Source organism: Podarcis bocagei, assembly GCF_964188305.1.
Source record: "Podarcis bocagei genome assembly, chromosome: 3".
NCBI lineage: Eukaryota > Metazoa > Chordata > Lepidosauria > Squamata > Lacertidae > Podarcis > Podarcis bocagei.
The window spans coordinates 95,565,822-95,710,000 of record NC_138127.1 but is presented as its reverse complement, the minus strand read 5'-3'; the positions used below and the strand labels follow the sequence as shown (position 1 = coordinate 95,710,000).

At 45.4% G+C, this 144,179-nt stretch overlaps 1 protein-coding gene across 3 annotated transcripts; it reads left to right on the top strand.

Annotated features, from left to right (window-relative positions):
• Positions 1 to 40,370: 40,370 nt before the first annotated feature.
• FSHR (follicle stimulating hormone receptor) lies at positions 40,371 to 140,135 on the top strand. Of its 3 annotated transcripts, XR_014006497.1 has the most exons (11): positions 40,371 to 40,693; positions 74,999 to 75,070; positions 87,663 to 87,737; positions 90,918 to 90,992; positions 109,949 to 110,020; positions 111,693 to 111,770; positions 123,634 to 123,702; positions 125,748 to 125,822; positions 129,717 to 129,902; positions 137,157 to 139,621; positions 139,658 to 140,135. XR_014006497.1 is itself a non-coding variant. In XM_081188550.1 (10 exons), the coding sequence occupies exons 1-10, from the start codon at positions 40,434 to 40,436 to the stop codon at positions 138,388 to 138,390; spliced, it is 2,196 nt and encodes a 731-aa protein (XP_081044676.1). In that variant the 5' UTR covers positions 40,371 to 40,433; the 3' UTR covers positions 138,391 to 140,135. The 3 variants fall into 3 exon arrangements, 2 of the variants coding, with proteins under 2 accessions (XP_081044676.1, XP_081044677.1); XM_081188550.1 differs by having other exon boundaries at positions 137,157 to 140,135; XM_081188551.1 differs by lacking the exon at positions 87,663 to 87,737 and having other exon boundaries at positions 40,372 to 40,693; positions 137,157 to 140,135.
• Positions 140,136 to 144,179: the final 4,044 nt, after the last annotated feature.

The following is a 144,179-nucleotide window of genomic DNA, read 5'->3' as shown; positions in this document are numbered from 1 at the left end:
CTGGGTAAATAAATTGTAAGGAAACGATCAAAGGGATGGTTAAATATTAAATAGCTGCCTCCGCGGCCTCAAGGACGAGGCCCAGGAATGCTGCTGCCAAACCACAGGGGTGGGTTTCGCTACTTGATATGCAGGTTCTTGTGTTTATCAGTTGTCATTCAGTCAGATACCTGTACTATTCTGTGAAATAGCAAATCTTAGATGCAAAGCGCTCGGCTGAAATGAATGCAAAGATGACATCACAGAATAACTTTCCTTTTTCCCCTACACAGAGGGAAATGAAAAAAGACTGCAACAAGGCTGGCTAATGGAAGTAAGTGACGGGACCAGATTAACAGTTGCAGAAATCAGGCGCAGGTGGGATGTTATGATAAGTTCCCTGATTCATCGCCGCTAATAAGAGAAATCAGAATAATAACGGAAAAGGAAGAAAGGATTGTAGGATCGGTGCGAATATTTATCTGCTCGCAAAGTGACCTTGTGATCCATCCCCGTCATTAATCTGATAGCAAAGAACATGATTGCCACCGTGTGGTTGCTACCGGAAATTATAGTTTAACGCAAATCATTTTTCATAATTAAAATGTAATTAGCTAGCTCCCTTGTTGTCTACGCAGATCTTTTGGTGAGTGCCTGTTCTGCTGCTTAGAGGAATGCACAAGTAATCGCTGCCTCTTCCAAAAAGGGGGGGGGGAGTTGGGAAAGGGGAATAAAGCTAGAATCAGAGACTCCTTGGGGTGTGTGGGCTTGACAGCAAGCAAGATGGTGGCATGGCTTGACAGCAGTTTCACGAGAGAATAATTTGGCTTGGGTTAATACTTTGGCAAGGTAATGCTGCGCAGACAATATAAGTGAAGCCCGAAACTTTTAGAATTAATGCCGTTGGCGGCTAATCAGCTTGACAGCTCAGAACTCTTGAGGGAGGCTAAGGACGCTGAGATGGTGAAGGGCAGTTCAAAAGCTTTAAAGGCACAACATTAAAAAGTGGGTTGTCAGTGGTAGAAGATCTAACTGATTTTAGCCAGCAACGGGAGAAGAACTTAGCAAATGACTGTGCTGTGGCTTTGAAAGTGGCCCCATTGACACTAAAGCAGGTGAGGGGGAACTTTGGCACGCTAGAAGTTGCTCCCGTCAGCCTAGTGGCCAGGAATTATGGGAGGATAAGGAGGACCAACAAAGGTCCGTATAGTAAAAGATATGGTTTTCCCAGTAGTGATGTATGGAAGTGAGAGCTGGACCATAAAGAAGGCTGACCGCCAAAGAATTGATGCTTTTGAATTATGGTGCTGGAAGAGACTCTTGAGAGTCCCATGGACTGCAAGAAGATCAAACCTCTCCATTCTTAAGGAAATCAGCCCTGAGTGCTCACTGGAAGGACAGATCCTGAAGCTGAGGCTCCAATACTTTGGCCACCTCATGAGAAGACTCCCTGGAAAAGACCCTGATGTTGGGAAAGATTGAGGGCACAGGGAGAAAGGGACTACAGAGGATGAGATGGTTGGACAGTGTTCTCAAAGCTACCAGCATGAGTTTGACCAAACTGCAGGAGGCAGTGGAAGACAGGAGCGCCTGGCATGCTCTGGTCCATGGGGTCACGAAGAGTCGGACATGACTAAATGACTAAACAACAACAACACAAGGAGGACCATGCTCATAATTATAATTTTCTTCTTAGAGAAATACTAGATTTGGGTGATGGCATGGTGGTAGTGTTGATGGCATGGTTCTTGAAACTTGCATTGGACATTCTTGACACCACTGTCAGGAGAAAGAATGGACTTTCAGTGCTGTTTTACTTCAGCCACTGTTGCGTGACAGAGAAATGGAAGCAGAAGGTTGAACTCAAATCATGCCACATTCTCAAAACACACTTTTCTGTCCTTCTAAGGATGTGGGTGGAAGATATGGAAGAGAAGCTCCCAATAACAAACATCCAAAAATCACTGCTTCGCTACCACTGAGAAAGACAAAGGTCACAGACTTTTAATGGGAACCATTGAGGACTGAGCCCACCTACATGACCATTAGGAGAAGACAGTGTTGTCTAGTGGTCAAATGCTGGATCAAGGGAGATCGAGACTCAAATCTCTACTCTGCCAAGAACGTTTGTAGGTGACTTTGAGCCACTTGCAGTTGAATGAGTCTTCCCACCTGCAGTCTGAAGTGATGCAGTCCAGATTCTAGTTTACAACCATGGTGAAAATGGCCTGGTTCAACCCATTATATATTACTAGGGAGACTCATTTTGTCAAACTCTTGAATGAACTGTTCTGGCTTCTTATACTATGCCTGGGGGCAGGGGGAGGGCAAGGCAGGGCAGTGTCCAACACCCATGGGAAACCAGTTGAAATAATTTCTTTTTAAAACAAAAGCAAAAACCCTATAATTTAAAATGAATCTGAACTCTGGTTTTCTGAGTCAAAAGTAATGAATTTAACACTTAACCTGCGCCTCACGGAAACAACTTTGGGCTGCCACAACTTTCCTCTAACCTAACATTTTCCTGTACCTTCATGAGTTTTTCCATCACGCTGTGAGATTCTGCAAAGGACAAGAATAAATATAACCAGTCACCTCAGAATCAAGATTTGAAGGAAAGACATATAACTGCCGCATGGTGTTGCCATGGCAACAAAGGCTCCAACACGATCCTAATCTGCTTATGAATTCCATCTCTGAGATGAACAAAATCAACACAAGAGAAGGAAAGAAAATCTGCTAAGTTGAAGGAAGGTGATGAGGATATTTCAGGTGGGCCATTAATTCCGTGCCCCAGATTTGTGGCATCAACAACCCGTTCACCTCGGAGCAGCTGTGGACATTACCAAGAAGCAGCAAAGAAACTAGCCGCGTGGTGAAAGGCCGATTTGTATCCAGTCCAGGAATGCCATTCATAATCATAGCTGAGTGCAGAGGCGTTCACAAATTACATTCAGTGAGTGTCCAATCTGCATACCTGTATATATGAACAGTTGCGCTGTGCAGTCATACAGGTATTCACTTGCAACTTTCAACAGGTGTGTAGATTGTGTATCTGTGAACACAATAGCTGAGCCATGCAAATCAACAAGTGTGAAAACACTTTCACACAAATGCATGTACACATGAGCAGACGCAGCTTGCACCATATGAGAGCCCTTGTGGTGTCGTGGTTGGGTGTTGAACTGAGACCTGGGAGACTCAAAGTTATTCCTCTAGGGTCTTAACCTCTGTTAAAAATGGGATGGGGAGTGCATTAGCCACAGCAGAGCACCCAACTTACCACAACACTTCTCCTTTACATCTGTGCTACTGACTCTCAAACTTTGGGATTGTTGAAATATATACTACAACAGCAACAGCAACAGCAACAGCAACATTATATATAATTTTTATTAATTTTTCTGTTTTTCAATTTAGAATACTCATTTAAACATCCTTAAAATATCAATGACTTCTCTTCTTCTCTTTCCATAGTTCATTTTGCATATCATAAATCCCTGCATTTTTTACATAAACTACTAAACCATTCAGTATTCCTTTATCCATCAAAACTGATTTACACTGTTGAATTTATCTTAATGCTGCCAAAGTTTTAAAGTGTACACAATCTCCCTCCCCACCCCAATATATTCAAATAAACATTTTCCAAACTTCTTGTTAAATGTTCGGAAAAGTCAGAAGCCCAAGGCAGTATAAGTTCCTCAACTAAGTTTAGTCAACATTTGTCAGTGACAACAGCTCACTCATAGGAACACAAGAACCAAACTGACTGGACAACACAATAATAAACCTGAGCATGAACTGACTGTTGACAGTTGAAAGTGCATGCGCTTACTTGCCATTAGAAGGTTCATCTACCAACGCTTATACGATTGGTTAGAATGCGCCTTGTAACATGTGTTAAACCCAATACATAACACTTCTCTAAACATATGTTCTTCTTGTTATCTTCTTCTATATGTTAAGTCCGCCAGCTGCACATATTCCATCTGCTTAAGTTGCCGTTCTTCTTTCGTTTGGGACCTCACTGGTTTTGCAGAAATAAATAATAATAATAATAATAATAATAATAATAATAATAATAATAATAATAATTTATTTGTACCCCACCCATCTGGCTGGGTTTCCACAGCCACTCTGAGCGGCTTCCACAGAGACCAAAAATACACTAAAATGTCACACATTAAAAACTTCCCTGAACAGGGCTGCCTTAAGATGTCTTCTGAATGTCAGATAGTTGTTTATCACTTTAACATCTGATGGGAGGGCGTTCCACAGGGCAGGCGCCACTACCGAGAAGGCCCTCTGCCTGGTTCCCTGTAGCTTTGCTTCTCGCAATGAGGGAACCGCCAGAAGGCCCTCGGCGCTGGACCTCAGCGTCCGGGCAGAACAATGGGGGTGGAGATGCTCCTTCAGGTATACTGGGCCGAGGCCGTTTAGGGCTTTAAAGGTCAACACCAACACTTTGAATTGTGCTCGAAAACGTACTGGGAGCCAATGTAGGTCTTTCAAGACAACAACAAAATTAATCAATTTGAGTCGTGGTAGACCCCAAAGTTTTAAGCAATGTGGACTAACATCGCTTATGTGACTCTTAGGGGCCTTGAAGCTTAAGCTTCATTAGTTTCATACAGGGCCAAAGCGTGGGGGTGCCGGGGCGAGGAGCCGTGGCACCAGGCACACCATTTTTGTGGGGGTGCAAACTAGGCATTACCAGTGTGGCCCAACTCAGTGTTAAGGGCCACGTTGGCCGGCCGGGCCCGCATCCCACCCTGGCACACACAACCCCCACCCAATGCCCGCGCGCCCATCCCAGGCACTGACAACCGATGCTACACTGCTGATTTCATAAAATATTCACCCCTGCTGGCTTCTTATAGCAGCAGAGATGTACCAGGGAGTAGCTCCTTTACAAGGCGGTGGCAAGGAGATGCCACCTTAGATCATGGGCAGGCAAACTAAGGCCCGGGGGCTGGATCTGGCCCAATCACCTTCTAAATCCGGCCTGCGGACGGTCTGGGAATCAGCATGTTTTTACATGAGTAGAATGTGTCCGTTTATTTAAAATGCATCTCTGGGATATTTGTGGGGCATAGGAATTTGTTTCCAAAATACAGTGGTACCTTTGGATGCGAACGGGATCCGTTCCAGAGCCCCGTTTGCATCCTGAAGCGAACGCAACCCGTGTCTGCGCATGCGCGGGTCACGATTCGCCGCTTCAGTGCATGCACGTGCCGTCATTTTGAGCATCTGCGCATGCGCAAGCGGTGAAACCCAGAAGTAACGCACTCCGTTACTTCCGGGTCGCCGCGGGGAGCTTAACCTGAAAATGCTTAACCTGAAGCTACTTCAACCCGAGGTATGACTGTATAGTCCGGCCCCCAAAAAGGTCTGAGGGACAGTGGACCGGCCCCCTGCTGAAAATGTTTGCTGACCCCTGCCTTAGATGATGTAGCAGCAGCAGCCAGAATCACTAACTACTGTATTCTCTCAGGGGCTTGTCACCTCCTAGAGAACTCTATAGCGTGAACCGGAGCTTTGGCTAAAAGAATTTATTCGAGTAGCAGATCTAAAATGGATCGTGGAGAACAGAACCGTTTGCAAACGTGCCCCAGATCTTCTCTGTGAGGTGGCTTCTGCTTCCAGCTGGAACAGAGGTTCCAGTGTGGCAGAGGGCACAATTTTAAAAGTCTTTTGAGTGTGAGCCGCATGCTTTCTATGTGTGAGTGCGATCCCAATCTCAGTCTGCTGCAGTCAATAGGAAAGCTCAGTCGAGACAGGATTCCACCCTGTGTGAGTTACATGCATGTCAAAACAGTGTATGGGATCATCAGGCTCCGAGTCTATAAATATTGGATTTGTGTAAATAGATACAGATGGGCTGCTTGATACAAGGAAATACTGACAAGCTAACAGGTATTAGGGAAAAGAGAGTCCAGGAAGCTGACACATGAATAATCCCAGAAAGTGCATAGCACAGAATTTTATAAAAGCTTTCTTTTGAGGAGGAGGAGGAGGAGGAGAAGGAGATGGATGGAGCATTTTTAAAATAAATGATTTATAATAAAACTTCAGCATCTCATTATTGAGGATAAAATGACAGACTCATAGAATTGTGGAGTTGGAAGAGACCCTTAGGGCCATCTAGTCCAACCCCCTGCAATGCAGGGATCACAGCTAAATCCACAGCAACTATTGTGTTCTTGATCTTAAAATACTTGAGGAAAGGAATATGTCTTCTGGAAATATTTCAATGTGCCCAAGGAGCTCTTCAGTTCTAATTTAGTAGGACAGGCTATGGTGTTATGTACTGAGCTGAATCCTAGAACAATAGGATCCAGAATGCAGCAGTCTGATTGGTCCGCAGGAGCCACCCAATCCAGCTCCAGGTGGAAGTGAATCAGTGACCTGATTGACCTGCAGGAGCAGCCAATCAGGTTCCTGGATGAAGTGAATCAGCAAACTGATAGGCCTGCAGGATCAGCCAATCGGGCTTCTGGAGGAAGTGAATCCGCAACCCGATTGGCCCGGAGCAGCCCAGAATTAGCCAATCACATGGGGCCCATTGTGTAAATAATGTATATATAGCTAGACGTTTTGCTACTACGAGCTGAGTAAAGAGCATGAAATTCACGCTCGACTCCGAGTATGTTTCAGGTTAATGGGGAGAGAAAAACACTCTGCACATGATCATGATTCTGAAGACAGAAATGGCCATTCCACTGATGAAGACATGAGGCATGGATCTGATTTTAAGCATAGCAATCATAGTAATGATTCACTACTGAGCCCAAACAAGACCTGGAATATATTATTCCATGATACAGGAGAAAACATTCATAGCCGAGTGTCTAAATTTGGAGGGAGTGTTGTCAGTCACTTTTTCATTATTTTGTTATATTGTCTTACTATTGATACCTTCACCTTTCCCCATGAAAACAGGACAGCTTCCAACATTCAATATAAAGAAGAACATATCAAACAGCTCCACGTGTCAACCAATGAAACAGCGTAGTGATCAGCAAAACAAGGGGGAGAACCAAAGGCAACAATGCAGAATGAAGCCATATTTCATCTTTTGAAAAGAGGATGCACTTCAAAGCCAGATCTGTGCTTTTGATGGGGAAACTGCGCCCAGCTAAGTGCAGCTGCGCATGTGATTCATGGCAGTAATGCGCAGCGATCATTCAGAAACTCTAACCGCAGTGCCAAGACACGAAAGAACCTGTGAAGTGTAGTAGTTGGGATGTCCAAGAGTGATATACAATTGAAAGGGGTCTCAAACAAGTGGGGCCCTGCAACAAAGGGTTGCAGCATGGCACACTCCCTAACCACCAGCTAACTAATTGGCAGCCAGTACACAAAGGTCCATAGAGTTAAAGCTATGGTTTTCCCAGTAGTGATGTATGGAAGCGATAGCTGGACCATAAAGAAGGCAGATCGCCAAAGAATTGATGCTTTTGAATTATGGTGCTGGAGGAGACTCTTGAGAGTCCCATGGACTGCAAGAAGATCAAACCTCTCCATTCCGAAGGAAATCAGCCCTGAGTGCTCACTGGAAGGACAGATCCTGAAGCTGAGGCTCCAATACTTTGGCCACCTCATGAGAAGAGAAGACTTCCTGGAAAAGACCCTGATGTTGGGAAAGATGGAGGGCACAAGGGGAAGGGGACAACAGAGGACGAGATGGTTGGACAGTGTTCTCGAAGCTACCAGCATGAGTTTGACCAAACTGCGGGAGGCAGTGGAAGACAGAAATGCCTGGCGTGCTCTGGTCCATGGGGTCACAAAGAGTCGGACATGACTAAACGGCTAAACAACAACAACACAGTCAGGTCAGCACTGATGTTATGTGCTCAAACCGTTGCTCTGGTGAGCAACCTCACCATCAAATTTTGCACCTGCTGAAATTTCCGAACTGTCTTCAGAGGCAGCCCCCACATAGAATGCATTGCAGTGATCCAACCTAGAGGTTGCCAGAGCTTAGGCCACAGAAATTAGGCTATCCCTGTCCAGATATAAATGTAGGTGGGCCACCAGCCAAAGCTGACAGAAGGCACTCTGTGCCACCAAGGCCACCTGGGCCTTCAGCAACAGCAACAGATCCAGGAGCACCCCCAAGCTAAGTACCTGCTCCTTAAGAGAGAGTATAACCCCCTCAAAAGCAGGGAACTTCCATCCATCCAGCCCACTCACAGAGTATCTGTCTTATCTGATTATGCTTCAGTTTATTGGCTCTCCATGAAGTCCAACAACATCTGGAGGGAGCTACGTTGACTTCCGCTGGTGTATGCATTAGCGTAGAAACAAAAATAGGCTGCATTCTACATTGCATGGACAAATGGCGACGCTATTAGATCATCCGGGGACTAGTTAGTATGCTGGCCCTGTGCAGGTCTTCCATTCCGACAAACCCTTGCCTGAGCGGCGTTTGCCAATGACTGTCAACAGTCGAATGAATTATAGATGATGTTGGTAAACAAAATGCTGCCGTGATGAACGACGAGCTGCGCCATTATGACACCACGGCTAAGTCATTCAAAGTGCTGATTAAAGCCATTACAGTAAAATAATCACCATCCATTACCTTTTAGTATTGGGAACTGACAACGTAGTTATGTCAGCTGACGGTGTCAGCAAAACATGATTTGTTGGGCCGGGTGTCCAATGGCGATAAATCACGTCAGTAAATCAATGCACCCAAGTGATGAAACAATACATTTTCTTTTCCCTTTTTCGTGGCACTGAGTTGCAAAAGAGGTACGCCGAGTTATTCTTAAACACTGACACCGCTAGAGATGGCTTTTGGGAGTCAGTAACCTTCATTATTTTATTTATCAATTTAGAGCAAATGTTGCCCATTTTGTTTTCTGCTTCTTCCTCCTCTCCCCCCCCCCCCTTGAATCTCTGCCTTTTTTTCAGTGTTCTCATTTATTCAGGCTTAGCGGTAGAACATCCATCATTCTTCCTTGGGGTCATTTTGCTCAGTGGTTGTGGAAGCAATTCCCACCCGCATTTATTTAACTAAAGCATTTTTACTCAACCTGTTCAGTCAGAAAGGTTCTCTTTAAGAAGGGGAGTCCCTGCCTGTAGGCTTATTATCAAAAAGAAATGGCATAAAAGGAAAAAAGGCATGAGGAGGGAAGACGAAAGCAAGCAAACAGGTGCCAATTCTTAATCATAAATAGCAGGGTTTCATTGTTGTTGTTTTAATTATTTTGTTTATACCCCACTCATCTGGCTGGGTTTCCCCAGTCACTCTGCATATACCGCATATACCGGTACATAAAAGCATAATGAAACATCAAACACTAAAAACGTCCTGATACAGGTCTGCCTTCAGATGTCTTCTAAAAGTCAGAGAGCTATTTCCTTGACACCTGATGGGAGGACGTTCCACAGGGCGGGTGCCACTACAGAGAAGGCCCTCTGCCTGGTTCCCTGTAACTTCACTTCTCACAGTGGGGGGACTAGCAGAAGACCCTCGGAGGGGGACTTCTGTGTCTGGGCTGCCCAATGTGGGTGGATAACCAGCTGGAATGGAGATAATTCAGGGAAAAGAGAAGTCAAATGGAGCTGGACTCTCAGTAGAGCTGAAAAGCGTGGTCCTGCTTCCTATCTATCTATCTATCTATCTATCTATCTATCTATCTATCTGCTGCCGCCAGATGGAATAGCTGCTGCCACGCAATAGGTGATGGAGGGCAGAGCCTGATAGAACATGTATTTAGGGAGGGCTGATGGAATGGTCTTGCTTCCCTTCTTTCTCTCTCCTGATCCAGCAGAGCTCTTCTTACTAGATTCTTATTGTTGCTCCTCAGTGAGTTTCCGTAATTCCTTTCGCGGTAGGATATCAAGACAAAGTCAAAATGCTTGTATTTTGGGGGTGATTATCTGTTTTTTACAAATGCACTTCAGAAAGCAAAGAACCAAATAATAGCAAGCAAACTGTTACATAACCCGAAGTGGTTGATATTTGAACAAGGACCAGCCAAATCCACTGCTTTTCCATAGAAGCCCAGCGCTTAAAATTGGATAAAGGAAATTAGTTTATGAGCCTAAAGGCAAGAATCCTTTTTATTTTTCTGCAGTGGGTAATGAATGCCAAGTCCGGTACAGGTGCTTTTATGAATATTAAATGGTGGTGCTTTTTAAACAAAACAAAAAAAAACCCTTTATTATATTGTAGGAGGATAAGATTTAAAACAAAAGGACAACTGTTAGGAATAAAAATGCTACTGATAAAAACATTGGTCCTGTTTTTTAGTGCTGGGCTGAATACATTCCCCTCCCTGCTGTCTTTTTGCAGCATGATTCATCCCCTGCTAAAGTGGGGAGGGGAGCTAATCATCAATTTGGGGAGGAAATTAATGCATTTTTTTATTTTATTTTTTGGTCTTAACAATGAAGTGGCCTGGAGTTTTATCTTCCTTTCTGAAGCAGCCCAATAAGCCTTGCTGTCATTTTCCAGTAGTAATATAGCAACCCCAACTGTACTCCTGGGGCAGGTTAAGAATCCAAGAAGAGATTGCAGGATCAGGCCAATGGCCCGTCTAGTCCAGCATCCTGTTCTTACCATGGCCAACCAAGTTGCCTGTGGGAAACCTTCAAGCAGGACATGAGTGCAAGAGACATTTCCCCTCCTGCAGTTTCCAGCAACTGATATTCAGAAGCATCACTGCCTTCAACCGTTGAGGCAGAGCAGAGCCATCATAGCTAGTAGTCATTGATAGCCTCATCCTCCATGAATGGCTGCTCCTGGGAACAATACTATGTAATTCCTGGGGGGATTCTTGGGGAAATAGGATTGCTGTCCTCACTGGCAAGGTTTTGTAAAAACACACACACACATATAGAGGAAAATAGGGATAGGAACAAGTTCTAGCAAATCAGTCTCTTAAGCTTAAGCAAAAAAAGAGTATTTTCTATAAGACTGACTATCAATATACGTATCAAGACTTTGAGATTAGACCACTGAAGAAGCCCGGAAAACTATTTTGGGAGTGGGCTACCTGCAAGCCCCAGTAAAAGGGCCCCATCGGGGGTAAACAGCGGCCTCTTGATTACTTGGTGCCAGGGCAAAACAGGTGCAAAACGCCAGCATCTTGTCATCCACAACTTCATTAACATCTATCTACAACTCCACTAGCATCTCTCGGTATTGTGAATAACACCGAACTTACCTTTTGTTGGTGTCTTCATGAACTTATCTAAAAGACTGAGTTAAGCATTTGAAAAACCTATTGAAACTAGACATTACAAGTTCATCTTAAGTTGGGTAGTTTGCAAGGCTCTGTGGCTTTGTTTAATGTTTTGTATTTTTCTCAGAAGGTCGATAAAGAATGTATAATCACTTATCCTCCGTGAATGGCTGCTCCTGGGAAGAATACTATGTAATTCTTGGGGGGATTCTTGGGGAAATAGGATTGCTGTCCTCACTGGCAAGGTTTTTAAACACACAGAGAGAGAGAGAGGGGGGGGGGGAAATAGGGATAGGAACAAGTTCTAGCAAACTAGGTTTCTAAACAGACTCACATGATCCAGGGGGCAACCATGTTTTTCTAGCAGCCCTGTTTGGTAGTTTGAAAGGTAGCAGTGCTTGGCGATAGCATACCCTTCAACATTTCTCCCATGAAAATAGGGACATCCTATATAATAACTGTTGTTATTGTTGTTTTCCTTTTTATACTTCACCCATCTGACTGGGTTGCCCCAGCCATTCAGGGGAGGATTCCAACATTTAAAAAAACATAATAAAACATTAAACATTAAAAACAAAAAACCTTCCCCATACAGGGCTGCTTTCAGATGGCTTGGGGGTCGGATAACTCCATACCCACCAACGTTTCTCAGATGAAAATAGGGATGTCCTAACTTACCCTCCAATATTTCCCCAATGAAAATAGAGGGAAAGTGGGGCATTTCAGGATCAAATCAGAAACCCCAAGACAGCTTCTGTAAATCCAGGACTGTCCCCGGAAAATAGGGATACTTGGAGGGGTCTGCGATAGAGCTCACTTGTCAGCAGCTCACTTTTTCAAAAAGAGAAAAAACATCTCCCAAAGCAGCTCACCTCAATTAAAATTCAAGACGCAATCCTACCGGCAGGAGCTGGGAAACAACGGAAACGAGATCGAGGCCCTGCCCTCAGACTTGTAAGGCAAAAGCCCAGGACGCACAAGGGGCAGGAAGAGGGTGAAGGGAGGGGAAAGAGAGAAAGAGGGAGTTTTAATTAAAAAGGTGAGTTGTTAACGAGCTCTTACATCCAGTTTGGGCCAGGCAGGTTTGTCCCAGCTGGGGTTCTTGCCAGCACAGAACTATGCAGCCACCTGTACTTGGCCTGTACATCTTCCTTCCAGAAAATGATAAGGAACTTTGACTGCATGGGGCACATTCATGCCATACATTTAAAGCATTATCACACCGCTTTAAGCAATTGCAGCTTCCCCCAAAGAATTCTGGGAGCTGTAGTTTCTTAAGGGTGCTGAGAGTTTTCAGGAGACCCCTATTCCCGTCCCAGAGCTACAGTTCCCAGTTCCCTTTGAAAAAGTATTGACTCTTAAACCACCCTGAGAGCTCTGAAAGGGGAACAGGAGTTGCCTAGCAGCTCTAAGCGCCAGTGTTACTTTTCTAGAAAAAGAGGTGCCGGAACTCACCATGAACGCCTGCCTCCCTTGTTCTCTTATAACGGCAATGGCACCCATTTGAGAGGTGCCGGAACCAAGTTCTAGCGAGTTCCGGCTGGGGAAAAAGCCCTGCTTAATGCCCTTACCAAACTATAATTCCCAGGATTCCCCATGATCACTAAAGTGGCCTTTGAATACGGGAGGGGAAGGACAACTCTCAGCACCCTTAGCAAACTGCACCTCCCAGAATTCTTTGGGGGAAACTATAGCTTTTGTAAATGTGCTACAATTGATGTCACTGGATAGCTCAGCTGGTTAGAGCGTGGCACCAGTAATGTCAAGGTTGCAGGTTCAATCCCCATATGGGACAGCTGTGTTTTCCTCCATTGCAGGGGGTTTGACTAGATGATCCTCAGGGTCCCTTCCAACTCTATGATTCTATGATTGTCCTTTAAATGTAGCTCTTAAATGTATTTTTATTAAAGATTTTCTTAGTTTATAAAAGTATGTGCAATGTCTCTCTCTTTTTTTTCTCCAGGTAACATTTTTTACAGATCAGTTTCATTTGTCGAGACATTAGGAAGAAGAAGGGGAAAGGGGTGGGGGGAGATGGGTGGGGGTGGGGTTGGGTGGCGATGTTACTATTTTATTTAATATATGTGGGGTTTTGTGTCAGCGTCACTTGTGCAGGTTCTCTGCTATTCACTTGTGTTCCTTTGGTGGTGAGAGAGGTTGGGGTTGGCCTAGGGTGTGGTTGTTTGTTTGTGATTGGCTGTGGTGGTCTTTGTTTTCATGTGTGAGTGGGGTGGGTGGGTGTTTTGGATCAGGTTAGCCATATTGATTTGTATGCTGTTGGTGGATTGTTGTCATTGTCTTGTTGGGCTGTGTATGTGATAAAGGGGAGCCATACCGGGGTGAAGGCGTCTTCTTCTATTTGTCTCTGTGTCAGTTTCAGTTTATTGGTTCCTTTTTCTAGTAAGGCTGTTTCCCATACTATTTGGTACCATTGGTCCATGCTTACTCCTGACAGGTCTCTCCAGTGTCTGGTTATGCTGTTTCTGGCTGCTGAAATGTAATGTGCGAATGTGGTTGTACTTTCTCCAGTGGAAGGAAACCTGTCTTTTGTTGGGCAGTGAAGTGGTAGATGTGAGGTGTTAAGGAGATAGATGTTCTCTCTCTCTCCATCCATCATGACTTCTACATTTTAAAAACTTTCAGCACTAGCTATTCTGTTCTGACTACTTCTTGTCTCCCCCCACCCCCACCCCAAGTACTGAGGGAGCTCATTACGCAAGGAAACTGTTCATTAAATCAAGGAAAGAATATATATATATAGGCTCTCGGGCTCTCTGCACCACCCCATGCCCCCAGAGCCCCATATTAAGAGAAATGGATAACTTGTCATACGGCATGTGCTTGCTCTGTGGAATTGTCTGCCTCATGTCAAAACGGATCCCCCCCACACTCTACTTTTTGTAGTCATTCCGCCATGTAGCTTGTAGCGACACAATCCAGCAAGCGCTTATGAGCTCGTTGCTCACATTCCTACTGGGTCTCCTTTCATTAAAATCTCATTCCTCCTGCAATCCTAGGAAATTAAAATAAAGTATCACCATTTAATATTTATAAAAGCACCTGCACTGCGCTTGGCGCTCATTATATACACGGAATAAAAATAAACAGGGTCCTGCCTGAAGGCTCATGACCTAATAAGCATGCAAAGTGCTGATTCAGCCCAGGCTGGATAAACATGTATGCAAACTTACACAACCACCTGAGAACCACACAGAGTGAGGGAGATCAGCAAATATCTCCTGCGAATTGATGGAAGTACTTTGTGCTTTGTGTTTTCTGGGCGATCGGTGGGTAACATAAGAACGCCGGAAAAGCCCTGCTGGATCAAGCCAGGGTCTCATCTATTCTAGCGTCCTCTTCTCACATTGGCCAGTGAGATGCCTGTGAGAAGACAGCTCAGTCGGCAGAGCATGAGACTCTGAATCTCAAGGTTGTGGGTTCGAGCCCCACATTGGACAAAAGATTCCAGCCTTGCAAGGGGTTGGACTAGGATGTTAGGATATTTCCGTTCCACCTTAAAAGGGAGCAGGCTTTGTGAGTCACAGAGTCTGCGTATTTCCTGTTGACAGGAAGTTTATGTTTTTCTGTTGCTTTCGTTTCTCTCTCTCGGTGCCTGAAACACTGAAGCAGGCAGTCATGTTTTTCTCTGTTCTGACTAACGCAGAATAAACTTATAAACAATGCTCTCCTGCGTGCATCTTTCGCTGTGCATTATCTGCTGATAAGAGCTTGCATCAGCCCTGGAATGTGGCAAGCTATTTCTGGAGCTCATGTCGCTAATTGCTGATGCTGCGTGTCTACGGGAGATCGATGGACGTCCGGAGGCGACGTGGGGCCATGATGGACTTTGTCTCCCTGGCAGTATCCCAACATAGAGGACCTCTGTGGTCCCTCCCAACTCTATGATTCCATGATAAGCCTGTAAGCAGGACCTGAATGCAACAACCTGTCGTGGGCAAGGAGTCAGCTTCACCTGCTGAACAGCAGCCTGGGAATGGGAGGAGGCGGGGGGACTCCACCTGCAGCTGATCAGCCTTCAAGGACACGGAGATGAAGGCACAGATGAGAATCAGCTGGCTTCAGCCTTCTGAAGCAAAGATTTCAGCAGCAGACAGGGGATGGAAACAATGCCTGTGGTCAGTGGCGTAGCAAGGTCAGGTGGTACCCGGTGCGAAAAATTATTGTCACCCCGCCACACATTGATTTTTTAATTTATTTTTTTGCCTGCAAAAATGGTCTGCCACACAACATTTTGTCACCACCACCCCTTGGAGGTGACACCCAGGGCGGTCTGCACCCAGCGCACCCACCTTGCTCCGCCCCTGCCTGTGGTTCCTGGTCCAACCTTGTTGCTTCCTGCTGTCTATCTGGACCCATGGCTTCGTGAACATCAGACTCTCCGTTTGCTGGATTGTCTGGCTACGTGGACTGCTGTTTGTCCAACCCTCGGAATGGACTTGACTTCATATGCTGATGCAGCCAAGGGTATATTTCAGAGACTCTTCTCTTTGTCCTCAACACTGTTGCTCGGCAATGGGACTATGACACAACCTCTCCTTACTTGTGATTCCCAGCAAAGTGGCATTCAGTGGATTAAACTAGCCATTGTGGCTAGTAGCCATTGGCACAGAAATCAGCTACTAAATTATATTGTTACCTGTGGGCCATAGCATGAGTTCTACCACCCTATGATTCTAAGGATTGGAATGGCCATTGTCGGTGGTTTCTGGCTTCACAATAACCCTATCACCGTTGTTTATGAGAATATATATATATATAAATAATCCTACTGAATTAGACCAAAAGGCTATCAACATGTTCTCACCCTGGCCAAGCAGGTCCCTGTGGGAAGCCTGCAAGCATTGTTGTGTATACATAGATAAATAAATTGTGATGATATGTAATGTCCAGAGTCTTTATATTTTCCAAAAAAAACCCCACTTTACTTTCATATACAGTGATACCCCGGGTTAAGAACTTAATTCGTTCTGGAGGTCCGTTCTTAACCTGGAACTGTTCTTAACCTGAAGTACCACTTTAGCTAATGGGGCCTCCCGCTGCCACTGCCATGCAATTTCTGTTCTCATCCTGCAGCAAAGTTCTTAACCTGAGGTACTATTTCTGGGTTAGCGGAGTCTGTAACCTGAAGTGTCTGTAACCTGAAGCGTCTGTAACCCAAGGTACCACTCTATAACTTAGAAGAATGTATTGACAATCTCATGCTCAGGTTTCTCCCTATTAACATTTAGGGCTCTCCTCTGTCTGTTTCACTTCAGACAGATCACACTAACACAAACAGTCCTCGGCAGTGTCCTGAGAAGTCTCTCTCATCAGCCATTCTCCCCACACAGAGAGAGATAAAGCAGAAAAGCAGTTAAAAACAACTGTGACTTGAGTAACAGTCACAACAGAATAGAATGCCTCTCCCATGTGACTCAGCCAGCCAATCACATGAGGGCTACTGTCAAAGGAAAACTGTGTGCAGGAAACACACAGCAGTTCAACATAAGCAAACATTCCCATTTTAGGAAATTTAACCATTCTCATTAACAAGCAGTGCATGAGTGCAATCTCCACCTCTGATACTGGATGGAGGTGGAGCACGTAGTCTTCATAACTAGTAGATCCCACTTTTAAGCCATCCAAGCTTGTGGCCATCACTACATCTTGTGCTGGCATCTCCACAAGCACTTTCGGCATGGACCAAAACGGCAGATGCTGCCACCTCATGGTTACAGCTTTCCATGAGGCTAGTCCCATGCCTCTCTGTAAATCGAACAGTAATTATAACTAACAGCCCATACAACTGAAACTGCCAACGCTGTGTTGAGGTACTTTCTTCTATTCATCTTAATCTAATCATCTTAATATTCAGCTTTATTAGGTGCCCATGAGTTATTGTGTTATGAGGCAGGGAGAAAACCTTTCCTCCATGCTCGTCCTCGCTTGCACTGGTTCTGCCTCTCCTACACACCACAAGGGCAGCCATTTTGTGCTATGCCACACCCTTATGGCAGCCATTTTGTGACTAGCATCCACAGCACTTGCCTTAAAATGTCTTATGTGCTTACTGGCTCAAGATAATTGGCGGTCCTTGGCCTAGTTTGTCAGGTCCCTCATGACTGGGATTTTATTGCATGATATATGTTAAGTTGTGGACGAACATATCAGATGACACAGCGATTCTTCAAACAGCTCTTCTTTATTCTGAGGCCAGAACTGAACAGACCTGAAGGGCTCAGTCAGCCTGCTTATATAGAGCTCCAGTACCTTGTTACTGTAACAACTTTCTAAAACTATCCAATCACTGAACATCACTTTCGATCCTTAATTTGCATAACTATCTACGGTATCCCCCTGCTGGCCCAGGGTGAGAACTTCAGTACATAACAATATAAACAGTGAACATGACACTTTCTTAGGAAACTGAATGGAAACATACTAGTTTTGCAAGGAAATCATTTGCAGTCTAGAATTGAAACGAATGCACCCCCCCTATAAACGGATGTGTCTAAAATTTTACTACATCTTGCCAATAATTATTTCCTGTAAACCAAACAAATTTCCCACCATCCCTTCCACTGCTGTCAAAAGAGATACAGGGAAACCACAAGTGTTATGAAAAACCTATCAACATGCACAACACCTCAGGGTTGAAAGAAAGAAAGAAAGAACCAAGTCCATAATTATTTGTTTGCGTCCCAAGATTATTAGTGGAAAGATAACCCTCTAAAACTAAATGAAATTGAGGATATGGACTTAGGAGACTCAAGAGTCCCATGGGGAGTTGGGCAGCAGAAGCCAAACCCCAATTTTTACATCAAAATCTACCAAAGAATAAAACATAATCAGGATTAAAGGGTTTTCTCAGGATGGTGGATGCCTGTCTTCTGACAGGAAAAGGTCTGCAGGGAGTGGGATGACAAAAATGGGGAGTCGAGGAGGGTCATTTAGGGTGGAGTGAGAAATTCCCCTATTTTCATCTGAAGACGGTTGGAGGGTATGAGAAACTAGCCTATTGTACAAAGATGAAATTCTCATTCCAGTGAAAAGTAAAATAGTCTTTAATAAGGTCGGTGACAAGGAGTACAGTCATGGTAACTTTGCACTAGCCTTCCTCGGGTATTCTAATAATAATAATAATAATAATAATAATAATAATAATAATAATAAATTATTTGTACCCTGCCCATCTGGCGGTGTTTTCCCAGCCACTCGGGGCTGCTTCCAACAAAGATTAAAAATACATTAAAATGTTACACATTAAAAACTTCCCTGAACAGGGCTGCCTTCAGACATCTTCTAAATGTCAGGTAGTTGTTTATTTCCTTGACATCTGATGGGAGGGCGTTCCACAGGGCGGGTGCCACTACTGAGAAGGCCCTCTGCCTGGTTCCCTGTAACTTAGCTTCTCACAGCAAGGGAACCGCCAGAAGGCCCTCGGCACTGGACCTCAGTGTCCGGGTAGAACGATGGAGATGGAGACGCTCCTTCAGGTATACTGGACCGAGGCCATTTAGGGCTTTAACCAACACTTTGAATTTTCCCATGTTTAGTGAACATGCAAGGGGGGGAAGAGCACACTCTATCTACCCATTAAATCGCCGTGGTCCACTGGAGTTCCCTAGGAGAATGAACTCCATCACCTTCTTCCTTGCCGCATGACTGGGGGTGGGTGGGTCTGCATCTCATGCTGGGCCAAAGAGACAGGTCAGGGATGCTTTGGGTCTACCAGCTCCCTGGTGCCCAACAGCCTCCTTAGCCAGGTTAGCTGGGGTGATCTTTGGCATAGTGGGGGAGGAGCCCAAGATGGCGGTGCTGGGTGACTTAAACATCCATGCCGAGGACATCTTGGGCCTGGCTTGAGATTTTATGGCCTACAAGGCCTTGAACAACTTGGGCCCAGGAGATGTTAAGGACCACTTGAGCCCAGCTTGATCACTGAGATAAACAGGAGTGTTATTAGTTGTCCCCAGTTCTACAAAGGCCCAACTGGCCTCCACAAGAAGTATCACTCTTTCAGCAGAGATTTGTCAGGCACCCTCACTTTCCTGCATCTCTTGAGGACTTTTAAGCCAACAGTGTTTTGTGTTTTAACATGGTAAACCACCCTGATGTGATAGGATATGGCAGAACAGAAATGCTTTTATAAACAAATAAATGATATATTTTATTGGATAAAATGTCACATAACGTAATAGCATGTCATAATAGTTAGCAAAGGCTTGGCAATTTTGGGTATAAGATGTCTTCGGCACCCTTTGCTCTGAGGCCGAGCAAACAAGCCTTGCACTCGGATGGTATGAAAGGAAAATCAGAAACCAAAACAGCCCCAGTTACTTTCCTAAAATACCTGATTCGCCCCTACATGGATGAAACAGGTTTGAATTTCATCCCTGAATGAAAGGCAAAGCAGAAAATGAAAATCAAAAGTGATGTTTCCTGACACGCTATTAATTTTCCACTTAGCCCACCCTGAGTAAATGTGGGGGAGAGTGAAGTTAAATTGGAAACAGTTAAGAGGCTGAATTTGAAACAGAAGAGATCAGCACAACTGCGGACTGGTTCATAACCATACTGATTCACCCTTCTTCACGGGGTGCAAATGTGAGGACCAGCTTCCCCTTTCAACACAAACCACAGTTACTGGCTTACTGGGGTTTGCTGTGGGTGAGCTGTATGTTGGTACACACTGCCTGATCGCTCCCTTGGTACAAGCAGAAAACAAATAAGGAATTAAGCTTGGCTTCCTGTGGATCTTGGGTTTTGCTCCCTAAGAAGTGAGGATGGGTAGCCAACCTTAAAAGGTAAAGGTAAAGTGACCCCTGACCATTAGGTCCAGTCATCACCCGACTCTGGGGTTGCGGTGCTCATCTCGCTTTATTGGCATACAGCTTCCTGGTCATGTGGCCCGCATAACTAAGCCGCTTCTGGCGAACCAGAGCAGCACACGGAAACGCCGTTTACCTTCCCGCTGGAGCGGTACCTATTTATCTACTTGCATTTTGACGTGCTTTCGAACTGCTAGGTTGGCAGGAGCAGGGACTGAGCAACGGGAGCTCACCCCATCGTGGGGATTGGAACCGCTGACCTTCTGATCTGCAAGTCTTAGGCTCTGTGGTTTAGACCACAGCGCCACCCGCGTCCCCTAGCCAATCTTAAGCCCTGGTTTATTTTTGGTTTACAAATTCTGGCTTGTTAGGGCATAACTAAATCACAGTCCCAAGTTCAAATGTCCCGGTAAGCTAGGGATGGGGAGAAATTGGATTCATAAACATTAAAAGGTGAAGTTACATGATTTGCACTTTCTGCAAAATGAAACAGGGTCGTCCTTCGAAATCTGCACCATTCTGAATCTGCAGTGCAGTTCTCCAGCGAAATAAGGCATTTAAACATTGCATATACTGGGGAACATTTGGCATATAAATGCCTATATTAGTTAAAATGACATACAAAGCTGCATATTAGGGAAAATGTGTATATTTAGCAAAATTGCATACAAAACTGTATATCAAGAATGCTGATGTGTTTTCATGAGGATTTCTTTTTTAAACAAATTCTCAAATTGATGTGGAAATGTGGATAACTGTACTAAAGATGGGAAAGGTGAGAAAATGGGAGAAATTGAAACTGACAGGTTTGCTCATCCCTACAGGATGCCAGGCTTAATTTGCTTGTTCCCGGTTTGTGTCTTCTACTCACACCAGGTGAAGCAGGACCGATCATTCAGTGGGTGGGATGTCATAATCAGGAAGCTGTGGTAAACCCAAGTATTGATCTTCTAAAGTCTTGTAGGACCTCCTGTAAGATTTCTAAGATTGCTGAGCTGTAGAGAGGACCAGTTTGGTGGTGGCCCCATATCTGTGGAACTCCCTCCTCGGGGAGATATGTTTGACCCCTTCATTGCTGGCTTTTAAAGTGGCATTGAAAACCCAATTGTAATTTAAGACGTGGAACTTTTCCATGTTTTACATCACTGCTGGTTTTAAACCACTGGCTTTCAATTGCTCTTCTTGGCTGCTTCAATTAATATTGAATGAATGTAGTGATAGCTTTCGAAATGTTGTAGCTGTTTTAACTTTGATAGAGTTTTATTGGAATTGCGTTTTAATCTCTTTATGTCAGTAACTATGAGAAGGCTTCGCCCTAAAAGGCAGTCGAGCTATCCTCAAAATAAACTGAGAGGGTAAGCCTTGACCAGCTCATCTTAGGCCCTGCAACTGCTTACCCCCATTTTAACTGAGACATCCCGAATCACAGATGCCAATTCTGGCTTCTATTTGGATCCTGGCATGTCCCATTTAAGACTGGCACCTTGGCACAAATCAACAGGATCGCTTTGGCAATCATCAAAGGGGCGTGGCAGACAGTAGGTGGTGGACCTGGGCAGGTGGGGGGGTTGAAAAGCTGAGTCGGCCTGGGTAGGTGAGGGGTGGATATGGGGGGCTAGGACGTGGGTGGCGCTGTGGTCTAAACCACTGAGCCTCTTGGGCTTGCTGATCGGAAGGTCGGCAGTTCGAATCCCTGCAACGTGGTGAGCTCCCATTGCTCTGTCCCAACTCCTGCCAACCTAGCAGTTCGAAAGTACACCAGTGCAAGTAGATAAATAGGTACCACTGTGGAGGGAAGGTAAACAGTGTTTCTGTGCGCTCTGGTTTCCGTCATGGTGTTCCATTGCACCAGAAGCTGTTTAGTCGTGCTGACCACATGACCCAGAAAGCTGTCTGTAGACAAACGCCAGCTCCCTCGGCCTGAAGCGAGATGAGTGCCACAACCCTATAGTTGCCTTTGACTGGACTTAACCGTCCAGGGGTCCTTTACCTTCTACCTATGGGGGGCTGCATTAGGCGGTGGTCCTGGATTTGGGACTGAAAATGTTGGAGAATATGGGGCTAAGGAATGAAGTCCAATGTTTTAACCCAGGAATGGGCAACCTGTAGCCTTCCAAAGGTTGTTGGACTCCCATCAGCCCCCAGCCAGCAAGGCCAGTGAGTGATGGGAACCAGCAATATCTGGAGGACTACATTTTCTGTTCCCCCATCTCTGCTTTGCCACTACACTCTTTTACCAGTGTATCCAGGTGGAAATAAACTCTCTCGCTTATCTAAACGATGTTTATTAAAATGTGCTGCACGGTGTCTTTTGGCCCTCTTCAGCCAGGCTGCATTGTATTATACTGATTTTTTTAAATTTTTTATTTTAAGATACAATGATTTCTTTGTAAAGTTTCACATACACACACACACCTCTGATTCGGCATCTTAATTCTAATCATGGTTTCCTGTTAATCAAGGAACAAGAGGGGAGTTTTAAATATGCAGTTTCATTTTTCTATAAAAAAAAAAATCATTTTCAAAAGATATATGGAATTTATGGTGAATAATTCATGTCCTTTAAGATCAGAAGTTTTTAGACATAAAAAGGGGATTCCACAGGGGTTTGGTGCATTGAAAACCAAAAAAATGAAAAAAAATAAAAATGTCTTTCCGGATAAATGCAGCTAAAGTGGGATAAATCTTGCAGCAGCAGAGGAAACACATATTCTAAAAAGGGTAGGGGTTTTTTGTTTTTGCTAAAGCTGGCACAACTTTCCTCCAGAATTAAAATATTCAGTTTGGGGGTTGATGAATTCCGGTTAACATTCGCTTTTAATGTCTGCCATACTTGTTCTCCAGAATATAAAGAACAACTCTCTGAAGAACTAATGGTGAAAAAGAACCAACCCCCCCCCCCACTCACACACACCATAGCTTATATACCCGCGCAATGAGGTTATCCTGATTAAATGATCACTTAAAATACTGCTCTCTTGTGAAATTAAAAAGAGGAGAGAGAAATGGCCTTTAATTGGGGGAAGCTGAGTGGTGATAAATAAAATAAGCTTCTTAAGAAGAAGTGCAGCGAAGACATCTATGAACCTCAAATCTCCAATCCTCCCCAAGCCTAGTCAGAAGCTCCATTTACATTAAAGGGATTTTAAAGGGATTTACTTTTGAACAAAAGTGGCTAGAATTGAGATGGCAGATATTTACTCAGAAGTAAACCCTACTGTGTTCATTGAGGTTTACTCAACCCATGGAACTTCCTCGCCCAGAAGGCAGTGATGGGCACCTACTTGGATGTCTTTAAAAGCGGTTTAGATACCATCCAACATTTCTCCACTGAAAATAGGGAAGTCCTATTCAATAATGATAATAATTTTATTATTTATACCCTGCTATTCTGACTGGGTTGCCGCAGCCACTCTGGGCGGCTTCCAACATATACATATAAAAACAAAATAAAACATTAAACTTTTTTTTAAAAAAACTTCCTTATACAGGGCTACCTTGGCTCGGAGGGTCACATAACTCAACACCCTCCAAAGCTTTCCAAAGAAAATAGGGGCATCCTACCATACCCTCCAACATTTCTCCAATGAAAATAGGGGCATCCTAAGGAAAAGCAGGACATTCTAAGGAAAAGAAGAAGAAGAAGAAGAAGAAGAAGAAGAAGAAGAAGAAGAAGAAGAAGAAGAAGAAGAAGAAGAAGAGTAGTAGTAGTAGTAGTAGTAGTAATAGTTTGGATTTGATATCCCGCCTTTCACTCCCTTTAAGGAGTCTCAAAGCGGCTAACAATCTCCTTTCCCTTCCTCCCCCACAACAAACACTCTGTGAGGTGAGTGGGGCTGAGAGACTTCACAGAAGTGTGACTGGCCCAAGGTCACCCAGCAGCTGCATGTGGAGGAGCGGAGACACGAACCCAGTTTCCCAGATTACGTGACTACCGCTCTTAACCACTACACCACACTGGCCTTATGTTCTGGTGTATGGAATGGTCAGGAGGAACATTTGCCTGTTGGTGATTTACCAACGTTTTCATCTCCATATGCCATGTGAGCAGGGGAGGGACAGATGGCTGCCATGGTTACTAGTCTGGAAGAAGACTATGATGGATTCATCGCTGCATGCGGTCTTCCCATTCATACCTTTGTCTCGCTATTGTCTTTCAACAGTAGGCTCAGCTGGCAGAACGCATGTTTTCTCGTGGAACCTGCCTGTATAACTTGTTACCCATAAGGCTGAACGCAGCTCATCAACCATGTACTGTAGGTCGATTCAGTCACAGAATCATCGAGCTGGAAGGAACTCTGAGTCCAGCTGACGGCCACCCAACCTCAGCGTAACAATCTCCAATGAAGGAGACTCCACCACCTCACAAGGAAGTCCATTCCACTATCAAACAGTTAATACCTGTATACCTGAAGGAGCATCTCCACCCCCATCGTTCTGCCTGGATGCTGAGGTCCAGCGCCAAACTGGCGGTTCCCTCATTTCAAGAAGCAAAGCTACAGGGAACCAGGCAGAGGCCCTCCCATCAGATGTCAAAGAGATAAACAACTACCTGACATTTAGAAGACATCTGAAGGCAGCACTGTTTAGGGAAGTTTTTAATGTGTGACATTTTAATGTATTTTTAATCTTTGTTGGAAGCTACCCAGAGTGGCTGGGGAAAAGAAATTATTATTATTATTATTATTATTATTATTATTATTATTATTATTATTATACTGTCAGAAAGCTCTTCCTGTTGTTTAGTCAGAATCACCTTTCTTGCTACCTGAAGCCATTGGATTGAGCCCTACCTTCTAGAGCAGGAGAAAACAAGCTTGCTCCATCTTCAATAAATTCACTGGTTTTGTTGCCTCATTGGGGTGGGTCATCATGCATCTGGTAAAACATAATGGCTGGCTGGCTGTGTTCAACCCAGTGGGTTGCAAGTGCAGTGGAGCAAAAATCACACACCCCCAAAAAGTTGTTATCCTACTCCAAGGCACAGCACTCAAGGGAGATGAAGATGGAGGGTGCAACTGTTTGGGATTTAGTATATCTCTGAACATTAGTTGATGCTTTCAGAATTCTAGCTTGAAAGTGCCTGCAAGGGATAAGAATAGAGTTCGTTCCATCTTTGCAAATGAGCATTGCTTTTCCATTTCAGTTTAGTTATTATTCAAGAACAATGCCTTTTAAGAAGGCTTTCTGAGAGCGAAAGCCATTTTTGGAATCACAGATGCATGTTTTGTTCGGTTCTTTTACCATTTTACCTGCGGGAGCAGAAGGTCAAACAGGGCATTAGCAGGCAGCCTTGACTATACCAAAGACAACGAATGCTCTCAGTTGCATTCGTAGCAAACACTAGATGCAGAATTTTGGGAATGCTGAAAATGCCAGTCAATAGGAGAGCAGTCGCCCTTATAAACAGGACTGGTTAGGAACCACCAATCTGGGAGTAGGGATGGGGGATAAATTTGTTTTGGTTCGCATTTAGAGGTGAACCTACCTAATCTTCACTTTCTGAAACAATACAAGTGACTCTCAGTTTACATAGGGGTTAGGTTCCGGGGATTGTGCCTAAAGCCAAAATCATATATAGTCAAAACACATTGGGTTCAATGGCAGGTGGGATTGTCAGAAATCTTTTCCTTGAACACCCAACCCCTTTAAATAATAATAATAATAATAATAATAATAATAATAATAATAATAATAATTGCCAAGCACGAAGTCATTGATATCTTACAGATGTAAAATGAGTATTTGAAATTGTAAAACAGAAAATTTAATAAAAATTATATATTTAAAAAATGTGTGTAAGTTGTGAGTTACATGTCATCCTTCAAAATTTGAACCCATCTGAATTTTGCAATGCACTTCTCCAGCCAAGCGATGTGTACAAAATGTGTACACTTGGGTAAAGTGCACATAAAGATGCACATATTACTAAAAATGACATACCAAAAATTGGGCAAAATGCTTTGCAAAAATGTGTATGTTATGCAAAATTGGGTGCAAACATGGGTGCATTAGGAGAAATTCTCACTCGAATGCTGATGAATTTTCATGAGGTCTTTAAAAACTTCAAAATAACATGGAAATGTGGGAAACTGAAGTTAAGACTAGATAAAGAAGAAAAGATAAAGAAGATAAAGAAGATCTTCTAGATAAATAAGATATTCTTCTAGATAAAGAAGATAAAGAAGAAGTCAGGTGTGGGGCAGGAAGGTATGGGGGGAACCCATCTCATGCAAAGCACGCCTGTAAGGCATTTCCACAAGTCCCAGCTATCAGCTGATTGTCATGTCTTGCGGATCCTTTTGCAAAGCACTCCAAAAGACCCTTGAAAGCAGAAAAGGGCCAGGTTTACAGTGGCAGGAAGTGTTCTGCTTCAGGTATCATGATGGGGAGGAAGCCCAGCCTCTCTTCACCAGGTGTGCAGGAGTTCCACAGGTGGGGGGGAAAACCGCGCAGACTGTCCCACATTCTCCTTGCATCTCTTATCTACTTTCCTCCTGGCTCCTTCTTTCTAGCAGTGGCCCGACTCATCTCAGTGTCTTTGTTGCTCTCTTTAGAATGGTCAAATAACTTTGCGTCCCTTTTGGAAGATTCTGAAAACGCTCCATTTCTTTCCTGTTCTCTCTCTCTCTCTCTCTCTCTCTCTCTCTCTCTCACACACACACACACACACACACACACACACACACACACCATATGTGCTCTGTTTTAATGAACCATCAAGATAGGCTGCTGTAAGAGGGCTGCATTTCCCAGAAGGATTCGCTGAATATGTTATGTCTCTATTCATTTGGAGCTTTTCTTTTCCACATGCAGATCTAGTTTGTCTAAAGCAGTGCGAGGTCAAGTAGAGAGGAGATGTAGTTTATTTTTAGACATTACAGGCTACTGAGCGAGAGAATGCAGGGAGCTCAGCTATACGGCGTACATTTTTAGTAAGGCAAATAAATAAAATAATGCTAGAAAAAACTAGCATAGGAGTAAAAATGGCTTATTCCTCTGACAGATTCTTAAAAACTTTATTCTTCCAAACCCTGTTTTCCTGTTTATCATTTGCAGGGCCATTGAATTCAATGGAATCTACTGCCAGGTTTGTGCCTGCGATTGCTGCCCTAGAATCATGCAGTGAAAATTTTGTCGTGGTGCTTACCCCAACGTTCATTCTTACAAATAAATGACTGTCTGGACCTTTTTAGACTTTAGAGCAGAGATGGGGAATAGAATCCAGCTAGGGGGCCAGATCCTGACCTCCTTGACCCCACTCCACACATGGGCCATGTTGACATGTGGGCAGGGGCTCCCATTTGTCAATCACCTGATGTCATCAGGTGACCCACGGTTGGACTGCTGCAAAGCACTCCACATGGGGCTACCTTTGAAGGTGACTCGGAAAATACAACTAATCCAGAATGTGGCAGCTAGAATTGTGTCTGGGAGTGGCCACCAGGACCATATAACACTGGTCCTGAAAGACCTACATTGGCTCCCAGCAAGTTTCTGCACACAGTTCAAAGTTTTGGTGCTGACCTTTAAAGCCCTAAACGGCCTCGGTCCAGTATACCCGAAGGAGCATCTCCATCCCCATCATTTAGCCCGGACACTGAGATCCAGCTCTGAGGGCCTTCTAGCAGTTCCCTCATTGTGGGAAGTGAGGTTACAGGGAACCAGGCAGAGGGACTTTTCGACAGTCGAATCCTCCCTATGGAACGCCCTCCCATCAGCTGTCAAGGAAATAAGTAACTATGCAACCTTTAGAAGACATTTGAAGGCAGCCCTGTACTGGGAGTTTTTAATGTTTAGTGTTCTGTTTTTGTATATGCTGTAAGCCACCCAGAGTGGCTGGGGCAACCCAGTCAGATGGGTGGGGCACAAATAAAGTAGTAGTAGTAGTAGTAGTAGTAGTAGTAGTATGAATACCAGGGAGGCTATTCTCCACTCTTGTAGATTCCCCCTGGTTCAGTTTGTCCACTGCCCAAACCTTTCATGATTCTTTCTCCATCTGCCTAAGCTCAAGTCCTTTTCCTCAAGTCTTGAGTTCATTCTCCATTTCCCCCTTCCTCCTGACTAATTACACTGGCGCTCCTGGACCTGCTTTTACCTGGTCTCTGTCTAAGGACCTGATTCCGTCTTCTCTTTCATGACTGACCACCCTGGCGCTCCCATGCCTCACTCCCTGACCCGACAAATCTGCTCACACCTCGACTCGCTTCTCCCAGGTGGAGAAGTCAGAGATCAGCTCACTGCGGCTCCGACTCTGGACTCCCTGCTTCCCCACGAAACCAACCCCTCAGCCTCCCCGCTTCAGTTCTCATCAGCAGCATCTTTTAAGACTCGCCAAGTAATTAGGCCATTTTCAGCTGTCTTCTATCAATATTAATAACCTCCAGTAATTGCACGAGGCTTTCAAATTTCCCTTCCTTTTCATCAGTCCACTACGGGGATTCGTCCTTCATTTGCATCTTTTTGGGGGAGAGTTTAACAAATGTTAATTTGTCATTTTTACCTCTCTATTTATTTCATTAAGTGTCAGGATAAAATGCATTTCCCGGAAGGCTGTTCTTTGCCTTTCATGTCTCAGTCAAGTGCTGAGCTCCCCCCTTTCCCTTCTTTCATGCCTAGCTGGCTCCCCGCCTCCCCCCAAAGCAGCATGGGGTCAAGGAAGAAGGAGACATAGAGGAGGATGGTGCGTTGCAGGGGACCTTGCAAGTTATGGTGGAAGGAGGGGAAAGCAATGATTCAGGCTTAAGCTGAGCAGGAATCAGCTGGGCAGGGGAAAAATCTTAGATTCAAAATGGGATCCAGGGCAGGATCTAGAAGGGACATAATAGCATAAGACCATAGTCATAGCCCTGATGGGTCCTCCATCTCCTTCAGAATCCTTGTCAACCAGATATGCCTGTGGAAAGCCAGCAAGCAGGACCTGAGCCCAGCTCTGCCTACTGGAGATTGCCAGCAGCTGGTATTCAGAGGCACAGATTGTCACAGATTGAGCCAGGAGAGAGCCAGTGTGGTGTAGTGGTTAAGAGCGGTGGACTCGTAATCTGAGGAACTGGGTTTGCGTCCCCGCTCCTCCACATGCAGCTGCTGGGTGACCTTGGGCTAGTCACACTTCTCTGAAGTCTCTCAGCCTCACTCGACTCACAGAGTGTTAGGGACGCGGGTGGCACTGTGGGTTAAACGACAGAGCCTAGGACTTGCCGATCAGAAGGTCGCGGTTCGAATCCCCGCAACGGGGTGAGTTCCCGTTGCTCAGTCCCAGCTCCTGCCAACCTAGCAGTTTCGAAAGTGTTATGTACTGAAGTTCTCACCCTGGGCCAGCAGGGGGATACTGTAGATAGTTTTCACTCAGGTCCACGTCAGTTATTTTAGGCGGGAAACTCTGGGTTGTTGTTGCTACAATGTTGACAGCCGTCTGCCTATAAAAGCAGGCCGCCTGAGCTGTTTGCTGTTCAGTTTCTGTTCCAGCTTACAAAATAAAGAGCTGCTCTGGAGAAATCGCTGTGTCGTCTGCCATGTCTACCCACTATTCAACAGAAAGCACGTCAAAGTGCAAGTGGATAAATAGGTACCACTCTGGCGGAAATGTAAATGGCGTTTCCGTGCGCTGCTCTGGTTCGCCAGAAGCGGCTTAGTCATGCTGGCCACATGACCCGGAAGCTGTACGCTGGCTCCCTCGGCCAATAAAGCGAGATGAGCGCTGCAACCCCAGAGTCGGCCACGACTGGACCTAATGGTCAGGGGTCCCTTTACCTTTACCTTTACCTTTACATCACACAATTCATGGTTGGAGTCAGCTCATTCTGTTAGAATTCCTGTTCCGTGATTACATTCATGGGTTTGTTGTCTATCACATGACGGTGTATGTTTTGACTCCACAGAGTGGGAAGTGACGGAGGCAGGATGTTTGTGTTACTGTGTTCCATGAAGTGGGACTATTGTCCTTTGTTTCTTTTTTTCCTCTTTGCTGTCTGATTCTAGAGAGAGAGGGAGCCATGTTGCAGTGCTCCGTGTGTGTTTATATGTAAATAAAGTAGACTAGCCAATATGCTGAGTTGCTGAGGTCTGTTACGCAACTGCGCAAACTCTGTGGATCCCTAAGTGTGCCGGTGCCGTTTGGCATCGGTCACTGTGATGTTCAGGCAGAAGAAAGCTTTTGAAGCTCCCGAACAAAAGATCAGGAGGGAGAGAACATGTCAGTCAGGCATGTGTCTCTGCCAGGGTCCTACTTGAGTGTAGGCTGAACTCCTGACACATTCCAGTTGTACCCTGGTTCTCGAACAGAATCCGTTCTGGAAGTCCATTCAACTTCCAAAAACGTTCGAAAACCAAGGCACGGCTTCCAATTGGCTGCAGGAGCTTCCTGCATTCAATCAGAAGCTGCGTAAGCCATATCAAGACATTCAGCTTCCAAAAGAAGTTCGCAAACCGGAACTTACTTCCGAGTTTGCAGTGTTTGGGAGCCAAAACATTCGAGTCACAAGGCATTCGAGAACCAAGGTACGACTGTATTAGCAAAAATACTATCTTCACAGGCTTGACTGAGTGTCAGGCCTAATGAGCACAGTGATCTTACTCCAAGAATTCAGCTGCCGAGGCTGAAAGTCCCTGCCTCCCTTCAGCCATCTAAGCCCCCAACTTTCCAGGACTTTTTCCAAGCAATCAGAGACTACACCTGCATGAAGCCTGTTGCTGCTCTGCCCGTTTCAGCCCTCTTCTGGTTCTGGGAAACAAGGAGGGAGGGGAGCTTGTTTCAGCAGCAGGGGGAGGCACTTGTGAGTCTTCACCAGCCTAACGCATTTCCACCTCTTGGCCTCCTTCCTCCCACTCTCCTGCTTCACCTTCTCCTTCTGATTCCGGACTTTTCTCTGCCACAGATTCTCCCTTCTTACTAAGCCCTGTTATCTCTTCAGTTTCCTCTTCCCCGTCTCCTCCCTCTGACCACTCACTGTCACCCCATCACCTCTCCCAGGGCTCTGAGTTTTCTTCCCTTGGGTGTTCCCCAGCGGATTCTTCCCACCAGATACTCCAAAAAAGGTCCTTGCTCCCCTTCGAAGGAAGCTAAAACCTAGTAGCACTACCCCTAGAATATTTTCCAAGCTGAGGGCCACATTTCCCTCAGGGGCAACTTGGAAGGGGCTGCAGGCCACTTCTGGAAAAAGTGCTTGTGGCCAGAACCACGAAAGGGACTCTTAACGTTTGCCCAGTAGGCCACATTCTAGCTACTGCAAATGTCAGAGGTTTCTGAGCCCGCACATATCTCAGCATCCTCCAAGCAGACAAACACCAGGCATTATCGCAACTCAAGGGCACATTCTCACTAGGCAAAGAGGCGCTCAAAGGAATGCAGAGCAGGGCTGGTGTGTGAGTAGAGAGGCCTAGCCAGCCGCCTTCAGCTTCCAGGGCTGAGGTTTCCCACGTCTCGCTGCTTCGGAAACTGGGTTCTATATAGAAATATCACCTCACTCTCGCTTTGTACCACAGATTTAACCCAGAACTTGTTAAAAAAAATAATTCCCCATGAGGCGTAGTACTATTAGGTTAGGAAGGACAGCAATGAAACAGGAATATGAGCCTCAGCAAAATCAGTCCCTCGTGCCTGTCTTTATTATGGTTTTCTGCCTGCCACTCCTAATATCACTTAGGGGCAATTTTATTTCAGCATCAGAAATGTGCCCCTCTGACCCGGCCAAGTAGCCGAACACCACTTAAGAGCGAGATTGGATAAAAGCTTTGTGCCGGTCCTTGTGGAATTGAAGCAGCTGAGCCTGCAATACATGTTGTTTTCATCATATTGCCTGTTCTAGGCAGAGGTTAGGTCAAATAGGGTCGTGTTTCCTTCCGGGCAAAGTTCTGGGAGGGGGTGTCACATGACAGTGGTGGGTGGGGCCGGAGACAACAGCGGGTGGGGAAACAAATGCACATCTATCTTGCCCTTTCTACAGTAGGCTGTTTTCTGCACATACTCCCCTCCCCCCACTTTCCTTTATCCAGTAAGCACATAGCCTGAGGACAGATTCCAGCCAGGCAAAAGCTCGCCAAAGGAATGAAAAATCAGGGCTGGTGAGTGGCGTGGCTTGTGAAAAGGGATGTGTGTGGCATGGAGAGAGTCCCAAGAGTGACAGAAAGATGCTTGGAGGGCTGCATCTGCCCCACAGAACTGAGGCTCCCTACCCTTGAGCGAAATGAATACTTCATTTCTGCAAACCAAAACAACAACAACAACAGCAACAACAGCAGCAGCAACAACAGCAACAACTTATTTATACCCCGCCCATCTGGCTGGGTTTCCCCAGCCACTCTGGGTGGCTCCCAATAGAATATTAAAAACACGATAAAACATTAAACATTAAAAACTTCCCTAAACAGGGCTGCCTTCAGATGTCTTCTAAAAGTCAGATAGTTGTTTATTTCCTTGACATCTGATGGGAGGGCGTTCCACAGGGCGGGCGCCACTACCAAGAAGGCCCTCTGCTAAAAAAACCTATTGAGTATTATTAATTTTTTGCAAAACTCTTTGTAAATTCATCAAGAAGACTCAATTCGACTTCCCACCTCACCCCCCCCCCACCCATGCTGTGTCTCTGACTGATAAAATAAACCTTTGGCTTCATAGTGCTTCTAAAGGCACATGTGCATTTCAGCGCATGCCTGTGTTTCTGTTTTTTTGCCTGCCTACCTTTGTACTGAACACAGGAAAGGGTCAATCATAAGTCAAGCAATATTCTATGCAGAAAATTCAGCCCTGCGGAGCGTGTATCATTCTTTAATCTCCATGAAGTTGTTATGCATATTTGTTATTAAAAGCTGTCGGTTTTGTCTATATTTTTGTAATTTTACTCTTTCTACTGTGCTAAAGACTGTTCCATTCCTTATTCTTTTTAAAGGATTTTTAAAATACTTTGTCACTTTCCACAAGAAACGTCTCAAAATGACAGCTCTGAACAACTTCCCCTGCTCTTTTCAATCAGACGCTATTGCATAAGGAACCTCTCAGAGATTGGGGTTCAGGCAACCATATTTATATCCATTGATTTTGTTTGATTCCCCTCCCAAAGTCATCTTAGCCAGTGGCCAACACATCTGGCAGCGAATTCAGCAGTGCTGGGCAGGGGGGAGGGAATTCAGGGCCACGGGCCATAGGCAAACACCCCACCCCAGTTTGCCCCAAATCATACTTCCTCTCCGCAGGCTACATCCTTTACCAGCCCTCCTTGGGTCCTCTTGCCTGGCTTGTAATGTGTCCTCAAACTCTGGCAATGTCTCCTCCTTGCCTGGATGGAGGGCACAGAGGGTTGCGTGAGTGTGTTTGCAAAACAGCCTACTGTACAAAGGTTTCCCCACCCACTTTTGCAGCTGGGATGCGGGTGGCGCTGTGGGTTAAACCACAGAGCCTAGGGCCTGCCGATCATAAGGTCGGCGGTTCAAATCCCCGCGACGGGGTGAGCTCCTGTTGCTCGGTCCCTGCTCCTGCCAACCTAGTAGTTCGAAAGCACGTCAAAGTGCAAGGAGATAAATAGGTACCGCTCCGGCGGGAAGGTAAACAGCATTTCTGTGCACTGCTCTGGTTCGCCAGAAGCGGCTTAGTCATGCTGGCCACATGACCCGGAAGCTGCACACCGGCTCCCTAGGCCAGTAAAGCGAGATGAGCGCCGCAACCCCAGAGTCGGCCATGACTGGGCCTAATGGTCAGGGGTCCCTTTACCTTTTTATGCCTGCCATTGGCCCCAAAGGAAATGCAGCCAAATATTCCAAATATGATGTGACTGTATCAAAGCTTTCCCCCTGCACCTGGAATTTCCTGCTCTCTCCTTTTGTTTGCATGCACTTTTATTTAGACTCTTCTGAATCTGCTGACGGTCCATTGGGTGACCCTGAATTCTAGTCTTATCAGCGAGGAAGGGGGGGGGGCATCCTTCCACTTTCACCGCATCCTGCAAAAACTTAAAAAACCTTGAGCTTGCTGTCCTCCCCACCAGCACCAGCCTTAGTTTGTTGTCTAAGAAGAGGTGCAGAATCTAAATGAACCCTTGCCAGATGGGAAAAGGGGGTGGGAGGTGGTTTAAAGGTCCTTGATGACCTTCAAATTCACGCCCCAGAAACTCTCTTTCAGTTTCTGGGTTGTTTGCTGATTTAGTGTCTGCGGGTTTCAGTTGCATCACGACTCTGCAGAGTCGCCCATTCTCTCCACTCAATGCAAGCTTCCCTTAAATGCCGCTATAGATCAAGTCTCAACCGCTCAGGAATTACTAGCACCTAAGCAACCCCCCTACATCAGGAGCGATCTTTTTTTAAAATTATTTGTCTAGTGGCAATAAGGGCACTGTCAGGTCAGAGGGAGCGACGGATACTGCTGTGTGCCTGCTTGTTTGTTGACATATGCTACTGAGATACTTGGCACGCTTTGAAACGGACGGCAAGCAAGCATTATCTAGAAGGATATTTATGGGGCTCCTTTCAGTATGCATGACCTGGGAGCGTTCCACGTGGGGGGGGGGGACTTTCCGCAAACAACAGATGAGGGTGATAAACCTGAGTCTGGGCTGCGCCAACTCAGGTGGCAGAATGAGGGAGGGGGAGTCTCACGTACTGGAATGCTATTCCATACCCCCACAAAAAAGTAAATAAATCCCTGTAAATAATGTCAAGGAGAAGTGTTCAACTTGAGCTCGCTCCTTGAAGTGCTGGTTTTCTACCTGCCTGGATTTTTGAAAACCTTTTTGTGTAGAAGAGCATCCAGTCATATGAAACACACACACACACCGCTTCTCTCTGAAGTGGTGTTTCTTGTTTTGGTTTTTTTTAAAATGATATTTATTGAAAAAAGATTTTTTAAAAAAAAAATTACAAAGAAAAAAGACAAAAACAGAAAAATAAAAATAAAACCATCATTTTCAAATTCTCCACTTTCATTACCTTCTTTCCATGACCTCCTCCTCCTCCCATCTCTTGTATCTTGATTAATAATTGTCACAGCAAATCCTTTCCATAATTCATAATCTTCTGTCATTACATTACCTTACTCTATTTTCATCTTATCTTATAAAAAACCTTAAAACTTAAAACTTAAATCTTATTTTTACCAGCTTCTCATAACCATTACCTTTTTACCTAATTCTTTAAACATTTTTACAAGAGCCAAGTAATTTCATTTCAACATTTTTCCAACGTTCATAAAACATTTCTAATAATAAAAAAGAGAATAAAAACAATCCAATCTTCTTCCAGCGTCCCCTCTCCCCGGTCCCAGGATTGTCAGTCCTTTTAACCCATTGGTCTGGCACATTAACCTGGTGATCTTATATCCGAGGCCTTCAAATCTCTTCCATGTCCCTTCCGCAGCTCTTCTTCATATTTTCTTTTCACTCGTGGGAATTCCAGCTTGATAGTGTTTTTGACCCTTTTCAACAAATCAGCCCCTTTCCCATAGTCCAGACTAGACTCCATGTGGTATTTTAAGACATGTTTCAACTTCCCTCCAAAATTGGAAGTCCCAACAGCTCCAAACCTCTGACGGCCCATTGCCAGACTCGGAAATTCCAAACATCGCTGCATAGGGGGGTCAGTCCAACCCCCCATTTCCAAGTCAATCCAAACTTTGTCTTTCCAAATCTGGTTTTTTCCAAGTTCATTTGTCAAATCCAAAAGCTCATTTTCCTGCTGGGCCAAAAGTCCCTCCATCTCTGGCGTCCAAGATTCAGCAGCATCCTCTTCTATCATCTGCTCTGTCAGGACACACTCCTGTTTAAGTTCCTGGGTGGGCTCCATATAGTTTCCCCTGAAGTGGTGTTTCTTGAGGCCTAAATTATGACAATGGGCTTAGAAATACTGGCATCCCCCCATTTTCATGGGAGCAAGTGAGAAGGTCTTCAGCCTGAGACCTTGAAGACTCCAACCCAGAATTTCCCAGATTTATGGCCCCTCCCCCATGCACCCAGCCAGCATGACCAATGGTCCAGGATGCTGGAAGTTGAAGTCTAAAACATTTGCAAGACACCGGGTTGGGGGAGACTAACCTAACAATAAGATTGACCAGTTTTTGAGGTCAGATCTCATAGATAGCTCAGCTGGTTAGAGTGTGGTGCTGATAATGCCAAGGTTGTGGGTTCGATTCCTATATCGGATAGCTTCATACTCCTGCATTGGAGGGGGTTGGGCTAGATTGGGGGGGATGTCAACCTGGTCTCTACTGCCCACTAGTGGACATTTCAGGATTCCAGGTGGGCGGTAGGGGATTCTACGGCACAAGCTGTATCCTCCTTCCATCGAGCACTGGTGGGCAGTAAGGAAATTTTACCATCAATCATCTTTTCTTTTCTATTTTATGTTTATTTTTCTGTTTTTCTATGTTTTCTCCTGTTTGTTATATCTTGGTGATGGTATTTTGTATGTTGGGTGATTTTCTATGTCCAAAATTTGCAATAAATATCTTATTTTTAAAAAAAAGGAAATTTTACCATCAATGCATTGTGGGCGGTAAGTATGAAAATTTCATGTGGAGGAATTAAAGAACCTCTTATTGAGGGTGAAAGAAGAAAGCGCAAAATATGGTCTGAAGCTCAACATCAAAAAAACGAAGATCATGGCCACTGGGCCCATCACCTTCTGGCAAATAGAAGGGGAAGAAATGGAGGCAGTGAGAGATTTTACTTTCTTGGGCTCCATGATCACTGCAGATGGTGACAGCAGCCACGAAATTAAAAGACGCCTGTTTCTTGGGAGAAAAGCAATGGCAAACCTAGACAGCATCTTAGAAAGCAGAGACATCACCTTGCCCACAAAGGTCCGTATAGTAAAAGCTATGGTTTTCCCGGTAGTGATGTATGGAAGTGAGAGCTGGACCATAAAGAAGACTGATCGCCGAAGAATTGATGCTTTTGAATTATGGTGCTGGAGGAGAGTCTTGAGGGTCCCATGGACTGCAAGAAGATCAAACCTCTCCATTCTGAAGGAAATCAGCCCTGAGTGCTCACTGGAAGGACAGATCCTGAAGCTGAGGCTCCAATACTTTGGCCACCTCATGAGAAGAGAAGACTCCCTGGAAAAGACCCTGATGTTGGGAAAGATGGAAGGCACAAGGAGAAGGGGACGACAGAGGACGAGATGGTGGGACAGTGTTTGCGAAGCTACCAGCATGAGTTTGACCAAACTGCAGGAGGCAGTGGAAGACAGGAGTGCCTGGCGTACTCTGGTCCATGGGGTCACGAAGAGTCATAGAATCATAGAATAGAATCATAGAGTTGGAAGAGACCACAAGGGCCATCGAGTCCAACCCCCTGCCAAGCAGGAAACACCATCAGAGCACTCCTGACATATGGTTGTCAAGCCTCTGCTTAAAGACCTCCAAAAGAAGGAGACTCCACCACACTCCTTGGCAGCAAATTCCACTGTCGAACAGCTCTTACTGTCAGGAAGTTCTTCCTAATGTTTAGGTGGAATCTTCTTTCTTGTAGTTTGGATCCATTGCTCCGTGTTGTTTAGTCGGACACGACTAAACAACAACAGGTATAAAAAGGTTGACTACCCCTGGGCTACATGATCCTCAAGGTCCCTTCCAACTCTACAATTCTAGGATGCTATAAAGCAAGCAGTTCTCAAGCACCCTAAATTTCAGGGACGAATTTAAAATCTAACAAGCAAGAGCACCCTGAGCACATACAAGCAGAATGTCAAGTTCCTCTGCTCCAAACATCCACAGACTCTGAACATTGGTGAAACTGAGAACCTCTGAAAGTAAAAGAAAATGAAGTCATACCTTGGAAGTCGAACGGAATCTGTTCCAGAAGTCCATTTGACTTCCAAAACATTTGGAAACCAAAGCACGCATTCTGATTGGCTGCAGGAAGCTCCTGCGGCCAATCGGAATCCATGGAAGCCCCAGCGGATTTTTGGGTTCCAAAGAACGTTCGCAAACCAGAACACTCGCTTCCAGGTTTGCGGTGTTCAGGAGCCAAAATGTCTAAGTACTAAGGCATTCACGATCAAAGGTACAACTGTAGTATTATTATGAGCAAAAAAATCATCACCCACCTTCCCCGAGACCCTGACAGGCCATACAGAGAAGGGCAGGCAAACTTTGATATTTATGAGTAGCCCAAGGTCTACCAACCAGAGGCAGGTGCAGAAAACATGAAATAACTGAATGCCTCTGAGGGACATAACTGTCACTTTTAGTTTCTCTCAGTTTCTCGGTTTCCCAGTCCTACATTCAGTTCATCAGATCAAGCTGTTGGTTTTTTAAAGTACTCATGAAAATCTGCCAGCATTTTAGTGCACATTGCACTGAATAAACACATTTCTATGAGCAATTTTGCACCATGCACATCTTCTTGCAAGCAATTTCCCCTAATATAATGCATTAAAAAAATTATTTTCACTAGCATATGAACCTTGGCACACTTTTTTCTTTGGCTTGGAAAATGCATTGCAAGGTTTGGTGGAGAAGTGCAACTTTCAAATGAAAACTTTGTCTGAGTTTGCACATTGATTGGGGAAGTGTGAAATATGTAGGTTTGCAGTAAGATCCTAGAATACAGAGTGGGAAGGGGCCACAAAGATCATTTAGTTCAACCCCCTGCAATGCAGGAATCTTCTGCCCAGCATGGACTCAAACCCAAGACCCTGGGGTTACGAGTCTCCTGCTCTACTGAGTGAGCTATCCCTGCGGGACTGTTTTTCCTTGCTCCCTACCTCATGACACCTTCTGAGCCAGGGCAACTGTTTCCCCCAGTAGAAGTGAGCTGAGGTTCCCTGCCTTGGTAGCAACGTCGTCAGATGCCACATACAAAGTCAGACCCCTGGTCCACACTGCTGTTGTGAGTGTGGAAGGAAGAATGCTCCCTGCTGCAAGGCCTATTTCCACCTGGCCTAGGGGGTGGGGCCCACACTCACTCTGAGCATGTCAAAAATGTTTTTAAATGTTTTTAAATGTTCAAAATACTTGTTCATCTGTGGTGTTTTAAATGTTTTGTTTTTGGTTTTTTTGAGCTGTTGTGGGTGGGATGGATGTTTGATGGGGCTGGGGATTAGTTTACTTTCAGTATAAATGTAATTCTTATTATTTCAATTAGTATTGATTGTCTTGTTGGTTTGCTGTACGGTTTTGTTTTAAAGGAGAGGGGGTATGAGTCATGGGGTTGGAGAGATTGTGTGAACGGACTTACTGCTTAACTTACAGTGGTGCCTCGCAAGACGAAAAGAATCCGTTCTGTGATTCTCTTCGTCTAGCGGTTTTTTTGTCTTGTGAAGCAAGCCCATTGAAGGATTAGCGGATTAGCGCTATTAGTGCTATTAGCGGCTTTTAGCGGCTTTTAGCGGCTTATCTGCTGATCGGATCAGCTGATAAGCAGCTTAGCGGCTTAGAAAAAGGGGGGGAAGGAAAAAAAAACCAGCAGGAACTCGCAAGACATTGTCGTCTTGCGAAGCAAGCCCATAGGAAATTCGTTTTGCGAAGCACCTCCAAAACGGAAAACCCTTTCGTCTAGCGGGTTTTCCGTCTTGCGAGGCATTCGTCTTGTGGGGCACCACTGTATATTTTTAGTTGCTATTTTGTTAATGTTTTTAATATTGGTTTATAGATTCTAGATGCCACATTGATTTGTTAATCATATGACTTGCCATAATTGTGAGGTTTAGCTTATTTTTTAGTAGCTGTTTTGTTAAGTGGTTTTTTTTAATTGCAACTGTTTTATTGGTAATTTGTTAATTATTTTTATGATGTATGCTGTATTTGTCATGTGCTATTGTGTTTTATTATGTTATGGTTATTTATTGGTTGTAAGCTTCTTTGAAATTCATTTGAATGAAAAGCAGCATATACTGTATTTTTCTGTGTATAAGACGACCCCTATTTTGGGGGACCCCAAATTAAGATAATGGGGGGAGATTGCCCAGAGTTGTTGAGCTTTTTTGGGGGGGGCAATTGCCAAAAACCACTCAGCCTCCTGACTGAGACTGCAAATCACACATGTCACCAAAGCCACCAACCACACCCAATTGCTGCAGCAGCAGCCAATCAACAGCAGGCCTTCACACAGCCACCAGTCACCCGCCCAATTGACAAAGCAACAGCCAATCGACACCAGCCCTTGACACAGCCACCAATCACCCATCCAATCATCATTGACAATCTCCTGCTTGCCCGTCTCTGAACTATCTGTGTATAAGACAACCCCAATTCTTTTACATTATTTTATAATTTAAAAATCGTCTTATACATGGAAAAGTACAGTAAATACAATCAGCCAGTCAATCAGTCCACCTATGTGCTTTGCCACTGAACTACAGCCCTTCCCTGATGTTATGTTGCTGTTTATTCAAACAATTGGGGAGGGAGTAAACCTTGCTGCAAATCACTCGTATTGACTGCAGATCTACCTTCTGGCCCACCCCTGACGTGCAGAAGACCTTCCATGGGTGTCGCATGACTCACCACTGCCCATTAAGGCGGTGCCTCGGTGGAAGGAGTGAGGCAGGAGGAGCTTCTCTTTCAGTGGCCGGGAGAGAGGGCATTGCAGAGGCAAGCATGGCTCTGTTCTCTTCTGCCTGCTTCTGCCTCCTTCTCCTCTTGGGGTCTGGCTCCGGGCATCCCACCTGTCAGTTCTTGGACAACTTGATGTTCACCTGCCAGGATAGCAAGGTGACCCAAGTCCCGCAGGACATCCCCAGGAACGCCACGGAACTGTGAGTAAATTGGGCAACCAAAAGAACTCTACAGCAGACTTTTGCTTTGGTCTCTGGAGATTATCTCCTCCTTTGATAAATTGGGTTCACTCTTTCTGGAGGATTTTAAGAGGGAGGGATCGCTGGTTCTTCTGGGACCAGGGCAACCCTCCTCAAAGGAGGTTTGCAAGCGTTGGAGAGAGATAAGTTGCCTGCGCAAAAAAGTTTCAGTCGGAGTTTCCCACAGCAGTGGGGGTTTCCAAAGTAATTTATGATATTAAGCGCTTGGCGTTTTCTCCAAAACGAAAAACAAAAAACCTTGCTTGAACACAGCTGAAACTGAACAAAGCAAAAGTCCGTCTGATGAAAAGCAGCACAACTTATCCGGGGGAAATCTGGCAACCTTTTCAACCGGAGCGTTGTAGCAACTAGCTCCTATCTTCTCCGCTGAGAACTTTTCTCCTTTGCAAAGAAGTTGGTGTTTTGCATCATGATCGCACAGTACTTTGCAGAGTTTCCTAAAAGTGAAGGGGGGAGGGGGCGCGTGAGGGGGAGCCCTAGATAAGGATGGTTTTCTTTTAAATTTTGAAAAAGTGGGGAAAGCAAATGGTCCTTATGGGATGAAATGGAACAAAAAGCTCTAATGAGAATAAATGAAGACAGCTCACTGTTGGATTTCTCAATTACAAGGCAGTTTCTTGAAGTTCCCATTTATTTCTCGGGGACTGACACAGGCAGTGTTCTTTATCAGATGTTTCGGCAGCTCTGTAACACAGGGATTACCACCAATACTTAACGGTGACCTTGCTGGAATAAAATTGTGGGGTTTCTTCTTGCTGAAGCACAAATGGCAGATTCGCACCCCATGCACCAAAGATACATAGCAAGGATTTGGTCCAGTAAGGGACCCTACAATTGTCCCTGTTTCCATGAAGGTTTGAGAGGAGTTGATACCAAGGATGGGGAACCTGTGGTCCTCCAAGATATTCCTGAACTACAGCTCCCATCGTCCCTGAACTTTGGCCATGCTGGCTGAGGCCAATGTGAGCTGGAGTCTGAGATCTGGAAGGTCACAGTTTCCCCATTTGTGCCTTAGTAGACCACATCACTTAAGCATCATTGCAAAGCATTGTTGCACATGTCAAGGTGGTTAAATGAGGAGGGGTTGTCGGGGTCTTTCTAAGGGAAAGAGCAAAGAACATGTGCAGATTCTCCCTCAGGCATAAGATTTCAGCAAAGTTTGTTTTCAGCAGCATACCTCAATGCGGTTATGCACAACAAAGGTATAATTTATGGAATTTCTATGTGGCCACGCGATGCATTTAAAGCACTCTTATGCCACTTTAACAGTCACAGCTTCTCTCCTAAAGGATTCTGGGAAGTGTGGTTTGTTAAGGTTGCTGAGAGTCCTCTATTCTCCTCCCAGAGTCCCCTGGGGTGAAGGAACAGCTGTTAAACTGCTTTGGGAATTGGCCTTTGTGTTGGTTTTGAAAGAAAGAGAGAACATAGCAGACATAGATCAGATGAAATCTGACAAAATTATTTCTCCTGTATAAGTTATTTCTCCATTGCAAGTAAGGGCAGAGACAATAGTTCATTTTCCGGTGATCAGATAGCAATATTAACTTTCTTGAAGGTGTTTCATATTGTTGGGAAAGTGTACCTGTTGGGGGGGGGCAAAGGGGAAGGGAGCACAGAGAACCTGCACAGGTACCAGACGCTCCCAGCTTCAGGCAGTCACCTGCCCCAAGATGGAAGGTGATGGAAATGTTGATGGTGGGTGGGTGTGCTTGTCCCTGCTGTTCTTTACTTTCTGTTTACTTTCCCCTGTTTGGAATGCCTGAAGAGAACCATTTCTTGGTAGACATGTTTCTGGGCTGTACAACTTTAGACCACAGGAGGGGCAGGACACATCTTAACATCTCAATCCCCTCCCCCTCCCAAATGACCTCATGTAGAAAACTGAAAGCAGCAGCATTCAGTCAAATCTGTTAATCTGAAGTAGTACGTCCCATATATAGGTTTAACACTTCAATGAGAGAACTTGGCAAAAAAAATTTTAAAAAACCCTCAGAAAGTTACCTCACCTTGCATTCCAAGGCCTATCACACAGGGGAGATATTTCTGGACATAATGCATAGCCCCCATTGCATGTTGAGTGGCACCAAAATGCTCTTTTCAATGGACATACTCTGCCTAGAAATGGTACTGGCCCAGTTCACACATAACACTAAGCCATAGTTTATTAAATCCTGGTTTACTAAACCATGGCTTCGTGCTACGCGTGAACGTTGCCCAATGGCTTAATTATGGTTTGTTAACTGCCAGCATACCATGATCTGAAGTCATGGTTTGTTGTTGGCTTATGAACCTTTGCTTGTTTATCTATAGCTTGGCATTACATGTGAACCCAGTGCCTCTTTTTAACCATGTTTCGTTTGTCCACAAAATTTCACACCACATTCTCATATTTTCTATTGCACAAAGGACCCACAAATTCACTTCACATTTTGTCCTAGGCATGATCTGGTTAGACTCTAGCCTCTAACCATTAGGCCAGTAGCCAACATGAAGCCCTGCAGATGTTGTTGGACTACAAGTCCCATGACCATAGGCAGAGGAGCATTGGAGTCCAGCAACTCCATAATGGCTTCCTCCCATCGAGACTTAAGCAGAATCACCCCCCATCTTTGAAGAGATTTCAGTTGTAATTATCTTCTAAAGCTCTTTAGATTCTTCACCTAAAGAGGAACCTCCAGAGTTGCTTCCAATTGTGTTTTAGGCTAAATTTCAATGGCAACTCCCCCACCCTCTTTTGGTAACATTTGTTCTTCTCATCTGTTCCTCTCATCTGTTCCTCTGTGAAACTAATCACTCAACAATCCAAAATTGGAAGAAAGGCAGATGGAAGCAGGAAAGAGATAAAAAAGCGACCATTAATCAACCCCCTAATAGGCGAAGTGTTCTTGTGCCAAAATATTGAGCAAAAAACTTTTGTTCGGCTTTTATAATTGTTGGGACAATGCCTTCTTCTGAAAGACGGAGAACTTGCCATTATCAGAAGTGGTTTGCCAGCTGGGGTCGACCCACTTCAAAAGCTTCCCAGCAGGCATGTCACCTGTTGCTTACCTGGAGAGAGGTGGCAGAGAAGTTCGTGCAGCGAAAATCTCCTAGTGGAGCCAGTTTGGTTCCATTAAATTTGCACCACTTTAACCCCCCCCCCCGCCCCTTTGCCCCTGCCCCTCTCCTTCCTGTTAGGAAGCTAGCATTGTGGCTTTACCTCACCCATCGAGACATTTCTGGTTATTATGCTATTCTGACAGTTTCATCCCACCATTTCTCCAAGGGACTCAGTCTGCTGAAAGTAGTCCTTCCCAACTCCACATTATTTTCATAACAATCCTGTGAGAAAGGTTAACCCGACAGCTGGTGACTGGTCCAATGTCACTCAGCTAGATTTTAGGCACAATGGCGATTTGAGCCCTGGTCTTCCCAGTCCTAGGGATGTGGGTGGCATTGTGGGTTAAACCACAGAGCCTAGGACTTGCCAATCAGAAGGTTGGCGGTTTGAATCCCTGCGACGGGATGAGCTCCCGTTGCTCGGTCCCTGCTCTTGCCAATCTAGCAGTTCGAAAGCACGTCAAAATGCAAGTAGATAAATAGGTACCACTCCAGCACGAAGGTAAACAGCATTTCCATGCGCTGCTCTGTTTTGCCAGAAGCGGCTTAGTCATGCTGGCCACATGACCCGGAAGCTGTACGCCGGCTCCCTCGGCCAGTAAAGCGAGATGAGCGCCGCAACCCCAGAGTCGTCCGCAACTGGACCTAATGGTCAGGGGTCCCTTTACCTTTTACTTCCCAGTCCTAGTTAGACACTTTAACCACCTCACCATGCCGAACATTGTGAAATGTCATGCTGGTGATTGCTAGGTGGGTGCTTCAGAAATTCTAAAAGGTAAAGGTAAAGGTACTACTTACCAATAAAAAAAAATTAAATACAACAAATTTAGACAGAGCTGGTTGAAAGCAGCTGTTCAGCCAGAAAGCTTACTAAGTGACTGTAGGCCATTCACACTTATTCTAGCCAACCTTGAAGGGTTGTTGTGAAGTTAGAATGGAAAAGGGGCTGCAAAGATCATAGCTTCTTGAGAGGAGCGATGGGAGAAAAATCCAAATAAATAACTTAAGAATTGCCGATCAGGTGTCCCATCCATGTACTAACCAGGACAGACCCTGCTTAGCTTCCAAGAAGAATACATGTAATTTCCTACATGTGATCTCCATGCAGGAAATTGAATTAAGCAAAATTTAACCCCTCATTCCCCTCATCCTCCATGAGATCATCATAAGGCTATGTGTATCTTCCATGATCCATGAAGCAAGTTGTTTCCTCCCACCCACCCATCGCCCTTGTCCCTGCACATGCCATCCCATTCCTTTTCTTTGACTGGCAATGATTGAAGAAAACGTTATGCAAGTTTTACATGGGTAAGTCTGGCTCAGTCCATGGTATCTTTATTGAAGTCAGAAGCAGAGAGAGATATATTTTTCAGCCAGAGCTCACCGGAGCTCAGCTCCAGCACCTCTCAGGTGGGCACCATTGCGTGGACAGGCGGAGTCCCCTGGTGCCCCCCGCCCCCGTCATGTGGACTAATGACTCAAGACAACATGCTATGGGATTAAATTGGCCACAACTTTATTAAATTTCAAATGTGGGTAGACCTTGGCTCAGGCATTGGGCGTTATCCCTCCCCAGTCCCCAGCCGGGAACCTAGGGAGCATCAGGGTTATCCAGTGGGGGGGGGATGGGCCGGCTCTGGAGAACATATGTTCAAGCAGAGATAGCCGCCCCCGTTATGCCACCGCTGCAGGGGAGAGCAATTATGACCTCTCGGCGTACGGTCAAAGGCTCCCTTCAGAAACCCCTTTAACGGGGAACCCTGGTATCGCCGCTGCAAAGAGGAAGATAAAGGATTCCGCCCAAGGCCTGATACCGCCAAAGTTGTGACGTTTTGCTACGGGAAAGGCAAAACCTGCCAATGCAGGGGAATTCCTTTCCGGCCCTTTAACAGTGACCTTGACGTAGCAGCGCCCGCATACCTGTGAAGAAAAGTTAACCTGCAAAATAAGACATTAACTGAGGGTGGGTAGGGTGGGAGAAGCTCTGGAGCCAAGTGAGGATTCCCAGGTAAGATCCTCCCTCTATTGTATGGGCAGGTAATCCTCCCCTACCTGGCCTTGTCTCCTTGGCAACGCTTCCCCCAGGCGGGATTGGACAACTGACTGAGGTAGGCGGAGACCTCCAGGTATCCCACCTGAGGGAAGGTGAAGCCAAGCCTATGCTGATGGAGCCGCTCCAGATCCAGGGGCTGTGCGCGTCCACACAAAGGGCGCCCCCCTTTTTATGTGGGGAGCGGTCATTGTCATTCTCAAAGAACAAGGGGGAAGTTCATGGTGAACTTCAGCACCTCTTCTTCTAGAAAAACAGCACTGGTTAGAAGAGATCCCAGTTGAGGTTAAATGAGTTCCTCGCCCTCCTTCATCTGAAATAATCTTATGATTTCACAAGCTATCAAGGTTGCAGCATAAAGATTGCCAGTGTTTCCTATCCAGCAGCTATTGAGTCTAGACAGAAAAGCTGAGACGCCTAAAAAAAAGTTTGAATGGATTGTCTCTGGCGTTAATTGTTTTGCTTGCCAAGTTTTATCTCGGGGTAACTGTCCTCAAAAATCTGCTGTCTTGTTGATGGTACATCCTTTTCTTTCACAAATCCCCAAACTTTATTCTCATCAAGAGTAAAGGAGGTGGGTTACATAAACCATAATTACATCCTTAAAGCAAGTTGTGTACTGAAAGATTGAAATTAACCATTTTTTACAAGCAGTTTTGTTCAATTGTTTCTGCCTTCAGTTCTTTCAGACATAAAATACAGATGTGGATAAGTTTTGTTTAACTGAATTCCGCACAAGTCTGATTCACCAATGCATACCTACTTACCAACCAAGGCCTTACTAAAATATTCCAAATATTTGCCGAAAAGTCTGTAAATCAAGCATGCGGAGTTGAACACTTGAAACTGGAAGTTTCTGGGTGGCATGAGTTTTGGATCGCCTTCGGAAGACTTTGTTTGCAAGCCACAGAACCTAATACAGATATAGTCAATAATTGTTTAGCTAATATTTTGGAGAACGCAATTTTGCTATCTGTGAATTCTGGCCACGATTGTGGGTCCAGATTTAATCAGTGTTTAATATTGTTTTCCTTCCAGTAGCACCTTAAAGACCAACTAAGTTAGTTCTTGGTATGAGCTTTCGTGTGCATGCACACTTCTTCAGATACACTCAAGTGTGCATGCACACGAAAGCTCATACCAATAACTAACTTTGTTGGTCTTTAAGGTGCTACTGGAAGGAATTTTTTTATTCTGACTATGGCAGACCAACACGGCTACCTATCTGTAATATTGTTTTGATACTGTTGAAGAAAGCAATGAGATCGAACAAAAGAAGCTGCTCTACCGCGCCAGATCATTGGTCCATGTAGCTCGGTATGTATTGTCTCCAATGACTGACAGCATCTCTCTGGGGTTACATGCAGGGAATCCCTGGAGATCTGGGGATTAAATCTGAGACATTCAGCATGCCAAGTAGATGCTGCAGGTTAAAAGAGGTTAAAAGAGGAGGTCAGCTCTTCTTTTAAAGAATTAAAGAATTCTGGGAGCTGTAGTTTGTTAAGGGTGCTGAGAGTTGCCAAGACACCCCATTCCCTCTCACAGAGCTGAAATTTCCAGAGTTCCCTAGGAAGCAGGATTGACTGTTAACTCACTCTGGGAATTGTAGCTCTCTGAGGCTGAAAAATCTCAGCCAAAACAGTTGACCCTGATCTTATTTCCACCCTATCTTTCAAACTGAATAACCCTGACTATGGTTTACAAAGCAGAAAGCACAGCTCTTCACTGTTTTCTCCAATCACCACTAGAGAGGTGAAATATACTCGGAGTCGAGAGTGGATTTCATGCTCTTTATTCAGCTCATAGTGGTGAGGAGGAATGGAAGCTTTATATACATGTCTGCTTTATATACATTATTTACACAATGGGCCCTACGTGATTGGCTAATTCCGGGAGTCACCTGTAGGCCAATCAGGTTGCAGATTCACTTCCACCTGGAGCTGGATTGGGTGGCTCCTGTGGACCAATCAGACTGCTGAATTCTGGATCCTATTGTTCTATGGCCAATCAGACTGCTGCATTTTGGATCCTATTCAACTCAGTACATAACAAGAGGGGAGGAGCTGAATGTCAGGTGGTCCCAGGCAGGCCATTGGACAGTGCTTTCCTGTCTTGCTTCTCTCTCTCTAATGAAGCCACCCGGAATGGCAATAGATGGATGAGCAGAGAAGCCAAATGGCTCTTAGTCCCAGTCTGGCTGGGAGACATTCTGTATCTCCATTGTGGTTGGCAATAGCACACAATGGGGTGGGCTGGAGGCACTTACCTGACCTCCTGGCAGGTAATTGGCTGCTTCTTACTGGGAGTGGGAGGGGCAAGGCGGCCAGGAGGTCAGCTCAGTGCAAAGCACCAATGGAGGCAATCTGATTCTCCTGCTGGTCCATGCATGGACACCATGCTGTCCGCCCATCTTCCTCTCCAGCAACTCACCTGCCAGGGGGTCAGGTAAGCTTCTCCACTCCATCAGACTACTCACTAAAGGTGTCTCCTTGTTTTCTTTTTAGTTCTGCCCTTTACTGCTACTGGCTACATAGTTTTCATGGATGTGTTTGTATGTTTGTTTTTTTTCATTTTTTTAAAAAAAATGCAGACATTTTTATGTTAACAAAGAAGAAAATAGTTTAAACTGGTGAGTAAATAAAGGAGAGCAAGGGGGGAGGACTTAGAAATCATTGTGAATATTCCAGAGGCTGCTATAGTTAGCGCCATTTATGTACAGTTTATGGTTATACACAATTTGCACAATTACAATGTAACTTTCTCTGCTCAATTTTGCCTTAAATTACCTCCAAAACAGCTTGCCGTACATTTTGTTTCATTGCGCCAATAAAAAACAAATAAACTTCTACCACAGGTTTAACAAGTCTTTTAGCTTATCGAAAGTTCCTTCCCTCCCTCCCCCCCTTTTAGTATAGCATGTTATTTTATACATCGGGATCTTGTGCCAAATTGCCCGCTCACTTTCTTTTAAAGCTAGGATTTGTGGTTTTCCCCAGTAGTTAGGAACGGGAATCCTTGCCGATCGTCAACTGCGTTATTGAGGGCTGCTGTTTTATGGAGTATTGTAAATTACCCTGGAAATGTTTAATTAAGGGGCAGTGTAGAACTGTGATAAATCAGTCGGTCCCCCTCTTTTCAAGAGTAGCCAGCTAGGATGATTCTGAAAAGATCTATCAAGGGGTGTATCATCTTTCCTTGCTGCTTGTGTGGCCCCTCACGCCCCCCCCCCCAGTACCCAGATATTCAGTCAGTGCCACAAAGCCTCTGCGTTTGGTACTTTCACAGCCAACGGCCATTTGACCTCTCATCCATGAGTTCCCTGTTAAACCCGTTGTCAGGAGCCAGGGCCAGGAGTAGGCCAGCAATTAAAAAAAAACTCGTGTCATTGAAGTTAACTCTATTATTCAAAGAATCCCAAATAGTGCAGGCCTACTCTGGTGACCTTCGTGAGTTCTTTTTGGGTGTGAGGAGGGGTGTTGAAGCACATAGCTTCTGACTTTGTAAAATTTACCTGTAGGCCCGACACCATTGCAAATGTGTTGAGTTCTCAGATTAAGGAGGTTGCTGTGCTTATGGGGTCTGCTGTTGTGACCATTAGGTCGTCTGCAAAGAGCCCTAATTTATAGGCTCTGCCTTTTATTTCCACTCCCTTGATGTCTGTGGCTGCTCGGATTCGGATTGCTAAGGATTCCAGAGCCAGGATAAATAAGAAGGGAGACAGTGGGCATCCTTGTTTTGTGCCTCTTTGGATAGCTATAGTATTAGAATCCATATTGTTAGCTCTGAATTTTGCTGAGGCTTGGGAGTATATTTGTTTGAGGATTTGTAGGAAGTCGGGGCCAAATTTCATGTTAGTTAGTACTGCTGATATGTATTTCCACTCTAAGCAATCAAAGGCTTTGAGGATGTCTAGGGACATAATTGTCAATGGGAGTTTAGTTGCCTTTCTGTGTTTGATCAGGTTCAGTAGTTTCCTGATGGGGTCTGTTATATTGCGGCCAGGGACAAAGCCAGTCTGGTCTGGGGCTAGTAACACAGTGCAGGCCTATTGATCACAGCAACTCTCCCCAGTAGGTCTTGCCCCAATGAAGCAGTTGCGAGAACTGAGGGTCCTCACCTTCCCATAGCATTCTAAGGCTCCTCCCCTGATTCCTTTCCCAGCAGCCTAAGGCTGTGTTGTCTTTTCGCTCTTTGCTCTGCCCTCTTCATTTCTCCGCCTATTCTGGGAGACCAGGCAGGAGGGGAGCTGGTTGCATCAGGAGGGGGCGATCCCCTGGCTTCTTCAGCAGCCTGCTTCATCTCTGTCACCTGCCCCACATCCTCTCCTGCCTCCACTTCTCAAGATCTCTCTACCCCAGCCTCTCCCTGCTCACTAAATTTGATTACTTGTTCAGCTTCTGACACCTCCTCCCCCTTCTGCTCTCTCTGACCACTCAACGTCATCCAATTGCCTTGCTCTGAGCCTTCTTCCTTTGCAGGTTCCCCAGCTGGTGCCTCCCACCCTCTTCTGCATCCAGCCGGTCCATGACAGCCATTGGCCATCGCCACACCTTGCAGCAGGGTGTACCATAAGTTGATGGTCTGTTTCCTTTGTCCTGAATTTCTCTGCTGTTGTCCCTCCTCCTGCTGTTCTCAAGCAATTCTCAATAGGGACACTTGAGGATTTCAGTGGGTCCATTTTTTATTTTTTTTAGCGCTGATATCGTTTTGGCAAATCCCAAACAGTGATTAAAGGGTAAAGGGGACCCCTGACCATTAGGTCCAGTCATGGCCGACTCTGGGGTTGCGACACTCATCTCACTTTATTGGCCGAGGGAGCCAGCGTACAGCTTCCGGGTCATGTGGCCAGCATGACTAAGCCGCTTCTGGTGAACCAGAGCAGCACACGGAAGCACCGTTTACCTTCCCACCAGAGCGGTACCTATTTATCTACCTGCACTTTTATGTGATTTCGAACGGCCAGGTTGGCAGGAGCAGGGACCGAGCAATGGGAGCTCACCCCATCGCGGGGATTTGAACCACCGACCTTCTGATCGGGAAGACCTAGGCTCCGTGGTTTAACCCACAGCGCTACCCGCGTCCCTAAACAGTGATTAGGTCTTGCTTTAAGACAGGTGTGAGCAGCCTTCCAGATGTTACTGGATTACAACTCCCATTATCCCTGACCATTCATTGGCCATGCTATCTGGAGCTAATAGGAATTGAGAGTTCAACATCTGGAGAGCTGTAGTTTCTGCTATCCCTCTTTTAGGATAGAATGCATACCCCCAAAATGAGACTTTCTGTACGTTCAGCTGTAGCTCAGTTGTTGAACATCTGCTTTGCATGCCCAAGGTCCTTGCCACCTCCGGGTAAGGCTGTGAGAAAGCCTTGTCTGAAATCCTGGAAAGCCATAACAATATGTGGATATTGCTGTTCCAGAAAGACCAATGGCCTGGCTCAGCAAAAGACAGCTTCCTCTTCTCCTGTGTGGTTCCTTTGAATGAGATGGAGCAGACTTGTGAATGAGTGCGTGCAAATCTGCCACAAGCCAGAAACAGCTCAACCCATCCTTCCCTAGAATAGACGCCCTCCTGCTCAGTATGAAAGCATTAACTGGGGTAAAGCATTAACTGGGGTAAAGCTGAACAACAACAACAACATCGGTTGGTTTTGCAAAAGCAGAAACTTATCAGTAATCTCAAACACAGAGATTCTGGAGTTCATGTCTCCAATGGGTAAGGGAACAAGGACTCGATGTACTTCATGGAAGGTGATTGAAACGAAAGCTCCAGAAATGTGGCAAAGAAGGGGAACAAACAGTTGTGGAAAACACAAATAGAAAATGCCTCTGCAAGCAGAATTCTCTGCTTTCAGCATTGTTTTCTTTAAAGCCATTATCACACACTTAGTGGGAAATGAGTGAAGAAGCCCTCTTTAGGCTCTGTACTTATTTTTCCTTTTATTTATTAAATTTGTATACCACCCTTTGCCCAAGGATCACAGGGCGGTTCATAACATAAAAACACAGAATGAAAGCTCGAAATACACGCTAGAAATACACATTTAAAAGGCCATAGGAGGTGAACCAGCCAAATGCCTGGTTGAAGAGAAATGTTTTCACCCGGTGCCTAAAGATATGTAATGAAGGCACCTTCAGCAGGTATAGCCAGTGTGGGACTCCCAATACCCATCAGTCCCAGTCAGTATGGCTAATTGTCAGGAATGATGGAAGTTGTAGTACAGCAACATCTGGAGGATACCATGTTGGGCACCCCTAAACTTGACCCAGTGGCGTAGCGTGGGTTGTCAGCACCCGGGGCAAGGCAAGTAATTTGTGCCCCCTAACCCGTGGATTTGCGCCCCCTAACCCTAACCCCCAGATGTTGCGCCCGGTGCGGCCAGCCCCCCCTGCACCCCCCACACTACGCCACTGACTTGACCATAAAGGAAATATTGGGACAGTGAGGACTAGAGCCTTAGCTACATCCCAGTCACTGTTCCCATTGCCCTCCAGCTCACAGAGGATCCACACACCTGCCATAACCGCACCTTACATTTAAAACAGTGCTATACCACTTTAACAGCTGTGGCTTCCCCCAAAGCATCGCGGGAACTAGATTGTTAAGGTTTTTGAGAGCTGCTAGGAGACCTCTTCACAGAGCTACAGTTGCAGAGTTCTCTACAAAGAGGAATTGATTGTTAAAACCACTCCGGTCATTTTAGCTCTGAGGGGAATAGAAATGAAACGACGACGTCGCATAAGAAGAGCCTGCAGGATCAGGCCCAAGGCCCATCTGGCCTGGCATCCAGTTCTCGCCACGGCCATTCAGATGCCTGTAGGAAACCCACAAGCGGCATTTGAGTGCAAGAGCCCTCTTCCCTCCTGTGGCTCTCAGAAGTGCTATTCAGAGGCATTGCTGCCTCCAACCACAGAGGCAGAGCATCATCTTATTCTCCCTGAATTTGGTCCAATCTAATAATAATACTAATAATACTAATAATAATAATTTATTTATACCCTGTGGTGTAGTGGTTAAGAGCGGTAGACTCGTAATCTGGGGAACCGGGTTCGCGTCTCCGTTCCTCAACATGCAGCTGCTGGGTGACCTTGGGCCAGTCACACTTCTCTGAAGTCTCTCAGCCCCACTCACCTCACAGAATGTTTGTTGTGAGGGAGGAAGGGAAAGGAGAATGTTAGCCGCTTTGAGACTCCTTAGGGTAGTGATAAAGCGGGATATCAAATCCAAAAACTCTTCCCCAGCCACTCTGGGAGGCTTCCAACAAAGATTAAAAGTACATTAAAATGTCACACATTAAAAACTTCCCTGAACAAGGCTGCCTTCAGATGTCTTCTAAATGTCAGTAGTTGTTTATCTCTTAGACATCTGATGGGAGGGCGTTCCACAGGGTGGGTGCCACTACCGAGAAGGCCCTCTGCCTGGTTCCCTGTAGCTTTGCTTCTCACAGTGAGGGAACTGCCAGAAGGGCCTCGGCGCTGGACCTCAGTGTCCGGGCAGAACAATGGGGGTGGAGACACTCCTTCAGGTATACTGGACCGAGGCTGTTTAGGGCTATTAAAGGTCAGCACCAACACTTTGAATTGTGCTCAGAAATGTACTGGGAGCCAATGTAGGTCTTTCAAGACCGGTGTTATGTGGTCTCGGCGGCTGCCGTCTAGCTGCCACATTCTGGATTAGTTGTAGTTTCCGGGTCACCTTCAAAGGTAGCCCCACGTAGAGCGCATTGCAGTAGTCCAAATGGGAGATAACCAGAGCATGCACCACTCCAGTGAGACAGTCTGCGGGCAGGTAGGGTCTCTGCCTGCTTACCAGATGGAGCTGCTAGATAGTTGCCCTGGACACAGATTTGACCTGCTCCTCCATGGACAGCTGTGAGTCCAAAATGACTCCCAGGCTGCGCACCTGGTCCTTCAGGGGCACAGTTACCCCATTCAGGACCAGGGAGTCCTCCACACCAGCCTGCCCCCTGTCCCCCAAGAACAGTACTTTAAAGCCATCCAAACTGGTTAGCAGTCATCACTGTCTCCTGTGGGTGTGAGTTCCACAGTTGAATTTCATGCACTGCATAAAGCAGTGCTTTCTTATAACTGTCCGGAAGCTTCAAACATTCGGCATCAACATAATAAAAAAAGCACTCATATTGGTGCTACTTTTTGGTCACATGAGAGAATTACACGAAATGCCATTTTTTTCCTCAGTGAATAAGGTTACAATCAGACATTATTATTTTTATTGTTATTTATTGAATTTACATACCACCCTATACCCGTGGGTCACAGGGTGGTTCACAGAATAAAATCAATTCACAGAATAAAAGCATTATATGGCTTAGGGCCCTTGTATTTACAGGACCGCCTCTCCTGGTGTGCCCCGCAGAGGACCTTAAGGTCCATGATAGTTTAGAGGTCCCGGGCCCTAAGGAAGTTAGATTATCCTCCACCAGGCCAGGGCCTTCTCAGTGATGGCTCTGACCTGGTGGAATGCTCTGTCCCATGAGACTAGTGTGCGTCAGGATTTAACCTCCTTCTGTCGGGCCTGTAAGACAGAGCTATTCCACCTGGCTTTCAATTTGAACTTAGCCTGATCTTTTATTCCCCTTCCTTCCCTCCCCTTTCCCTTTTTATGAAGATTACCAGCTCTGGGATACCACAGCTAATTCTCCCCTGGTCTCCTCGTTGGCCCAAATAGAACTAATTTAGCCAGCTAGCCCTGGTGATCATCTAATGTTGATTGGATTGATTTTCCCCCTTAATTGATTTTTGAATTCTGAATTTATTGTTATTCACGTTTTATACTGTATTTTATGCTGTTTTTTGTTGCATCAATTAAGTGTACTAAATTTGTTGTTAGCCACCCTGAGCCCAGTTTTCTGAACTGGGAAGGGTGGGGTATAAATAAAAAATTATTATTATTATTATTATTATTATTATTATTATTATTATTATTATTAACAAATAGGAGTCACCCATGGAGGCTGATTGTGCTTGCAGGCTTGCCATAGGCATCTGTTTAGCCACTACAAGAACACAATGTTGGACTAGATCGTCCTTTGGTCTGATCCAGGATGTCTCTTCTTGGCTTCTTACGCCACCACTGCAGTTATCCAAAATTGATTTCCTCTCCCCGCCAAAGAAAGAAAAAGAAAAATATCTCTTTTCTAATTTTACCTGAAGCACCTGCAACTTCTCGTTTTTCTACTTTCTGTCTCTGTGTTTACTTTTCTCCCATTAGATTGTGCCAAATACTTAAAGGAAAAGCATTTCACAGTTGTGTTAGAGTCAGTAAATTTAAAGACAGCTGAGATAGTGTTTTTTTCTTTTTTTTTCTTCTTTTTTTTGCATTTCCGCATTTCAATTACAGATAAATGTTAGATCAGTTATAGTCCCCCGGGGGCTACTTGTAGCACACTAATTTGAAACTTGTAACGGTGAACGGTGGAGATGTGTCTGCCTTGGTTCTGCAACTGATTCTCTCGCCCCCTTGCTGGCAAACTCTGTTTGTGTGTTTGCATGTGCTGATATATTTCTTCTAGAATACAGTCCTGCGAGGAAAGGGGGAGCTGGAATTACACGATCTTTTTTTGCAGTGGGGGGTTGCATTTGAAGGGCATGTAACTTCTGTTTCACAAACAGAATCCTTGCGCACACAAATAAGTGCTGAGCGTATAGAATCATAGAATTGTACAGTTGTAGAGTTGGAAGGGAAGAAGAAGAAGAGGAGGAGGAGGAGTTTGGATTTGATATCCCGCTTTATCACTACCTGAAGAAGTCTCAAAGCGGCTAACATTCTCCTTTCCCTTCCTCCCCCACAACAAACACTCTGTGAGGTGAGTGGGGCTGAGAGACTTCAAAGAAGTGTGACTGGCCCAAGGTCACCCAGCAGCTGCATGTGGAGGAGCGGAGACGCGAACCCAGTTCCCCAGATTACGAGTCCATCATCCCTGGTGGTCAGGGGGCTCGAACCACCAACCTTCTGGTTAGCAGCCAGATGCACTGACCCAATCCATCACAGTGCTCTGATTCTTCTTACCTGTGGACTTATTGTAATGCAAACCAGCAAGCAAGGAACCTCGGGTTGGGAGAGCAGCTCAGCAGAGAGAAGGTCCTGCCTAACCTCTTCCTTTCTTCCCTTTTGTCTGCTCAGAAATCTCTCCCTCATCCACACACCACTGTTTTCCCATATCTTCCCTCCCGTGCAGAAAAATAGCATACCCGCTTGGCAGCCCCCCACCCCCCACTCAAATGCCAAGCTTCCGCCTTATGCAATGTTAAGCTTTAAAGATCACCAGCGGAAACATAACAATTGCAAAACCACAGATAATGATGTATAGTTTGCCCCCTGTTAATTATAGGAGGTTGTCAAATTTGGAATTAGATCTATTTTCTTTCTTTGTAAAAGGTCATGAATTCTTGGTGCTGGGGGAGGGCAGGGGGTGGGGAGATGAGACATTCAATTGAAAGCTGGCCTTAAATAATAAGTATTAACAAGAAAGAAAGAAAGAAAGAAAGAAAGAAAGAAAGAAAGAAAGAAAGAAAGAAAGAAAGAAAGAAAGAAAGAAGAAACAGAGGCAGAACCTGCTACTGACTCTTAATCTCAGGGAACATAGGTTTGAGTTCCATATTGGGCAAGAAGATTTCTGCATTGTCCAACTCTACAATTCTGTGATTCTGTAAAAGCACTATTATCCTGTCAATAACAGGTGACAGACAAACCTGTAGTAAAGGGGGTGGGACCACAGTCTAGAGTGGCAAAAGAGAAGGAAATCAAGAAAGGGCTTCGGCGTTTTTCAGCATAGGAAGTCAGATGAAAAATGTCTAAAGTTCAACTCCAGGCACCTCCGATTAAAATACTTAGGTAGTATTTTAATTGGGAGATGGGGAGAAAAATCTCTCTCTGCATGAGAACACCAGAGACAATATTTGACATGATGGACCCATAGCCTGACTCAGTATATAGCAGCTTCCTTATGGAATTAGGGCAGCTCCAGGAGAGATTCAAGTGCATACAGTGGTACCTCTGGTTAAGTACTTAATTCATTCTGGAGGTCCGTTCTTAACCTGAAACTGTTCTTAACCTGAAGCACCACTTTAGCTAATGGGGCCTCCCGCTGCTGCCGCACCGCCGCAGCGCGATTTCTGTTCTCATCCTGAAGCCAAGTTCTTAACCTAAGGTACTATTTCTGGATTAGCGGAGTCTGTAACCTGAAGCGTTCGTAACCTGAAGCGTATGTAACCCAAGGTACCAACTGTACTGGGGGACTTAGGTGGTGCGATTTAAAGTGGATTTAAGCACTTTGTCAGCCTTGTGCCACAAATCTGATTTAGAAAAAGAAACAGATGTTTTGCAGTTAGGAAAGTGATGAGGAAAGTAAGGGTAGTGACCTGGAAATGCATCAAAAAGGGTCGAATGAGCAAGTGATTGATAGGAAGACACCCTGTGACACCAGATGGGGCTGTGGAGTCCCATCTTTTGCCAACGGGATTTCCCTGGATGAAGTTTGCGGTGCATTTAACTGAATTGCTTCAGCCCCTGTCAGCAAATCAGGACGAATGCTCATTGCCATTCAGGCTCCCCACAAACAAATCAGAATGAATGCTCAACAAAGCTCAGACACGATCTAAACTCTGCATGAGCTTTGCACAAGAAAACCAGGATGAATGCTCGGTAAACAGGTCATCTTGCCAGCCTTTGGAGAGGCGCATGAAGAATGTGCTTCTCCAAGAAAGAAGGCTGAATGGGGGCTCTGAGATGGGAGTGTGAAATGCCTCCAAGGAAACTCTCTTGCAGGTGCTGGAAGAATCCTGTTTTTCCGATGATAACCACTGGCTGCTGCATTCCTTCGCCCTGGAGGACATCAGGCAGCTGGATCTCTCACCAAAGCCCAAGGCTGTTATTCAGCAGGCTGTAGATGGGAGGGGGGGAGAGAGAGAGAACACTCAAAACCTTGAACAAAAAGAGTGTAATCACACTTCTGAAATCCATCTCATCCTAATGAGGTTTTGGAAATCCAGATTACTTGGCCTTATTTCCAATGGGGAAATGATGCCTTAGCAATTTTCCATTTGCTTGTTTGTTTATGCAGTGGGGAGAGAGAAATCTGAACTTTAAGCAAAACGCTGTGTGTGTTCAGTGTGTCATATATTTGAGAATTCCTTCATCTAATTCATAGATCTCCCCTCTTTTACATATATGTGAGTGGGTGCATACACATCAATAAGGCACTGCACTCAGAGTAGATCTACTGAAATTAGTGATCATGGCTAAGTTAGGTCCATCAATTTCAGTGGGACTACTCTCCGTAATACTCTGTTGAATACCACCCTATGAGATCTTCAAAAAATCACCAAAGAAGACTAAAGTACTTGATAAAGTACTGAATATACAGCTTCCCTGGATGTCCACAACATCTAGGGAGGAAAACTCTATCCACTTTCTCTATGCCATGTATGATTTTATAAACCTCTGTCATGTTACCTCTCCCTTGCCTTTTCTCTAAACCAGTGTTTCCCAAACTTGGGTCTCCAGCTGTTTTTGGACTACAACTCCCACCATCTCTAGCTAGCAGGACCAGTGGTCAGGGATGATGGGAATTGTAGTCCAAAAACGGCTGGAGATCCTAGTTTGGGAAACTTTGCCTAAACTAAAAAGTCCCAAATGCTGCAACCTTTCCTAATAGTACTTTAGTCTTCTTTGGTGATCGCTTGTAGCCGAGTAAGATTGTCTTCCATAAGCACAGTTTTAACAGTGAGTCTGTAAGTGACTGTGGAGGCCAATTCTCGACCCACACGTCCTTCCGCATAGGTTTCCGGGCGAGAGTTGATCATGGTGAGGGCTTGCCAAATGTACCTTCCTCTTAGCATGTTTCTCCCTTTCATCCTGAGTTTGTGCTTCTTCAAAGCCCATGACACCTTTGGTAAAGGCTGTTCTCCAACTGGAGCGCTCACAGGCCAGTGTTTCCCAGTTGTCTGTGTTTATACTACATTTTTTTTAAGATTTGCCTTGAGAGAGTCTTTAAACCTCTTTTGTTTTTGTTTTTTTGTTTTTTAAGATTTTTATTAAAGTTTCCAAAATTATATAAAAACAAGACAAAACAACAATACAAACAAACAAATAAAATAAAAACAAGTATAATTTCAATCCCTTATTTTCTTGTAACTTACTTCCCCGACTTCCTCATACCTCCCCTTTCTGTATTCCAATTTCCATTTAAACCTCTTTTGTTGATCACCAGCATTACGCTATCCATTTTTAAGTTCAGAATAGAGTAGTTGCTTTGGAAAATGATTATAAGGTATCTGCACAACATGACCAGTCCAACAAAGTTGATGTTGAAGAATCATTGCTTCAACACTGGTGATCTTTGCTTCTTCCAGTACACTGACATTAGTTTGCCTGTCTTCCCAAGTGATGTGTAAAAAATTTCAGAGACGCCATTGATGGAATCTTTTGAGATGTTGGAGATGGCATTTATAAGTGGTCCACGTTTCACAAGCATACAGTATGGTTGGTAGTACAATACCTTTGGTTTCCCTGTGAATGTCCCAGTGTGGGGTGGACTTTATCAAGTACTTTAGTAAAGAGGCAAGTATAGCAATGGGAGGGGAAGTCATGCCAGCTACAGAAAGTCACTCAAAGTCTTCTAAACAGGGGGAAATGGCTATATATTGGGGATAAATGGGGTCTAATCGGCAATTGATCTCACAGAACAGTTAGCTGCAGCTGGACTGCTGTTTGCAAATTGTGTATGGTCCTTAGACCAATTTTACTCTAACACAAGAATTTTGGTGACTGTAGTTTGGCGAGAGTGCTGAGAATTCTGCTTCCTAGCCCACCTCCATGAACTACAATTCCCAGAGTTCCCAGGGGTGAGGGAATGGTTGCTAAAAGTGATTTGTGTCTGTAGCCTTGCCAAGCCCTATGTAACAGTGGGGTGTGATAAACAAGGTTTTGGGAAACTTAATACCCTTTCAGAAAACGTACTTTTAGAAACCCGCGCTTGTTCTCTTCCCTCCAGAAGGTATCGTTTTGCTCTTGAAATAGCTGGAGATGAAATGACCTTCCCCAGTTATATTTATTGTACCTAGCGTTTGGCGGAGGTAATTCCAGCAACAAAACACATGCTGCTGTCAAGCTGTATAAACTGAAACCAAGCTAAAAGCACTGAATTGCCGCACACAGCCTATAGTCCTGCAGTTCAAAGATTGCAAATTAATTGCATTCAAGGTCCGCCGCAATCTCTAGATACAAAAGCAGGCAGTTCATTCGCTCAAGCGAGCAAGCAATGCCAGCGTTTGAGGGGGAATCGAAGGGAACATTTTAACGTCTGAGTTGCTCCCTGTGTCGTGGTCACAGCAGGAGCAGACAGCATGGGGAGGCACCACCACTGATCTGACCACCGGTTGGTTGGTCACACCATCAATTCATAGAGTTTGGAGGGACCACAAGGGTCCTGTGGTCTAACCCCCTGCAATGAGGGAATCATTTGCCCAATGTGGGGCACAAACCCAGAACCCTGAGATTAAGAGTCTGAGCTATTCCCTCCTGCTACTTACCAGGAGGGGAAGGTGATGGTGAGGTTGGCATGGTTCAGACACACAGGCAAGAGCCCTGGATTGGCCCCACTGTTTCATTTGCACCCAGTGGACCTAGTCCCTCCACATCGACCTCCCAGGAATCAACAACAGTGCAACTGGCCAGAGGTCAAGTAAGTGACAGAGTCCCACCATGTTGTCCACTACTGATTCACAGTGAACTAACTGGGCTCCATGAGCACATGAAGCCGTCTCATACTGAGTCAGACCACTGAGAGTCATGTGGCGTAATGGTTAGAGTGTCAAACTAAGGCCTGGGAGACCAGGGTTCAAATCCCCACTCAAGCATGAAGCTGTAGCCTGAAGGTTTAATCCAACAGTGTGACGCGGCAGCTAAAAAAGCCAATGCAATTCTGGGCTGCATCAATAGGAGTATAGCATCTAGATCAAGGGAAGTAATAGTGCCACTGTATTCTGCTCTGGTCAGACCTCACCTGGAGTACTGTGTCCAGTTCTGGGCACCACAGTTCAAGAAGGACACTGACAAACTGGAACGTGTCCAGAGGAGGGCAACCAAAATGGTCAAAGGCCTGGAAATGATGCCTTATGAGGAACGGCTAAGGGAGCTGGGCATGTTTAGCCTGGAGAAGGGGAGGTTAAGGGGTGATATGATAGCCATGTTCAAATATATAAAAGGAAGTCACATAGAGGAGGGAGAAAGGTTGTTTTCTGCTGCTCCAGAGAAGCGGACACGGAGCAATGGATCCAAACTACAAGAAAGAAGATTCCACCTAAACATTAGGAAGAACTTCCTGACAGTAAGAGCCAGTGGAATTTGCTGCCAAGGAGTATGGTGGAGTCTCCTACTTTGGAGGTCTTTAAGCAGAGGCTTGACAACCATATGTCAGGAGTGCTCTGATGGTGTTTCCTGCTTGGCAGGGGGTTGGACTCGATAGCCCTTGTGGTCTCTTCCAACTCTATGATTCTATGATTCTATGATCCTATGAACTGCATCTTAAATTCAGATGCAAAAAAAGCAAAACAAAAAAACCCTTCCAAAAATTCTCTGCCCTGTTTTTCCAGGAGGAGATGAGGCCAAGCTCTTAAACAATATTAAAATTGTATTAAACAATCATAAAACAGGATCTGCAGCTGCATTCACTTCTCACATGTAAGGAAGGGGGTTTGGGGGGGGGTATTTCATCAAATATTCTTCAGGGGGGTTGACATTATTCAACAGACTGAAGGGAGCTCCAAAAAGATATTAAAAGGGGGAGGTCAGAAAAGTATTTTCTGAGAAATTTCTCCCCAGCCCCTAGTTTTAATTCCATGTTTGTCATTATTTGCTATATCAGAAAAGATTCCCAGCCTTTCCTGCTCTCATTTCCATCGTGGATCTACTACAACCTTTGCATACCTGGCGCTGTCCAAATGTTTTAGACCAAGGAAGTCCAAAACAAATGGAGGGGTCCCAGGTTGGGGGAAGGCTGGTTTCCTGGGTCACTTCAGATTTTAAACTCTGATTGTAATGGATTCTTCTTCTTCTTTAATCATCCAGCATTTTTTGGAAGCCGAGAAACCAAACTGTGTGCAGAATCACAACATTCTACATTCATTCTTCAGTTTCTTGTTTTATTAAAAGTCAAAGTTATTTTATAATCCAGATTTCCGCACTGCTGTGAACATTTTGAGATTCAGCAGAGGGAGGGAGAGGCCGAAAGCAGCAATGCTTTCAAACACTTGCAATACTTTCCTGTGTGTAATGTTTCTCTTGCCTTGCCGGGAAGCAGCCCAGATAAGCTACTAGTCCACAGCCCATCTCCTTTTCTGTTATTTATTATTTAGATCGTTTTTGCAAAGTTCCTCACATCCAATAATCATTAAGTGTCACTGCTGAGGAAATCAGCTGCTCCTTGCTGAAAAGAAAATAACTTTCATGCCCCGTTTGAATCACAAACAGTACTTTGTGTATTGGGTTGAAGGTTGTTGGGTTGTTTTTTTCTTGCTGGGATTCTGCCGGCCTTGCATTTCTACCAAAGCGCTGTATTTCGGTTAGTAAGGACATTAGCGTGCCACAGAACATTATGAAGCATATTGCAAAATGGATGGAGAGCAGAGAAACAACTTCTGGAGTTGGAGAGATTTAATTGACTGTCAAAGGTTCAGTGTTGCGTTCTTGAAATTCGTTTGTGGGAGGAGGGAAGAAAAACCCTGGTAGAAATAAAGAAGATCTGTTGAGCAGAAAACGAAGGTGTCCCTCTCACCTTCTTTTGATTATCTATACATCATCCTCAGCACTGATAAGGACCCTCATGTATTGTATACAATGTAAGCCTAAACAATGGGCTGCCAGAGAACTCCGTGTGCACCATGAGAAAAACATTTATTAAATACGGAATGGGTTCTGAGAGTCCAGAGAACTCCATCAGAAAGGAGGCTTCCTGTTGCAATTCTGCATGATTCATTGCTCTGATCTTGCCTCTCATTCTGCCCCATCTCTGCATAAGATCATAGAATCATAGAATCATAGAGTTGGAAGAGACCACAAGGGCCATCGAGTCCAACCCCCTGCCAAGCAGGAAACACCATCAGAGCACTCCTGACATATGGTTGTCAAGCCTCTGCTTAAAGACCACCAAAGAAGGAGACTCCACCACACTCCTTGGCGGCAAATTCCACTGTCAAACAGCTCTTACTGTCAGGAAGTTCTTCCTAATGTTTAGGTGGAATCTTCTTTCTTGTAGTTTGGATCCATTGCTCCGTGTCCGCTTCTCTGGAGCAGCAGAAAACAACCTTTCTCCCTCCTCTGTATGACATCCTTTTATATATTTGAACATGGCTATCATATCACCCCTTAACCTCCTCTTCTCCAGGCTAAACATGCCCAGCTCCCTTAGCCATTCCTCATAAGGCATCGTTTCCAGGCCTTTGACCATTTTGGTTGCCCTCCTCTGGACACGTTCCAGTTTGTCAGTGTCCTTCTTGAACTGTGGTGCCCAGAACTGGACACAGTACTCCAGGTGAGGTCTGACCAGAGCAGAATACAGTGGCACTATTACTTCCCTTGATCTAGATGCTATACTCCTATTGATGCAGCCCAGAATTGCATTGGCTTTTTTAGCTGCCGTGTCACACTGTTGGCTCATGTCAAGTTTGTGGTCAACCAAGACTCTTAGATCTTTTTCACATGTACTGCTCTCAAGCCAGGTGTCACCCATCTTGTTTTGGTGCCTCTCATTTTTTTTGCCCAAGTGCAATACTTTACATTTCTCCCTGTTAAAATTCATCTTGTTTGTTTTATGTCATTTTGGCATTCGGTTATTCCCAGTGTAAAGAGACATGGCAATATTCGGGTCAGGAAGATAATGGTCTTGCAGTGAGGGGGACATGGGTTGGTCCCTTCATCGTAGACAGGCTATTAGGCTTATGTCAACCCTGGGACTCTGCAGGAGTAGCAGACCTATTTGGAAGGTCTGAACCTGCAGTAAGAGCTGTTCAGCAGTGGAACGGACTCCCACAAGACATGGTGGGCTCTCCATCCTTGGAGGATTTTAGGCAGAGGCTGGACGGCCATCTGCCATGGATGCTTTAGCTGAGATTCCTGCATTGCAGGGGGTTGGACTAGATGACCCCTGGGGTCCCTTCCATCTCTAAGATTTTGTGATTCTATGATTCTATGAAACCTTAACTTCTGCAATAACCGTTTCATTTTCTTAAGGGAAATTTAAAAAAAAACAAACTGCAATGCACGAGTTAAATTTAGATCGGTGGTACTTGAAAAAATATTCTCTCTGGCTTTAATTTAAGTGCCTGCATCTGTGGCCTTGAACACAGAATAACTCAAGTGGAGTGGTTCTGTGCAGCAATTGATAAAAGAGACAGTGAATTCTTTGTCCTGACTTTTTTCCCTGAGTATCGGTGTTGAGACTGGGAGCACTATGTTTTGGAGACTAACCCATGCTGCTGAAGGGCATGTAGCGAAGTGTTTTGTGTTGTTGCAGATTCTTCCAGAAGTGCCCGTGCAACTATCTGCCTTTATTTCTGTCTCTGCCCTGCGCCTCATGCTCAGATTAACTAATTGGCAAAAATGCCCATCATTGTCACGGGCAGGAGATTTGTGGAAGGAGATCCTGTATATTTCGGCGACTATTTCTACGCCTCTCTGACTGTCCCACCCACAGAGATGCCTTGCACCACCTTTACCGCAGCCTCCACCCATATCGGGAGGGGAAGGTAGATCTTTGCACTCACTGCAAGAATCCTCGAGTGAATCACTTTACTTTTTCTCGGTGGAATGAAACAGAAATTATTCTCTTATTGGAGAGAAAGCAAAGAAGGTGCAGTTTCTTTGAGGATCTGCTGGGGAAAGCCCTACACCAAAATTATGCATGGCGTGGGGGAACAAGGACAAAGGGGGGGAAATCCCTCTCTCATGCTAGAACAGGGGTTGACAAGGTTTACCTTGCATGGGCTGGTTCACTCCAGCAGAGATGAATCCATGGGCCAGATTGCACCCGCGATTTCCAGTGTCTGTGTCTGCGCAGACGTGATTTCCAGCGCCACAGAAGTGAGTACAGTGGTACTTCGGGTTACAGATGCTTCAGGTTACATACGCTTCAGGTTACAGACTCCGCTAACCCAGAAATAGTACCTCGGGTTAAGAACTTTGCTTCAGGATGAGAACAGAAATCGTGCTCCGGCAGTGCGGCAGCAGCAGGAGGCCCCATTAGCTAAAGTGGTGCTTCAGGTTAAGAACAGTTTCAGGTTAAGTACGGACCTCTGGAACGAATTAAGTACGTAACCAGAGGTACCACTGTACCTGCGCCGTGCTGTGCTGGTTTAGCACAGCGCGCGGGGACTAGCCGAGTAGGTGGCTTGGTTTGGGGGCAGCTCGTGGGCCAGTTAAACGACCCCCATGGGGCGCTTGTGGCCCATGGGCCTTAGGTTGCCTACCCCTGTGCTAGAACTTCATTACACAGCACAGAAACTATGGGACTCACGGTCACAAGAGGTAGTGATGGGCCCCCAGCTTGGATGGGTGGAAAAGTGGGTTCAGTTAGTTGTATTGCAAGGCCTGTGGTTGGATGAGAGATGGTGATGTATTGGGGTGGCAGAAGGCAACTGAGCAGAGGATGAGCAGCTAAAATGACATATTGTTGTTGTTTAGTCATTTAGTCGTGTCCGACTCTTCGTGACCCCATGGACCAGAGCACGCCAGGCACTTCTGTCTTCCACTGCCTCCCGCAGTTTGGTCAAACTCATGTTCGTAGCTTTGAGAACACTGTCCAACCATCTCGTCCTCTGTCGTCCGCTTCTCCTTGTGCCCTCCATCTTTCCCAACATCAGGGTCTTTTCCAGGGAGTCTTCTCTTCTCATGAGGTGACCAAAGTGTTGGAGCCTCAGCTTCAGGATCTGTCCTTCCAGTGAGCACTCAGGGCTGATTTCCCTCAGAATGGATAGGTTTGATCTGCCATGGCAAAGGGGCTTAAATAACTCAGAGAAGCTATGAGCTATACCGTGCAGGGCCACCCAAGATAGACAGGTCATAGTGGAGAGTTTTGACTAAACGTGATCCACCTGGGGCAGGAACCGGCAAGCCACTCCAGTATCCCTGCCAAGAAAACTCCATGGACAAAGACAACAGGCAAAATGACATATATTTTACTTAAATAATGTGTGTCCTAATTGAAATGCTCTTGCAGATTCTTTGAATTCTGTCCTGTAATGCATTGCTGAATCAAGTCTGACTGAGTAGGAATTCAGTGTGAGCATCTGTACTTGATCACCCTCCAAGAGGAATTTTCCCCATAGTGTACATTGAAAAGGTAAAGGACCCCTGGACGGTTAGGTCCATTCAAAGGCAACTATGGTGTTGTGGTGCTCATCTCACTTTCAGGCCAAGAGAGTCATTGTTTGTCCACAGACAGCTTTCCGGGTCATGTGGCCAGCATGACTAAACCACTTCTGGCACAACGGAACACCGAGACGGAAACCAGAGTGCACGGAAATGCTGTTTACATTCCCGCTGCAGCAGTATCTATTTATCTACAGTGGTACCTCGGGTTACATATGCTTCAGTTACAGACTCTGCTAACCCAGAAATAGTACCTCGGGTTAAGAACTTTGCTTCAGAATGAGAACAGAAATTGTGCTCCGGAAGCACAGTGGCAGCAGGAGGCCCCACTAGCTAAAGTGGTGCTTCAGGTTAAGAACAGTTTCAGGTTAAGAACGGACCTCTGGAACGAATTAAGTACTTAACCCAAGGTACCACTGTACTTGCACTGGCCTGCTTTTGAACTGCTGGGTTGGTAGAAGCTGGGACAGAGCTCACCCCATTGTGGGGCTTCGAACTGCCAACCTTCCAGCTGGCAAGCCCAAGAGGCTCGGTGGTTTAGACCAGTGTTTCCCAACCTAGGGCCTCCAACTGTTTTTGGACTACAACTCCCATCATCCCTAGCTAGCAAGACCAGTGGTCAGGGATGATGGGAATTGTAGTTCAAAAACAGCTGGAGGCCCAAGGTTGGGAAACACTGGTTTAGACCACAGCACCATCTGCATCCCTCGTATGTTGAAAGTAGCCTGCTGTGTGAAGGTTAACAAATATATTCATTGCTCTGCTCACTGTTGCCTCCCTGCTCCTTGCTCGCCACTGGCATGTGGCCCTGAAAAGGTTGTCCTGAATAGAATTCAGCCCTCAGAATGGAAAAAAAGATTTGTTTGCTCCTGATTTTATAACACAATATGTAGTATAAGCTGATGTTTGAGGGAGAGTTGGATGTGATGAGCCAATCCTTGTCTGGCATCCTTGTTTCCATGCCTGTTTTGTCTCCGCTGCCATTGTAAGAGACCGGGAAGCATCTCCAAGATGGTACGAGGCACGCAACTAATCACATTGCAAACAGGCTTCTTTTAGGAAATTAAACTCCTCAGCAAATATCTGCTCCTGACAAAATACACATTGCTTCAGAGGCTTAGGGAAAGATAACATCACACTATTACTTCCAAGATGAAAGCAAAAATGTTCTTCAGAACCCTTTCACAGTTATCGCTTTGGAACGGAGACCGGTGACATAGGATTACAGTTACTGTATCTTGCTGGAGTTTAATTTTTGTATATTTTAAGAAGAAGGAAAAAAACCCTGCTTTAGTGTGGTGCTTTACATAAGTAATAATGTTTAAAAGAGATGATAAATATCAGGATAAATATCATGACTTGGCGTTTTGGGCAAGCTAAAGGGAATAATTTGACAATGCGTGTTCGTTCTGATTAACTGCATGTAGCTTTCAAATGGCTGAGATAAATGGGTTTGGAGGAGGGCTTTGCAACAACCTAAACAAAAATGTGGCATTATGAGCCATGGATCAGACGTTGCTTGCTAGTACAGCTAATGGCCCAATTTCCTGGATTCTGCAATTACGGAGCAGAATCTCAGTCTCAGAGGAGGTGCGTGCAAAACACCTGCAGGGTGGGTGTGTTTGTATGTTGCGTTCGTGAGAGAAAAGACTGAGAGAGTGGATCTGCTCAGGTGCCGCTGGGGAAGAAGCACAGGGATTCGGGGCGAATCAATACGCAGCTATTCTTTGAAATTCGCACTTCTCTGGATTTTGCAATGCAAGTAATGTGTACCAAATGGCACACAGCAGGGGGAAGGGTGCATAAGAATGCATCGATTTGTGAAAATACCATGTGAAAATGCTGTGCGTTAGGGAAAACTGCTTGCAAAAAATGTGCACATTGGGGGGGAAATGTGCAATAAAATGGAGATAAATATTTTGTAGTCTTTCAAGACCCGAACTATGAAAATTTCAAGGCTTGCTTCTATTAATTCCCCAAGGCAGAAATTTGTACAAATTGCCTAATCCAGAAATATGCATTATCAACTAAAAATCTCACATGTGGCCCCTTTCAGAGAAGCAGCTACAGTGGTACCTCTGGTTAAGTACTTAATTCGTTCCGGAGGCTTGTTCTTAACCTGAAGCACCACTTTACCAAATGGGGCCTCCTGCTGCCGCCGCGCCACTGGAGCACAATTTCTGTTCTCATCCTGAAGCAAAGTTCTTAACCTGAAGCACTGTTTCTGGCTTAGCGGAGTCTGTAACCTGAAGCGTATGTTACCTGAAGCGTATGTAACCTGAGGTACCACTGTATTCAGAAGGGCAGCTCCTGGAGAGCAAACTCAGAGGTGTGGTCTAGTTGGGAAAGTTACTGGTAGTCTCTGCAAGTTCCCAGGCCTCAACAGCAATGAAGTTTTGTTCTACACATAACTCAGCTTGTAGCGAATTTCTATGTAAAGAGCAGAGGGAAACTCACCAAGTTAAGCCGCTGGGGAGTTCTACTTGGGATCATTCAGTCCTGTAATAATGTAAGCAAGTCTCATAGACGGGGATGCGCAGAACTGCACCGAGAGAGACATCAGAAATGTGTGTGTTTGCTAGGACTGGGGTGATGGTGTGTTTCAGTCTTCAAATCCGTAAGTTGGATTTTGGTCAGAGAAAATGGTTCAAAACAAGATTCCTATTTTCATGTAATGGCCTAGATTAGAGTTCCTGGAACAACGGGAGAGCCTACTTCACAAAGAGGAAGAAAAGCTGCAGAATGCCGTGATAAATATTTATTACCAGTTGATGGACCGGCATGCATTTTGAGCAATGCACTTTTTATTTTATTTTTTAAAAAAGGATAATAAATAAAAGATAGAGCATCTCTTTACAGCTGCTGCCGTAACTCCCCAAGATGCTGAAAGTTACCTGTAACAAGCAGCACTCTCTCTCTCTCTCTCTTTCATAGTATATCAGAGTTGCACAAGAAAATGAAAGGATTAACCATAATCTTAATGTGTCAAGCAGAGGTTCAGCAGCAGGAAATGCAGTTTGCCAGCCAGGAAGTGCAAAGTGTTAGTGGGGAAGGTGCAATTTGCACTGGAGAAACAGCTGGATGGAGGGATTGCTTAACTCTTCTCTTGCTCATAGCTTTTTCTTCCTACAGCCCTCATCCCCATCTGCTTTTCTCTTCTTGACTGGGGTTCTGGACCTGTTTGCCTTGTCATGGAGGGAGTGGGGGATGGGTTGAAGGAAGCGGTGCAAGAGGAAGCAGCAGGTAAAGGAGGGGCAGCAGGTTAAACACACCCACCCTTCTTGCAGATATTAATATTGTGCAGCATGAAGTGACTGGATGCGTAAGAACTCTTTGAATAATATTTTTATGGGTCTGAGCAATGTTCCCGCCTCCCACCAGTAGAAATAAAGACACGTGACACCATTATTTAGGTTAATGAGCTAAAATTGGCCACAACTTTATTGGTTACAGGTAAAGAGCGGTATTGGTTTAGGCATTGGTCCTATCCTACTATCCGGCTTCAGCCTGCTTGCTTGAAGACCGGGAAGGGTTAACCACCAGCAGGGGGAGCCCTGCTGATGCACATCAACTAGGAACTCCCCCGGGGCGTGCCTTGGGCCCTGGCCTCCCTAGGCTTCGGACGAGGCCACGCCCCCCGGAATCCTTTACCGGACTACTCTTCAATATTTGGGGAAGGTGATGGCACTCCTCCCACACACACACATCTACATAACAATACCTCTACCAATGCCTAACTGCCAAAATCAAAGGAGTTGTGATGATTTGCTACGAGGTAGGCGAAAAACCAAATGGCCAGTGCCAATTTGCCAAGTGGAAAAAATTCCTACCAGGCCCCTTAATGGCGACCAACTGAGGTCCATAGCAAGGTCAGAAGGTAAACCTTAAAGGGCGGGTGGGTGGGAAACCATATCAGCTGCGCGGGCCCAAAGAGGAAGATCCCGGAGCTGCGCCTGCCTTAAATGCGGCAACCCACACACCCCGAGCCAGCCGATTTGCTGGCTCAGGGGATTATGCATCTCAAGGATTTCCCTAATCGCGTGGGGCTGGAAACCAGCCTCTGCGTTCATGTTGGGGGCGTGAGCCCGTAACCCCACCTCCTCCTGATGTCGGAAGTGACTTTATGCATCCAGTCACTTCATGCTCCTCCTTTCGGAAATCGACATGGCTCAGACCCATGAAAATATTATTCAAAGTTTGCTCTTCAGAAGCGTGACAAAACACATCAAATGATACATCCATAACATCTTAGAGACCAACACGGCTACCTACCTGTAACTAGATCCATAACATCTATTGTGCTGTTTGTCCAGCACAGGCTCAGCATCTTAAAAATAATAACTCCAAAAATCAAAATGATGTCTCTCTCCCCCTTCCCAGAATGAGGGAACCTGTCATAGGGGATGCCAGGTTGTGCCCCCTTGTGCCCTTTCGAAAATCTGTGCCAGGGCCATGGCTGCCCTGTCCTTTCTCACACTACACCCCGTGGATTGGTATTTTAAAAAAATATATATTTATTTAACACAGAAGTATATGCACTGATCTGATATACATCCCCCCATATAGGATATATGACATGCTAGTGCCAGCTGCAGCCATCAGAGTTCATTCTCCAAGCTACCATGAGGCCGATTCTAGAGAATGTGGCTCAGAGAGTGCAGGCATGAACTGTAATGCGGCAATGTTATGCCATTGCTCGCATCACCAAGTCCAAGATACAGGTCTCCAGCCCACGCAGATTTAATTTGGTAAGGGCTGGAGAAGAAAGAGAAAAGGGTGATTTTGGAACAACGTTGGAAGGACAGGTTGATTCAAAATTGTTATTACGAAAGAAATCTGTGCTCCGAGGAGATAAAAAGTGGAGATTCATCTCTCAGGCAAGGCTGCTGAGGCAAAAAAAAAGACAAGAAAAAACCCTCCAGTAATTCAAGAAACAATTAGCTGTCACTTCTCAGGGGTAGCAGACTGTGAAAAGTAGTTAGATGGTGATATAATCTTTGTATTATGACTGGCTTTGGAAGAAAATTCTCATGGCGGTGAATCTAGAGTCAATCCTGCGTGAGGCCATTTTTTATCATGCGGCCATATTTAGTTGGCAGAATCAACCTACTCAGACTTCAGCTCAGGTGATGGATAGAGACTGGGGGAGAAATCCAGTCCTGTCAGCTTTTTTGTGTGAACACACCTGTCCTGGCCCTCACTATGCCTGGAGTACTCAGCCTCAAAATTTAATGCGCAAATCAGATTGGTACCTAGGTAAGGCACAGCAGGTATGTAAGAGACTAAGGCATTGATCCCATACACTAAGGCATTCATCCCACAAGTACAATGGTCCCTGCCTTTTCCTTTTGAAAGACAGAGTGGGAACAGCAGTTGTTGTTGTTGTTGTTGTTGTTGTTTTTGTTGTCGTCATCATCATCATTATTCATACCCTGCCCATCTCGCTGGGTTTCCCCAGCCACTCTGTGTGGCTTCCAACAAAATATTAAAATACAATAGTCCTTCAGATATTAACAGCTTCCCTAAACAGGGCTGCCTTCAGATGTCTTCTAAAAGTCTGGTAGTTGTTTTTTTCCTTTGACATCTGATCGGAGGGTGTTCCACAGGACAGGTGCCACTACCGAGAAGGCCCTCTGCCTGGTTCCCTGTAACCTCACCTCTCGCAGTGAGGGATCTGCCAGAAGGCCCTCAGCTCTGGACCTCAGCATCCGGGCAGAACGATGAGGGCGGAGACACTCCTTCAGGTATACTGGACTGAAGCCGTTTAGGGCTTTAAAGGTCAGCACCAACACTTTGAATTGTGCTCGGAAATGTACTGGGAGCCAATGCAGGTCTCTCAGGACTGGTGTTATAAGGTCTTGGCAGCCGCTCCCAGTCACTAGTCTAGCTGCTGCATTCTGGATTAGTTGTAGTTTCCGGGCCACCTTCAAAGGTAGCCCCATGTAGAGCGCGTTGCAGTAGTCCAAGTGAGAGATAACTAGAGCATGCACCACTCTGGCGAGACAGTCTGTTGGCAGATAGGGTCTCAGCCTGTGTACTAGATGGAGCTGGTAGACAACTGCCCTGGACACAGTTAGTGGCCAGAGTCTCAGGATTGGGCAAACAAAAGGACACTTCTTTGAGTAAGTTGGGCTTGTGATGTCTGTTTGCGCCAGCGCTAACATCTCCATGTCCATGTCCTTGCATGTGGGGTTGGAGCAAAGTCAGCATCCAATTTACCCTCAGTTTGCCTCCTGAAGAGGCTTTCATTAATAGGAGGAGATGCTGGAGGTTTCTCCACAGCAAGAGGTGTATGATCGGGGTGCCCAGTGCCATAGGGGCATAACACTCCCCTGTCAACCTGCTTGGTCCCTCTCCTGGACCCAGGTCTCCATTCTTTGGGCTTCTGACCTCCTTCCCAGGCTCAGACACTTATTGGGGTCCTGACTTCACTTCTCCCATCCCACAAGAACACTCTCTGGTGTCATCTACATCCAGCTCCTTGAGCTCCACCAGGATCTAACCATTCCTGGCACTCCATGAGACTCACGGCGCTTCCTAATTTGCACTTCTGAAACAATATGGGAACTGAAATGCAGCTGTCCTAAAAAGCTGCCTTCTGGCAAATCACACCTTTGGCCCATCTAGCTCAGCAAGGCCTACACTGACTGGCAGCCGCTCTCAAAGGTTTCAGACAAGGGGCCTGCCCTGTGTGCTGGGGACAGGGATGGGGCAATCCATCTATTTCATTTTCTCATTTTTCCAATCTTCAGCTGTCCACCAGTCCTTATGCACTGGTTTGGAAAGCGAAAGTGGAGAATTAAGTCCTCATGAAAACCCATCAGTATCTTAACGTGACTTTCTCCTAATATACAGATTTTTTAATACAGTTTTAGCCTTTTCGCAAAGCAGTCTTCCCTAATATACCGTATTTTTCGCCCTATAGGACGCACCGTCCCATAAGACGCACCTAGTTTTTTGGGGGGGAAATAAAGGGGAAAAAATTATTTCCCCCCCAGGCGCGGGGCTGGGGCAGCCCGAGCTTCCCCCGACCCCAGCCCCCAAACAGGCAGCTCTCTGCAAGCCGTGGGAGCCCAGCGGTGGCTCCCACTGCTTGAGGAGAGATCCGCGAAGCCTGGACGCGCTGAGATCAGCGCGCGCAGGCTTCGGGATGCCGGCAACTCTCCCCAAGCAGCGGGAGCGTTCCCGCTGCTTGGGGAGAGATCCGCGAAGCCTGGGCGCGCTGAGATCAGCGCGCGCAGGCTTCGGGATGCCGGCAACTCTCCCCAAGCAGCGGGAGCGTTCCCGCTGCTTGGAGAGAGATCCGCGAAGCCTGGGCGCGCTGAGATCAGCGCGCGCAAGCTTCGGGATGCCGGCAACTCTCCCCAAGCAGCGGGAGCGTTCCCGCTGCTTGTGGAGAGATCCGCGAAGCCTGGGCGCGCTGAGATCAGCGCGCGCAGGCTTCGGGATGCCGGCAACTCTCCCCAAGCAGCGGGAACGTTCCCGCTGCTTGGGGAGAGATCCGCGAAGCCTGCACGTGCTGGGATCAGCGCTTGCAGGCTTCGGGATGCCGGCAACTCTCCCCAAGCAGCGGGAACGTTCCCGCTGCTTGGGGAGAGATCCGCAAAGCCTGGGTGCGCTGAGATCAGCGTGCGCAGGCTTCGGGATGCCGGCAACTCCCCCAAGCAGCGGGACCGTTCCGCTGCTTGAGGAGAGGTCCGCAAAGCCTGGAGAGCGAGAGGGGTCACTGCGCACCTACCGCTCTCGCTCTCCAGGCTTCAGCGAAAGCCTGCATTCGCCCCATAGGACGCACCCACATTTCCCCTTCATTTTTGGAGGGGAAAAAGTGCGTCTTATAGGGCGAAAAATACGGTAATCCATATGGTGTTATTTCCCCCAGTATATAGGCACATCTATGCATACTTTAAATCGTATGAAGTTTCGTACACATTGGTCGACTGGAGAAGTGCTCTGCAAAATTCAAAAAAAAAATGTGAATTTTGATTGGTGGCTGTGTTTCATTCCACATACAGTCATGCCTCTTGTTACGTTTGCTTCAGGTTAATTTTTTTCATGTTGCATCCCATGGCAACACGGAAGGCAACCCAGAAAGGGTTACTTCTGGGTTTCGCCACTCGTGCATGTGCAGACACTCAAAATGATGTCATACGCATGCGCAGAAGCAATGAATCACGACCCGTGCATGCGCAGGCGCGGGTTGCCTTCCGCTCATGTTGCAAACAGGGCTCCGGAAAGGATCCTGTTCGCAACCAGAGGTACCTCTGTACTGTGTATTATTTTGGAGAGTGTGGATTAGGTAAAGTCTCCTTCAAATGCAAATTGAAGAGACTTTGTCTTCCATTCCTGGCCTTCCCTTGTGCTCATCCAGCATTACATCAGCTACATCACTCTGGGATCATGTTTTGCCAACCATATATTCTGTTAGGGGTATGTGAGAGAAAAACAGAATAAAATAAGTGAATCACAGACAGAATATATAGATATTTCAACAAGTCAACTATTAGAATAAAAGCTCATGCTGAAGTCATCTTGGGGGGAAAGGGGGGGATGAGCAAGTTGGCATCAGAATGTGTTCCTATGAAGTTTAACATTGTCTTGGCATGGGATTTTAATTCTCTTTGTCCAAAACGTGAACTGTGCTAATTACTTATCAAGCTATGCTTAATACATAAATATGTTTTGTTTTCCCCCACCCCCTTGTATTTTCAGGGTATTTTTCCTCACCAAAATAAGAATCATACCGAAAGGAGCTTTCTTGGGACTCGATGAAGTTGAAAAAATGTATGTACCTCCATATTCACTCATTACATTTGTAGAATGATGTAGAAGGCTACAGTATTTTTGGTTTGGGGTTGTTTTTCCCCTCTCTTCCCTAGACCTGGACTGTGCTTTAATTAAGCTATCAGCTCACCGCTCCCATAGGAGCCTTCTCTTCATTCACTTAAGGACTGGGGGGGGGGGTGAAGGAGAGTTTGCAAAGCCAATCTTCCAAAGCGGCGTTGCCACAATTACATCTGTGCATCCTTATGAAATAGGTTTTTCAATAAGGAGTTGATTGGTGGGCACTTATGAAGCAAAAGGAGATCACAAGAGAAGAGCAGAATCTGTAAGGCGACTTAAGGGCTGGTTCTTCTTCATGTGGTGGCACTGCGGTCTAAACCACTGAATCTCTTGGGCTTGCTAATCAGAAGGTCAGCAGTTCAAATCCCCACGACAGAGTGAGCTCCCGTTGTTCTGTCCCAGCTCCTTCCAAGCTAGCAGTTCTGGGGCACGCAAAGTAGTTGCACTGGGAAGTATTAAATAGAGACTCACCGATCCAACTGTCCATTGTGAAGGGTGCATAGACTGACAGCTGCCTTAAGCATATGATGATGCTGAAGCTGCACTCCTTCATTCATTCAGGGGCACTGTGTTCCATTTTGCCCCCCTCATTGCCGCCCCACTGCTGGCACCGTGCGTCTCTCACCTACCTTGCATGGCGGTTACTTAGAACTAGTTCCTGAGAACCTCAGGAGGTTGAGTGCCCTTGCACCCAGGTCCTGCTTGCAGGTTTCCTATAGGCATCTGGTGGCTCTTGCTAGACTAAATGGGCCACTGGACTGATCTAGCAGGCCTCATTCTGTGTCCTTGGCAAAGACTGGTACTAGTTCAGTTGTGGAGGTTGGGCCATGCGGGTGAACTTGGCTCTGCCCCACCAACCTGACTTCTTATTTACAGCAAGTCTAGGGGAGATCACTGGCCTGTCAGCTTCTTGCTAAGTCTCCATGTTTGCCTTTGTAGGAACCCCTTAGAGAGGAGGTTGGAGACAAAACTAGGATCAGTTGACTTTACCTGCCACTGGCAATTGGCTGTAATTATTATTATTATTATTATTATTATTATTATTATTATTATTATTTATTTATTTATTTATACCCCGCCCATCTGGCTGGGTTTCCCCAGCCACTCTGGGCGGCTCCCAATAGAATATTAAAAACACGGCAAAACATCAAACATTATAAACTTCCCTAAACAGGGCTGCCTTCAGATGTCTTCTAAAAGTCAGATAGTCGTTTTTTTTCTTCTTACCGAGAAGGCCCTCTGCCTCGTTCCCTGTAACCTCACTTCTCACATTGAGGGAACCACGAGAAGGCCCTCGGAGCTGGACCTCAGTGTCCAGGCAGAATGATGGGGGTGGAGACGCTCCTTCAGGTATACTGGGTTGAGGCTGTTTAGGGCTTTAAAGTCAGCACAAACACTTTGAATTTTGCTTGGAAACATACTGGGAGCCAATGTAGGTCTTTCAGGACCAGTGTTATATGGTCTCGGCAGCCGCTCCCAGTCACCAGTCAAGCTGCCGCATTGTGTATTGTAGTTTCCGAGTCACTTTCAAAGGTAGCTGCACGTAGAGCGCATTGCAGTAGTCCAAGTAGGAGATAACCAGAGCATGCACCACTCTGGCGGGACAGTCTGCGGGCAGATAGGATCTCAGCCAGAGTACCAGATGAAGCTGGTAGACAGCTGCCCTGGACACAGAACTGACCTGCTCCTCCATGGACAGCTCTGAGTCCAAAATGTAGCTCAGTAATAGAGTACCTGCATCGCATGCAGAACATCTCCAGCATCTCCAGGTAAGACTAAGAGAGGACAGAGTCTGAAATCCTGCCAGTTAGTGTAGATAGCACTGAACTAGGTGGACCAAAGGCAGCTTAGTATGTTCCTGCCTTTAGCCTCCACCCTTCCACCCTGCAAGTCATCCTTGTGGGCCAATACTGGCTTGTTCATTTTTGCTGCAGATCCCTTGCCTCCCAGCAGGGCTCATGGAAGCATGAAGATGACTGCTGAGCCCACCTGTAAACTCTTTCTGTTGTTGTTCGTTACCTGCAGAAACCATATGTCTGCCTTGTATAAAGTGCGAAAAGGGGGGTGTTGACGAGGGAGGAAGCTTGTGACAAAACTGACAAACACTGTTAGCGAAAGAGCAGCCGGGAGGGGGCGGGGGGGGAGAAACACAATGCTAAGCAGGGGAAGTGGCTTTCATTTGAAAATATAGCGATGTGCTGTGGAAACTCTGTGGGGAAACAGTTTAAAGTGTGGCAGCAATGAAAATAGGGGGTTGATGAATATGCAAACGAGACCAATCAGCATCGGCGGCGTCTGCAGATGAGAAGCAGCAATGAAATGTGAAATGGCTCACAAATCAAAAATATAACCCATAAAACATTCATTGGAAATATTCATGATAATGGAGGGGCACAAACTATATAATCAAGTGATATATTTGCATATAAAAAAGGAGACCCCCTTGGATGAGATTCTTCCACCTGCCTCCCCCCCACCCCACAATATCATACACACACACAAAAACCAAGATTAAAGTCAACGGTAGGCTATTTAAAGGAAATGGCTATTAGTAATATGATGCCTCCATGTGGTAAAATGTATTTTTCCTAGAGTATACAAATTAGATACTTCAATACACATGCGGCGCGCTGTGTTAGCACGAAGCTAGCGGGGAAAGAAATTCCCACAATGGATATATTCGCTGCAGAAGTTTAGTGAATTAAAAATTTCATGTCTGTGAGAAGGGAATGGATGACTTCAAACAGGCTCTCGAGGACCCATCTGCAGGGCCTATCGACTGAAGAGAGAGCTTAATGGAAAAACGTCATTGTGCTGAATTTTGTAGGGGGAGAGAAAAACAACTTTTCCACAGAGGGGAAAGCTTTTGCATTGGGAAGAGATTCGAGCCTATCATCCCACAGGGTGTGGATCTGCATAAATGTAATGAGATCTGCACCGGGGTGCTCAGATACGGTTAAGGCTTGTGAATAACTAAGCCACTGCACATTGGTATGCGAGGTGCAGATCGGAGACGCTTTCAGACTGTCACTCTTTAGCAGGTGGAATTCAGTCACATACCAGATAATTCAGGTGGTGCAATTAAAGTGGATTTGGCACTCTCGTGCAGTCAAGATGCTCCTCTCTGTCCCACCCCTAGGGGAAAAAAGAACCGGGCTTTTTGCAATAGGGAAAATGATGGAGAAATGTGAGCTATCTGTTCTAAATTTAGGTGGAAGAAAAATTGCCACGTCTCAGGGCTTGACCTGAAGTTCCAGGCATTTAGACCCTTTCTCAGTGTCTCCAGGGAAGGGGGTAAAACATGAATGGGGAACCAGTAGGTTGTCTTCCATATGTTTGTTGTTGTTGTTTAGTCATTCAGTCGTGTCCGACTCTTCTTGACCCCGTGGACCAGAGCACGCCAGGCACTCCTGTCTTCCACTGCCTCCCGCAGTTTGGTCAAACTCATGCTGGTAGCTTCGAGAACACTATCCAACCATCTCGTCCTTTGTCGTCCCCTTCTCCTTGTGCCCTCCATCTTTCCCAACATCAGGGTCTTTTCCAGGGAGTCTTCTCTTCTCATGATGTGGCCAAAGTATTGGAGCCTCAGCTTCAGGATCTGTCCTTCCAGTGAGCACTCAGGGCAGATTTCCTTCAGAATGGAGAGGTTTGATCTTCTTGCAGTTCATGGGACTCTCAAGAATCTCCTCCAGCACCATAATTCAAAAGCATCAATTCTTCAGTGATCAGCCTTCTTTATGGTCCAGCTCTCATTTCCATACATCACTACTGGGAAAACCATAGCTTTTACTATACGGACCTTTGTTGGCAAGGTGATGTCTCTACTTTTTAAGATGCTGTCTAGGTTTGTCATTGCTTTTCTCCTTCCATATGTTGCTGGAGTCCAATTTCAAACATTCCTGGACCTTCGCCATGCTGCCTGAGACTGATGGGATTTGGGGGTCTAAGAACAGTTTCCCCAGACCAGGGTAAAGGGGCCAAAACCAAGGGGTTGGACTCATTTCTGCTCTTCTTGATCAGAGATTTTGCTGTAAGCTCTGCTTCCATCAGGCACCGGAGGTGCTAGACACAGCCAGCTTTTCCTCTAGCTAGATGCCCAGACCTTGAACCTAGGATCTCCTTGAGGGACAGCGCCCATCCAGCAAACCTGAGGAATCTGTCACTTTTGCAGAGCCTTCAGGCCTTGATATTTGTGCAGCAAGATTAGTGGCTTCCATAACAGTTGACGGGGCTCCTAGGTGCCATTTCTATTTGGCTATCTTTCACCAACCCAAAATAGAAGGACGTTGCTTCTAATTCCTAGTTGCTCAATAGCCAGTCTCTTGGAGACAGAAAGATGATCTCATTGCAGATGCAGAGCTATGTGCTTAGTTAAGGGATGGGGAATCCATGGTTCTCCAGCTGTTCCTTGGGCTATCAGCTCCCTTCAGGATCAGGTACCATGGCCAATGGTTAGGGATGATAGGGTTTGTACTCCAACATCTGGAGGGCCACTGGTTCCCCCTCTCTGTCTTTGTCTAGTAGGGCTAGCACTCCAACTGTTCTGGGATAGGCCAGTCAGGTCTGTGTCCTCCAAATACATTGTCAGTGGCTGCAAGCAGGAATGCTAGAGGATTCCATCGCAAATGGAAACAGGAGCAGAAATTGCTGCAATTCTCATGCACATCCAAGGTCAGGAGTGGAAAGCACACAAATGAATAGGAGTGGTGTTCACTATCATAGGTACTTTAGTCTGCACACATTATGTAAATAGATATGTTGTTTCCCACAATGTTTTTGGCATTTCCCATCCGTTGTGCTGAAATTAATTATGTAATGAATTGCATAATAAATTCAATTTGCCTTGGCCATAGCGGATAGCAAAACGAATGGTGTAGGTTGTAGCAAAATATGAGCCGAAGCAGTACTGATTGTAACAAATGTAGGGTAGAATGGAAATTGCTTTTGCCCCCCTAGACCCATCCAGACTACAATAGAGATTTGACTCAACCGATCAAAAAACTTTGCTACATCATCTGGACATTGCAACATGGAGCCTAATCTGTCATCTAGCTAGTTTCATGGTGGTAGATTCCTGCAAAAATTGCTGACCCTGCCAAGGAAAACTTGGCCATGGAAGAAAGGTGGCCTGTTGTCTTTTGTGGGAGCGCAGCTGGCACAGCTTTGCCGTAATGAAGCCAAATTTTGGCAATCCAAGGCCTTGTGTGTGACTTCTGAAATCCACAATGGTCCAATAGCATCGCTTAGGTGTCTTGTTTGTTTCCTTTCCCCGATCCCTCTTCTGGCCTGCAAGTGGAACACCTGGCAGCTCGCTTTCTCTTGCCAAGGCCTATCAGTAGGAGAGACCTTGACTATTGTGATACCCTTACAGCTCCTTGAAGAAGTAATAATTTTTTTAAATGGAGCTGATCATTTGTTATTCCTGCCAATAACTCACAGCTGCTATCAAAGAGCAAAGCTTTTGCTTGGCTTGTTTTAAAACTTTTTGAATGAACAGACCAAGAGCGGTGCTCTGTAAAAATGGAGCTTATACATTCTTGGATCATGGTCTCCTCTTACTTGAGGTAAGATCCCAAAATGGGTTAAAGAAATATAAAAGTAAAATATTTACAATCTGAAGAATAGGGTGGGTCCTAAAATCACTCTCCCAGCATCAAAGGCCAGGTAAAGAGGAGTGTTTTCAGCATACAGTGGAGGCTACATAGATAATGAAGTCACATTGTTTTAATTACCTTAAGTATTGAACATGACAGGAAGTGTTGCTCTTCAGCAACACGGTGGCATGAGATGAAATCGGCGGTGATGTAGTTTGCAAGGTATCAAAGGAGCGAGAGCATAGTAATCCTCTGAGTTTATCAAAATGATACCTAAATACATCCTCTGTAGAGTGTCATGTATATAAAGGTCAGTGTTGTTCATTGCAATTCTGTTTCTGGCAAGGGATAACACACAGCAACAGGAAATATGGGCACATTTTGTCCATAACAAGCTTTCTGAGAATTGTTCAAATTTTGAAGGCTGTATCTACAATCTAGTGTTCTGCCAAAGATTATGGGTTGTAGCCAAACTTAGTCAGAATAAAGGTAAAGGTACCCCTGACCGTCAGGTCCAGTCACGGACGACTCTGGGGTTGTGCACTCATCTCGCTCTATAGGCCGAGAGAGCTGGCATTTCTCCACAGACAGCTTCCGGGTCATGTGGCCAGCATGACTAAGCCGCTTCTGGCGAACCAGAGCAGCACACGGAAACACTGTTTACCTTCCCGCTGGAGCGGTGCCTATCTATCTACTTGCACTTGCCGTGCTTTTGAATTGCTAGGTGGGCAAAAGCTGGGGCCGAACAACGGGAGCTCACCCCATCGCAGGGATTCGAACTGCCGACCTTCTGATCGGCAAGCCCTAGGCTCTGTGGTTTAGACCACAGCACCACCCGCATCCCTCTCCTAGTCAGAATAGACTGATTGAAATTAATGTAGTTGCATCCATTGCTTTCAATGGGTTGTCTCTTGAGTATGGCTTAGTTGGATACAGCCTTCCTACTTTTTACAGACCATTCTCCATCAATTGATGAGGAAAGCAGGTATGAGAGCACCACTGATAGGCTTGTTCACCCCTAGAACAAGACCCACCTCTTCTAGTTTTGATGTTATTATATATGATGATTGCATAGGAATGTAATGTGGTGGACAGTCAGACACTATGGGAGCAAGGGCTGAACCCAGTACTGTAGTGGCATCCTGCTAGATCAGGCTTCCTCAAACTCAGCCCTCCAGATGTTTTGAGACTACAGTTCCCATCATCCCTGACCACTGGTCCTGCTAGCTAGGGATCATGGGAGTTGTAGGCCAAAAAAACATCTGGAGGGCCGAGTTTGAGGAAGCCTGTGCTAAATGATGATTATGGTGCTGATTTTGTGCAACTGTTTTACAGTCGTGTTCACGTCCGCAGGCAAATTATTAGGTTGCCCTCTCCTTTATTCCTGGCTATTTCTGATCTGCCATGGCCTTTTAACAAAATCCATAGTATTGGTTCTGAAGCTGACCTTGTCTAATCATATCGATTGTGACCAGCTGAAGGCTAATTGGGAGACCAGTTGCTATGGCAATGCTTGGGTCATGCACCGAAAGAGACAATGCGGGGTATCTATGGAGGGTGGATGAAAACAATGTTGAGCTTTTGGAAACTAACAGATAACGCATTACGATCAAGTCTGGAGGGATGCAATGGTCAATGGGGCGTATTTTTATTTTCTCCCTTGCTGCCTCCACCACCCCAATTATGTTCCTTTCATTTTTCAAGTTCTTTAAACTATCTACATCTTCTGAACCAGTGAATGTAACAACAACAACAACACCTTAGCCACAAGACGGTTTTTTTGGGGGGGTGTTAAACATGGAGTTGCTGCACTTTCCGATTCAGCTGGCAAAAGGCAGGACGGCCACAATTTCTAAGTTTGGTGTGGGAGGTTGCTATAAATTAGTTTGTTAAGTGGCAAATGAGATTCGGCAACCCCTCCACCTCCCTTTTACCAGTCTGCGAGCCTGACAGCTGCCCTTCCTCCCCACTGAAGTGCAAGGGGTTGCAAACAACTCATAGCTTCCGATCGCTCCGGCAGTTTGGATTTGTCGGGTGGCATCTTCCATCGAAGTGACTGGGCCTGATTTTCTAATGTGGATTTCAGTGGCAGCCTCCCTAATTTGGATCAAGACCATAGCAAAGGGTTAAAGCAAGAGTACAGAATCTCATTGGCTCCACAAGCCAAGATTCTTACCAGGATCTAGAGGCGTGGGCCAAATTTGATGGGTAGTACCTGTCGCCCCTCAATGACATCACGTGATTGGGCGCTTTGAAGTTCTGAAGTTGCGGCTTCAAATGTAAGCTTGCTGGTGCCTCTCTGGTCCCTTTCACCATGGATGCTGGCTTATTATATGGTTGTATGCTCTGTGTTATTTTATTAATACTATTTGTAATGGTTCTAGGGGTTGCTCGTGCGTAAGCCAGTGCAAACACCTGGCTGGGTTGCCTGAGTGAACCTTTTCTGTCCGGACAGCCACTCTCTCGTGGCTGTCTCAATCGCTGGCAGAATCCGTCAGTGGGCGTTTCTTAAACTTCTTCCAGCAAAGAAGCTCTTTGACGCCTAGTCTCCTCCTACTCTCTCTGCACAAAAGCCTTCTGCGAAAGGAGGGCGTAGGCAGCGGAGGACCTCTACTCTCCCCGCTGATCCCCAGCAAGGAGTCATGGGACCGCCTCGCCGCTTCCCCCATCTGCCCCCCTTCTCCACTGGTGCTACGCTGATTCTCTTCCCCAGAAGATGGGCTGCCTCTCCCACTCCCGGGACGCTCTCTGGGATCCCTCTGGAGCTTGCTCTCTCCCTCCGGCACTGATGGCAGTTCCCTGACACTATTGCTAAGGGTTTGTCATGGCCCTTGGCTAGAAGGATAAACTTATGAACTTAGAACGATATATCGCTTAACTATGATAGTCTCCAAAACTTTATCTAGATGCTAAGGATAGGAACAGCCGCACCTCTTGGTTGGAGGCAGTGCTTACCTACTCAGTGTCGATGTATACAGGCCTTGGTCCTGTATACCTGAAGGAGCGTCTCCACCCCCATCATCCAGCCCCGACACTGAGGTCCAGCGCCGAGGGCCTTCTGGCGGTTCCCTCGCTGCGAGAAGTGAGGTTACAGGGAACCAAGCAGAGAGGGCCTTCTCGGTAGAAGAAGAAGAAGAGGAGTTTGGATTTGATATCCCACTTTATCACTACCCGAAGGAGTCTCAAAGCGGCTCTCATTCTCCTTTCCCTTCCTCCCCCACAACAAACACTCTGTGAGGTGAGTGGGGCTGAGAGACTTCAGAGAAGTGTGACTAGCCCAAGGTCACCCAGCAGCTGCATGTGGAGGAGCAGAGACGCGAACCCGGTTCCCCAGATTACGAGACTACCGCTCTTAACCACTACACCACACTGGCTCTCTAATTTGTAGTGGCGCCTACCCTGTGGAACGCCCTCCCAGCAGATGTCAAGGCAATAAACAGCTATTTTACTTTTAAAAGACAACTGAAGGCGGCCCTGTTTAGGGAAGTTTTTAATGTCTGATGCTGTATTGTTTTTAATATTTGGTTGGAAGCTGCCCAGAGCGGCTGGGGAAACCCAGCCAGATGAGCGGGGTATAAATAATGAGGGAGAGAAGGGAGAAGACTGGAGAAATCAAGGAAAGGAAAGCTGTGCAGGACTAGGAAAGATGGAGAGAAGGGTATGCTGACACCGTGTGCCAAGAGAAGCAGCAGGGACCCTAAGAAAAGAGGGATGGAAAGGGGAGCAGGCCATGGAAATGCATTGTTTCTGAATGCCTGTTGTTGGGAATAGCAGGATAGGAGAGCACTGTTGTGCTGATGTCCTGCCTGTGGTCTTACCACTGGCATCTGGTTGGCCACTGTGAGAATTTGATGCTGGACTAGATGGGTCTCTTCTTGCGTGTTCAGACCCAGAAACCTCCCCCCTAAATAAATTCACACTTGACTCAAATTTTGGTTTTGGTTTTTGGCAGAATTTAGGCCACAACTTTATTGATTACAGAAAGTGAGTGGTTGCATAAGCTCTGGTTTGACTAGCTCCCTGCCATGCAGCTAGCGCTGACCCAGGGCACCAGCATAGGTCAGCCAAGGGTGAACACCTGGATAAGCGGAAAGCCGGGAACGGGCTATCTCCACCACCCAAATGTCCCCCTGGACTCAGACACGGGCACAACCACCTCTCAGGGGTTGACCAAACCATAGAGTCCCTGGATTCCTTTAACGGAATACCCTTCACATAGGGATGGCAAGAGTGTTCTCCCATCCCTATCACCTGAACCAGAGCCTATCCGCAACCTTACAAGTTGTGACGATTTGCTATGTGGCAGGTGAAACCCAAATGGCTACAGCCAATCAGCCAAGTGGGGGAAATTCCTGCCGTGCCTCTGTCCCAACAACAGACGACACACGACTTCATAGCAAGGTCAAGCGCAAAGCCCTAAAAGTAGGGAGAGGTGGGTGGGTGTTCTGAATGCACGCACTGAAAGAGGAAGCTCTGGGTCACGTGCATGGGCATAAATAGGTCCCTCGAACCATTTGGACTGAGTCCCATTGGCCAGATTGTACCCAGCTTTGAGGGACCTACCAATCGGGTGTTGTGGCTGACCAATTGTACCCACCCACAACACAGGCTGTCAGTTGCCCAGGTCTCACCGCAATACGTGCCCTCTTTAAGGGAGGACCCGATTTATCGTTTTAGAAGATTAGGCCTTGGAGCAATGATGGGGCTCTACCACAAAACTATGACAGTTGAAAGAATTTTGCTTTTCTTGGCAAAGAATTTTAGCTAGTGGGGTGGAGGATTTTGATCTGAGAGCACGCAGAGTTCTCCTCATGTTTAAATCAAGCCCCACATTGCAAAGCCTTCTAGAAACTGCATCCCACCCTGTTCTCCCCGTGCATCGCTCTTTTCCTTCCTCCCTTGCTTATGCTAGATAAAGATGATAATTACTTCAAACCTAGCATAGCTTGAAATAATAAATGATCCCTTTAAGAGGGGTTTGTATTCAAGGAAGCAAGAGCTGCTTCCGCTTGCTTAGCTTGGGTGAATTGCGGGAGACAGATCATAAACATAAAAGACACATTTTTATTTTTATTTTATCGTAGCTAGACTGTGTGTGCGCGCGCATTTGTGTGTTTAAGTTTTGTTTAATTTACCATTCAAGGTTTATTTTTTAAAAAATGAAACAAAAAAACCTTGATATATACTGTGTCGCTGTAAAAGCACCTGCTGTTACCCGTTTCATCATAATGTGTAATGTAGTGGAATTAGCAATAGAACTTCCACTTAATCGCATTTCTTGACGTGAGTGGGGAATTTAAACATGAGGTTGTTAATGTTGGGTCGTGAGTTGTTTTGCATTTTCCATTCACCGTTGATGCGGTTTATAAGGTTAATGGAGATATGTGTCTCTGCCTCACAGCACCTTGGGGTGGGAGTAGGACCCAACACAGTGACGGAGGGTGGCTTTCTTCTCCTTCTGAAGCCCAGCTTCAGAGCTCTTTGACAAGGAGGGAAGAGCCGTAGCTCAGTGGATGAGCATCTGTTTTGCCTGTTGAAGATCATAGGGCCAATTCTCATCTCCAAGTAGGGTTGAGAGAGAACCCTGCCTGAAACCAATCAGCATAGACCATACTGAACTAGGTGGTCCATTGATCTGAGTTAGTATAAGGCAACTTCCTTTGACAGAATGCCCCGTGGGAAGGATGGGTGCTGCCATGGGCCATTTTGGCAGTATTGTCAGTGCTCAGTGAAGAAGAAGGAGAAAGAGAAAGAGAAAGAGAAAGAGAAAGAGAAAGAGAAAGAGAAAGAGAAAGAGAAGGAGAAGGAGAAGGAGAAGGAGAAGGAGAAGGAGAAGGAGAAGGAGAAGGAGAAGGAGAAGGAGAAGGAGACATGCTAGAACTTCCTCTCCCTGAAGATTTTTTGCAAACTTTGGGAAAGGTTTTCCCTGATCCTTTGAATGTGCCAGAAACTTCAACCCAGCACTACTGTTCAGTTAATATGTTTTTATAGGATTTGGGGTATTGGGGTTGGTTGGTTTGGATACCATCTTTGGGTCCCCTCTAGGGCTGCAGTTTTATAAGTTGGGGTTCTTCAGTAGAAGTGATGAAGTGGTTAAACCAGTCTCTTTGTTAAATTAATGGCCCTAGCCAAGCTGTTAAGCATTCTTCTTACATAACTAAAGAGTTGGCCACGTTGTCATAGAAACAATTAGCTAATGCTATTTCTAGAAGGAAGCAGCAGGCCCTCTCCTGGCTGACTCCCTCTTCTGGCATGGTCCAAATGGGATATTCCTTTTGAATGCATAACAAATGCTCTGCAAATAGTAAATAATCACAACAAAGAGATTCATTTTCCTGATGTGCTCATTTTTCAAGTATCTATCTATCATCTGTCTGTCTGCCTGTCTGTCTGTTGGTCTGTCTGTCTATCTATTGCATTTGTATCCTGCTCCTCAGCCAAAAAGACTCCCAGAGTAACTTACATGCAATAAATTAAAGTAAGGCAGTCCCTACCTGACACAAAAGAGAGAAAAGGAGAGGGCAAGGAGGGGTAAAGGAGGGGGAAAACAAACTTGGGCACCAGTTCATAAAGTCAAATAGCAGTTCTTAGAATATCCTCAGTTTTCAGTGGGGGGGGGCAGAAAAAATGTGATCTTCCACCTTCACTTGACTGGTGCATTCTATCCTGCAAACTCCTGGAAATGTTTGATACACGATCTAAGGTGCTGGAGTACTTTCCCTCCCCCCCCCCTCCATCCTCAACAACAGGTTCTTACAAATATTCTTTCCTTTAAAGCCAGCTTTGTGTTTCAATGGGTTGTAGTCCAGGATTTATGGATCCTTTGATGCCGACAACGTTTTTAAGTTATTCCCTTCATTTTTCACGTACATTTGTAATGTTGACACTTCTGATAAATAGCGAGGCCACCATGGCTGATGTTTCCTTTTTCTTGACAGAGAAATCTCTCAGAACGATGCCTTGGGAACTATAGAATCGAACGTGTTCTCCAACCTTCCAAAACTCTATGAAATGTAAGTCAATAAATGGAATTGGAGGGCTGGGGCATTACAAGATACTGGTGGACCAACTGTAAAATGCAACATGGTGGTTCCATGGGGACAAAATAGATCTAGGACTAGTTTTTCTCTGTGTGTCTTTCTTTTCTTTTGCATTGCCTCATCAGTCTTCAGCCTCATCCTACTAGATGTCAATGGTCATTGTGCTCAATGTACCGTGTGAATTGGCTGTTGCAGGGTTGGCAACCATTTTAGGCTCATGAGCACATTTGATTTTTTTTTCTGTAAGTACCACCCCTTTTGGTCACTTCCCTCACCCTCTCCCCTGGATCAGACCCACTTCAAAGAGACAGAAAGAATGTGTCTGGTGACTGGGAGTGACCACTGAGACCATATAACACCGGTCCTGAAAGACCTACATTGGCTCCCAGTATGTTTCCGAGCACAATTCAAAGTGTTGGTGCTGACCTTTAAAGCCCCAAACGGCCTCGGCCCAGTATACCTGAAGGAGCGTCTCCACCTCCATCGTTCTACCCGGACACTGAGGTCCAGCACCGAGGGCCTTCTGGCGGTTCCCTCACTGCGAGAAGCCAAGTTACAGGGAACCTGGTAGAGGGCCTTTTTGGTAGCCACCCTTGCCCTGTAGAACACCTTCCCATCAGATGTCAAGGAAATAAGCAACCATCTGACTTTTAGAAGACATCTGAAAGCAGCCCTGTTTAGGGGAGTTTTTAATGTTTGATGTTTTGTTGTGTTTTTAATATTCTGTTGGGAGCCGCCCAGTGTGGCTGGGGAAACCCAGCCAGATGGGCAGGGGTTCAAATATATTATTATTATTATTATTATTATTATTATTATTATTATTATTATTATTATTATTATTATTATTATTATTATTATTATTACATACACACACACATGTTGCTTTTCCAAGGAATCTAGGTAAAACTAAGATCCTGTAAAGCACATAGAGGTGAAAGAGGAAGTGGGGCAGAGTGTCACTCTTCCAACTTCCTTCTTTGGCTCTATTTGCATTTCAAAGGAGAAAGAGGTAACCACCCTCTGGAACTCGTGACAAAGGGGGCTGTGAGAGGGGATGCTTCTGCCATCCCATAATGGAGACTGAGGACAGAAGGGAGAGGAGTGAACAGGTCAGGGCCTTCCAAGTGTCCTGTTTTCCAGGGACGGTCCCAGATGTACAGAAGTTGTCCTGGTTTCTGATTTGATCCCGGAATGTCCCGCTTTTCCTTAGGACGTCCCTATTCTCCGTGGAGAAATGTTGGAGGGTATGCTTCACTACTCTGGCAATTGTGGGTCTTGCATGTGGTAAGCCCCCTGCTTACAGGTGCCTGACCACACACCGGGCTTGATTGCTTTTTCATTTTATTTACTTCAAACGTTCCTTGGCAGCCTTTTAGGGCAAAGCCCTCTCAAAGCAGCTTCCATTTAAAAAAGAGAGGATAAAACGTAATTCCCATAAAATGCAATTAAAGTTAAAGCAGCAGTTAAGACATTTCGGAAGCCAGCGCCACACTCATACAAAATGTATTTAAATTGCTTTTTTTAAAAAAGCACTTTGAAAACGGACAGTTTAAAACCAGCAGCGTTATAAAACATTTAAAAGTTCTGCATCTTAATTAAAAGGAGCTCAGAACAAAAGGATTTGTTGCCATACGTCCAGATTTTCCCGGACATTTTTTTTCGATTTCCACCCAGACATTGCTTACGACTAGTATGTCCAGGAAATTCTGGGTGTATGGCAACCCTAAGCAAAAGGCTTTATTGTACACCATTCAAGGTCGCAGTGCAGTTAGATAAAAGCAATCAAGGAGAGCGTAAAGCCTGTCTGGTGAGGGATGTGCTTCACGTGTGTTTGGAGGGGAAAGAGTCACGTGTCAAGTTTGCAGGGGGCCACCACTAAAAAGGCCCTTTTTCTTTTCGTTGTCTGCAGTAGTAGTAATAGTAGTGGGTTTGTTTGTTTGTTTGTTTGTTTGTTTGTTTGTTTGTTTGTTTGTTTGTTTTCTATACCGCCCTATACCCAAAGGTCTCAGAGCGGTTCACATAAAATATCAAATACATAAAATCAAAACAAAACCAACATCCCAATTAAAAAAAAAAACAAGCAAAAGTTGACAATTGAGGGCAGTAGCACCTGAAGCAGGGCCTCTGATGGCAATCTAAAAGAATGGACATGCCCATGTGAAAGATGACCCCAATTTAGTTAGGCACATGTATTGAATGAAATGATTGGAGTGGGGTGAGAGTTTGCTAAGGAAATGCTAACTCCTGTAGCAATTGGGACATCTGGACCAGCCCGAAACCCAAATTCACCAGAATCAGAGGTGGTAGCCGTCAAGTGATAAGCTGTTTCCACTGAGAACTACGGTGTCAATCAGCCTCTGCCCATGACAGCTGAACAGTGACAAACTGCTTATATCACATCACAAATGCATTTGTGTAAATGTAATGGTGGGCTCACTGGAAGGACAGATCCTGAAGCTCCAATACTTTGGCCACCTCATGAGAAGAGAAGACTCCCTGGAAAAGACCCTGATGTTGGGAAAGATGGAGGGCACAAGGAGAAGGGGATGACAGAGGACAAGATGGTTGGACAGGGTTCTCGAAGCTACCAGTATGAGTCTGACCAAACTGCGGGAGGCAGTGGAAGACAGAAGTGCCTGGCGTGCTCTGGTCCATGAGGTCACGAAGAGTCGGACACGACTAAACGACTAAACAACAACAACAAGTGGTGGGCAGGGCGGGGAGAGAGATATTTGTGGAGAGGGTAAATGAATGGCCTTGCACTGTCAGGTTAGTGGTTCTCTGGACTAGAAGGAGTAACTCATATGTCCATCTGCAAGCATGGGAATTGGTACCAAGAATCTAAAGAACAAGAAAAACTTTTAGCTGAAGAGATATATTGGGCGATCTCCACTCACAGCAGACCACTTGCGCAGCAGCCATTCCGCAAAGAGGAGTCTCATTCTTAGCACAGCGCAACAGCCAGACCCAATAGATAAACTGCACTTGCGATTGACGTTGTTTAACCCCAGTTGTGCTGACCTACATTGGGTATCACCCATACTGCTTTGCAGATCATGTTGCTTTCCCCAGCCAATGAATCTCATACTGTGGGAAAACGAGACAATTTGAATTATAACTGAAGTTTTTCTCTTTTTTTCTTTTCCCCCACAGAAGAATTGAGAAAGCAAACCATCTGGTGTATATTGATAGATATGCCTTCCAGAATCTTCCCAGTCTCAGATATTTGTGAGTATTCCTGACGTTGTGGCTGTATTTCCTGGAAAATTGTCCTTTTGCACAGATTTTTTCTTGCCTTATTCCTGTTTTGAACTGCTGAATCAAGGCGCCACATGAGAACTGGATTGGCATCTACAGTGGTACCTCGGGTTAAGTACTTAATTCATTCCAGACGTCTGTTCTTAACCTGAAACTGTTCTTAACCTGAAGCACCACTTTAGCTAGTGGGGCCTCCTGCTGCTGCTGCGCCGCCGGAGCACGATTTCTGTTCTCATCCTGAAGCAAAGTTCTTAACCTGAGGTACTATTTCAGGGTTAGCGGAGTCTGTAACCTGAAGCGTATGTAACCCGAGGTACCACTGTATTGGGCAAAGGATAAAATGGCCCTAATAATCTAAATTGGAGCTTTCCAAACTTTTCATGTTGGTGACACACATTTTTAGCATGCATCATTTCACGACACAGCAATTCCGTTTTACTAGCAAACCGGAGGTTAAACTAACTCCTTTCCAGCCCTAGAAGGAGCGTTCACACGACACACCTACACACTGCAGCCAACACACTAGCATGTCATGACACACAGTTTGGAAAACTCTGATCTATATTGTCCAAGCAAGTGATGTTTTCCCTTCTTACTTACTCAATGCTTTTTCTCTCCTGCCTGCACAATGAGCATTTAAACTTCACATGGAAAGCCATGAGCTGCGGCTCCCATTTATATGCAGCGCTGGGTGATGAGATGCCTTTTAATAAGAAAGCATCTGATTGTCAAGCTTAATTCCACATCTGTTTGAATGGCACCCTTCACAATGGATGCAGGTCTCCCGATATGCTTGCCACATCCGCTCCCATGGGGTTTCCATCATAATTCGTGGATAATTAATCCTACCCTCTGTACAAAGTACCCTCCCAAAATAGTCAAGCTGCTGTTAGCATCTGACCTGAATCTGACTGATAATATCTCTTCGGTCGTAAGTAAAGAGAGGAAATATAATGAAATCCAGCGGACTCTATTAAAATGGAAAGGGTGGCTTTGGGGCTTTGTAGACCACACTCTCCCCCCCCCTCGCCCCCCCCACACCATCGCGGATTTTATTCTTAGCCCTTATTCAGCACAGCTAGTATGATACAAATTTCCTGCATGGGAGACTCCTTGCTGCAGAGGAGAAAGTCTGGCTATATGAGAAAGGCCTAATTATATGCCCCACAGTATTATTATTATTATTATTATTATTATTATTATTATTATTATTATTATTTATTATTATTATTATTTATTAATTTATACCCCACCTATCTGGCTGAGTTTCCCCAGCCACTCTGGGTGGCTCCCAATTGAGTGTTAAAAACAATACAGCATTAAATATTAAAAACTTCCCTAAGCAGGGCTGCCTTCAGATGACAATAAGCACATGGACACGAGTATTTTGGTTTTTGGGTTCAAATAGGCCACAAATTTATTGCTTAGAGATGTGAGCGGGTTTGGCTTCGGCATTGGGTGAAGCCAGACTGTATCTCGACTCCCACCCATCTACAGGGAGTCCAACTAAGGATAAACCACCAATAGGGGGAGCCCTATAACTTACATCAAATAGGGGCACTCCGAAGGGTCCCCGTTGGGGTTGTGACATGGCCCTAGCCCATGTCTGGACATTGGAAAGAACCCACACAGCCCAATCCCTTCAGCAGGATACCCTTACTGAGGAGGGGCAGGCGGAGGCTGCAACCTCCCCTCCATCCAAACAAAGGCTTACCCAGTGCCTAAGCCACCAGCAAGAAAGGTGGGTCTGCCCTCCCACGGCCCCGGCCCCGCCTGGCACTGATTGGCCAGCAGTGCCACACTGGGCGTGGCCCTGCAGCTGGGACAACATGGAAGGGGGCGTCAACTCTCTGCCCCCTTGCTGGATCACTGCAGAGTCCCAGAAGCCTAGCCGCAACACTGGAAAACGAGAGCGGACTTCTCTCATTTTTGATTATGTGCACTCCTGCATGGGAGATTCCCTTCCAGCTCTACAGTTCCATGATGATAAATGGGGAGTGTTTACTTATACATTTAGTACCAGTGTAAAGGTAAAGGGACCCCTGACCATTAGGTCCCGTCATGGCCGACTCTGGGGTTGCGGCGCTCATCTCGCTTTAATGGCCGAGGGAGCCGGTGTACAGCTTCCGGGTCATGTGGCCAGCATGACTAAGCCACTTCTGGAGAACCAGAGCAGTGCACGCAAACGCCGTTTACCTTCCCGCTGGAGTGGTACCTATTTATCTACTTGCCCTTTAGGTGCTTTCGAACTGCTAGGTTGGCAGGAGCTGGGACCGAGCAACAGGAGCTCACCCCGTTGTGGGGATTCGAACCACCAAACTTCTGATCGGCAAGCCCTAGGCTCTGTGGTTTAACCCACAGCGCCACCCGCATCCCAGTACCAGAATTGCAGAATTGTAGCATTTTGAAGGCAGACAACATTACTACGATGGGGGAAACCAGACTTGCTGGTGATCAGACCCTGACTTCTGTTTCTCCAAAAGGAGTCTCATAATTCCCCTTCCCTGATTAGCAGCATCTCTTTAGGATTTCAGACCCGGAGTCTTTCGGAGCCTTACCTGGAGATGCTGGGGATTGAACCGGGGACCTCTTGCATGCAAAGCAGATGCTCTAATCACTGAGCTATGGGCATGCCTAGGAAACAGAGTGGGCATCCACTTGTATAGATGCCATGTAGCTCCTGCTGCAGACCTGAACTTGCAGACAACAGAGCGTTTTGCAGGGAAGGCTGCTCATTTCCTCTTGTTAGTAGCTTTCGTGTAAAAGAACGGTTAACAAGCATCAAACCCTCGTGCTCGGAGAGAAAACTTTGAGGAGGAGATGGCAACCGTGTGCCCCCGCAGCCTTCAGCTTCTCTACCCTGGCTCTTGTTTATTGCACGGAAACAAGACCAGCTTTGGGGAGGGAGGGAGTAGCTTAATTTGGTTCTTAGAAGCCGTGACAAATTCAAAAGCCAAGCAGCCATTCATCACTTCAAAGCTGAGGCCCCCTACACCTGGCGCCAGCTCTGCCGTGTGACTTTGTATTATTTTTCATTCCGGCATGGTAATGCGTTTACAAATGTTGTGCCGGTCCAGCCCCGGCGCCCGTTTTCACTTCACGCTGGTCGGCTGATGGGATGGAATTAGAGAAAAGACAGGGAAGCCTGCGCGCTTCATCACAGCCTTGCACACTCTGCTGAGAAACCTCAAGTGGCTTTTTAGAAAGTCATGAATAAAGACAAGGCACTTGAGCAGCAGAAACAAGTGCAGATTGGGAGATCTGTCCCTGCCCCCATTTCTTTTCCAAATACAGTGGTACCTCGGGTTACATACGCTTCAGGCTACAGACTCCGCTAACCCAGAAATAGTACCTCAGGTTAAGAACTTTGCTTCAGGATGAGAACAGAAATCGTGCTCCGGCGGCGCGGCAGCAGCAGGAGGCCCCATTAGCTAAAGTGGTGCTTCAGGTTAAGAACACTTTCAGGTTAAGAACGGACGTCCAGAACGAATTAAGTACTTAACCCGAGGTACCACTGTATCCCCCTGGTTCATCATGCACTTTGCCAAAACCTCTGACCTCTCACCTTAGTGGTGGGGATAGGTTTATCTACCAAATTTTCCAATAAAAGGAGCCCAATAGCCCCTTCCCCCCTACATACCAGCTGCACGCATTCTGAGTCAGGATTTTATCCATTCCCCACTTTATTCCTTAATCTTTAATTCAGTCGCACAGCAGCTCTTTTCAGCTGGCTTTCACAACCACAGCGCACCCCACCAGCTGCAATATCCCAATTCTAAACTTACAGCTTGTCATCTCCTTCATTCAGCTGATATCAGTTATTCTCCTTCACTTTCCAGAAGGCTCATCCATACTGCTGTTTGATGACAAGCCTGTTAACTCTCCGTTGTCCGGATGATGTTCTCCTCCATATCACTGCCCTCTTGCATTTTCCCCTTCCCTCTGTTTGAGTTTTCTACACCCTCTCCTTCGCGAAGCATCCCTGGTATGAGAAAATCCAAACCCAGGTTGGGGCGGGTGTGGAAAGGCAGCGATGCAGGGGAGAATGACCTATGGACTGTGGGAAATGAATGGCAGCACAGGAATATAGCTCAGTTGGTAGAGAATGAGACTCTTAATCTCACAGTCATGGGTTTGAGCCTCATGTTGGGCAAGATTCCTGCATTGCAGGGGGCTGGACTAGATGACCCCACGTGCTCCCTTCCAACTCTACAATCCTATGATTTTATAAGCTTATTCTCCACATTAAACCATGGTCATATTCTAGACTCATATTGTAACTCACTCTATGTGGGGCTGCCCTTCAGACTGACCCAGAAACTCCAGCGGGTGCAGAATGCCGTGGCGAGACTCCTTACGGGGTCCTCGCCGCGGGATCACATTCACCCGGTGCTATACCAACTGCATTGGCTCCCGGTGGAGTACAGGATCAGGTTTAAGGTGCTGGTTTTAACCTTTAAAAACCTATACGGCCTAGGACCCTCGTACCTACGGGACCGCCTCTCCTGGTATGTCCCACAGGAGGACCTTACGGTCTTCAAACAAAAACATCTTGGAGGTCCTGGGCCACAGGGAGGTTAGGCTAGACTGAATCAGAGCCAGGGCTTTGTCGGCCGTTGCCCCGATCTGGTGGAACGCTCTGTCACAGAGACTAGGGCCCTGCGGGACTTGACATCTTTCCACAGGGCCTGCAAGACAGAGCTGTTCCACCAGGCCTTTGGCCAAGGCACAGTCTGACCCCCTCCTTCAATAATCCTCATAGAACTGTAGCCCAATGGTTGCCATTAATTTGATTTTGAATTGATTTTAGAATGCTGTGTTACTTTTATTGTTGTTAGCCGCTCTGAGCCCGGCTTTGGCTGGGGAAGGCGGGATATAAATAAAATATTATGATTATTATGATTATTATTATTATTATTATTATTATTATTATTATTATTATTATTATAGAATTCAGATATGAAAAGGCCTACCATCTGCCTCACTTTCTCACAGAACCTTTTCCTGTCCATTCATGGAGCTTTCCCTGTTTTCAGGGGTTTGATCACGTCTAGTGATGTTCATCTTGTCCTACCTAGAGGGATCTTCTGAGTGCAAGGGGTGTCCTCTTTTGCTGAGCTACATAATAAAAAGATGCGCAGGATCTGGCTTTACGTCTTGTTTTTAATCCTGTGAATATTTGTTTAAATTGAGATGGGGAAATTGCAGCTACTCAATTATCTTCTCCCACATGTTAATTGGAGAAAAAACCACAACCCTTAACTTTAAAGGCGTAGTTAATAAAGCATCTATGCCGGTGATTGAGAAAGCTTTCAAGGTGACCAATCCCTTATTTAGGCGGCATTCTTTCCTAAGTTGCAGAAGTTAATAAACATCATTAGAGTCCGATTAAGTTTGTTAGGGGCTCATATATATATATATATATATATATATATGCAGGTTTTGGTGTCTTCGGGTGTCTTCCCGTGTAAGAGTTGGGGTGTCTAGGCGACGTTTCGACGAGGTCTCACTCGTCATCTTCAGGCTGGTGCTTTCGGCTTCTTGTTACTGGAACAGAGCAGGATCTCAGTGTTTGAGTTCCTATAAATACTGTTGAGGGGGTGTGGTGTATAGCCTCCAACGTTCTGGGCAGAGAGGAAGTTCCCAGGTTAGTGTGCCTTTTCTTCTTTTGTTCATTAATTACTTGAGGGATATCTTGAGTGATTTCTTGAGTGATATTCTGAGTACCACTTAGGAGGGTCATTAGGTGTGGATTAGTTGCTAAAGCTTTCGTGTCTTGACCTCTTGAGCTTGTGAAGAGTTTTTCTGAGAAGATGGCTGTACTGCAAATAGTTGTGCTCTGGCTTGGCTTCGTGTATAGGGGCGAGCTGTGGTTTTGTGCCCTGTGCCAGCCAGATCTGTGTAGGGATTGTAGGGGGGTGCAGCATCCGGAGGTGCCACTATGGTTTGGCTACTGGATGGTGTCTGTAATTTATCTGTGGAGAGGGTCTGGGTTTGGGTCTGGTGTGGTTGATTGGAGATGGCGTTCTGTGTGCCTCTGGTTCTGGTGTCGGTTTTTGTGGGGAGGGCTAATTTCCAGATGTCTGGCAGGCGGGACGTGTCGTCACGCTTGTTCATGTTGTGAGGGTGTTTCTCTATCTCGATGGCTTCCATGATTATTCTCTTGTGGTGATGTTCCATGTTAAAGAGCAATTTGGAATCTGCAAAATTAATTTCGTGTCCTGTTTCTTTCATGTGTTGGTAAAGAGAGGAAGTTTTTTCTTCTTTTTTGACGGCATTCTTGTGTTCTGCGATACGTGCATTTATTCGTCTGTTTGTTTGTCCAATGTACATGGCTGGGCAGACTTTGCAGGGTATTTCATAGACCCCTTGGTTTTCTAGCTGGATTTTATCTTTGGGGTTTCTGAGGATATTGGCTATTTTTTGGTTGGTGCAAAAGGCTGTTTTGATATTGTGTTTATGGAGGATTTTGCTAATTTTATCTGTAGTGCCCTTGATATAAGGAAGGAGGGCCATGCCATTGTTTTCTTCTGTGTCTTGGTTTTTGGGGGGTGTTTCTTTTTGGATTAGCTTCGTAACCCTGTTTTGCTGGTATCCGTTGGCGATTAACACATTTGAGAGATTCTGTAACTCAGTTGTCAAGTGGTCTTTGTCAGCCAGGCGTTTGGTTCTGGAGATGAGAGTCTTGGCTACGGAGTTTATTTGTGCAGGGTGGTGGTGTGATTGTGCATGTAAGTAGCGGTTGGTGTGTGTTTTTTTCCGGTAGATAGTGTGTCCTAGGGAGCCATCAGGTTTTTTGTAGATTAGGACGTCAAGGAAGGGAAGTTGGTTGTTGGCTTCTATTTCCATAGTGAATTGTATTTTGGGGTGTAGGCTGTTGAGATGTGTGAGGAAGCTATCTAGTTTTTCCTTCCCGTGTGGCCAAATTACAAAGGTGTCGTCAACATATCTGAGCCAAAGTTTGGGTTTGTGTTCTGACTTGTCTAAAGCATTGGTTTCAAAGTGTTCCATGTACAGATTTGCGATGACCGGAGAGAGGGGTGATCCCATAGGTGCTCCTTCTATCTGTTTGTATCTTTGTCCATTGTGGATGAAGTACGTGTTGGTTAGGCAGTGGTTGGTCAGGTCCAGGATGTATTCGGGGGGATTGTATTTGTTTTGAATGGCTGTCAAGGCTTCATTAATGGGCACTTGTGTGAAGAGAGATACAACATCGAAGCTCACAAGTAGGTCATCGGGATGTAGGTTTTGCTTCTTTATTGTTTCTATGAACTGGAAGGAGTTTGTAACGTGTGAAGCGATAGATTCTGCATAGGGCTGAAGTTGCTTAGCGAGAAATTTAGCGAGATTTTGTAGAGGTGAGCCTATGGAGCTGACTATTGGTCTGAGTGGTGTTCCTTCTTTGTGTATCTTGGGGAGACCGTAGAGTTTGGGGCATCTGGATGATTTTTCTCTGGGGATGATCCTTAGCTGGATTTCTTCACTGATAGGAGAGGCTTTTATTTTGGATTTGGTGGTTTTTTCCAGATAGGTGGTGGGATCTGTTTTTATAGGTTGGTAGGTAGGGTCTTGGAGTAGATTTGATAGTTTTGCTTGGTAGTCCGATGTGTTCATCACAACAGTGGCATTACCTTTGTCTGCTGGGAGAATGATTATGTTGTTGTCTTTCCTCAGGTTGGTGAGTGCTTTCCGTTCTTCTTTGTGTAAATTGCTTCTGGGTGGTTTGCTGGAGCAGAGGATGTTGGTGACTTCAAGTCTGATTTTATTGGCTTCATCAGGGTTGATTTTGGTTAGGCTAGCTTCGACTCCGCATATGATGTTTTCCGTGGGGATGCGTCTCGGGGCGACTGCAAAGTTGAAACCTTTGGAGAGTACTTTGGTTTCAGTTGAGGTGAGGATCCTGTCTGATATGTTATGTACTGTTTGTTTCATGGGTTGTTGTGGAGGGTGGCTGGGCTTCTGGCGTTTCTCTAGTTTGTGGAGTTTGTTGGTGTGTGTGTCTGTCTTGTGAGAGGACTCAGTTTCAGCTCTCCAAACGGCTAGTTGTTTGCATTTGTCCCAGAGTGCAGGGTGGATTTTGTTACAGAGTTTGAGGTGAAGAGTGAGCAGATCTTTGTTGGTTTGGTTTAGTAGGTATCTTTTCTTATGTAGTTCGTTTCTGATTAGGGCTAGTTCAGTTCGTTTCAGGATCCTTTCGGTAGCTGGGGTTTTAGAGTGGAATTTAAGTTGGAAGCATGTGGGAATTAAGTTGTTGTCTCGGCAGTTGCGTAGGAACAAGAGATCACATAAGATGGTGGCTCTTCGGATTTCTAGTTTCTCGTAGGTTCTTGTCAGCTGGAAGGTTTCCTCCCCGTAGAGGTGAGATATTTGCTTTCGTAGATTTTCACGGGTACAGGAATGCAGGTTTTGGTGTCTTCGGGTGTCTTCCCGTGTAAGAGTTGGGGTGTCTAGGCGACACAAAAACCGACACCAGAACCAGAGGCACACAGAACGCCATCTCCAATCAACCACACCAGACCCAAACCCAGACCCTCTCCACAGATAAATTACAGACACCATCCAGTAGCCAAACCATAGTGGCACCTCCGGATGCTGCACCCCCCTACAATCCCTACACAGATCTGGCTGGCACAGGGCACAAAACCACAGCTCGCCCCTATACACGAAGCCAAGCCAGAGCACAACTATTTGCAGTACAGCCATCTTCTCAGAAAAACTCTTCACAAGCTCAAGAGGTCAAGACACGAAAGCTTTAGCAACTAATCCACACCTAATGACCCTCCTAAGTGGTACTCAGAATATCACTCAAGAAATCACTCAAGATATCCCTCAAGTAATTAATGAACAAAAGAAGAAAAGGCACACTAACCTGGGAACTTCCTCTCTGCCCAGAACGTTGGAGGCTATACACCACACCCCCTCAACAGTATTTATAGGAACTCAAACACTGAGATCCTGCTCTGTTCCAGTAACAAGAAGCCGAAAGCACCAGCCTGAAGATGACGAGTGAGACCTCGTCGAAACGTCGCCTAGACACCCCAACTCTTACACGGGAAGACACCCGAAGACACCAAAACCTGCATTCCTGTACCCGTGAAAATCTACGAAAGCAAATATCTCACCTCTACGGGGAGGAAACCTTCCAGCTGACAAGAACCTACGAGAAACTAGAAATCCGAAGAGCCACCATCTTATGTGATCTCTTGTTCCTACGCAACTGCCGAGACAACAACTTAATTCCCACATGCTTCCAACTTAAATTCCACTCTAAAACCCCAGCTACCGAAAGGATCCTGAAACGAACTGAACTAGCCCTAATCAGAAACGAACTACATAAGAAAAGATACCTACTAAACCAAACCAACAAAGATCTGCTCACTCTTCACCTCAAACTCTGTAACAAAATCCACCCTGCACTCTGGGACAAATGCAAACAACTAGCCGTTTGGAGAGCTGAAACTGAGTCCTCTCACAAGACAGACACACACACCAACAAACTCCACAAACTAGAGAAACGCCAGAAGCCCAGCCACCCTCCACAACAACCCATGAAACAAACAGTACATAACATATCAGACAGGATCCTCACCTCAACTGAAACCAAAGTACTCTCCAAAGGTTTCAACTTTGCAGTCGCCCCGAGACGCATCCCCACGGAAAACATCATATGCGGAGTCGAAGCTAGCCTAACCAAAATCAACCCTGATGAAGCCAATAAAATCAGACTTGAAGTCACCAACATCCTCTGCTCCAGCAAACCACCCAGAAGCAATTTACACAAAGAAGAACGGAAAGCACTCACCAACCTGAGGAAAGACAACAACATAATCATTCTCCCAGCAGACAAAGGTAATGCCACTGTTGTGATGAACACATCGGACTACCAAGCAAAACTATCAAATCTACTCCAAGACCCTACCTACCAACCTATAAAAACAGATCCCACCACCTATCTGGAAAAAACCACCAAATCCAAAATAAAAGCCTCTCCTATCAGTGAAGAAATCCAGCTAAGGATCATCCCCAGAGAAAAATCATCCAGATGCCCCAAACTCTACGGTCTCCCCAAGATACACAAAGAAGGAACACCACTCAGACCAATAGTCAGCTCCATAGGCTCACCTCTACAAAATCTCGCTAAATTTCTCGCTAAGCAACTTCAGCCCTATGCAGAATCTATCGCTTCACACGTTACAAACTCCTTCCAGTTCATAGAAACAATAAAGAAGCAAAACCTACATCCCGATGACCTACTTGTGAGCTTCGATGTTGTATCTCTCTTCACACAAGTGCCCATTAATGAAGCCTTGACAGCCATTCAAAACAAATACAATCCCCCCGAATACATCCTGGACCTGACCAACCACTGCCTAACCAACACGTACTTCATCCACAATGGACAAAGATACAAACAGATAGAAGGAGCACCTATGGGATCACCCCTCTCTCCGGTCATCGCAAATCTGTACATGGAACACTTTGAAACCAATGCTTTAGACAAGTCAGAACACAAACCCAAACTTTGGCTCAGATATGTTGACGACACCTTTGTAATTTGGCCACACGGGAAGGAAAAACTAGATAGCTTCCTCACACATCTCAACAGCCTACACCCCAAAATACAATTCACTATGGAAATAGAAGCCAACAACCAACTTCCCTTCCTTGACGTCCTAATCTACAAAAAACCTGATGGCTCCCTAGGACACACTATCTACCGGAAAAAAACACACACCAACCGCTACTTACATGCACAATCACACCACCACCCTGCACAAATAAACTCCGTAGCCAAGACTCTCATCTCCAGAACCAAACGCCTGGCTGACAAAGACCACTTGACAACTGAGTTACAGAATCTCTCAAATGTGTTAATCGCCAACGGATACCAGCAAAACAGGGTTACGAAGCTAATCCAAAAAGAAACACCCCCCAAAAACCAAGACACAGAAGAAAACAATGGCATGGCCCTCCTTCCTTATATCAAGGGCACTACAGATAAAATTAGCAAAATCCTACATAAACACAATATCAAAACAGCCTTTTGCACCAACCAAAAAATAGCCAATATCCTCAGAAACCCCAAAGATAAAATCCAGCTAGAAAACCAAGGGGTCTATGAAATACCCTGCAAAGTCTGCCCAGCCACGTACATTGGACAAACAAACAGACGAATAAATGCACGTATCGCAGAACACAAGAATGCCGTCAAAAAAGAAGAAAAAACTTCCTCTCTTTACCAACACATGAAAGAAACAGGACACGAAATTAATTTTGCAGATTCCAAATTGCTCTTTAACATGGAACATCACCACAAGAGAATAATCATGGAAGCCATCGAGATAGAGAAACACCCTCACAACATGAACAAGCGTGACGACACGTCCCGCCTGCCAGACATCTGGAAATTAGCCCTCCCCACAAAAACCGACACCAGAACCAGAGGCACACAGAACGCCATCTCCAATCAACCACACCAGACCCAAACCCAGACCCTCTCCACAGATAAATTACAGACACCATCCAGTAGCCAAACCATAGTGGCACCTCCGGATGCTGCACCCCCCTACAATCCCTACACAGATCTGGCTGGCACAGGGCACAAAACCACAGCTCGCCCCTATACACGAAGCCAAGCCAGAGCACAACTATTTGCAGTACAGCCATCTTCTCAGAAAAACTCTTCACAAGCTCAAGAGGTCAAGACACGAAAGCTTTAGCAACTAATCCACACCTAATGACCCTCCTAAGTGGTACTCAGAATATCACTCAAGAAATCACTCAAGATATCCCTCAAGTAATTAATGAACAAAAGAAGAAAAGGCACACTAACCTGGGAACTTCCTCTCTGCCCAGAACGTTGGAGGCTATACACCACACCCCCTCAACAGTATTTATAGGAACTCAAACACTGAGATCCTGCTCTGTTCCAGTAACAAGAAGCCGAAAGCACCAGCCTGAAGATGACGAGTGAGACCTCGTCGAAACGTCGCCTAGACACCCCAACTCTTACACGGGAAGACACCCGAAGACACCAAAACCTGCATTCCTGTACCCGTGAAAATCTACGAAAGCATATATATATCCTCAGAAACCCAAAAGATAAAATCCAGTTAGAAAACCAAGGGGTCTATGAAATACCCTGCAAAGTCTGCCCAGCCACGTACATTGGACAAACAAACAGACGAATAAATGCACGTATCGCAGAACACAAGAATGCCGTCAAAAAAGAAGAAAAAACTTCCTCTCTTTACCAACACATGAAAGAAACAGGACACGAAATTAATTTTGCAGATTCCAAATTGCTCTTTAACATGGAACATCACCACAAGAGAATAATCATGGAAGCCATCGAGATAGAGAAACACCCTCACAACATGAACAAGCGTGACGACACGTCCCGCCTGCCAGACATCTGGAAATTAGCCCTCCCCACAAAAACCGACACCAGAACCAGAGGCACACAGAACGCCATCTCCAATCAACCACACCAGACCCAAACCCAGACCCTCTCCACAGATAAATTACAGACACCATCCAGTAGCCAAACCATAGTGGCACCTCCGGATGCTGCACCCCCCTGCAATCCCTACACAGATCTGGCTGGCACAGGGCACAAAACCACAGCTCGCCCCTATACACGAAGCCAAGCCAGAGCACAACTAAGTGCAGTACAGCCATCTTCTCAGAAAAACTCTTCACAAGGTCAAGAGGTCAAGACACGAAAGCTTTAGCAACTAATCCACACCTAATGACCCTCCTAAGTGGTACTCAGAATATCACTCAAGTAATCACTCAAGATATCCCTCAAGTAATTAATGAACAAAAGAAGAAAAGGCACATTAACCTAGGAACTTCCTATCTGCCCAGAACGTTGGAGGCTATACACCACACCCCCTCAACAGTATTTATAGGAACTCAAACACTGAGATCCTGCTCTGTTCTAGTAACAAGAAGCCGAAAGCACCAGCCTGAAGATGACGAGTGAGACCTCGTCGAAACGTCGCCTAGACACCCCAACTCTTACACGGGAAGACACCCGAAGACACCAAAACCTATATATATATATATATATATATATATATATATATATATATATATATATATAATGAAAGGCAGCCCTTGACTTGCTTCCAAAGATTTTTCACACAGAGGGTGAAATTGTTAATTGCTCCTCCTGAGTGGATGCAAATCTGTTTCCAAATGGTAACTTGCTGCCCTTTTCACAGATACAAGCCTCATTAGAGGAAAAGAGTAAATGGAGGCATTGTCTGCTGGGATAATATATCTTTGCCTTTTCAGATCACACCACTGGACTCTTTTTGTTTCCAAAATTACTTTGCATTTGTAATCGAGACGCCAGAATGCCCTGAAACCACCATTGTTATCTCTTCCACTCTCATCCTCAGATATACAATTCAAATTCAAAAAGAGAAAATAGATTGAAAAAACAACATCCCCTGGAACACTGACACTGGCTCTTAACATATTGGTTATTCTTGTGAATATGTTTTAACCAGGGTGTTAGGGGAGGGGTAGTACCTCTGGTGGAGGGGGGTGACACGTTGTGCTCCTTCTGTGGGAGTTTGTCCACTCAGCTCTCGCCTGTGGCTCCTAGAAGCTGTCAGCATGCGACAGCGGCTACACCCTGCGAATGGCTTCAACTGGCCGGCTGAACCAGGTGAGGTAGCCAACGGGTCTCAAACCCTTGTTGAGTTAGGGACTGTCCCTACATGTAAAGAGCGGCTTTGGCAGATTGAACGGATAAGGCGAGTACAGTGGTACCTCGGGTTACAGACGCTTCAGGTTACAGATGCTTCAGGTTACAGACTCTGGCTAACCCAGAAATAGTACCTCGGGTTAAGAACTTTGCTTCAGGATGAGAACAGAAATCGTGCTCCGGTGGCACGGTGGCAGCAGGAGGCCCCATTAGCTAAAGTGGTGCTTCAGGTTAAGAACAGTTTCAGGTTAAGAACGGACCTCCAGAACAAATTAAGTTCTTAACCCGAGGTACCACTGTAGTGGGTCCAACGGTCCAGACGACAGTTTCTGAATAAGCTGTAGAGGGGAGTGAGGGGCAGATGGGGCTTGTCAACCTGGGAAGGTAGCCCATCTAGGAGACCCTAAATCTCCTTGTGGGATATCTTCGGGAGAATAAAAGGCTAAAGAGTAAACCCTTCCAGCAATTCCTGCAGCCAAGCTGCTGCCAGACATATTGCTCTGCCTTCCTTTGGACCACATCAGTGAGGCTGGGGAGGGTCTTGTCATCTGGGCAGCCCAAGACCTCCATACACATTGCATAGGCTTGTGCCCCAGGGGATCACTTTGGTGCTGCTAACGCAGTGGTTCGACTTCGCCCCGGAGGCATGCTCCATTGTCTCTCGACAGAAGTCAACAATGACTGTATTAACATCTCTTGCTAAGAATCACTCTCTAAACACTTTTCTCTGTTCCTCTAGCCCAGGCATGGCCAAACTTGGCCCTCCAGCTGTTTTGGGACTACAATTCCCATCATCCCTGACCACTGGTCCTGTTAGCTCGGGATGATGGGAGTTGTAGTCCCAAAACAGCTGGAGGGCCAAGTTTGGCCATGCCTGCTCCAGCCCACTTTACTGAAAAGGCTCTGGAACAGAGCCTCATACCGAAATCAGATCCTTGGCCCATCTGGTTCAATGGCCTGAGACCTTCTGCATGCAAGGCAGAATCTCTACTGCTGAGCTATGGCCCTTCTGCCTGACATACGCTGTGTACGTTTCCTCTGCAGTGGCCTGCCCTGTGCTGCCCTTAGAAACAAGTGTGTTAGAAAACCTATATGTAAACACACCACACATTTTTTAAAAAAAATTAAAAAACTGAGAAGCCTAGCCATGTTACTTAAGTTGTTTAGAAGGCTTTCATGAACAGAAATCCAGTAGTGATGTATGGAAGTGAGAGCTGGACCATAAAGAAGGCTGATCGCCGAAGAATTGATGCTTTTGAATTATGGTGCTGGAGGAGAGTCTTGAGAGTCCCATGGACTGCCAAGAAGATCAAACCTATCCATTCCTAAGGAAATCAGCCCTGAGTGCTCACTGGAAGGACAGATCGTGAAGCTGAGGCTCCAATACTTTGGCCACCTCATGAGAAGAGAAGACTCCCTGGAAAAGACCCTGATGTTGAAAAAGATGGAGGGCACAAGGAGAAGGGGACAACAGAGGACGAGATGGTTGGATAGTGTTCTCGAAGCTACCAGCGTGAGTTTAACCAAACTGCGGGAGGCTGTGGAAGACAGGAGTGCCTGGCGTGCTCTGGTCCATGGAGTCACGAAGAGTCGGACACGACTAAACGACTAAACAACAACATGAACAGAAATTATTCACCTGGTACAGAAAAGGCCACAAAAATATTACCAAGTGAGCATCCCTGAGAAGACTATTCCATAACGGTGGTGCCACTACCCAAAAGACATGCATCATTGTTTCTGTTCTGCTGCAGTTCATCTTCCACCCAAAACTACATTTTTCATCTTACTGCAGCAAAATTACATAATCGCCTAATTACCGTGCATAACATAGTGTGAGTAAATTCTGTAAATGGCATTATTCCATTCATATCAGGATGAAGGAAACGCAATGAAAATGGGGAAAGAAACGTAATCACTTACATACGATTTGCAGACGGAAAGCAACGATGCCGGCAAATGCTGATCTACTGATCACATTTGCTGGATTGATTTCTGTTCTGGACACAGGACAAATAAGTGGACATTGTCAATATCCACTTGTTTCTATTTTGGCTGGAATCTTTTGACAACCCTATTTGCTACTAGCTAAGATAACGGAGTTCTGCCTCCACTCTGATTGCCAGCTGATGGAAATCACAAGTAGGTGAAGCTCTGTTGTTGCAGGTCCTGTCCATGGAATTCCCATTGGCGACTAGTTGGCCATTGTGAGAAGAGGATGCTGGACTAGATAGGTCTTTGGCTTATGAACCTCACTTGGCAGAGAGAACTGGAGCAAGTCTTCCAAAGAGGATCTTAATATCCGGATAGAAAAGAAGGCAATCGGATATGGAAAATCGGATATGGAAATATGGAAACATCATGAGAGGCAGGACTGAGATTTGGAGACGCTTTGACGTTCAGACTGTGGGAAGCCGTAAAATCAGAATTATAATTCTGATTTTAATTTTTTTTAATTTAGTTTTTTTTATTGGATTATGATTTGATATGTTAATTGGATGTTTTTTATTGGAAAATTAATAAACGCTCTAACAGAAAAGAAGGCAACCAGGACCTGAGCTGTTTAGGTCTTTTTAAAGATTAAAGCCAGCACTTTAAATTGGCCTTCAAGTGGGAGCTGGTGAAGCTGACAAACAGAGGCTTCATATGATCAAACCACCCGGCCTTAGTGAAAAATCTTGTAGCTCTTTTCCCCCAAAAAACGTAGAATGTTTAAAGACACGATGAGTCAGGTTGCACTTATTATACCAAAGCTGACATGCAGAGGAAGCCATGTTAGTCTGTTACAAGGCGTCATTCCGAGAGATTGTCAAGAAAAGGGAAACATACGCCTAACGCAAGTCAAAGGTTCAATAAGAACGCAGTGCAAGTAGAAGACGTGATGAATACTGAAACCGCAAGATGATAACAACCATGTAGACTGGGCTCACCCTTTAAAATAACTAAGTAGACCAGGCATGGCCCTGAGTTTCATCCCTGCCACTATCTAGGTTTTTCTATTTTTTTCTTTAAACTTTTTGATTTTTATTATTTAGTCTATTTCTATAAGGTAATATTTCTAGCTGATTACTTCTCGTTTCAGGGATTTTCACAGTACAGTGGTACCTCAGGTTAAGTACTTAATTTGTTCCGGAGTTCCGTACTTAACCTGAAACTGTTCTTAACCTGAAGCACCGCTTTAGCTAATGGGGCCTCCTGCTGCTGCAGCGTCGCCTCCACACGATTTCTGTTCTCATCCTGAAGCAAAGTTCTTAACCCGAGGTACTATTTCTGGGTTAGTGGAGTGTGTAACCTGAAGTGTATGTAACCTGAAGTGTCTGTAACCCGAGGTACCACTGTATTTCATTTGTTTTGTGCACTATCTAGAGGTCCTGCTAAGGAGCCAGAAGAGCCAATCGGCCAGGTAATTTTATAAAAGAAAGCTGGAAAGGTGCAGCAGCCACATGGCAAAGTTCAATCCCGCTCCAGCCATTTGGCTCAGTCAGTAGAGCATGAGACTCTTAATCTCAGAGTCGTGGGTTTGAGCCCCATGTGGAGTGAAAGATTCCAGTGATGCCTTTGCTCCCACAAAGCACAGTCAGGAAGACGAGCCATACTGAATGAGACATCAGGCCCGTCGCTGTTCCTTCTGATATATAACGATTGCAGAGATTCGTCAGCTTTCGCACACTCGCAGCAACGGCAATCTCAATCCCTCCTTCGCATGCTGCTTTCCTGTGAAGCAAATGCACGGAGGATAGGAAATGAGACGGATAATGAACCCTTATTAGACTGTGAATGGCCCAGCTGAAACTCTACGGAACGTTTTGATAACGTGCATTACAGACACCTTATTTGAGGGCTCACTTTGGAATGGAAATGGCGGCTCCATTCATCCCGATGTCAGCTAGAATGCCATTCGGACTGGCTGACGCATTGCATCGATGCTCACATTTGTACATGAATACCTGATGATTCTTCCTTGTGCTGTCAGAAGCACTTTGGAATCATAGCCATAGCGCAGCCGCGAAGATGATGCATCCTTTATTCTATCGCTGCCGTTCTTGACCCCTGCGTGGCGTAGCCTTGTTTTACCTCCACAGTCAGCCAATTGCTAAGAATTACAAGTGGGAAGAGCCCCGTTGCACACAGAATCTTCTTACCTTATTCCAATATTGAATAGTCTTCTAGGTGCATAAGGGCATTGCATGTTTCTTAAATTGTTTTGATGCTTTTCTTTTGGTATATAAAGCAAAAGTTCTGAAACGATGGCTTCAGTTTCCTCTTCCAAGGCTTAAACTGGGTTTATCATAATTTTGTCTCCCTGGGGAACCTTGGGAACTGTAGTTTTAATATGATGCCTCCAAACTGGCATGGGTTGTGGTTTTTTTCAATAACAACAACAACAACAACAACAACATTTATTTATACCCCGCCCTCCCTGGCCCAAGCCAGGCTCAGGGCGTCTAACACCAAATATGAATTACAATAAAATGTAATAGAAAAACAACAACAACAACAACCAGTTAATTAAAATATAGCTTAAAATACAGCTTAAAATACAGCCTCATTTTAGTAGTAGCCCATAAATCAAGACCATAAAGGGAGGAAACATCAGATATTCACCCGAGCCAGCTATCCATGCTGGTCCTCCAAGGGGCAGAAAGAAAGCCAAGGGAAAATTTATATACCAAATCCCATATAAGGGGTAGGAGTGAGTCTACGCCGAAGGCCAGCACCATCTTGCAGGCCCTGCAGAAAGATGTCAAATCCCGCAGGGCCATAGTCTCTTGTGACTAAAGCAACATATCAATAGTAGTACATTAATGGTGGATTTATACTGGATCATCTGCACATCATTCCACGTTATTAGTTGTTCTGTGATGCTTCCCCAGCATTATTGCATTATTGTCATATGGACAGGTGCTCTTGTGTGCAGCAAAGGTGTGGTACAACAACATCGTAGGATTTCAGCAGGAAGCTACAGGACATGAAGCAATATGTCCGCAATATGTCCTGCACATGAAAAACATGTAAGCAGAGTTATAGAAGACATCAATCACTACCCAGAATTTAGAATGTTGGGGGGGGTGACTAAATATTGAATAACAAAATGAGAATAACAAAAATTTGCCTGCAACTTTTCTTCCTCAATTTCATTTCAGTCATTTGTTATTCTTTACTTTTCCTCAGAGATGTGCTAACAACCTGTACTTATTCCCTCTAGGTTGCTATCAAACACTGCAATCATGTATTTACCCGTCGTTAACCAGATACATTCTTCCGTGAAGTTTGTGCTGTAAGTTTTTTACTGGATTATTCTAATATTTTGGGGTTTTGACCATTTTTCTTGGGTTGCCCGTGAAGGAAAGAGGGAGGCGGAATTATTTAAAACTGAATTCGTCCATGCCAAGAGCTGAATCAGTTCTAGTTTGTTGGAGGAAGTCTCCACCAGATTTCCACACTGAATTTTGCACTGAAACATCTGCAAGTAAAAAAGAAACCAATGATCTTCAACGTTTTGATGTCTTTGAATGTTTACTGCATTACATCCGGGTTTCCCCTGACGTTTTGCCAATTTGGCAAAATATCCTTCCCCACCACCACCACACGCGCCATTTTTACAGCTGAAAACCAGGACATGTCTGGAATTTTCCTGATGTATGGCAAGCCTCCCCAAGAGTGCTGGGGAGGGGTGATGCTTCTCTACGTGTGACTGAGATTGAGTGGAGAGAAAACACCTGAAGAGGGCTGCAAATCCATACTGTATATACATAAGAATGCATGATCCTTGAGGTTAGATTTGTTGGCATGTATCCAAGGAAACAGGGGCAATTGGCAGGCCCCCAGCTGGCTCCAGCCCACCAGCCAGTGTGCCAGGTAAACTCTGGTCCTTGGTGCAGCATAAATCTGTGGCTCTAGGCTTTAGAAAACTGAGCACGCTATTCAGAAGAGCAAATGCTGCACAAACAGAAGTGGCACGAGAGGCTGTGTGAGCATATTTACAAGCAGGTTAATTCAGCGTTGTTGTTGTTGTTTAGTCGTTTAGTCGTGTCCGACTCTTCGTGACCCCATGGACCAGAGCACACCAGGCACTCCTGTCTTCCACTGCCTCCCGCAGTTTTGTCAAACTCATGCTGGAAGCTTCGAGAACACTATCCAACCATCTCGTTCTCTGTCATCCCCTTCTCCTTGCGCCCTCCATCTTTCCCAACATCAGGGTCTTTTCCAGGGAGTCTTCTCTTCTCATGAGGTGGCCAAAGTCTTGGAGCCTCAGCTTCAGGATCTGTCCTTCCAGTGGTCACTCAGGGCCGATTTCCTTAAGAATGGAGAGGTTTGATCTTCTTGCAGTCCATGGGACTCTCAAGAGTCTCCTCCAGCACCATAATTCAAAATTATTCAGCGTAGATCAGGACAAAAGGAAACATGTCTGCTCTCCTTTGTGTCCAAAGCAAACAGCTAAAGCAAAAGCTACACACAAATGGAAGTTCCCAGCAAGCTGTGCTGGAGTGTAAACAGACATGTGACACACAACAATCATGCCTGTTCCTTAAGGTGGAACGGAACATCCCAACAAGATTCAGGGGTCCTTTGGGGTGGTGCCTCCACCCATATGGCAATGGCTGGACCATAGCAACACCGCTCCTGCTCCCCTTGCTGCAATAGCAATGGGAGGGCAGCAGTAATTGATCTGAGTTTACTTATGTGCTCCTTTTCCACCATGATCTGTTTCCAAAGCAGCTCGCAGTAAACATTCAACGTCGTCAAAACATTGAAGATAATTTGTTTCTTTCTTATTTGCAGATGTATCAGTATTTGACTTTATTAGATTTTATTTTGCTCTTAGCACTGAAAGGCAGATTAGAAATCTTCCAGACCAAGGAAAGTTTGATGCCTTGTATGCCAACAAGGCATCAAAAGGGCGCGTTTTAATTTCCTTTTCTGAAATGTATTTTTTCTTTAAATCTCAGTGACGTCCAAGACAACATAAACATACACAAGATTGAAAGAAATTCTTTCCTGGGGCTCAGTTCTGAACGTGTTGATATGTAAGTACTCTCCGGTCAATAGGATTTATTTTATTTTTGTCCATGTGTTCATGTTAACCTAGCTCCAACTTTAAACAAGGGTTTTGATGCTCATGTAAACAAACTAATATTGGGTTGGATCCTTCACTCCTGCTAGTGAGTGGTGTTGAGGGTTGGGGAGGTGACCTTTTATGATTCCCCCCTCCCTCTTTAGCCTCCAGCACTTATTTTATTGCATTGCATTGCATTTATTTCCCACCTTCCCCCCCCCCTTCAATCCCCACAACAACCCTGGGAGGTCAGTTAAGCTGAGAGGCAGTGAGTGGCCCAAGGTCACCCAATGAGCTTCATGGCTAAGTGGGGATTTGAACCCTGGTCTCCCAGCCCCTAGTTTGACACTCTAACCACTACAGCACAGTGGCTACTAACACTGTTCTAGACAGTCATGGGATCTTCCAGAGCAATGTAGGAATTGGTGCTGGGAGCCTTGAGGGTGGGAAAATCTGTCTCTGACCAAAGGATCTGTCTACTGGATCAAAAGCTTTCCATTCCATGGAAGGTGAAGTCTGAATCCTACCCAATACTGTGTAGTAATTAAAAACACTGCTTTAGCAGAGCCTGGCCCTGGGAAATGATTACAGTGGTACCTTGGGTTACAGATGCTTCAGGTTACAGACTCCACTAACCAAGAAATAGTACCTCAGGTTAAGAACTTTGCCTAGGATGAGAACAGAAATCGTGCTCCGGCGGCACAGCAGCAGCGGGAGGCCTCATTAGCTAAAGTGATGCTTCAGGTTAAGAACAGTTTCAGGTTAAGAACGGACCTCCAAAACAAATTAAGTTCTTAACCTGAGGTACCACTGTACTGTCCTAGATAAAAAGGGACTGGTTGATGCATATTCCATATAAAAATCACTGCACTCTTCATCAACACACTTCCAGCTCTTTTCCTGCTGCATTTTCAGTATTTCTGTCATGGATCCTTTAACTGAGGTTCCTATATTGCAAGGGGTTGCAGGTCTACAATTCTATGATTCTGTGTTTCCGCTGCGTTGCTCCTTCTCCCCAAGCCCATGCAGTTTATCCTGGGTTTTTATCTTTGTTTTTTTCATTTTTGGAAAATGGAAGAACTACCCTGGAGTTGCATCCACAACAACTTTCCAGCCGATTAGGTTTCACGGACATGAAAACAGGCCTTCTCCACGCCAAACAAACTGGATTTCTTCTTTTCTTTTCCACTCACCAACTTCTCCTTCTCTCTCTCGAATCGCAACGTGCAGCAAATTTAAAAAGTAATGATGCCCAGGGTAGTCTCTCTTTTTACACTTGCCAAGGCAGCCCCACATCATTCAAGCGGTGCTCTAGAGGACAGCAGGACGACTTCATCTTTCCTGCTGGCTGCAGACATTCCATTACTCAGACAAGCAATGGGCAGAGAGGCTGGTAATTTGCTACGCTTGTGCATAATGTTAATATATTGTCACAGGCGACTTCGCAGTCCAGTGCCACGCTGAGGCCTTAAGAAGCCTTCTCGTCACGCAGGAACAATGATGTTCCCTAATGAACCATCCCTGGTTTCTCCTCCCCCTCCCTCTTTTTTTGCATTGTTTTTTTTGGGGGGTGAACATATCTAAATGTCACCTTGAAGCAGATGCCTGCATTGCATTGTTGCTATCACCAAGTCAATGGTCACCATTTGTTTGTGCCTTTGTAGAAGTTTCCATGCGGGTCATTCGTGGACGGCCATTTTGTCCAGGGATGTGCAGAATTGCTGTGCAGTATAGATCCCTCCCCAGCCCCCTCAGCCTGCCAGATCAGATCTGAGCCATATGTAACCTGAGTGGCTGACTGGCAGTTCTTCAAGGCGGTATCCCAATCACAATCCTGTATGAAAAAGATGAAGAGGCAAGCCAGGGTCAGGGAGAAATTGCACAGGCATATACAATTACAAGATAAAGCTATGGTTTTCCCAGTAGTGATGTATGGAAGTGAGAGCTGCACCGTAAAGAAGGCTGGTCACCGAAGAATTGATGCTTTTGAATTATGGTGCTGGAGGAGACTCTTGAGAGTCCCATGGACTGCAAGAAGATCAAACCTATCCATTCTTAAGGAAATCAGCCCTGAGTGCTCACTGGAAGGACAGATCCTGAGGCTCCAATACTTTGGCCACATCATGAGAAGAGAAGACTCTCTGGAAAAGACCCTGATGTTGGGAAAGATGGAGGGCACAAGGAGAAGGGGAGGACAGAGGACGAGATGGTTGGACAGTGTTCTCAAAGCTACGAACATGAGTTTCACCAAACTGTGGGAGGCAGTAGAAGACAGGAGTGCCTGGCGTGCTCTGGTCCATGGGGTCACGAAGAGTCGGACATGACTAAACGACTAAACGACTAAACAACAAATACAGTTACGAATGGGGTGGAGAAAAAGAATAAAAAGAACCTAGAGCAGGGACAGGGGGCCTGTGGCCTTCCTTGTCCTGCTGGACTCCAACTCCCATCATTCCCTGACCATTGGTCCATGCTGGCTGGTGCTGATGGAGGGCCACAGGGCAACCAAACCTGACCTAGTTAGACAGTGGCTTTCAGTTTCATGGAGCTTCCCCCTGTTCGGTGCGTAGTGTGAAGTTCGGGGGGGGGGGGGGAGATGCAAAGATACAATGTGCAGCCTGCTTGCTAAGGCCCTGAGACTGAAAGAGGATTGGATATTATATACGGATTATATTGGGGGGGGGGGTATTATAACAAGAAAACAATCATAACGGGCTGAAAAAATACTCAGCAGTAGATGTTATAACGGGAGATTGTGTAAGGTAATGAAAACAAATTAGTAGAGTAAGAAAATGCAGTTGAAAGGACAATAGATAGGAAACCATGGAAAGAGTGGAAGGGAAGTATAATTTAAGATATAGAGGATTTAAATAATCTTGGAAGAATTTAGATACATTATTATTACTATCATATGTTTTTGTTTTATACCTATGCTATCTTTTTCTATTATTTTATGTATGGCTGTAACATAGTATGTGCTGACAACGAGACAAAACAGAAAAGCAAATATGTGTGTGTGTGTGTGTGTGTGAGAGAGAGAGAGAGAGAGAGAGAGAGAGAGAGAGAGAGAGCGCCCTGGTCGATATGGCTATATGTTTACTCTGAGAACCTTGGGTGCTTAGGATGTGTAAAAAAAACCTTTAAGCATTCAACATGCTTCACATGCATGGCACTATTGTCATCCTTGCAACAAGGTAAATCAGTATTTTTATCCCCCATGTTGCAGATGGGGATATCAAGGCAGAGAGAAAGTGACCTGCCCAAGGCCACCTAGTGAGGACATAGTAGGGTTGAGTTGCGATTCTAGCCAAGGGCATCCAACTTGTAGCTCTCTTTGGCCACTAGATCAGCCCAGCAATCTTAGAAGTAGCTGTGGTGAGTGCCATGGACCATTGGGTGGAATTCAACGTTGTGGTATTACAGATGTTCTGTCTGCGCAAACATATTGGCTTTTCCTCCTCCTGTGAGCTGTTCTGTGGGGTTTCTGGAACACCCCCAAGCCAGTTTGAAGGGGAAGGGGTGAAAGCCCCATTGCACAAGCAGAAACCCTTGAGCAAGGCTTCCAATGGCAGGCTTCATTTGGGCAACTTTTGTCCGGTATTAGCAAATAAAATAATGTTATGTATTAAGATTACTTGTCTGGGAAGAATGGTCTAAACAAGGTCTAAACAAGACCTTGTCTGGTCTAAACAAGGAAGTTTTGCAGGAGTTATAAACAAAGTAATGAATGCACCTACCTAAAATTACTAATTAATGGCTAATAGAAACTACTGCAAAATTAGTCTTCATTATTATCATCATCAGTGCTCTGACCTTGTTGGGAAAGTCTTGTCAGGAGCTTCCTGGCTGACGAATGACTCCCTGTCTGACTCTCCCCTCAACGGCTGCAGGCTAGGCCTCAGGGGGTCCACATCTTGATTTGTTCTCTCTCCTGCTCACCCTGTTGGTTTCACACAAGCACTCATGTCAGGGAGCCTGGCTGTGAAGCCATTTCTCTCTGGCTTGTCTTGTCACCTCCAGAGGCATCACGGGAGGTTTCCTCGTAAGCCGTGATCGCCTCTGACATGCATCAAAGACGTGACACTACCGGGCACGTGCCTTTCACAGTCAAAAGGGTAATCTCTCCAACCATGACTGTAATTGATTTCCATGTCAACCTTCGCACACCCTCTTGGACCTTAGATAAGCGTATCGCTCGAATGGGCAGCTTTCACTCTGGATTAGAGGCCAAGCATGGAGGCTTTCTGACAGTTTAATTAAATGATTCATTGTCAGCCCATCACTCAAGCCTGCCACTTTGGGTTAAGAGTGGATGAGTCTTGCCGAGTCACAATAGGAGCAGGGGAGGAGGCAAATTATGGGGTGGAAGTGATAAATACAACTGACTGCAGAAGATTGTTTGGGATGAAGCGAGGAGCCGGAGAGAGGGAAAGGCAGGTTAGCTATCGTCGTTCCCTTGGAGAAAAATTCCTCTGCAAGCTTGTTGAGATTCCCTAGTATTACTGTTATTTCGTCATTTTGGAAAGCGCTTTGAGTTTCCAAAGAAACTCGCAATTGCATAAGGCACCGAATGCTCTCCTTCCTCATCCCTCAGTCTGGTTTGCACAACGTGGTAAGCCAAACTATGACTTTGTAAGACTGCAGGAACACGCCTGCTACCAGATTGAACCTTGCAACTGCTTTGCTCCTCCCTGGCTCTCTTTCCTGCCATGGCATGCTGTGTCATCCAAACTGGGAAGCACCAGGGTCAAGCGCCCTCCGCATTAACCGTGAGCTGTAGCCAAGGTTTGCTATTGCTATTTGTGCAATGTAGGGATGGAGAATTTGATTCAGTTCAGGTTTAATTCACACTTTCCTAAATAATCTGCAAACCAAAACATAGCAATCTTTCAAAATCTGCATTTTTTCTTAATTTGGCAGTTCAATGTAGTTCTCTTGGTGAGTAATGTGTGCAAAAGTGCATGCACTAGGGCAAAATGTGCAAATTTTTTGTTTGAGAGATTGTGTTTTTGCTATAACGAAAGCGTCCAGAAAATGCACTGGAAAGCATGGGATAAGTTTTGCTTGGCGCAATATTGTCTGAACTCCCTGCAAGCCAATCAGAATGAATTAGCAGGCCATCTGGAGACAACCTTAAGTAGTAATTCTGCTCTATAAATGTAAAGGGAACGAAGTTACTTGTCAGCTTGACAAATGCATTATTTTGGGATGAAGAACCCAATTGGAAAATTAGAATATTTGCAAATGAAGTGATGCATAGCAGGATTGCGCCCTTCCGGTCGGTGCCAGCGCTTAATGGCGGTCCTAGCTCCGAGCTCCGGAGAAGGACTGCTTCGCAAGTTCGGGTCTTACCCGCTACGGCAAGCGGGGGACCCCTAAAATCCCAGGCGCTGAAGCCTGAGAACAAGGAGACTCGGTGGGCACCTTCGCGCCCCCCGGTACCGTGAAAGAGCCTTTTTAAAGGCTACGGATCGACATCGGGAGTGAGCGCGGTGCTGAGAGTCGCTACCCAGCCTGCGAAGTGAAGCCGCGTCGCCATAAGCGGAGAGCGCCGATTCCTTCCTGAAAAGAAATTCGGACTGATTCCCCGTGAGTAAGAACTGAAAAATAACCGGGACTCTTTCAATTTTAAAAATTGGGCTAAAAACGGGGGAGATTTAAACAAAGGAAGTCTGCCTCCCCCCGACTGCATGAAAGCGAAAGCAACGGAGCTCTAAACCTGCATCCGTTTAAATCCGTCCTTTGATCAGCTAAACCGGACATTTAAACCTTTGATCTCCCCTCTAGCAAGCAGGGCAGAGGGGAGGCGAATCTGACTATTAACTGCATGACTTATTTGGAGGAAAAAAACCTCTACTGTCTCATCTGTTTGAAAGTACGAAACGGTCTGCCTTCTTAGTACACTGAACTGACTCTTCCCTGTGAAGTGATACTTTGATACAAAGTTTCCACACTGCCTGACTATTGCATATTATAAGAAGAAACAGTATAAATTGGGCAACTGTGGCAATTTGAAGTTATAAGTACTTAGTAACATTGACTTTGACTGTGTTAACCTCCCTTTTTCTTACTTTTTGGACTGTCTCCTTTGTTTTGGTACTTGGAAATTTTGCTCTATGGCCATTTTGATTTGCTCCCTCTAGAGGATAAAGTAAAGTCCGGCACGGCTTAAGACAGTGGAATTTTCCAAGGGAGAACAAATCCCGTGGGAATTGACCTTGACATGAGTGGCCCACAAGAAGAGATAGTCACAAGAGCCAAGATCAAGCAACAACAGCAACAACAACAGTTGCAGCTGCAACAGGCAAAGAAAAGAGGCTCAATCTCAGGCGCAACAGCCGGATCAGCAGGAACAACAGGTCAAGACAAAGGAGCAGCCGTTTCTATGGAAGCTGTGACAGAGGCCCTGCTTAAGATAAACCAAACCCTGGAGTCTTTGACAAAACAGACTTCAGAGAATACACAAAAATTAACAGAAATATCAGCAAGATTAAACCAGAATACAGAATCTATAAATAGATTGGTAGAGGAGAACGCCACCACGCGCCAAATTGCCGAGGAGGCCAAAGCCACTGCCGGAGAGACACAGGAGAAGCTAGAGCCGCTCGCCAGGAAGGTCTATGAGCATGATGCAACTTTGGCCTTGTGGGAGTTACAGAGGAAAGAGAGAAATTTAAAATTAAGACTGATTCCGGAGAACGAAAGAGACAACCTTGTGGAATACTTGACACGGGAGTTTGTGGATTGCTGGGACCTTGAGGAAGACGAATTTAAAATTACGACTGCCTTCAGATTGGGTAAAAAGCAAGATAGAAAGACACCGAGAGACTGTTTGATTACACTCAGATCCAAGGAGGAAAGAGATAAAATATTAGGATTACACTTTGAAAAGGCCCTGCAAATTGGAAATTCAGCTGTACAGATCTTCAAAGACATCCCAAAATACATTTTGGATTTAAGAAACTTTTACAAGGACTTGGTTCTATTGCTAAAGAAGAACACTATTCGCTTTAGGTGGGAGTTTCCACAAGGACTGTCATTTGACTACAAGGCAAAGAAAGTGAAAATAAAGACAATTCAAGATAAAGACAAATTTTTGGCAAGATACCAGGAGGATTTACAGAAGGGGACTGTGGACGTACTTGCAGAACAGAGGAGAGCACTGGACATACTGAATCTCTCGTTTGGACAAAAACCACCACCATCAGAAGAAGAGCAACAACTTGGAGCTGTTGGAGGAGCCTTAAGAAAATAACAAGATGGCTCTGCAATTCCTTAGTTGGAATTGTAATGGGCTCAATGGGCCTTTGAAGAGAAGACAAGTATTTCATATATTGAATAAAGAACAATCGGACTTGATATGCTTACAAGAAACTCACATAACTAGAGCCCATAGGAGATTACTTTCAAATAAAAGGCTAGGACAAGAATTTATCTCATCAGACAAAGTTAAGAAGAGAGGAGTTGTAATATATGTGAAGGAGAAATGGGCTCCAAAAATGATATTCAAAGATGAACAAGGGAGATATCTGGCTGTGGAGATACAAGTACAAGGAGAAAAATTCTTAGTTGTTGGAGTTTATGCACCAAATGAAGGCAAATCTGACTTCTTTAAGAGACTTCATGAAACTTTGACGGACTATTTGGATTACAATATGATAATCATGGGAGACATGAATGGCGTGGTCTCCACTAATATGGACAAGGCACAAAGACTAACAGTCACTAAAGAAGGGAGACTCCCTAAGACTTTTTTCGAAATGACAGAAAACATGGACTTGATAGACATTTGGAGAACAAGGAACCCTCTGGAGAGAGAGGGAACCTTTTTCTCCCAAGCAATGATGACCTGGACCAGAATTGACCAAATCTGGGTTACTAGTGGACTGGCTCCAAAGATTAAGAAAGTGGAAATCTGCCCAAAAACTTGCTCCGACCATAACGCCGTGAAGATGGAGATGAAACTCACAATAACTGGTCAATTTAGATGGAGAATGAATGACACCCTCTTTCGAGATAAGGAGATTCACACGAAGGCCCAAAAGACCCTAAAAGACTATTTTGAAATAAATTTGAGGACCGACGTGGAGAAAAGAGTGATCTGGGATGCAAGTAAAGCGGTTATGAGAGGATTTCTGATTCAACAAAATTCAATAAAGAGGAAAAAACAAAATGAGAAAAAAGAGAAGATCTTGGAAATGATAAAGGAAGGAGAGAGGAAATTAAGAACAAAACCAAAGTCTCAGGACATTTTAAGAGAGATCAAGTTATATCAAACTCAATATATGGAATTGATGAACCAAGAGATTGAATGGAAGATAAAGCAAATGAAGCAAAAAACTTTTGAATCAGCAAACAAATGTGGTAAACTTTTGGCATGGCAATTGAAGAAAAGGCAGAAACTAAATACAGTTACAAGTCTAGAGGTGGATGGAAAGAATATATCTAAACCCAATGAAATCAGAAATTGCTTTTTAAGTTATTTCAAAAAACTCTACACTCAAGGCCCGCAAAATGAAGAAGATATAGACAAATTCCTTGGAAGATATGGATTACAAAACATCTCTCAGCAAAGTAAGATGGACCTGAACCAGAGAATCTCAGAACAAGAGATAGAGGCTGCCATTCAGAATATGCAACTGGGCAAATCTCCGGGACCAGATGGATTGACTTCTAGATACTACAAATCGCTGAAGGAATGGTTGATTCAACCATTAAGAGAAGTTTGTAATGAGATCCTTGAAGGAAAAAGGGCACCTGAATCGTGGAAAGAGGCATATATTTCACTCATACCAAAGTCAGAGACTGAAAAGACCCAACTCAAGAACTACCGCCCAATATCATTGCTCAATGTGGATTACAAAATTTTTGCAGACATTTTGGCAAAAAGACTCAAAAGAGTTTTGATGGAGATGATTCATAAGGACCAAGCAGGCTTTCTCCCTAAAAGACACCTGGCAGACAATGTAAGGAATGTTATAGACATTCTGGAAAAGCTAGAGGTGAATATAAACACTAAAGCAGTATTGATCTTTGTGGACGCGGAGAAAGCCTTTGACAATATTTCTTGGAGTTTTATGAAAAAGAATCTTCATAGGATGGGGGTAGGCCGGGGTTTTGAGAATGGTATGGCTGCAATATATTCTGAACAAAAAGCCAAACTGATTGTAAATAATGTTGTGACTGAGGAGCTTAAGATAGAAAAAGGAACACGACAGGGGTGCCCGATTTCCCCATTACTCTTTATTTCAGTTCTGGAGGTGTTGCTGAATATGATAAGAAATGACCAGCAGGTTAAGGGTGTGCAGGTCGGAGCTAAACATTACAAGTTAAGAGCGTTCGCAGATGACTTAGTATTGACTTTGCAAGAGCCAAACACTAGTACGAAAAAGGTATTAGAAATAATACAACAGTTTGGCCAGGTAGCTGGATTTAAGTTGAACAAGCTAAAAACCAAAGTTTTAGGGAAAAACCTAACAGATATGGAAAAGGAGAAATTTCAAGAGGAAACAGGTTTGACTGTGGTCAAGAAGGTCAAATATCTAGGAGTTTATCTAACATCCAAGAATCAGAATTTGTATAAGGATAATTATGAAAAATGTTGGTCAGAAATTAAAAAAGATTTAGAAATATGGTCAAATTTGAAACTGTCAATGTTAGGCCGAATTGCAGTAATTAAAATGAATGTATTGCCTAGAATGCTATTTTTGTTTCAGACCTTGCAGATTATTGATAAGATGGAATGTTTTAAGAGGTGGCACAAAGATATCTCGAAATTTGTCTGGCAGGGCAAAAAGCCCCGAATTAAATTTAAAATACTGACAGATGCTAAAGAAAGAGGGGGTTTTGCCCTGCCGGACCTAAAATTGTATTATGAGGCAGCAGCTTTTTGCTGGCTCAAAGAATGGATGCTCCCCGAGAATACAGACATCTTAGATCTGGAAGGTTTCAATAACGCTTTTGGTTGGCATGCATATCTTTGGTATGATAAAGTTAACAGTGCCTTCAAAAATCACATTGTCAGAAAAGCATTGTTTAATGTTTGGATAAGATATAAAGATCTATTGGAAAACAAAACCCCTAGATGGGTGTCACCAGTGGAGGCCAATGCAGTGAAAAAACTCAATATGGAGGTCGGATGGCCGAAGTATTGGGAAATTTTAGAACAGGATGGAGATAAGTTCAAATTACAAAGTCAGGAGAAATTGAAGCATAAAGTGGAAAATTGGTTCCAATATCGTCAAATAATGGAATTTTTTAAACAGGACAGGAAAGTCGGCTTCCAGGTGGAAAAATCAAAATTAGAAACCGAATTGTTAGAACCCAATACTAAGAATTTATCTAGAATGTACAACTTGTTGTTGAAATGGAACACACAGGATGAAACAGTTAAATCGGCTATGATTAAGTGGGCTCAGGATGTTGGACATAACATTATGTCAGCTGACTGGGAATGGTTATGGAACACCGGTATAAAATTTACGGCATGTAATGCCTTAAAGGAAAACATTATGAAAATGGTATACAGGTGGTACATGACCCCAGTCAAGCTGGCAAAAATCTATCATTTGCCCGATAACAAATGTTGGAAGTGTAAAGAGACTGAAGGTACCTTCTATCACCTTTGGTGGACATGCCCGAAGATTAAGGCCTTCTGGGAAATGATCTATAATGAAATGAAAAAGGTACTTAAATGTACCTTTTCTAAAAAACCAGAGGCCTTCCTCTTGGGCATTGTCGGCCAATTGGTGACAAAGAAAGATAGAGCTTTTTTCATGTATGCCACAACAGCAGCAAGAATACTTATCGCAAAGTATTGGAAGACACAAGACCTACCCACTTTGGAAGAATGGCAGATGAAAGTGATGGACTACATGACATTGGCCGAGATGACAGGCAGAATCCGTGACCAACAAAAAGAGACGGTAGAAGAAGAATGGAAAAAATTTAAAAGCTATCTTAAGGACTACTATAAACTTAATGAATGTTAAAATGTCGGAGTTTCCAGAAACAAAGGGGTACAGGGACATAAGGTCAGACTGTAAGAGAGGACTAAGAGGATAGAGATTGGAAAGTAATAACTGGGAGTTGCTAGTTGAACAATGGACATTGGGATGCAGAGAGGGGGGGTATGGGGAAGTCCTAGAAAGGAGGTTTATGAAAATATGCTTGAAACTATACGTGTATGTTTGTCATTCTTAATGTTTGTCTGTTTTTCTTAAAAATGTTGTAAAACCAATAAAAATTTTATAAAAAAAAAAAAAAAGGATTGCGCCCTTTAAATGAGGAAATGGAAATTTGAAGAACTGTTACATTGCAAAAAATGGGACGCTTCTTTTCATGTCTTTCAGGCTGCCCCAGGTCCAAATCCCCAATTAGCTATGAAGTTCATTTTGTAATATTGAATAAGTCACTCTCTTTCGACCTAACCTACCACAGAGCACTGCCATGAGGATTAAATGGGGAGAGGGATACGCCTTGTATGCCGCCTGGAATTCCTGGGTGGAAAAGTGGTATATAAATGAAGCAAATAACTTTCTTCCTTCCGTTATCTTTTTGCTAACATTTTGATTGACACCCTCCTTTTCCTGCAGAATATGTGGCACATGGTAGATGCAACTCACTGAATTCTTATCACTGTGCCCGAGACAGTCTGACTTTCTGTGGGAGTGTCACAGTTTGAAGGCTATTGTTGTTTTATGAAAAAAAATTCTTTACCACAAATTCATTTTTAAAGACGGGGGAGTTTGTTTTAAGAAGCATTTCAGTAAAATGCTGCCATTTAAAAAAAAAAAATAGAATAGAGTCTAACAGCCATTGTCTCTTTATTGCAGAAGGCTAAATAAAAATGGACTCACCGAAATTGAAGACCATGCCTTCAATGGGACCATCTTGTCTGATCTGTGTGTATTATTTCTTTATTCTACTGATTTGGCTTTTGGGAGGGCATTCCATGGGAGATATATTGCAGCAAAATAACTTCTGTTACAGTTTTGTTTTCCATAGAACAGATTTAAGTAGAGGGTGGTGTCCAACTGAGCTGAACTCAGATTAGAGACACAGCAGTTGCAACCCCTCCAGGACACCATCTTCTGGGTCGGAAATCCCATGTGAGTCATGTGACCCATGTGAGATCTCAGCCCAAAATCACATGAAAGCAAGGCACCCAAAATGGCTGCTGTGCTCGAACGGGGTGGGGGAAGAGGGATGTCCTAGTTTTTATGAGGCAGTTGATGGGTATGCAGTTTACGCTAGGCCCAATAATTTCTACTCTGAGTAAACCTTGGTTGAATGCCACCCATTGACATGCATCTCCCACTGATAGGAATCAGTGCTTAAAAATGCTTAACTGTAATTGGATCGTGCTCAGTTTATTTCAATGTATTTCTTTAGGTTACAGGCTTCATACACAGCAGGGGTCAGCAAACTTTTTCAGCAGGTCCACTGTCCCTCAGACCTTGTGGGAGGCCGGACTATATTTTGAAAAAATAATGATGATGCAAGAGCACCACGAGCCCCGGGGGCTGCTTACCTGTGTCTTGCAAGTGGCAGGGGCTGGCGGCAGCAGTGGCGGGACGTTGAGCGGCATGCGAAAGGGCTCCAGACAGGGGCTGCTTAAAATGGCGGCCGCTTGAGCTTTGCCACTGCTGGCACCAACAAAGCCCAGTCCCCTTCCTCCTCTAGTCAGGGCAGGGAGAAGCCAGGAGGAGGGAGGGAGGAGGCGCCGGTGTGTGAGGGAGAGGGAGGGAGAGACAGAGAATGCACACGTGCTGGCGATCCACACAGCGATTCCCAGACTGCCTGCGGGCCGGATCCAGGAGGCAATTGGGCCTGATCCGGCCTGCAGGCCTTAGTTTGCCCACCCATGGTATACAGCTTAATCTCTGTGTTTGTGTTTAACTTCTTTCTTTGCATAGGATATTGAGTCTTAAGCCAGGTAGCTTACACACAGCTAAGGATCACTGTGTTGTTAGAGGTGGCAAAATAGAGGTTTAAATCCTACAACCGTGGAGTGAAATCATAACAGAGAGAGGAACAGTGGACGTTGCTTTATGCAGTCTCACCATGGTCCACCAAGCGCTGTTGACAACGGGGTTGTTTATCGGAACTCCAATCCAAAGCTGGAGCCAGAGTCCTTTGGGTCCTCTGAGGGGGCTGATCCTTGGGCCCCTTACCTATGTCTCGTTGGAACTGGCATAATGGATACCCTCCCGACCTTCTACCCTGGCTGCCACAAGCTGGCAGGGCTTGAGGTCCAGCTGTGGGACTGACACTTCATGCCCCCCGACTCCATTTTGGATTGTTCTGCCCCAGAGCCAGCGGTGGAGCAAGCCGATCAGGCGCCCTGGGGCGGCATGCGTGCCCTGCGCCCAGGGGTGGGGCCAGCTGCCCACAGGGCAGGGCAAGCCAGAGTAGGACACTCCGCAGGGCCTCCAAGGAGTCTGCCTACCTCCTCCCACTCAGCCACCGTACAGCTGAGGGGGAGGCGGTGAGCGGACCGTTTGGGGCAGAGCCGAGCCTATGGGTGCCCAAGCCACCGTGTCACTCCCAGGAGAGACGTGTGGCTCCGGCACGCTGCAGACCCTGCGGTGAGTGCCGCCTAGCATTTTGTCACCCCCCTCAGTGGTGACACCTGGGGCAGCCCCACCGCACCTCCACCGCATCCCCCTTCCTCCGCCCCTGTCCAGAGCAGACTTACAGTCTAAAATACACAAGACAAAAGGGGGGAAAGGAGGGAAGGGGTGAAAAAAGCAATCTCAGGCGCTCGTCCTTAAAGTTAAAGGGCCCCCAATGATGGCCACAGGGCCTGGATGGGTTCATAGCCTTTCTTTCAAAACAACTGACTAGTCAATTAAACATCAGCCATTTAAGCAACCCTAGCTAGTTGATGATGAAAAAAAATCAAACAGTAACCATAACTTTTATTTATTTCTTCTTTCTAACATAGAAATCTGAGTGGTAATGACAAGCTGGAAAATTTACCTAATGAAGTTTTCCTGGGAGCCAATGGACCAGCCGTTTTGTAAGTAATACTTCTCACTATTTTTTTGCTGCCGTTGTGTCAATATCTCAGATGAGTGGTCACAACAGACAAGAAGGCACATCTTCAGAATTCAAAAATGCCGCACCCCAGCCCGCAAGACCTGCTCCCTGTGGTTATTCTGTTTGTGTGTCCAGGCTAATGGGTTTTTTAGTCGTACGATCATGTTCAGCAGTGCTTGCCTCTCTCGGGCAGAACCCTCCATTTCTGGGCAGCGGAAAGGCCTTTGACTCCCACAGCATCGCCAGCCTTATGTAAATCTCACCATCTGTATTTGTCCTCTGCTCCTGATAATGTTTATTCCAACCCCCCTGTTTTGTTTTGCTTCCCCTGCACAGGATTCCAGCTCTTCCTTATCCATGATTTTAATATTTGGATAAGGCTGTAACTGAAGCTTCTTTGTAGCAGCCAAGCAATAAACATTTCTTTGAGATGGGGTTACGGCAGGGCGGGGAGGGGGGAGGAAAATAACCACCGTTTCCCTGTAGCGAGAAGTTAACGCAACGCCTTTGTAAGCAGGAGCCAAACACCATCACATTCTGATGGGTTATCAAATTGATTTCACTGCAGTTCAGATTCATCCGATACTTCAAATTCAAACACTGAGTTATTTTTATGAGAATTATTCTGTTCTATTACATCGTTCTGTGGATGGTAAATTGCCTTTTTTTCCTCTTTTTTTTCCTGGCCAAGATCATGAAAGAGAGTTTTTCTACTCATCTGTCACCGGAGAATACACCCAAACGTACTTTCACTTACAGGAATGATTGACCCATAATAACATCTTTGCTTGGCGAAAACAGAATTGACTAAATCAATTCTTTTTCTTGCTTTCTTTTTCCAACCCCCCTCCTCTTCTTCTTTTCTACCAGCACAACAAATGGGTTTTTTTTATTAAATTGCCCGACAGGCTGATTTAAGGCTTGTTGTTCCCGAATCAGTATTCAGGTGACAATTAACAATGCCAAGTAGTTTATATTCAAAAAGAAGAATCCAGAGCCAGCATTTGCATAGAACATTGAGTTGCAAGGTGGTGCCACTCAAGCTAACAATGGAATTGGAACTCGGGACAATGTGGGGTACTAGCCAGGTATCCACCCTGTCTTCTCCTATCCATCTCTAACCAACATAAGGTGCTTCAGAGAGATTGGGCGGGCAAGCAAGAAGACCGGTTCACACCAAGGTGGAGAACCTGTGGCCCTCAAGATGTTGTTGGACTACAACTCCCATCATCCCTGATGATCAGTCCTGCTGGTTGGGGGTGATGGGGAGTCCAACTGTATCTCAAGGGCTGCCGTCTCCCCAACCCCTGCTTTGTTGGCACCTCCAAATCTACATGCTGATCGAGGTGGGCCACTTCTGCCTGCCAAATGGTAGAACCGGCCCTTTCTATACTTGGACCTGAGTTTGGTTCCCTTACCTGGCCCAAATTTAGCTGTGCAGTCTGCCCATGAAAAGGAACAAGTTCTATCCCTGGGGCTTTCCAAAGAGCATGCAAATGCACAACAATTCGATGCCCAAGATGAAAGCTTCATCTCCAGCATCCGGTTGGACCGGTTAAAGGAAAAAAAATTGACCTGATGTCATTCATTATGTCTTGGGCTTACAAAGCAGCCACTTTATCAGCTTTACCAGTATGTCTGCCCTCGTCCCTTTGCAATGAATGGTGGTCGTATTCAGATTCTCACCACCCCACCCCACCCACTTTCATACTGACCTAATGGTCAATTTTCTGCAATGAGCAGAAGCTCTCAAGTTTTTATCCTCTCCAGGCGCCTTCAGCTTCAGCCTCTGTCAGGGAATCATCACTCCTTGCTCCACCCATTTTGTGCCATCATCCAACACTCATTCATTTTTGGGGGGCCTTCTCTCCTTCAGACCACTCATGCACAGTGAAGACAGTCCTTGACCAAATGGCAATCCACTTGAATTCTCTGCATGGATGGCACTTTTCCTCATACACTGGTTTGTTTCCATGTATTGTGGCCTTGCAGCTGTGAAGCTTCATCTGGACACACACACACCCCTCTAGTGTCAATATCTCATTGTGCTAATGCTGCAAGAACTGTATTTTGCGGGCAGGGAAGCCAAATAGATTGCCTGTTGTCTCCTCCTTGTCAGCTCTCGTTGCTATTTTCTTGCAGAAAGCAATCATATCTGTTCAGCATGGCTTCCCTCCTGGAAAACTGGGCTTGGTACTAGCAACCTTGACATCCCTATCCCTTTATATGAATTTCCTCCCCACCCCACCCCCCAAAAAGAAAGAAAGCTAAAAGCCAGCTATTACCTGCAGGCTGCCTGTCTACAGGCTAACATGGGATGCTCATGAACATTCTAACTGCCCAGGACAAATGCAGCAAATGTGTCAGCTTTGGTAGAACTTTGGCAAACAGTGTGATTTCTAAGAAGTGAAAGGCCCCTTTGGGTGAGGCAGAATGTTCACGCAGGATCTAAAGACAAAACGGGTTGGGTGCTGACGGCAAAGAAGGAACCAATGGGCAAAGGAGCTTTGGAGATGGATGCCCTGAGGACCAGGGAGAATAAAGTGATGCTCAGTGGGGTACATGTTGAAGTTAGGGCAGGCAACAGAGAATGGGGCACGTGTACCTTTAACATGTTATCAGCAGAGTTACTCTGGCATGGTCATGGGCGAACCTGCTGAAATTCCATCTACCCACAAAATTGTTGAAAGATTAAGGAGCCCTATCTGTCTTTGTGTCCATTGAACCGACTGCCAGGCATTGGCCCAGTTCCAAGACATGTTGTAGCTGCGGCTCAATCGCAAAAGACAAGAATCAGACATGGTCAGAATCAGTTGGAAATCAGGAACCACAACAGGCAGAGTCTGTAAGGACTCACTGCACCGACTGAGAAAGTGGCTTCGATATAAGGCCTTTATAGAGTCTGGTGTGTCCTGATTGACTCCCTTCAGGCTAAATATGCAGCTTAAGGGCACCTTTTCCCTTAAGGCAAGGTGTTCCCCAGGCCCACTCTCATTAGGCCACACCCCTTTCATGCCCTTCTTCGAACCCTCCTTGAATGCTTTTGCCTAGTTGGGAAGGTATCCTTGAAAAGCCTCTTGCCTGGCTGGCTGGAGAGGTGTATTCAGAAGCCACTCCCATCCTAAGGACTAGCCAGCCTGGTCTTCTGATCCAGAGTTCTGGTGGTGCAAATAGCTAGCTGCTGAAGACCATAGCTGAGAGCTTTTCTCGATGTCTTCAAGTATCTGTACAAGTCTTTAGCTGCAGGTTTCTAGTATTTTAACACAAGGATCAGAGCGTATAGATGAGGAACTATGTATTGAGCCCAGGAGAGTTTACCTACAAATAGGGGTGTTGGAGAACTCCAACAGAAATAGGAACAGAAATTGCCGATGTTTGCTTATTCCCATGTCTGAAACGGAAATCAATTCAGTGAATATGACCAGTATTCCCTGTTGTTTTTGGCTTTTGGCCCACAAGCAATACGTTATTGATTACATTTCTTGTCCCGTTTGCATTGTGTTCCCTTTACATTGATATGAATGGGGTAGAATTGATGCCCTAAGTTAGGTAATGTCACCACAGAGAACAGCAAGACAGGTAACCTGGGTTTTGGCAGAAGATGAACTGCAGCAGAACGGAAACACTGCTACATGTGACAGGGCAAAATAAAAAATAATGCCTTCTGATGTCCCTACTTACAAGTAAGACCCACGTCTTTGGTAGGGCTTACTTTCAAGGAAGCTTGCACAAGATCATATTATCAGTTCTTATTTTTTAGTGTTTCTTGCTAGTTTATTTTACGTTGCTAATGAAGGAGATTCTCAAAATGTCTCCATGTAAGTAGTGAATTGGTTTGTTTGGAATTATGAAGCAATCACATTTCTTCTTAAAGGGATATTTCAGAGACCAAGATCAGCCAACTGCCCAGCATTGGACTGGAGAAAATTAACAAGCTGATAGCAAGATCTGCGTACAACTTAAAGAAACTACCTCCTTTGGACAAGTTCCGCTCCTTGATCGAGGCAAACCTCACCTACCCAAGCCACTGCTGTGCATTTGCAAACTGGACGAAACAAAAGTGAGTGGCCCCAATTCTTTGCATTTAAGAGCCTGAATTTATCTGTAAGTGTCTGAGTCTGTCTTGAGTTAGATGGTGTTTGTCACGTGCCAATTCTCTGTCCTGCTGTGCCAGAGAGACTGGTGCAGTACCTTTAAAGTTTCTCAAGCACTTTCAAAAACACGCAGGCTCACAGACTTCCCAGCTCGCATGCTTTGAGCAGGAGATACCAATGGTCAAGTATGGTCTATTGGTAAAACCTATTGGTTTTGCAACTTTCTGACTAGTTGCAGGACCTTAGCCAGACCTAGCAGAGTCAACGCAGAATCCATGGAAGACTTGGTGACTTGGATGCAGACAGGATAGACGAAGCAGGAACCAGGAACTTGTAGTTAGGTGTTTATTATATACAGTGGACTATTTACAGGAACAGAACACGGATCTTTTGCTAGCGCTCTCTCTCACAACTCTTAACTCCTACACTGACATAGAACTCTGAACCTCTGAACACTGAACTAACAGTTAGTAGGCCATTAATTATCACTCCTTTGAGAGAGCTTGACCAATCAGGGAGCGGTCTCCATGTCTCTGTTATCACCAGGCAGACTTACTCCTTCAGATTGCCTTCTGGCTGTCTGCCAAACCTTAATTGACTCTGTGTGAGTAGCTGCATGTACACAGTTTCCCAACATGGTCACCTTTCCAGATGTAAGGACTACCCATTAGACCAGAAATTGGGAAGCCTGTAACCCCTCCATATATTTGTTGGACTCCAGCTCCTATCAGCCCCAGCCAGCATAGCCAGTGGTCAAGGATGATGGGAGCTGTAGCCCAGCAAGGTATGTTGGGCCAGTTTCCCACTCCTATTTTAAAGGATTCACCAGTGAGAGTGGGAATTCAACAGCATGGAGGGTTGCTAGTTAGCCACTGGTGCAAGACAACTCCTCTTCCTTCTTGCTAAGGCCTTTTTCTTATAAGGCAGAGGAGGCTGGAGAGGGCCCAAGAGCTTTCACACACCACTTAAAAATCGCAGAATCGTAAAATCATGGAATCATAGAGTTGGAAGGGAACTGCAAGGCAGGAATCTCAGCTAAAGCAGCCATGACAGATGGCCATCCAATCTCTGCTTGAAAACCTCCAAGGAAGGCGAGTCCATCACCTCTCATGGCAGTCTGTTTCATTGTTGAATAGCTCTTACTGTCAGAAAGTTCTTCCTGATGTTGAGTCGGAATCCCTTTTCTTGTAACTTGAAGCCATTGGTTCAAGCCCTACCCTTCAGAGCAGGAGAAAACAAGCTTGTTCCCTCTTCCATGGGATAGCCATTGAGATATTTGAATGCGGCTATCATAAATCAGATATCCTTCAAAAACCACACTCGTTTCTGCAGTGCAGCTCTCCAGGAAAGTACAAAAAGTACATTTGCTATGTAAAGCTTGCATAAATCTGCATAGTTTGGTGGAAATAATGTATACAGGGCCGTAGCTAGGGGGTGGTGAAGTGGGGCCCTGCCAGGGGCACAGGCGAGGAGGGGGCGCAAAAATCAGCTAAAAACATGTACATAAATATGTCTGTAAATAAAAATATCAATTATTGCCTCATAAGAAAAGGTTTTTAATAGAGGGTGAATTGAATGGGTGGAGGGGGGAGGTTGGAGGAGAGGTGGAAAGGAGAGCTAATTTGTCTGCGGCTAGGGGGCTTAATCTGGACGGTTCTGCCAGGGGCGCAAGATCACCTAGCTACGGCTCTGAATGTATACAGTTGCATTATAGCAGCATACAAAAATGTGTGTATTAGGAGAAATTTGTGCCAAAACGCTGACAAATTGTCATGGGACATTAAAAAACAAAACCTGTACAAACTGGTGTGGGAATGTAGAGTACTGAGCCTAAGACTAGGAAAATGAGAATCTGAGATAAACCAAAATTGACATATTCATCCATCCCTGCTCGCTACCAGACAGACTCTTGCCTGCTCAGGCAAGAGCCCAAGGAAGTTGTTAGGCCATTTTGAATCCAGCCAACAGAAGCGAGAGAAATATTTCCTTTTTTGCAGCTTGCCAAAAAGAAACAGGCTTTGGGTGGTGCATTCAGGTACACATTGTTTGCCTCTGGGGGTGGGGGATACTGATGTTATTCAGTCTATCTGAATGCCTGCTTGGTCCTCCCATGTAGAATAGGTATGTAAATGACAGACACTGGCAAATTAGAAACCACCCTCAAGTCTGCAAGACTTGCCTTCACAAGAGAACTGACTGCATAAAAGGCTGCTTCCGGAGGCTCTCCATCACTTTGGCAGATGGGAAGAGGACCATAGGCATTTGGGCAGCCATAGGACAGGATGGGAGTGGGCGCGATGAAATTGATACACCCACAGCGTGCATTTGCGTCCCTGATTTTCGAAAAGATTCATTAGCAAGACCCCCGTGGAGCTTTACCAATGCTAATCACAGGGCCTCCTCAGCCTCTTAAATCAACCTTCCCTACAAATGATTTGCCACCAGTGGGGTATCGCCGGGCCTTCGAGCATCAAGGGTCCTCCTCATTTATCTCCATCTTTCTCAAGTATTCTTTGAGATTTGCACGTTGATTGATTTAATTAACCCACAAACTCTGTTGGTTTGTGTTGCCGATCATGCATTTAACTGCTTCTCGGTTCAGTGTTTCACGGCATAGGTGGGCTGGCTTCAGCTTTGCAAAATCCATTATTATTATTATTATTTATGAGGACCCTCCTGGTCCACCACTCATGTTCGAAATATGCAGACCAAGAGTGCATATGCTCAGGATGTCCTGGCGCTTAAGGCACAACCAATCTGCTTTAAGTGATCCTGAGTATGTACTCCTCACTTAAGAAGTACTTGACAGCACAATGCTGTGCATGACTATTCAGAAGTAAGCCCAACTGAGTCCAATGCGACTTGCTCCCAGGTAAGTGTGTAAGATTGCAGCTTTGGAAATGTCTTTGCAGTTGATAAGTACCGTATTTTTCACCCTATAGGACACACTTTTTCCCCTCCAAAAATGAAGGGGAAATGTGTGTGCGTCCTATGGGGCGGATGCAGGCTTTCGCTGAAGCCTGGAGAGCGAGAGGGGTCGGTGCGCACCGACCCCTCTCGCTCTCCAGGCTTCAGGAGAGCCCCAGCGCCAGCCCCACAAGGTCGGGGGACAGAGGGAGGCGGAACGCCGCCATCCCGCTGTTTCCCGAAGTGGTTTGGAGGCTGACGGCGGGGAGACCCCGCCGCCAGCCCCGCAAGCTCCAGGGACAGTGGGGAGGCGCAGTGCGTCTCCCCGCTGTCCCCGGACCTGATCTCAAGGCGGGTGGCGGGGAGAAGAGCGCTTCTCCCCACTGCCGGCCCCACAAGCGCCTGGGGGGAAATAAATTTTTTTCCCTTTATTTCCCCCCCAAAAAACTTGATGTGTCCTATGGGCCAGTGCGCCCTATGGAGCGAAAAATACGGTAATCCATGAGCAAATGGACAGTGATTCTTTCACTTGATAAGTGTCTAGAATAGACAGACAGATAGGTAGGTAGACAGACAGAAGTGTGTGTACAGTGCTTTCCCCCAAGAAAAATAGGTGCCGGGACTCACCGTGAAGTTGTTACAATACGTCACCAGGCACCTTGGGGCAGCCCTGAACAGATGCTGGTTTGACAACAGACATGTTCACTACCTGCAGAGGTTCTAAGAACTACAGCAAGCTGTCTCCCTAGCTGATTTGGCGGTCTCCCCTGTTTCTGGTGCAGGTCAAATAAATGCACCTCCGCCTCCCTTGTTCCCTTAGATTCAGGTGGATGGTTAGGGCAGCTCAGAAGGGCTCTTCCACAAACACATACATGTGCCATGGTAGAGGCCTGGCTGGAAAGCTTAAAGCCCTCTGCCGTAACATGGGAGGCAGATAGAAGACAAGGAAATATGAATTGGCCCCGTAGCTTGATCAAGCACAGCTAAGAGCAGCTAGGAGCTTTTTGCTCCCTGCTACTGAGATGTCACCCCAGGTGACTATTTAAGAAAATAAGGATAGAGTTCTGGGCACCACAATTTAAGAAACTGGAGTACGTGTAAAGGAGGGCAACCAAGTTGATCAAGGGTCTGGAAACCAAGCCTTATGAGGAACAGTTAAGAGAGCTGAGTAAGCCTGGATAACAGGACACTGAAAGAGTAGATAAAAGAGTTATCTTCGAATATCTCAAGGGCTGTCACAAGGACGTGAACCAGTGGCTTCAAGCTACAAGAAAGGAGATTCCAGCTTAATATCAGTCTGTTCCTGCTTGCATCGGATGTCCCACCCTTCCTCCCTTTTAGGTCAGCTTCCTTTGCGTGTTGACCTTGCTATGGACTTCGGTTGGTTGCTTTGGTTGCCCAAGGGGCCTGGTAGGACTTTTTTATCCATTTGGCAAATTGGCACCAGTCTCTTGGTTTCTTCCCCTACCTCGTAGCAACTCGTCACAACTTTCTGGTATTGGCAATTAGGCATTGGAATAGGTGTGCTATGTTGGAAGATTGGGTATGGGCCATCATTGGCCCCTCCTCTTTTGGGTATTCCGTTAAAGGTATCCAGCGGTCATGGATCCTGTCCGATGCCCTGCTGGTGGCTAGAGCCATAGCACAACCCCCGGTGACATCAGGGGGGAGCTTCCAGTTGTATTTGCATCAACAAGCTCCTCCCACTGGTTGTTAACCCTGAAATGACTCCCTGCTGAGCCGGGTGGAGTCATGTGTTGCTGTTTTTATCCAATGTCTAAGCCAATACTACCCACATGCTGTAACCTATAAAGTTGTGGCCTTATTTTGCCCATTAGCCTAAAATAATGTGTCTTTGTGTCTTATTATAATCCTATGCGGGCGGCGGGTCCTCGAGCTGTTCAACAGTGAAATGGACTCCCTTGGAAGGTGTTGATCTGCCCTTCGTTAGAGGTTTTTAAGCAGAGGTTGGCTGCCCGTCTGTGATGAATGCTTTAGTTGAGATTCCTGCATTGCAGGTGTTAGGTTGTGGGTGAACATATCAGACGACACAGCGATTCTTCAAACAGCTCTTGTTTATTCACAAGCCAGGACAGAACTGAACTGAAGGGTTCAGTCACCCTGCTTATATAGAGCTCCAGTACAACGTTATTGTAACCACTTTCTAAAACTATCCAATCACGGAACGTCACTTTCGATCCCTTATTTGCATAACTATCTACAGTATCCCCCTACTGGCCCAGGATGAGAACTTCAGTACATAACAGCAGGGGGTTGAATTAGGTGGCCCCTGGGGCCCCTTCCCACTCTACAATTCTTTGATTCTACCCTCTTCTCATGGCAGCCATGGGTGACCCACAAGCGGGATCTGAATGCAACAGCGCTCTGCCCTCCTGTGGCTTCCAGCAACTGGTATTCAGAACCACTGCTGCCTCTGACTGTGGAGGTCGAACGTATAACACAGATCCATGCCCCAGTCTCCCAAGTTGGCCAAAGGCGATAAATAATGCACATCATATTGCTAGAAATATCCTGAGTATTTGCTCTGCGTTTATTTCAAGACCGAGACGATTCTCCTGGGAATTTTTGTGGAGGCATGCAAGGGAGATATAACAAGAGTGAACAGGAGAGAGAAAGGCTGGTGGAATCAGAATAGGATTGCACGAAACCTCGTTAAGGTGCTGCCCTCTCAGGACTCTCCGTTTGCCAATGTAAAAGATTTCCACCTCAAGCAATGCTTTCTTCCTCAACATTCAGAAAGAGAAAGACTTTCTTCTCGCCAACAACCTCTCTCCCACACAGAGGGGAGTGTGGGCTGGGTGGCTGTTTTATCTCTCCACACACACACATGCACACACACACACACACAAACACACACAATCACCACTCCACTTGGCATAGAAATGCAATGTCGGTTTCCAAACCTCCTCTGCAGTCAGTCATCCAGAGAGTTGCTGTTGTTTCCTCCTAAGCTTTGATCAAAGAAATCAAAGAAAGGTGATGATTCTTTCATGGGATTGCATTCGGCGGCAGAGACTTCAAGTCAGCTTTTGTGTTCAAGTTAGGCTTCCCTCCCACACACACGAGGAAGACGAGAGGTGAAGCTGGGGCTGTTTAGGGATTGGGGAGGTGGGAGAGAGAGAATTCGGTTCGTTTCGCATTTGAAGGGGAGCCTACTTAATTCATACTTCCTGAAATAATATGCGAACCGAAACATAGCTGAAATTGAGACTTCTCTGAATTTTGCAGAGCAGTTCTGCTGCTAGGCATTGTGGGTGTTGAGGAAGGCCGCTCCCCCCTGCAAGCCAGTTCCTAGGGGGTGGGGCCCACACTCACCACCACTGCTTTAAGAGGCTGCAGCGAGGCCTCGGGACACTGATGCTGCTGCTGCTACTGCTGCAGCAAATGTCGAAAATGGTTTTACATATTTTTAAACGTTTTTAAAGCATTTTTACTTTGTTGCACTGTGAACGATGGTTTCTATTTATATATTTTTATTTTTATTTTATTTTATTATTTTGTTTGGGGTGGGACAAATGTTGAGTTGTGGTGCGGATTAGTTTTATTTTAGTATAATTGTTTTTGGCTTTGTTTTTCCTTTTACTGTTTTGTTAGGCTGTTGTATGGTTTGTATTTTGCTTTTTAATGTTTGGTGCTGTATTGTTTTTAATATTCGGTTGGAAGCCTTCCAGAGTGGCTGGGGAAACCCAGATGGGCGGGGTATAAATAATAAATTATTATTATTATATTTTTATTAGGCAATGCATGCATAAATGCCTATATTGGGGGTGGGGCTGTTAAACTGTCCATATAAGTGCATACGTTAATTTTTTTTAAAGCACAAAAGATATATAAAATAACTTACATTATATTGGGAGAAATTGCTTTGCAAAAATGTATGCATTGTGCAAAATTACACATGACCATGTGTATAATTAGTGGGAATGGACAAAGTCTTGTGGGAGAAGCTTCCCATATGTAGGGGTACCATTGGTGAGAAAGCCCTCTGCCTTGTAGGTTATCTCTGTGCTGCCAATGACAATGAACATGGATAGGGCAGATGATCTTAAAGAAGTTGAGATGGGAGTAGGTGCCCCTTCATATATTTGAACCCCAAGCCATTTAGGATTCTAAAGGTAAGTATCTGCACCTTGAAGTGGACCCAGAAGTTTCGATATAAAGCCCTGTGTGATTTGTCATTAAAAAGAGAACTGCAAAGGGTTGTGCCATAGTTAACAAGGAAAAATGCAATAGTTTGTGTGTGTTGCTGCATTTTTGAGGTTTGTGACCATATTCTTTTTCTTCCCTTCCAGTTCTTTTTTCCACCCCATATGCAATAAGTTATCTCTTCTGCTAGATATCGACGGGACAGATTTTGACCTGGACGATGAGCACGATTACTACCAAAGCCTGTGCAAGGAAGAGGTTGACGTCATTTGCTTCCCTGAGCCGGATGCCTTCAACCCCTGTGAAGACATCATGGGCTACAACGTCCTCCGGGTTCTCATATGGTTCATCAGCATCCTCGCCGTCATGGGGAACCTGGTTGTGTTCCTGATCATAGTCAACAGCCAGTCCAAGCTCACTGTCCCTCGGTTCCTCATGTGCAACCTTGCGTTTGCAGACCTCTGCACCGGCATCTATCTGTTGCTGATCGCCGTCAAAGACATACAGACCAAAAGCCAGTATTACAACTATGCCATTGACTGGCAAACGGGTGCGGGTTGCAAGGCAGCCGGCTTCTTCACTGTTTTTGCCAGCGAACTTTCCGTCTACACCCTGACCTTCATTACGTTGGAGCGGTGGCACACCATAACCTATGCCATGGAGCTGGAACGCAAGGTCCGCTTCCGACACGCTGTGGCCTTCATGCTTGTCGGATGGGCTTTTGCCTTCACTGTGGCCATCCTCCCCATTTTCCAAGTCAGCAGCTACATGAAAGTTAGCATCTGCCTACCCATGGATATAGAAACTCGCCTTGCCCAGGCATATATCATGTTTCTGCTGGTACTGAACATCCTGGCCTTTCTCATCATCTGCACTTGCTACATCAGCATCTACATCACCGTGAGGAACCCCAACATCATCTCATCCAACAGCGACACCAAAATTGCCAAGCGCATGGCGGTCCTGATCTTCACGGACTTCCTCTGCATGGCGCCCATCTCCTTTTTCGCCATATCGGCATCGCTCAAGTACCCTCTCATCACCGTCTCCAACTCAAAGATCCTCCTGGTTTTGTTCTACCCCATCAACTCCTGCGCCAACCCGTTCCTGTACGCCATCTTCACCAAGAATTTCCGCAAGGACTTTTTCATTTTGCTGAGCAAATTTGGCCTTTGCGAAAAGCAAGCTCAGATTTACCGAACAGAAACCTCCTCCACCGTTCCTACCTCTCATATGAAAAACGGGCACTGTACACCTGCTCCCAAAGCCAGCGAGGGACCGGCTTATGCATTAGTCCCCCTGAATCATGTGAACTCAGAACACACGGGGCTAGGACCCGAATCAACGGCTCCGAGTTCCAAGAAGGGAGATTCTGACTAAACATACGAAAAAGCTTTCTAGGTTGCGGAGTCTCCTTCCTTGGAAGTTTTTAAGCAGAGGCTGGATGACCATCTGTCATGGCTGCTTTAGCTGTGATTCCTGGCATTGCAGGAGGTTGGACTAGATGACCCTTAGGGTCCCTTCCAACTCTGCGGTTCTATGATTCTATGATCCGTGGAGTTATGCCAAGAATTATCAAAGAGGGACCCATGCTTTCCGGGAGAGACAGAGAATTACAAAAGAAGACAAAAGCTTCTGTTCTTACCATTTACATTCCAAAATGTATCAAACCTCAGTGTTCTTAGGATTAGGTGTGCCTACCTATGAATTGTGTTGCGGCTTGATTTTGCCAGGTACTCAAGCAGATTCTGCAAAACAAAAACTTGATTTTCAAACTTCTGGGGAGGTTTTGTTATTTACCACCTTTGCTGTGTGAACCCACAAACCAAAAGATTACTCAGCACTCATCTAGACTTCCTTTTGCATTGCATTTATAGGTCCAGGTCTGGACTTTAAAGCTCCATGTCCTAGCAGGTTTTGTTGCTGTCTGTTTGTCCTGGGACTTTACCCAGGAAAACCCACACTTTACCACTGAATCGGAGAAAATGGCAATTGGGTTTTCTGCGAATTGTCGTTTGCTCTGATTCAGTAGTAAAATGGGGGGGGGGGTCCGAGCAGAGGCAGATTTAGGGCAGCACAACCGGTTCTCCCACACCAGGTGCTGAACCGAGGGTGGGGCCATAAGGCGTTGCAGCTATGACATAATGAATTTAGCAGCATGGAAGGTGAGAGCTGGGGATTGCCGAATTTTGGCCTTGAAGAGGACGCCACCTGACCTGTGCTTGGAAAGTGCGCTGCAAAAGGAAGTCTGGGTGAGCCCCAAATGAATGTTTTGAGATGCTTTGTATCAAATCTGACCCTCCAGATGTTGTGGGAGTCCAACTCCCATCAGCCCGAGCCCATGTGGTTAATGGTCAAGGATCATGAGAGCTGCCATCGAACAACATCTCGCCATAGCTTGCCCACCTCTTATCTACTGAATTGGTAGAAGCTCTCCAAACTCTCATGCAACAGTCTTTCCAAGTAGTTCTGCTACCTATGAATCAAATATGTTGAAAGTTGAACCTGAGACCATCTACATGCAAAATCTCTATCACTGATTTAGCCCTGTCTATATGTTTGCCTCAGCAATAAAAGGGAAGCACTATGGGTCTCAGGAGAAGCCCTCTAGGTGATACACTGGCTCCCTACACTATGGGGACCGCAGGTCCTTGCTTCCCCCTCTTTTTCCATATCCTGGTTCCCAGAACCTAAACCAAAGGAGTGAGCATTAACTCTCCGAATCAGTGTAATTTCTTGGTAATATTCAAGGAGGCTCAGAGTCACACTTCAATAGATACAGCCTGGAAGATCAGCACCTCCTCTATTTTTAAAAGTTAAAAGCTGTCAGCAGGGCAAGGAATGGATTAATCTATATTGTACAGGGAGGGGGTTAACCCTTTCTTTTATACCATTTCCCTGATTTAAACGTCCCCTTAATGCTTCCGCTTGCCCGCAAGGAAAAGAATCAGGTGAATTATAGTACATGTATGTTCTCTCGACCAGAACAAACAGCAGCATGTGGCAAGAAAGGGGGAACCTTAGAGTATTTTTTTATTTAAAAAAATGTGGTGTCTGGTAAAGGGTTAACTCCCCACATAATACTATGAAGTTGATATGACTCACAGCTTCTTTTAAGTTTAAAAAAAAACCTAATGGTTCACAGATCTCCAATCACAGATCTCTCATGTCTTATTTACCAGTGCTTTCAGTTGTTCTCATTCCAGTCTGGCTTCAGGCCTAGTCATGGCACTGAAACTGCCTTGGTGCCCCTTTCCGATGGCATTTATCGGGAGAGAAATGGGGGAATTGTGACCCAGTGGCGTAGCGTGGGGGGTGCAGGGGGGCCGGCCGCGCCGGGCGCAACATCTGGGTTAGGGGGCGCAAATCCACGGGTTAGGGGGCGCAAATTACTTGCCTTGCCCCGGGTGCTGACAACCCACGCTACGCCACTGTTGTGAACCTGATTGTTCTTGATCTTCTGGTGGCTCTTGTTACCCTTAACCGCAGTATCCTTCTGAGGTATTCTCAGGAAGGTGGGGGGGGCACAGTACTTCAGCGGTTCCTGTCCTACCTCCATCACCATGCCCAAAAGTAGTCATGGGAGGATACTGTTCAGCACCGTGAGAGTTGTCCTGGCTCCATCTTGTAACCCCATGTTATTTAAAATCTGTATGTGGCCTATGGCCGCTGTCATCAGGAGATTTGGTGTGAAGTGTCATCCATAAGCAGGTGATACCCAGCTCTAGCTCTGTGTCATCTGAATTAGGAAAGGCAGTGATGGATTGGATGTGGGTCAAGAAACTGAAGCTGAATCCTGAAAAGACAGAGGTGTTGTGTGTCCTGGGTTCTCACATCCATGAGGTGGGGAAGCAGCCTGCCCTGGACAGGGCTGCACTCCCCTAGAAGGAGCAAGTTTGTAGCTTGGGGGTGTTCCTGGGATGGATCTACACACGGGGGGGGGGGGAACGCTATAAGTCAGAAATTAAGTTGTTATAACAAAAAGGGGAGAAACCGCTATGTAAAAATCGCATACAATTATTTTTGCTCTCTTGCGCCATCTGGTGTTGCATGTTTATAATAAATGCAAAACATTTTTTGTCTAATGTAGCTGAGTCCCTGGACTCAGCACTGTCACTGGCGGCTTAGGTGGCCTCAGTAGCAACAAGTGTCTTTTTACAGCTCCAGCTGTAAAACAGAGATGGACAGAGATGTACAGGCCTTCCCAACCTGCGGCCCTCCAGATGTTTTGGCCTACAACTCCCATGATCCCTAGCTAGCAGGACCAGTGGTCAGGGATGATGGGAATTGTAGTCCAAAACATCTGGAGGGCTGAAGGTTGGGGATTCCTGCTCTAGTAACTTCCAGGTTGGATTGTTGCAAGGCAAGGGGCTGCCCTTGAAGACTACTCAGAAATGTCAATTGGTACAAAATGCAGCAGCCAGATTATTGGCTGGGGTTCCATTGAGATCTCCCATAACTCCTGTTGTAAACTCCTGATTGCCCATTCATTTCTGGGCTCAATTCGAGGTGCTCACATTAGTGTTTAAAGCCCTAAACAACTCAGTCTAAAATACCACCTCTTTTCCTGCAAACCCTCTCAGGTGCTGAGATCGGCAGAGGAGGCCCCCTTGTTAGTTCCTCTGCCCTCAGAGGTTCAAGGGGTGGCTGTCTGGGACAGGGCCTTCTCTGTGGTGTCCCCTAGGCTGTGAAACTTCCTCCCCACAAAGGCGAATCTAGCATCTTCATTGTACAGCTTCCAGCAAACACTGAAGACCTCTCAACCTCGGCTTTTGACATTTGAGGTGTATCTTTTTTAGGAACCACCTTATATTTGTGATTATAAGCTTCTTGTAAACTGTTTCAAATACTATGTTTTAATGTTTCAACCCACCCTGGGGACCTTAGGGTGAAGGATCAGGTAACCAACAAACACAACTTGGAGGGTTCACTGAGGCAAACTTTGAAAACTGCTAACTTGATGGTGGAGCAATGACTGTGAATTAAGAAAACGGTTTGAAGGATGGGGGAGAATTTTAGGGGAAGGGAAGAAATTTGATTCCAATTGCATTCAGGTGAATGCGCCTAAGCTGCATGTTCTGAAACAACGAACAGACCAAAATTTGCATTTCTACACATTTTGCAGCCAAGTAATGGGTACTAAAACACACGTGCTGGAGTAAAGGGAATGAAAAAGCATATATTAGTGAAAATAACATACTGCTTTATATTGGGGGAAATTGCGTTTTAGGCAAAAGTACAGACACATGTGTATATTAGAAGAAATCCTTTTTTTATATAAAATTTTTATTGGTTTTACAGAATTTTAAAGAACAAACAAACACTTAAAAAGACATACAAACACGTATAATTTCATAACATATTTTCATAAACCTCTTTTCTGAGACTCCCCCATACCCCCCCTTTCTGCATCCCAATGTCCATAATTTTATAGCAACTCCCAATTGTTACTTTCCAACCTCTGTCATCTTAGTTATCTCTGTGATCTGACCTTATATCACTGTATCCCTTTATTCCTAAAAACCACAACACTCTAACATTCATCAAGTTTATAATAGTCCTTAAGATAACTTTTGAATTTTCTCCATTCTTCCACCGTCTCTTTTCCTTGGTCACGGATTCTGCCTGTCATCTTGGCCAGTGTCTGCCATTCTTCCAGAGTGGGTAGATCTTGTGTCTTCCAATACTTTGCGATGAGTATTCTTGCTGCTGTTGTAGCATACATAAAAAAAATCTATCCCTCTTTGACACCAATTGGCCGACAATGCCCAAGAGAAAGGCCTCTGGTTTTTTAGGGAACGTACATTTAAGTACCTTTTTCATTTCATTATAGATCATTTCCCAGAAAGCCTTAATCTTCGGGCATGTTATTAGAAGAAATCCACATGAAAATGCTGGTGAATTTTCATGAGGACTTTTAAAAAAAATACGAAACTGATGTGGAAATGTAAAGAACTGTATTTAAGACTGGAAAAATAAGAAACTGAAATTGAATGTGTATTTGTGGGTCACAGCAGACCCCATTTTCTACTGTATTTCATATTATCATAAATGGCCAGCATGGATGCCATATAAAATAAAATCCTTATTTGTGCTGTGTCTTGTGCTGCCCTATGGAATAGCTCCACTTCATTCCCTCACTGCATGGCATCATGAACATGTTTTCCCTGTTCATCTATCATATCTCCCACCAGAGCTCGGGGGGGGGGGGGGGACACATTATCTTGAATGCAATGGAGCAGTTCCCCCACAATATCCCCCAATATGTTATGGCCTCTGTAGATTGCTCTGCCCATTTCCAACTCTGTGATTCATCTCGACTTTCTGGGAATCAACTCTTTCCCTTTAACACTTTGCTTTCCTAACCTCATTGCTTTTATATCCATTTCTTTTCTCCTCCACCCCTTAAATTGCAGGGGGAGCAGTCATAATCAGGATTGTGGTGAGGAGGGAAGAATACACTATGAATCATAGAACTGTAGAGTTGGAAGGAACCCTGAGGGCCATCTAGTCCAGCCTCCTGCAATGCAGGAATCTGAGCTAAAGCATCCATGAAGGACCAGGTGCGCAGCCTGGGAGTCATTTTGGACTCACAGCTGTCCGTGGAGGCGCAGGTCAATTCTGTGTCCAGGGTGGTTGTCTACCAGCTCCGTCTGGTACCCAGGCTGAGACCCTACCTGCCCGTGGACTGTCTTGCCAGAGTAGTGCATGCTCTAGTTATCTCCCGCTTGGACTACTGCAATGCGCTCTTTGTGGGGCTACCTTTGAAGGTGACTCGGAAACTACAACTAATCCAGAATGCAGCAGCTAGACTGGTGACTGGGAGTGGTTGCCGGGACCACATAACACTTGTCCTGAGAGATCTGCATTGGCTCCCAGTACGTTTCCGAGCACAATTCAAAGTGTTGGTGCTGACCTTTAAAGCCCTAAACAGCCTCAGTCCTGTATACCTGAAGGAGTGTCTCCACCCCCATCATTCAGCCCAGACACTGAGATCCAGCGCCGAGGGCCTTCTGGCGGTTCCCTCATTGCGAGGTTATAGGGAACCAGAAAGAGGGCCTTCTCGGTAGTGGCACCCGCCCTGTGGAACGCCCTCCCTTCAGATGTGAAGGAAATAAGTAGCTATCTTATCTTTAAAAGACATCTGAAGGCAGCCCTGTTTAGGGAAC

Excerpts from the sequence above, each read along its gene's own strand:
- FSHR (XM_081188550.1), top strand. The coding sequence starts at position 40,434 with ATGACTCACCACTGCCCATTAAGGCGGTGCCTCGGTGGAAGGAGTGAG. Across the intron at positions 90,993-109,948 it reads CTTCCCAGTCTCAGATATTT|GTTGCTATCAAACACTGCAA; the intron begins GTGAGTATTCCT and ends TATTCCCTCTAG. Across the intron at positions 129,903-137,156 it reads GCAAACTGGACGAAACAAAA|TTCTTTTTTCCACCCCATAT; the intron begins GTGAGTGGCCCC and ends CTTCCCTTCCAG.